At 43.7% G+C, this 144179-nt stretch overlaps 4 protein-coding genes and 1 pseudogene across 7 annotated transcripts; 3 read left to right on the forward strand and 2 right to left on the reverse strand.

The window, feature by feature from the left end:
- The first annotated feature begins 3205 nt into the window (after nt 1–3205).
- Nucleotides 3206–40507, forward strand: LOC135509057 (leucine-rich repeat-containing G-protein coupled receptor 5-like; annotated as a pseudogene).
- A 140-nt stretch (nt 40508–40647) lies between these two features.
- Nucleotides 40648–60445, reverse strand: LOC135509058 (zinc finger C3H1 domain-containing protein-like). 3 transcript variants are annotated; one of them, XM_064929369.1, is made up of 35 exons: nt 59712–60445; nt 58748–59224; nt 58408–58592; nt 57167–57518; nt 56748–56965; nt 56382–56490; nt 56064–56158; nt 55785–55979; nt 55315–55476; nt 54357–54503; nt 54086–54204; nt 53723–53866; nt 53390–53564; nt 52809–52946; nt 51870–52499; nt 51541–51650; nt 51310–51441; nt 51070–51191; nt 50840–50941; nt 50580–50702; nt 50211–50391; nt 49360–49546; nt 48891–49082; nt 48457–48694; nt 48099–48204; nt 46256–46454; nt 45879–45973; nt 45614–45721; nt 45271–45375; nt 44738–44903; nt 43102–43202; nt 42734–42835; nt 42456–42495; nt 41867–41929; nt 40648–41717 (listed from the first exon to the last, which is right to left on the reverse strand). In XM_064929369.1, the coding sequence occupies exons 1-35, from the start codon at nt 60262–60264 to the stop codon at nt 41580–41582; spliced, it is 6309 nt and encodes a 2102-aa protein (XP_064785441.1). In that variant the 5' UTR covers nt 60265–60445; the 3' UTR covers nt 40648–41579. The 3 variants fall into 3 exon arrangements, with proteins under 3 accessions (XP_064785441.1, XP_064785439.1, XP_064785438.1); XM_064929367.1 differs by having other exon boundaries at nt 53723–53863; nt 56364–56490; XM_064929366.1 differs by having other exon boundaries at nt 56364–56490.
- Nucleotides 60446–65737: 5292 nt separating this feature from the next.
- On the forward strand, nt 65738–77536 carry LOC135509059 (TBC1 domain family member 15-like). Its single transcript, XM_064929370.1, has 17 exons — nt 65738–65842; nt 67583–67681; nt 67756–67830; nt 68231–68390; nt 69035–69242; nt 72314–72416; nt 72618–72830; nt 73262–73390; nt 73677–73780; nt 74034–74128; nt 74538–74654; nt 74873–74973; nt 75114–75213; nt 75499–75596; nt 75797–75913; nt 76056–76142; nt 76262–77536. Exons 1-17 carry the CDS (start codon nt 65819–65821, stop codon nt 76463–76465), a joined length of 2034 nt encoding a protein of 677 aa, XP_064785442.1. The 5' UTR covers nt 65738–65818; the 3' UTR covers nt 76466–77536.
- A 4879-nt stretch (nt 77537–82415) lies between these two features.
- Nucleotides 82416–91089, forward strand: tph2 (tryptophan hydroxylase 2 (tryptophan 5-monooxygenase)). Its single transcript, XM_064929373.1, has 11 exons — nt 82416–82541; nt 83343–83486; nt 83570–83753; nt 85461–85561; nt 86317–86384; nt 86613–86809; nt 87127–87262; nt 87542–87668; nt 87814–87909; nt 87983–88116; nt 90127–91089. The coding sequence occupies exons 1-11, from the start codon at nt 82431–82433 to the stop codon at nt 90299–90301; spliced, it is 1473 nt and encodes a 490-aa protein (XP_064785445.1). The 5' UTR covers nt 82416–82430; the 3' UTR covers nt 90302–91089.
- Nucleotides 91090–91208: 119 nt separating this feature from the next.
- Nucleotides 91209–102834, reverse strand: si:ch211-218c6.8 (uncharacterized). 2 transcript variants are annotated; one of them, XM_064929372.1, is made up of 6 exons: nt 102709–102834; nt 100347–100647; nt 99649–99774; nt 98823–98881; nt 92072–92377; nt 91209–91905 (listed from the first exon to the last, which is right to left on the reverse strand). In XM_064929372.1, exons 2-6 carry the CDS (start codon nt 100597–100599, stop codon nt 91873–91875), a joined length of 777 nt encoding a protein of 258 aa, XP_064785444.1. In that variant the 5' UTR covers nt 100600–100647; nt 102709–102834; the 3' UTR covers nt 91209–91872. The 2 variants fall into 2 exon arrangements, with proteins under 2 accessions (XP_064785444.1, XP_064785443.1); XM_064929371.1 differs by having other exon boundaries at nt 99649–99777.
- Nucleotides 102835–144179: the final 41345 nt, after the last annotated feature.

Here is a 144179-nt window from a genome sequence, read left to right on the forward strand (position 1 = left end):
AGGTGACCAAATAAATATTTTCCACCATAATTTGCAAATAAATTCATTAAAAATCCTACAATGTGATTTTCTGGATTTTTTTTTCTCATTTTGTCTGTCATAGTTGAAGTACCTTTGAAGAAAATTACAGGCTTCTCTCATCTTTTTAAGTGGGAGAACTTGCACAATTGGTGGCTGACTAAATACTTTTTTGCCCCACTGTATTTTCAAAAAATAAATATATTTTTAATTCATATATTTTTTTTAATTCTGATTTTTCAGGACCCCTACTTCCTGCGGCTATGGTGGTGGGTGGCATTAGCTGCTGTAACATCACTTCCGGGGCATCATGCACCCATTGTTATATAGGGGGCACGAAGTACATGAGGACGGAGGGTCTGTATTGAGCTGTCTGTATCCTCCTGACTGGTGTTTCTTTTTTTTAAGAAGCTGAATATGCTTCTTTGCATCTCTGCAAAAATCTGGGTAAAAGATTGAAAGGAAAGTGAGTCTTATTCATGACATTTTGTCATTTCTAGGGGAAGTCGTGAAGAGGGCATGACAAAGCCTATTCCCCCTCAGGAAACTAAAAAGATTTGTAATGGGTCCTGAGATCCTCAAAAGGTTCTACAGCTGCAACATCGAGAGCATCACTGGTTGCATCACTGCCTGGTACGGCAATTGCTCGGCCTCCGACTGCAAGGTACTTCAGAGGGTAATGCGTACAGCCCAGTTCATCACTGGGGCAAAGCTGCCTGCCATCTAGGACCTCTACACCAGGCGGTGCCAGAGGAAGGCCCTAAAAATGGTCAAAGACCCCAGTCATAGACTGTTCTCTCTACTCCTGCATGGCAAGCGGTAACGGAGTGCCAAGTCTAGGACAAAATGTCTTCTCAACAGTTTTTACCCCCAAGCCATAAGACTCCTGAACAGGTAACCAAATGGTTACCTGGACTATTTGCATTGTGTGCCCTCACCCAACCCCTCTTTTATGCTGCTGCTACTCTCTCCGACCAACCAGTGCTCACGCACATTGGCTTTCCAGGCTATCTGCATTGTTTCCCACCCACCACCCGTCAACCCCTCTTTTTACGCTACTGCTACTCTCTGTTCATCATATATGCATAGTCACTTTGACCAGACCTACATGTACATACTACCTCAATAAGACTGACTAACAGGTGTCTGTATATAGCCTTGCTACTCTTATTTTCAAATGTCTTTTTTTTCTTTTTCTTTACTCACTCTCTCTCACACACACACACACACACACACACCTTTTTTCCCCGCACTATTGGTTAGAGCCTGTAAGTAAGCATTTCACTGTAGGTTCTACACCTGTTGTATTCGGCGCACGTGACAAATAAACTTTGATTTGAAGTCTAGCAACCTTTTGGCTTTTGTCTAGATAGTTAGACAAGCTACTCTAACTTGATTGATAGACGGAAATGGCTTGGTAGCAAGTTAAAATGCTGGGAAATTGGGAACCTAGCTAGCTGGCTAGCTAAAGCCAACGTTGTAAAGGTGCTAGGTGGCTACAGAGATACAACAAAACATTTTCATTTCAACCTAGTCCTTGCCGATGACAAGCATACCCATAACAAGATGAAGCCACCACCATGCTTTAAAATATGAAGAGTGGTACTCAGTGAAGTGTTGTGTTGGATTTGCCCCAAATGTAACACTTTGTATTCAGGACATAAAGGTAATTTCTTTGCCACATTTTTTGTAGTTTTACTTTAGTGCCTTATTGCAAACAGGATGCATGTTTTGGAATATTTGTATTGAGTCGGGGCTTCCTTCTTTACACTCTGTCATTTAGGTTAGTATTGTGGAGTAACTACAATATTGTTGATCCATCCTCCGTTCTCTCCTATCACAGCCATTAAACTATAACTGTTTTAAAGTCACCATTGGCCTCATGGTGAAATCCATGAGCAGTTTCCTTCCTCACCGGCAACTGAGTTAGGAAGGATGCCTGTATCTTTGTAGTGACTGGGTGTATTGATACACCATCCAAAGTGTAATTAGTAACTTCACTGTGCTTAAAGGGCCCTTACAGATAATTGTATGTGTGGCGTCCAGAGATGAGGTAGTCATTTAAAAATAATTGAAAATACTATTATTGGACAAAGAGTGAGTCCATGCCACTTACAGGCATTTAACCCACTGTTCCTAGGCCGTCATTGAAAATAAGAATTTGTTCTTAACTGACTTGCCTAGTTAAATAAAGGTTAAATAAATAAAATAATAATAATGTGACTTGTTAAACACATTTTTAATCCTGAATTTATTTAGACGTGCCATAACAAATGGGTTGAATATTTATTGTTGCATTTCAGCTTTTCATGTTTTTATTATTTTCAAAAATATTCTAAAAAACATAATTCGACTTTGACATTATGGGGTATTGTGTGTAGATCAGATACACAAAATCTCAATGTTATCAATTTAAAATTCTGTCTGTAATGCAACAAAATGTATGAAAAGTCAAGGGGTGTGAATACTTTCTGAAGGCACTTCAATCGGATTATTAAAACAAAAGTTAAGTATAATCAGTTACATTATCAGCTAAAATATTGTTATCCGATTACAGATACTTTTGAAAAACAAGGTGATTACTTCTAGCCTACTTTAAATTCAGAAAGCATGTTTGCGAGAAGAAAAAAAATGCATTATGAAACCTTTCAGTTTTTTTTCAATGACATTCAATTCAGCACTGAATAAAGGCCACGTTCAGGTCTGTTCCACCGGAGCGAGTCTGACCTCAAGTCAGACCATTATGATGACACACCAAATCAAAATGTATTGGTCATATCCACATATTTAGCAGATGTTATTGTGGGTGTAGCGAAATTATTGTTCCTATCTCCAACCAAATGAGTTTGATGGATTAGTAACTGTAACGTATTACATTTCGAAAGTAACCTTGGTGTTGAAGAGGATGTAGAGTGCAATCTCAGACTCACCTCCAGGCAGCTCTGCTTCCATCAGGCTCTACAATTCTTTGAGAAAGAAGGCCTGCAATAAGAGTGGGGTATTTTAATACACCACGAGATGGTAGCAATCTACAGAAGTCTACAGTAGCCCACACTGACACATGGTATTAATACTGTATGGTAATAACAATACATGTGGGCTCCTCCTCCCTACTCCGCCTTTTGTCCACATCTGTCTATTATTGTTGACTTTGTCATGATGCGCGGTGCCATGAATGTTGCTTTACTCTAGCCAGGCAAGCCATTGCAAAGAAACCAAGAGGGGACAAGTCCAACACTAGTCAAACAACTGCAAAGTGTTATCTGAAAAACATTTCTGTGTATGGTTATTATGTGTTTTCTTGCAATTATTATGCTCACGTTTCTGCTTGGAGTGGCGGACTGCGCGGGCACAGAACGGACCGTGGTTCTTGACACCGACGCGGACTGCCCGTCGCTTTGTAATTGTGAAGACGACGGCATGCTTCTGCGCGTGGACTGTGTGGACCTCGGTCTCGCGGAGTTGCCGTCAAAATTGAGCGTATTTACTTCCTACCTGTAAGTTTACATTATATTCATAACTTGTTCGTGTGCTGGCAACTGTTGAGTGTAACATTTACTGTATTATGGATGCTCTCCATACACGTTTGCACCTGTCTTTTCAGCAGGGGATAAAACACTAAATACCAACGCTAAAACAAGCAACCCTGCAGGTTCTCTCAGATGTCTGCAGAGTTCTACTGTGAGGACACTCTGACCCTATCAGTGCCAGCCTTGAGTAGGATTACTGTAATGGTTCTTGACAAGAGTTGAAAGACCAAAGGACTGACCTCTTTCTGAGCCAGGTCACAGACATGACATCCAAATATCAGAACATTCACGACATACTTTTCATTGTTGATGTTTGTGTGTGTGTGTGTGTGTCAGTGGCGATTTTAGCATGTCATTTTTGGTGGGTTTTTTTTTTAGATGCATGCCAGCAAAGACACTACACAACACTAAACAATACATTAATTGAACTATAATGAAGATGCCCACAAACTGTTAGGGCCTACATAAAGCTGTCCCAGCAGAGCTTTCTTTCCAGCACAATGAAGTGAATCCTTACCACGACTACAGCTGCCTATCAGCGGAGCCTTGTCCGGCAGCTAAACAATTATTCAGCCTTGTTTATTGCCTTAAAAAAACTGCTGATATGGCTAACTTACTTAAACAAATGTGGTTTCTACTGACATTTGAGATGTACAAAATATGGCATAAGGTAATGATGAGCGGATAAGAGGCATTCCGTAATTTCGATTAAGACTTTAATGAGCGAGCGACGATATAACTATGTGTTCAGCACTTTTGAGATGTACAGGGACAGAATGCAGAACATGGCCTGATCTTACAGTATTTTCTCTGTACACCAAATCAGAACCATTGGATAAAAAAGGGGGCATATAAGCAGACAATGAAAAGCAGGCTACTGGTTGCTTTGCACTGCTTGCAGTTAGCCACTGATTCCTTCCAAACAACTCATTGTTGAATTTGCAATTTCCAAATAGTTGTGTAATCTTTATGTCCAATGGCCGATGAGCACCTATACATTTTATCTATAATTTCTCTTCATTATTTCTCTTCATATGACAAGGATTAAAAAGGATTTGCCAGTAGATTGTCGACTTGATTCATGATAATGATTGCTAGCTAAGACTTTGAAAGTAAGATGTTGACAGTCCAATCAAAGCTACTGTACATATGACGTGATCTGATGTAATTTCATCTGTGACCAATGATTTTGAGCCTTATTGGAAGAGCACTTGTAATCTAACTCTATGGCAGGACCCAAAGGGCTGAAATTTTGGATGTCTACCCTTACTAAGGACATAAACTTCGCAATGACATAGTGTCCCCATGAATGACAGAACACTGAACCAATCACGGCGCAATGCTCCTATTTTTTGCTGTCTCGCCCCACCACCACAGATGCACTGAGCTAGGATGAAACACCTGCATTTTGGGCCATGTGTAAAGTGTCTGTGTGTAGCTGGTGAGATGAGTCAGGCGCAGGACAGCAGACATGAGTAATGAAAGCAATTTTACTAAAATATATCACAATACACGTCGTATAAATACAAGGCCACAAATACGGACCGCAATGCAAAAAACAATTACTCACAAACAAGCATGGGGGAACAGAGGGTTAAATAATGAACAAGTAATTGGGGGATTGAAACCAGGTGTATAAGACAAAGACAAAACAAATGGAAAATGAAAAGTGGATCAGCAATGTCTAGAAGGCTGGTGACGCCGACCTCCGAACGCCGCCCGAACAAGGAGAGGGACAGATTAGAGGTTGACCGAATAATCGGAATGCCTGATTAATTTCAAGTTTTCATAATAATTGGAAATCGGTATTTTTGGACACCGATTTAGCCGATAAAAAAAATATATATTTTATTTTTACACCTTTATTTAATCTTTATGTAACTAGGAAAGTCAGTTAAGAACACATTCTTACTTTCAATGACAGCCTAGGAACGGTGGGTTAACTGCCTTGTTCAGGGGCAGAATGACAGATTTTTACCTTGTCAGCTCGGGGATTCAATCTTGCAACCTTACAGTTAACTAGTCCAACGCTCTAACCAACTGATTACATTACACTCCACGAGGAGCCTGCCTGTTACACGAATGCAGTAAGCCAAGGTAAGTTGCTAGCTAGCATTAAACTTATCTTATAAAAAACAATCAATCAATCAATCATAATCACTAGTTAACTACACATGGTTGATGATATTACTAGTTTATCTAGCGTGTCCTGCGTTGCATATAATCGATGCGGTGCGTATTCGCAAAAAAGGACTGTCGTTGCTCCAATGTGTACCTAACCATAAACATCAATGCCTTTCTTAAAATCAATACACAGAAGTATATATTTTTAAACCTGCATATTTAGCTAAAAGAAATCCAGGTTAGCAGGTAATATTAATCAGGTGAAATTGCGTCACTTCTCTTGCGTTCATTGCACGCAGAGTCAGTGTATATGCAACAGTTTGGGCGGCCTAATTTGCCAGAATTTTACGTAATTATGACATAACATTGAAGGTTGTGCAATGTAACAGGAATATTTAGACTTATGGATGCCACCCGTTCGATAAAATACGGAATGGTTCCGTATTTCACTGAAAGAATAAACGTCTTGTTTTCGAGATGATAGTTTCCAGATTCGACCATATTAATGACCTAAGGCTCGTATTTCTGTGTGTTATTATGTTATAATTAAGTCTATGATTTGATAGAACAGTCTGACTGAGCAGTGGTATGCACCAGCAGGCTCGTAAGCAATCATTCAAACAGCACTTTCGTGCGTTTGACAGCAGCTCTTCGCAATGCTTCAATCATTGCGCTGTTTATGACTTCAAGCCTATCAACTCCCAAGATTAGGCTGGTGTAGCCGATGTGAAATGGCTAGCTAGTTAGCGGGGTGCGCGCTAATAGCTTTTCAAACGTCACTTGTTCTGAGACTTGGAGGCTCTAAGGCTTTTATTGGTCCTCCAATAATCGGTATCGGTATCGGCGTTGAAAAATCATAATCGGTCGACCTCTATTCTAAACCAAAAGTAACAGTCAGTATCTGGTGTGACCACCAGATGTATTAAGTACTGCATTGCATCTCCTCCTCATAGACTGCACCAGATTTGCCGGTTCTTGCTGTGAGATGTTACCCCACTATTCCACCAAGGCACCTGCAAGTTCCGGGACAATTCTGGGGGGAATGGCCCTAGCCCTCACCCTCCGATCAAATAGGTCCCAGACGTGCTCAATGGGATTGAGATCCGGGCCCTTTGCTGGCCATGGCAGAACACTGACATTCCTGTCTTGCAGGAAATCACGCACAGAATGAGCAGAATGACTGGTGGCATTGTCATGTGGGAGGTTCATGTCAGGATGAGCCTGCAGGAAGGGTATTGCATGAGGGAGGAGGATGCCTTCCCTGTAACGCACAGCATTGAGATTGCCTGCAATAACAACAAGCTCAGTCCGATGATGCTGTGACACACCGCCACAGACCATGACGGACCCTTCACCTCCAAATCGATCCCGCTCCAGAGTACAGGCCTCGGTGTAACGCTCATTCCTTCGACGATAAAAGCAAATCCGACCATCACCTGAAAAAGGGATGTTTCTTTTTTTGATAAGTTTATATATATATTACGGGTCGCCACTGGTGTGTGTGTGTGTGTGTAAATACACACATGCTGATCTGTACGTGCTGCTTCATACATACTGTGCTTGTCTATAATAAAGGGATGAAAAAGGACAGCTCATTAACCCATTCCCTGCTGGAGACAGCCATGCAGGAACTGGGGGATTTTCATAGGAAATGCTATGGATTCCTGACATACATACAACATAGCAGATGGTTAACTGAAAGTTGAAGGAAAAGGGGGTCTTTGTTAGGGACCAGAGGGAACTATGTGGAGAGAGAAGAGAGAGAAAGAAAGAGGGGGAGAGAAAAATAGAGAGGAAAGAAAGAGAGAGAGAAAATGGGAGTGAGAGAGAGCAAAAAGGAAAAGACATCATCCGCCACATGCCTCTGTCACCACTAAAAGCCTGCGAACAGAATGATTTGGTCAGTCATGTTGCCTGCTTCTCACATTTTACCCTTAGCAGCACTAATGCAATGTTCCTCCAGTGCACATCCAACCATTTTGATGTACAGTAGTTCAATTTATACAAATGTTATGCCATCAAGTTTAAGATTGAAGAATTACGTTCTTTCAGTTCAGACCTGTATAGATTCTTGGTGTATGATGTACATTTTTGACAGATACCTTGGCTTCTTAACATCGCACAGTACAACATTACATGTACGGCAGTGCCCAAAGCAGACAGATTATCTCTATCTGTGACAGCCTATCTAAATCGATCCATCCCCTCTGGTCCCAGACCATAAGTGTACTGGGGTACTGGCTCATTATGTTAGCTTTCTGTTTTTTGAATGTGAGCATGCATGATAGTACATTTAAAGAACATTCTGGGTTTATGTGTTTTAGACTTGCGACTATTTGAAAAAGCTTGAAAAGAGATACATTGTAGTTCTACAAGTTAGGTTCTCGATTTGAGAAGTCTAAAACATTACAACTGTCTAGGGAGGAAGGGGTTAACAGGGACACGGTGGTACTGTAGTAGCATGCTTTGTATCATGACACCCTTGCTAATGTCAGAGGGTCTTACTTGTGAAATGTTAAGGACTCCACACAGAATCAGCGCCTCATCAACATCGTCCATCCTTTATCTAGAAAAGGGGGACAAATCCCTCCTTAAATCTTTACACAGACACTGTCAGCCCTCATCCCCATGTCCAAATCTTTAGAGATAGTATATGCCTGCTGGACTGTAACTTCCAAAGACCACTCCACTGGTGTTGCAGTGTTTTATTACAACACATTATAATACAAGGAATTGAACAGAGAACTTTCTTTCTGCTGACATTCATCTGCAGTATCTACTATTTTCCTAAGTGGTCCCAATTTTTAGAGCTCGTTCCTTAAATACGCCATGGAAATATCACATTTTATGACCAATTCATACCAGATATTGACCAAATTATTCCATGAAATACATGAGAGTACACTGTGCAAATTGTCTTTAGAGGTCAGGGTCACTGATCAAGGTCCCAAGGCTGCAAGGCCTGACAGCCAAAGGGACCCAAAACAAAGTACTCAGCCTAGGGCTAGCCCCGACTAAAAAAAAATCTTGGTCGACCAAAAGTTGTCTGTTCTTTTTACCAGTCGATTGGCCGAAATGTTTAGACATGAATTTTACCATATATAGACACACCCTATGTGTTTTAATAAAATCAACTATATGCATTGAGCTTGTCTGATGCTTAAAGCTTAGGGTTTGATGAAGTAAGACAAATGCCCCAAGAGGGCACTAGAGATCTAGAAAACCAGAAGAAAAAGAACGGAACTTGACCCAACTACTCTCCTACCACCGACGCTGGCTTTCACAGATTCTGCCATTACTCTCCTGAAGTTGACAGTAATAGGCTACATGAGGAGTTGGCAACCTTTCTCATATGGAATTACAATTTATCTTACAATTTCTACCGATCTGCATGCCATCTTTCCCTCGATCCTGACTAGTCTCCCAGTCCCTGCCTCTGAAAAATATCCCCACAGCATGATGGTGCCACTATCATGCTTCACCGTAGGGATGGTAATGGAAAGTTGATGAGCGGTGCCTGGTTTCCTCCAGACGTGAAGCTTGGCATTCAGGCAAAAGAGTTCAATCTTGGTTTCATCAGACCAGAGAATCTTGTTTCTCATGGTCTGAGAGTCCTTTAGGTGCCTTTTCACGAACTCCAAGTGGGCTGTCATGTGCCTTTAACTGAAGAGTGGCTTCCATCTGGTCATTCTAACAAAAATGCCTAATTGGTGGAGTGCTGCAGAGATGGTTGTCCTTCTGGATGGTTCTCCCATCTCCACAGAGGAACTCTGGAGCTCTGTCATCGGGTTCTTGGTCCCGTCCCTGACCATTACCCTTCTCCCCCGATTGCTCAGTTTGGCCGGGCGGCCAGCTCTATGAAGAGTCTTGGTGGATACAAACTCCTTCCATTAAAGAATGATGGAGGCCACTGTGTTCTTGGGGACCTTCAATGCTGCAGAATTGTTTTGGTACCATTCCCCAGATCTGTGGTTCGACACAATCCTGTCTCGGAGCTCTACAGACAATTCCTTCGACCTCATGGCTTGGTGAAATGTGGTAACTTACATAGACAGGTATGTTCCTTTCCAAATCATGTCCAGTCAATTGAATTTATAACAGATAGACTCCAATCAAGTTGTAAAAACATCTCAAGGATGCTCAATGGAAACAGGATGTTTTTTTAGTTTTTATTCACTTGCTAAAATTTCTCAACCTGTTTTCGGTTTGTCATTATGGGGTATTGTGTGTAGATTGATGATAATGTTTTTAAAAAAAATCAATTTTAGAATACGTCTGTAACGTAACAGAATGTGGAAAAAGTGAAGGTTTTTGAATACTTTCCGAATGCACTGTATCAAATATATATATTTTTGAATTACACATCTCAAAAGTGGTGTTGAATTTCAGATTAAGAATCCTTCATCAATAAGGGTTTTGAGAATTATGTACAGTATATGGTGGGGTGTCCTAATGTTTTCTGTATGTCTCCCCCCATATCAGTCAGGAAGTATGATAGCTTTTACTATGTGTGGAATGGACAGCTGGAGAGCCCAGTTGTGGCACTAACACACCCATGTCATGCTAACACACTGCTACTGTGTAACAAACTGTTACTGTTCTGTGTTCCTCCATCAGTGATCTGAGTATGAACAACCTCACCCTGCTGCCCAACAGAGCCCTCTCCAACCTACACTTCCTCCAAGAGCTGTGAGTATTAGTCTAGGACAGATGGCACCCCTCTTTAGTAGGAGTTTGAGAGTTTAAGTGTCACGCCTTGGTCTTAGTATTTTGTGTTTTAGATAATTAGTTGGTCAAGCCAGGGTGTGACATGGGTTTATGTTATTGTGTTGTTGTATTGGGGTTTTTGTAGGCATTGGGATTGTGGTTGATTAGGGGTGTGTTTAGTATAGGTTTGGCTGCCTGAGGCGGTTCTCAATCAGAGTCAGGTGATTCTCGTTGTCTCTGATTGGGAACCGTATTTAGGTAGCCTGGGTTTCACTTTGTATTTCGTGGGTGATTGTTCCTGTCTCTGTGTAGTTTCACCAGATAGGCTCGGTCACTTTGGTTTTTCTTTTTACTTGTTTTGGAAGAGAAGAGAACGAGCGCCATTCTCCTTGCGGAGATGGTGCTAAATACATCAACACGGTCGGTCCCTGGGATTGGGCTGGCTAACACGATTCGGTTTGCTTGGAAGGAAAAGGAGTTGGAGCCTTTAGGACGGGAATCTTTTGGATGGATAATATTGATGGGGATTCTAAAGCTGACGGTGAAGGACGTGTTTTGTTTCCAAGGCAACTCGTTGGAAGGAGCATACGACATGGCACCATATACAGAGGAAAAACACGATGATATCCTGAGAAGGGCAAGAGCAGTGGGAGGTGAGAGGCCGATGTGCCACTACGAAATAACAAGCCTGGCGAAGAATAACTTTAGGGTTGTAACTGTCAACATTTACAACCCTTACGTTAAGGACGAAGAGGTGAGGGCTTTTCTGGGGAGATACATGGATAACGTCTCCTCAGCAAGGCACCTCAAAGACTCCCTTGGGTTTTGGAATGGGAGGAGAGGCTTCCAGGCCCTCCTCAGAGAGGACCCAAAGGGACATGGTGGCTACCTCCATCCTCCTGCTATGTTCTCCCTAGGGGCTGACAGGGAGACGTTGTTTTATGTACGTCAGCCCCCATTTTGCAGGCGCTGTATGGCCTACGGTCACATATTCGCCTCTTGCAGTACAAGAAAATGCAGATTTTGTGCATCTGAGGATCACGAGGCGAGGGATTGTGACAAGCCTAAGACGTGCCATGGGTGTGGCTCGTCAGCACACCTGTGGCGGGGGTGCCCGGCCCGTCAGAGGTCATATGCGTCTGCGGCTGGGGGGAGGGAGCAGGAGCGGTGGATGGGGGAAGAAGAGGAGGGGAAGGAAGCACGCCTCATGACCAGAGTACAGGTCCAGAGGGGAAGGCCACAAGGAAGGAAGAGGAGCAAGAAGCGGCGGATGGAAGAGAGAAGGAAACGGAAGGCACGGGAGTAGGAGAACCAGGAAAAGCGGCGGAAGAAGGCAACCGAGTGGAGGAGCATGAGAGAGAAGAAAGCGAGGGAGGAGTGGTGGAGAAGGAGACGGTGGAAGAGCAAGTGGACTGGGGGGAAAGTGCCCTGGTGGAAGAGATGAGGGGTATGGTGGAGGAGCTGGCGGGGGGGGTGGTATCTCTCCACTGCCGCCATCACCAAAGAAGAGAATGAAGAGGAGGGTGCGATTGGCCGACAGTGAGGGAGAGGGGATGGCCAAGAGAGTGATGGGGGTGGGAGAAACCTCTGGGTTGCTGCTGGTTTCCCCAGGCCCTTAACTTCTGTTGGGTGGGGACACACCTAACAAGACTCAGGACTGGGTACAGGAGGAGGTGGGGAGTTTTTTGTTTGGGGCCTCCTCAATTTTTTTCCAAACCAGCTGCAACACTGGGGAGGGGGAGGATTGTGGGGGTAGACCCAGGGTGCAGGGCACCCTGGAGCCAAACACTATTCCTGCATCCTGGGAAGGTGTGATGGAGGAAGAGGGGGGATGTCGGGATTACGGATGGTGTTCTCACCGGTAGATATGGAGCAGGGGAGCATCGGGTGAGTCTCCTGTTTTTTTTTTTCTGTCTGGGTTTAGAATTTGAGTGTATTACATGTTTTTATTTTTTCATGGAGTCTAATTTTACTTTTGTTAGTTTAAATGTAAGGGGTTTAAGGGATTTTTTTAAGAGGAGGGAGGTTTTTAGTTATTTGGAGGGTGTGGGGTTTGATTTTTGTTTTTTACAGGAGGTTCACCTGAGGGATGGAGGGGATGTTAGTAGGTTTAAGAGGGAGTGGGACAAGGGGGAGTCGGTTTGGAGTGTTGAAGGGGAGCACTCATCGGGGGTAGGGATTTTGTGTGGGCACAGGGAGGTAAAAGTGGAGGATTCTTTTGTGGTAATGCAGGGGAGGGTTATAGGGGTGGATGTCACGATAAGGGATTGTAAATGTAGATTAGTGGTGGTGTATGGGCCACAGGTGGTGGCAGACAGGAGGGAGATGGTGGACTGTCTGACGCCCCTGTGTGTCACAAATAGGAAATTAGCGATAGGGGGGGATTTTAATACAGATTTAGGAAGAGGGGGGATAGCAGTGCAGGCGCCATTGCCAGGCTAATGGCTTGCCATGGTCTGGTAGATGGTGGTCTGCACACTACTCCGAAAATGGACGGTCCTACATGGCGCAACTCCAGGGGGGTTGAGCGGAGGCTCGACTATATTTTTGTACCCAGGTCTTTGGGTAAGTTGTCTGGGCGGCTGTTGCCTGTTTTCTTTTCGGATCACGACGGGGTGCTCCTGCAGGTGGGGTCGCCAGTCTGCCTCTTTGGTAGGGGGTACTGGAAGCTAGATCGGGATGTGCTGGAGGAGCAGGCTTTTGTTGACGGGTTTTATGGTTTCTTTTGGAGGCTTGAGGGCCTCCGGTCCACGTGCGAGGGGGTGTTAGAGTGGTGGGAATTAATTAAGGTGAGGATTAGGGCTTTTATAATAGGGTATTGCAAGAGGGAAAAAAGGGAGGAGAGGAGGGAGGTGGATCGTATCCAAAGGTTAATTGAACTCGAATACGAGGCAGGCAACCTCGGCGGGTCGTTTGACTGGGAGAGATCCGCAACCCTAAAGGCGCAGATCAGGGAGTTGCAGGAGCGGAAGGCTCGAGCTTTCCTGGAGCGTGCGCATAGTGGCTTTCTAGAACATAATGAGACTTGTTCTGCTATGTTCTTTAAGTTGGTTAGGGAAAGACAGAGTAGGAAGGTAATGCATGGTGTTAGGGAAGAAAATGGTAGTATAGTTAGAGAACCAGAGGATATGGTCAGGGTGACAACTGATCATTTCCAAGGTTTATTTAAGGAAAGGGAAATAGATGTAGAGCAGGGAAATGTGTTTTTAGAACACTTGTCCAGGCGGTTGCCGGAGGACATTAGAGAAGTGATGGAGGCCCAGATCTCACTAGAAGAGGTTGAGAGCGCTCTTAGGAGGATGGGAAAAGGGAAGGTGCCTGGGATGGATGGGCTGCCGGCTGAGTTTTATCTTAAGTTTTGGGGTATACTTGGACCAGTGGTCCTCGAAGTCTTGAAGGCCATCCTTGAGACGGGGGTCCCGGGGGGATCATTGGCTGTTGGTGTGCTGTCACTTTTATATAAGAAGGGGGAAGTAACAGACCTTTGCAACTGGCGGCCGTTGACCATGCTGTGTGTAGATTACAAGCTACTTGCAAAGGTTTTAGCAGACCGGTTGCGCACAGCCCTTCCCTACGTCGTTCATGAGGATCAGACGTGCGGGGTAAAGGGCCGCTCTACTAGATGGAACCTACAGTTAATCAGGGACTCCATCGCTTGGGTTGAAGATAGAGGACTGCCTTTTATGGTAGCAGCGCTAGATCAGGCGAAAGCCTTCGATCGCGTGAATAGATCCTTTTTATTCAGAGTGTTAGGTCGATTAGGATTTGGGGAGAAGTTTATAGGATGGATTCGTACATTATATGTCAGAGCTGGGTGCCGAGTTAGTGTAAATAGTCACTTGGGTGACGTTTTTGACCTCTCGTCTGGGGTCAGGCAGGGGTGCCCACTCTCGGCTCTCCTCTTTGTTCTGTACATGGAGCCTCTGGGGGCTGCCATTAGGGCAGACACAGGGGTGGAAGGTTTGCTGATCCCTGGAAGTGGTGGGCTGCGTGTTAAGTTGACGCAGTACGCCGACGACACTTCCTTGCTGTTGTGCAAGGACTCGTGCCTGACAAGGTCCCTTGCCATCTTTGGGGATTTCACCCGAGCGTCGGGAGCAGTTCTGAACCATGCAAAGTCTTCCGTCAAGTTTTTCGGAAGATGGCGCGGTAGAACGGATGTGCCTGGGGGGTTATCTCTCTGTGAGGGGGCCCTGAGGATTCTCGGGGTCCTTTTTGAGACCTCCGGCTCAGCGACACTAAACTGGAACATGCGTATCGCAGTGGTACGGAGGAAGCTAGCAATGTGGAAAGCTAGGTATTTGTCTTTTATGGGCAAAGTCCTGGTCCTAAAGGTGGATGTGTTGCCGTCTCTTTTGTATTTGGCATACATCTACCCATTGCCGGCTTGTCTGAGGAGGCCTCTAGTGAGGCTTGTGTTTCAGTTTTTGTGGAGTGGCAGGTGCGAGTGGGTCACCAGGGCACGCATGATCTGTCCCATCGGGGAGGGAGGTAGGGGGGTACCACATTTCCCCCTCAAGCTGGACACAATTTTTGTTTCTTTCTTGTTAACGGAGCTTGCTCAGCCAGTGATACACCCGTCCGGTTACCTCCTGCGGGTGTTTTTCTCGTATCAGGCGAGAAGCATAATGGTGTGGTCTAACACGGGTCCTCGGGCAGAACAGCTGCCGTGGCACTTTGGTCATGCGGCCAAGTGGCTGTGTGCGCACCCTGAGGTTGAAGTTGCCCGAGTAGGTTTAGATCATAGGCACCTGTACGAGGAGGTCAGAAAGGCAGGGAGTCCGGCGCCTGTAGTGGGCATCTCGGAAGTGGTCTGGGAGGGAGTGCAGGCGCGGGGTCTGGACAACAGGCTCAAGGACCTGAATTGGTTGAGCCTTCATAAGTGTTTGCCGGTACGTTCCATCTTGTACCGGTATAGTTTGGTGCAATCCCCCACCTGTCCAAGATCCTCTTGTGGCAGGGAGGAGACTGTGCGCCATATCTTTTGGGACTGTGCCTTTGCCGGAGTAGTATGGGCTAGGGCACGGGTGTTGTTAGGTTTGGTAAAGGGGGATTTTGTATTGACGTGGGCCAGGTTAGAGAGGGGTGTAGGGAGAGCGAGAGGGACGGATAGGGACAGGTTTCTGCTCGGATAGGGACAGGTTTCTGCTCTGGCTTCTCATGAGTCTCTTTAAACGGGGGCTGTGGGAAGCAAGGCAGAACATGTTGAAGACAGGGAGAGATTGGGGGTGGAAGGGATAGTGAGGAGGGTGGAAGGAGATTTGAGGGGGAGAATTAAGAGGGAGGAGAGGAAGTGGGGGCAGCATGCTGCTCGGGAGAGGTGGAAGGGGGGTTTAGGGCTGTGTGTCATTTAGATTTGTAAGAGGATAGATTAGGGACGGGGAGATAGGAAAGGTATTTTGTAGGGTGACGGGGAGGGAAGATGCTCCCCTGAGGTTTTGTTTGGGGTTTATGTTTAGTTTAATGAAAATACCATTATTTGAGTATGTAAATTGAGTTGTAAAGAATGAATGGTATTGAAGATAATAAATTATTTTTTATAAAAAAAAAAAAAAATAGGCTGTAATTAGGTTTCACGTTTTGTTGTTATTTATTTATATCAGTTATTTCATGTACCGCGATTCATTTGTTTCATTAAAAAACACGAGTAACCAACACGCTGCATTTCGGTCCGACTCTCATTCAACAAACGAAGAACGCCGTTACATTAAGCTTTGTCCTTCCTGGAGATTAGGGTTCTCTGGTCTGATGCTGACTGCTGAAGAGTATTACACTGGTCCCCAAATTGTCTGTAATAAATCCCCAAGTAAAGAACCCAGAGTTAGTGTTTGCTCACTGCTGGAAACCCCCTCTCTAGTCTACATGTAGTTTGAACCAGACAGTAAATATGGGGTAAGAGACAAACACAAAACAGACGGATCAATGCGGCTCGATAGATGTGCTATCAGAATGGACCGGGATTCAGAAGCAGTAATGATGTTAACATTAGACTCCATTCTCTTTACTTGCCCATGTATGAAACAGCTTTCTATTGGAGCTGTTGAAAGGGAGTCAGGAAATTGAAATTCAGCAACAACAGGCTCAGGTTACTGGTTGGCTTATTAATGAAATAAACTGGTGCCGGGTGAATCAGTGGAAGTTCAGTTGTTAACAAATAATAATCTGTAATGTAGTACAGTGTGTATGAGTATGTGTGCACTTGTATTTCCCACACCCATATCATCATGTGTATCTTTCGTCTGCTTCTCACCCTGCAGACGACTAGCAGGAAATGACCTAACAGACATCCCTGAAGGGGCTTTCTCTGGCCTCTTCAATCTCAAAGTACTGTAAGTCATATTTTACTAGCTCACACAAACATGATCAATTCCTAAAAACCTGCATCTTTGTGAATTAATACCTTCTGTCTTTCTGAACAGAATGCTACAGAACAATCACCTAAAGCAGGTTCCCAGCAAGGCTCTTGAGAACCTGAGGAACCTACAGTCTCTGTGAGTATATCTGAACAACTGAACACATGCACAAGATGACACTAGCTAATTCAAGACCCAGTTAGTTTTCTCTGTATGATGTCCACCTGAATATAGCCCCTCTGCAGCGCAGTTCGAGAAGGAGCTGAGCAGGGAATAGAGGAAGGAGAGGAGGAGAGAAATGCCTCCATATTGACTCTTTACCATAGACATTGGATAGACATCGCATCATTGTCTGTGAGAGCACGGGCAGCACCATTGAGGCCATCTCCATTTCTAAGTAGTCCATTTTCTTCTACTACTTCTATGAGTTGGTAAACAAACTGAAAGGGTCCACACTGCCACAGAGTGTGTTTGAACAGGTATAAAGACGTTTTTTACCACCTGCCGTTCTGGAATGTTTCCTCATGAGTATAATTCATTGGCTGATCTCTCCTGGTGACCTGGATGGGATTATGTGATCGTTCCTTAACCCATAGGATGTCCCACCCAGTTGACGACTTAAAATTGTCCTCAACTCTATAGTCTTGGTACATCTGTCCACAGTCTTAGCCTTTGCCAATAGCTTATTTTGTGTCATTCCATCTGAAAAAAGGGGCTCCTTGTATTTAGGAATTTTGACAGTCACTGATGATAGATGGACCTTTTTTGACGCTAAGCTGAATTTTCAGGTTTATTTCATATGTTTGGTTTATGCTCTCACTGGTTAGAAGTATTATTCTCCAGAGACAGAAAACACAATGCAACATTCAAGGAAAAATTTGTGGTTAAGGCCACTTAGAGAGCCACAAATGTAATTGTCCATGTCATTTGTAAACATGGCACAATGTTGGTAATGTGGGAATGTTTTCTCTCTGCCACAGACATACACACCGACCTTCAGTTACACTTAATATTGAAAGTTCAGTATCTTTAATATGTTATAATCTAAATTATATAGAACCATGAAAAGTCTAATGGATTATAGCCACCACACATTTTAGCAGATACACTTATCCAGGGGGACTAGGGTTAAGTGTCTCACTCAAGGTCACACACTCATTTTTCACCTAGTTGGCTCGGGAATTGGCTCTAGTTGGCTCGGGAATTCGAACCACCGACCTTTCGGTCACTGGCCTAATGCTCTTAACCAGGCTACCTGCCGCCCCACACACACACGAAACTCACTCCGTCATTATCCTCTTACTAAATGAACTGTTGTTACACTGAGCCCTGAGGCATCCCTAAACATGTTTACCTGATCCTCTGTCCTCCACATCTCAATCAGGCTCGTGTTTGAACGCTCTGGCTTGAGTAAATAGCTATCCATGTTTAGACATACCAATCTGAAGTTCACACGTTAGACAGACAGACAAAGGATGACCTCAAGTAAGCTGTCTGCTTGTGGTGGTGCCAGGTCCCTTTGTCAGACAGCTCAGTCCCTACAGCGAATGTCAACACCAGAAATTACTACCATGCACCCAAAGAATGCACAGACCTCCCTGATCGAGGATGTCTCTCTGGAATAAAAAGCAGCTTGGAGATGCTGTTTAATATGAGAAATTAATTAAAGCACAAGGTCTACATTTATTTTGTGTTTTCCAAACAACTTTATTTTCTACCTTTCAATATAAATGTTTTACATTAATGTACTGGACATGCATGCGCCATGTAAAAGCATGTATTTATAGAAGAAGTAGATGGTGCATGAATTTGTTTGTGAAATTAATCTAAATGAACATATAAATGTTAATGAATAAACATGTCCACTCCAAAGAAATAACTTGAGAATTCTTAAAAATGCACTTTGAATGTAATTGATTACTGTATTTTCAAGGAAAATCTGAATGTATGGAACACTGTCTACAACACTCTTCCTCTCTGTCAGGCGGTTGGATGCCAACCAAATTGCCAGTGTTCCTGAGAGTTCCTTTAGGGGACTGGCGTCCTTACGCCACCTGTGGCTGGATGATAATACCCTAACGGAGGTGCCCGTTCATGCACTGGCCATCCTGCCAACCCTGCAGGCAGTGACCCTGGCCCTCAACAGCATCACCCACATCCGAGACCACGCTTTCGCCAATCTCACCAGTCTGGTGGTCCTGTGAGTAGCATGCTTGGATTGACCAACGGTTGGTTGTTATATCATTTGTTTTTGTTGTTTAAGGGCCAGCCTTGCTCTCTCCGTCTTTCAATGTCCTTTGTTTTCTACCTTCTCTCTCTTTTGCTCCTACACATACCTACTTCCTTTCTACCAATGTGTAGAACCCTGCAGGGCGTTATTGGATTTTCACACTCTTTTGATATCTTGCCATGCGTCTCTTCCTAGGCATCTCCATAACAACCAAATCCAGTCGTTGGGTGATAGGTGTTTTGATGGGCTTCTCAGCCTGGAGACTCTGTGAGTTCACCTCTACCTCAAATGTACCTTCATCACCTTATGACTTGATTGACACAATTTTTTACGGGTACAGAAATTACCAGGTATTTACTGAGACATTAGATTATAAAAAGCTAATGAACTAATAACCTACTAATTCATTATTTGATTCAAGATGACACACCATCATATGTTTTTGCAAGTCTGGGTGCCAGTCTCTCTTTGCTTCAGCCAACGTTTTGTTGTTAAACACATAGACACTGAGGTACCCAGGCTAGACACTGAGGTACCCAGGCTAGACACTGAGGTACCCAGGCTAGACACTGAGGTACCCAGGCTAGACACGGAGGTACCCAGGCTAGACACGGAGGTACCCAGGCTAGACACGGAGGTACCCAGGCTAGACACGGAAGTACCCAGGCTAGACACGGAGGTACCCAGGCTAGACACTCGGGTACCCAGGCTAGACACTCGGGTACCCAGGCTAGACACTCGGGTACCCAGGCTAGACACGGAGGTACCCAGGCTAGACACTCGGGTACCCAGGCTAGACACTCGGGTACCCAGGCTAGACACTCGGGTACCCAGGCTAGACACTCGGGTACCCAGGCTAGACACTCGGGTACCCAGGCTAGACACTCAGGTACCCAGGCTATGGATTTGCATGCCAGAACAGAACTCTGAATTTGCCTTTTTTACAAGACGGCCACCACTGTAGTTCAAACGATCACTCAACGATTTGTTGCACCTCAGTGTGTGGCCGCATGATGCAGCACTCTACCAATTACCCTGAATCAAGCAGCACATGTTTCCTGAGTGTTAGTAGGGTAATAGCCAAACAACATGCAGGCTACCAGTACTTTATACTAACAACCCCCATTATACTACTGACCAGAGAAAACAGAGACATGTTGGAAGATACAGCAGTAGTTCACAAGTTACTGCTATCAAAAATACAAACATTTAAAACATGATATGTATTTGCACTATATTTACAGTACTGACTACTGTATTTACAAACGGGGGGGGGGGGTCTGAAATATTGCTAGATTGGCCCATTATTGTAGCCTTATAACACAGAACCACTGTTGGTCTGTGCACACATGAGATGAGCCCTGTATGAGTCAACTGAAGTAAATACTGTACCACCGACTCTATAACGACTGTAATGTACAGTACAAGAGCCCCAGACTGCTATTCTGTTGCAATATTTTGTTTGTAGTTATTTTTGTCTCCCCCAGTGCCTTCAGAAAGTATTCACACCCCTAGACTTTTTCAACATTTTGTTGTGTTACAGCATGCATTTAAAATGGTTTACATTTACATTTTGACAAATGAATTAAAAATAACATTACATTTTACATTTACATTACATTTACATTACAAAAAATAAAAAGCTGAAATGTCTTGCGTCAATAAGCATTCATCCCCTTTGTTATGACAAGCCTAAATAAGTTCAGGAGTAAAAATGTGCTTAAAAAGTCACTTAAAACCTCTTGCAATGAGCAATCCCGTATCCGGGAGCGTAATCTTAGCCTCAAACGCATTAGCATAACGCAGCGGACATAAATACCCCTAGAAACTTTTCCTATTCATGAAAATCGCAAATGAAATGAAATAAATATATTCAAACACAGGCTTAGCCTTTTGTTAACAACACTGTCATCTCAGATTTTCAAAATATGCGTTACAGCCAACGCTAGACAAGCATTTGTGTAAGTTTATCATGGCATAATGCTATGCTCTGCTGGCAGCAGGCAACATTTTCACAAAAATAAGAATAGCAACCAAATTAAATCATTTACCTTTGAAGAACTTCAGATGCTTTCACTCAGGAGAATCCAAGTTAGATAGCAAATGTTCCTTTTTTCCCAAAATATTATTTTTGTAGGCGAAATAGCTCCCGTTTCTTCATCATGCTTGGCTGAGAAATGTAACATTAACCTAATATAACAGTTTTGTAGGAATGTGGTTTGTGCAGTAAGCCTGATACTTTATCAGAGTATATTGGCTATATGCCTGAACTGACAACATTCTTCTTCTCAGACCATTATTATATTTCAAAACTGGAGCTTTGATTTGTTTTAAATCAGTTGGTGTAGCACTAGTAAGGCAGAGCTGAGCATACAGTGGGGCAAAAAAAGTATTTAGTCAGCAACCAATTGTGCAAGTTCTCCTACTTAAAAAGATGAGGGCTATAATTTTCATCATAGGTACACTTCAACTATGACAGACAAAATGAGGAAAAAAAATCCAGAAAATCACTTTGTAGGATTTTTAATGAATTTATTTGCAAATTATGGTGGAAAATAAGTATTTGGTCAATAACAAAAGTTTATCTCAATACTTTGTTATATACCCTTTGTTGGCAATGACAGAGGTCAAACGTTTTCTGTAAGTCTTCACAAGGTTTTCACACACTGTTGCTGGTATTTTGGCCCATTCCTCCATGCAGATTTCCTCTAGATCAATGATGTTTTGGGGCTGTTGCTGGGCAACACGGACTTTCAACTCCCTCCAAAGATTTTCTATGGGGTTGAGATCTGGAGACTGGCTAGGCCACTCCAGGACCTTGAAATGCTTCTTACGAAGCCACTCCTTCGTTGCCCGGGCGGTGTGTTTGGGATCATTGTCATGCTGAAAGACCCAGCCACATTTCATCTTCAATGCCCTTGCTGATGGAAGGAGGTTTTCACTCAAAATCTCACGATACATGGCCCCATTCATTCTTTCCTTTACACGGATCAGTCGTCCTGGTCCCTTTGCAGAAAAACAGCCCCAAAGCATGATGTATCCACCCCCATAATTCACAGTAGGTATGGTGTTCTTTGGATGCAACTCAGCATTCTTTGTCGTCACAACACGAAGAGTTGAGTTTTTACCAAAAGGTTTATTTTGGTTTCATCTGACCATATGACATTCTCCCAATCTTCTTCTGGATCATCCAAATGCTCTCTAGCAAACTTCAGACGGGCCTGGACATGTACTGGCTTAAGCAGGGGGACACGTCTGGCACTGCAGGATTTGAGTCCATGGCGGCATAGTGTGTTACTGATGGTAGGCTTTGTAACTTTGGTCCCAGCTCTCTGCAGGTCATTCACTAGGTCCCCCCGTGTGGTTCTGGGATTTTTGCTCACCGTTCTTGTGATCATTTTGACCCCACGGGGTGAGATCTTGCGTGAAGCCCCAGATCGAGGGAGATTATCAGTGGTCTTGTATGTCTTCCATTTCCTAATAATTGCTCCCACAGTTGATTTCTTCAAACCAAGCTGCTTACCTATTGCAGATTCAGTCTTCCCAGCCTGGTGCAGGTCTACAATTTTGTTTCAGGTGTCCTTTGACAGCTCTTTGGTCTTGGCCATAGTGGAGTTTGGAGTGTGACAGTTTGAGGTTGTGGACAGGTGTCTTTTATACTGATAACAAGTTCAAACAGGTGCCATTAATACAGGTAACGAGTGGAGGACAGAGGAGCCTCTTAAAGAAGAAGTTACAGGTCTGTGAGAGCCAGAAATCTTGCTTGTTTGTAGGTGACCAAATACTTATTTTCCAACATAATTTGCAAATAAATTCATAAAAAAATCCTACAACGTGATTTTCTGGATTTTTTTTCTCATTTTGTCTGTTTTAGTTGAAGTGTACCAAATGATAGGCCTCTCTCATCTTTTTAAGTGGGAGAACTTGCACAATTGGTGGCTGACTAAATACTTTTTTTGCCCCACTGTATGTTGAAATCATTTGCTTTTTTATTTTACTGAACTGATGGTACCTGCATCTAATGGTCATGGTGCTTTTATGACAGCTGGGAACTCTGAACGAGATCAAGTCATGACGTCAGTGATGTTCAGGTAGAGAAAGTAGGCGTTCCCAGTTGTCATGAACGCACTGAAGTCGGAGATTTCCAAGTCCCCAGTTGTTTCGAACACGGCATTACTCTCAGCGGAGGTAGGGAGAGAGCAGCAGAGGGTCTGCCCATCACGGTCCCTGCTCTCTCCTTCCTTTCCTCTGGTGAGACTGACCAGAGAGAGGGGTTCATGTTGTTCTCCTATGACCAGAGAAAGTTAAAGATTCCTAGATATTAAAATAGACACAACAAGCTGCTAATAATAATACAATTAACTGATACACTTGGCTACTCATTCATTGCACCTTCAGCGCGAGTGTAACTAGTGTGAAGCGCGATTTATGTTTTGTAATAAATAGTGTTGAATAAAAAGAGTGTTGGCAGTGCTGAATAAATACTTAGACATCAACTGACTCTTAAAAACAGAAGCACTCGGCTGTATTATTTGACAGTCTCTCTGGTCGGTAATGGTTTTTAAAGTTATGAAATCTCAAGTAGACCAGTATCAAACTTTGATGTAGCTGGGGTCGTGGACGCTGTAGGCATGGTGATTTGAGCTATCCAATTGGCCAGTGCAGTAGGCGTACTCGATTTAGCCACAGACCTCCCGGTCTGCCGGGTAGGCATCTTTTCAGACAAACAAAATGGGAACACTGTTCGCCACACACACAAAAGGAGCGCAAGCCTTTATGCCTTTATCGTTGGCTTTTCAACATATTTGGTGATCGACTAGGAATGCCCTGTGGTCGACTGGTTGGTGATCATTGTCCTCGAGAAAACTTGCTTCAGTCTGCTTTCCACCAGACACTGGGAGATGAATTCACCTTTCAACAGGACAATAGCCTAAAACACAAGGCCAAATCTACACTGGAGTTGCTTACCAAGAAGACAGTGAATGTTCCTGAGTGGCAGAGTTAGTTTTGATTTAAATCTACTTGAAAATCTATGACAAGACCTGAAAATGGTTGCCTTGCAATGATCAACAATCAATTTGACAGAGCTTGTAGAATTTCTAAAAGAATAATGGGCAAATGTTGCACAATCCAGGTGTTTAAAGCTCTTAGAGACTTACCCAGAAAGAGTCACAGCTGTAATCGCTGCCAAAGTTGCTTCTACAAAGTATTGACTCAGCGGTGTGAATACTTATATAAATGAGATATTTAATTTCCAATACATTTGCAAAAATGTCAAAAAATATGTTTTCCCTGTGTCATTATGGGGTATTAAAAAGATAAAACATCTATTTCATTAATTTTTAATTCAGGCTGTAAGACAACAAAATGTGGAATAAGTCAAGAGGTATGAATACCTTCTGAAGACACTTCATGTCCTCACATGGTTCCTCACATGGTTCCTCACATGGTTCCAGGAAACCCCCCTGTACTTGATGTGTGTAAATCATGTTTAGCAGTACAATAGTCCCCTGCCCACGAAGGAGCAGGCAGGTTGTAACTACTGTAAATCCTCCTCACCCTCCGACCTGGGAGCCAATCCAGACCTGACAGTTCTTAGCATAGACCTATAGGTTCCTAGGCATCTAGTTTGGACAAACAGGAAGCAGCCTCATGTGAGAAAGAGGCTCTAATATGAGTGGTATAAACTCTGGACAGAAATAGAGGGTCTGGAACCTTTCTGTACTTCACTGCAGCCATGAATTCTTGACAGGAAAGTAGAGTAAGGGAAGTTACTGTATCAGTGCAGACAACTGTAATAATTCATGTGTTCCTTTTTTTCCCCGACCCTCAGAGATTTGAACTACAACGACCTTGCCATGTTTCCCACGGCCATCAGAGCCCTCCCTAACCTCAAAGAGCTGTGAGTGAAACTCATTACACTCCAGTGCTGCCACTTATAGCACAAATCACATTTTCAGTTATCTTAAATCTGAAATATTTGCCCCCAAGGAGTTTCCATAGCAACAACATCAGATCTGTCCCAGAGGAAGCCTTCGTGGGAAACCCGTCCCTCGACACAATGTAGGTGCTCTTGCGTCAACGTCCTGATGTGAAGTTGATCGTGAATAAGTAATCAATCATTATGATCGATTCACAATTTATTTATTTTTATTTACCCTTTATTTAACCAGGCAAGTCAGTTAAGAACAAATTCTTATTCTCAATGACGGCCTAGGAACAGTGGGTTAACTGCCTGTTCAGGGGCAGAACGACAGATTTGTACCTTGTCAGCTCTGTGTTTTGAACTTGCAACCTTCCGGTTACTAGTCCAATGCTCTAACCACTAGGCTACCCACTAGGCTACCCTGCAATGACTCGATGAGTGAGGTAATTTTGATCCCGCGGACAACCGCGCTCTATTTCCTCTCTAACAGATACTTCTACAACAATCCCATCCAGTTTGTAGGCAAATCAGCTTTCCAGCATTTACCAGCGCTACGGATGCTGTAAGTCTCCATTATCCCTCTTCATTCTGTCCTACCTCATTTGAGAAGAAGTAGATGAAAATTGAAGAAAGCTAAGCAAGTGTGATTTTCAAATTTTTGTCTGTCTTTTTTGTTATTGTATAGATCACTCAACGGAGCCACAGATATCACAGAGTTTCCAGACCTCACTGGCACAAACAGTTTGGAAACCCTGTAAGTCTCAGTCCTCAAAAGTCCCTAAATACACCCCAGCTCTCATGAATCAGATTCAGCACATTAGCTAGTTTTCCATCCAATTGCAGACAGATTTTCATGCGAATATTCCAGAATCCACATAAAAGAAAAAATGTGCAGTTTCCACCAAATGGACTTGTTGTGGATAAAAACCAGTGCGTTATGAAGTAATGCACACTTAATGCACTTTTTTCACTTCTGGATTTTGGCAATGAGGCCCTTTACCTACTTCCCCAAGATCAGATGAACTTGTGGATACCATTTTTGTCTTTGCATGCAGTTTGAAGGAACTTGTTAACTAGCATATTAGCAGATACCAATAGACTCCATTAATTGTGCTAATGCTAGTTAGCATTGACTTACAAAACCACCTCTAACTTCTTTCATACTGGACACAGAGACATAAAAATGGTATCCATGAGTTCATCTGACTCTTGGGAAGCAGACAAAGGGCCTCCTTGCCAAAATCCCAAAGTATCCCTTTTAGTTTTAATGTACCAAAAAAAAGAAAAAAAGTTCAACGTATTTCCATTTCTCACAAAAACTGTTGCGTTAAATAGCAAATGTGCCAACTCTGGTCTTGGCACGTGTGCTAACAGCTCGCAGATACAGTGCGGGTTGGCTAGTCTACATGAAGAAATTATTATGGATAAATTGTAGTCAAGCTTCGATCATCATGTCACCAGAATAAGACCCCGATAACAAAAACTGAAAATAGTAAAACAATAAATAAAAAATTGATAAAACCATCATCAGTTATTGGAAAGGAGCGTCAAGCTCTTCACTGTGCAAGTTCATCCTAACTTATTTAATCTTTAGCCTAATAAACTGCATGGTTTCCCGAGTTGTAGTGGGAGGCCCACACTTCTGACTCCAAATTTACTTTGATGTGATGGCTATTATATACAAATTTGCACATAAAGTCGTGTCCACCGGCATTTCCCACATAATTCATTTTACAGACACAAAAAGATCTCACCATGTCGAACGAAGAAATGATCTGTAGACATTTATAAAATTACACCAAAATGTCCTGTTTACATCACAGCTCTTGTGATATAAAAAATGTCAATATGACTTTACTCGCATAAAAACTGTGGATGTAAACATGGTTTGAGTCTGTCCTTTTTATGACCAAATTCTCTGTCTATTCAGAGCTGTCACAGGTACACACATCTCATCACTGCCAGGTACCCTCTGTGACCAGTTACCCAACCTGATACAGCTGTAAGTCCCTATACTGATTGACCAAATATCTCTTGATACTATAATATCTCTTGGTTCAGTATCTTAGAAATGAGATGTTGTGTTATCCTAAACATCATTTTAAATAAACAATAATGAACACTGTACCTGCAGGGATCTCTCCCATAACCGGATCCAGCATCTTCCCAGCTTCAGTGGCTGCAGAAAGATCCAGAAAATGTGAGTGGTTTCGTTACCATTATTGTTAGTCCTCAACCCAGCCATAAATACAATCCAGGGGACATTTGTGATGTGTGTTGTTGTATTTAGTCACCTCCATCAAAACCATATCCACAAGGTTCCAGCAGACACTTTCCTAGAGCTGACGGAACTCAGAACCCTGTGAGTAACCTTTTAGATTCTTCAAAGTAGCCAGCCTTTGCTTTGATGACAGCTTTGTACATGTAACATTGTTGCTTCTGTCCCTCTCCTCGCCCCAACAAAAGCCACGGCCCTTGCAGAGCATGGGAGACAACTACGTCAAGGTCTCAGAGCAAGTGACGCCACCGATTGAAATGCTATTAGCGCACACCACGCTAACTAGTGAGCCATTTCACACTGGTTACACACACTCTTGGCATTCTCTCAACCAGCTTCATGAGGTAGTCACCTGCAATGCATTTCAATTAACAGTACTGCCTTGTTAAAAGTTAATGTGGAATTTCTTTACTTCTTAATGTGTTTGAGCCAGTCAGTTGAGTTGTGAAAAGGTAGGGGTGAGAAACAGAAGATAGCCCTATATGGTAAAATACCAAGTCCATATTCTGTCAAGAACAGCTCAAATAAGCAAAGAGAAACAACCGTCCATCATTACTTTAAGACATGAAAGTCAATCAATCTGGAAAATTTCAAGAAATGTTTAAGTTTCTTCAAGTGCAGTCGCAAACACCATCAAGTTCTATGATGAAACTGTCTCTCCTGAGGACCACCACAGGAAAGGAAGACCCAGAGTTACCTCTGCTGCAGAGGATAAGTTCAATAGAGTTAACTGCACCTCAGATTGCAGACCAAATAAATGCTTCAGAGTTCAAGTAACAGACATATCCCAACATCAACTGTTCAGAGGAGACTGCATGAATCGGGCCTTCATGGTCGAATTGCTGCAAATAAACCAATACTAAAGTACACCAATAAGAAGAAGAGACTTGCTTAGGCCAAGAAACATGAGCAATGGAAATTAGACCGGTGGAAATCTGTCCTTTGGTCTGATGAGCCCAAATGTGCGATTTTTGGTTCCAACCGCCGTCTTTGTGAGATGCAGAGTAGGTGAACGGAGGATCTCCGCATGTGTGGTTCCCACTGTGAAGCATGGATGAGGTGGTGTGCTGGTGCTTTGCTGGTGACACAGTCTGTGATTTATTTAGAATTCAAGGCACACTTAACCAGCATGGCTACCATAGCATTCGGCAACGATATGCCATCCCTGTTGGTTTGCGCTTAGTGGCACTATCATTTGTTTTTCAACGGGACAATGACCCAAAACCCACCTCCAGGCTGTGTAAGGGCAATTTGACCAAGAAGGAGAGTAATGCATCAATCACATTTATTTATAAAGCCCTATTTACATCAGGCAATGTCATAAAGTACTGTACAGAAACCTAGAGTAAAACCCCAAACAGCAAGCAATGCAGATGTAGAAGCATGGATGACCTGGCCTCCACAATCACCCGACCTCAACTCAAATGAGATGGTTTGGGATGAGTTGGACCGCAGAGTGAAGGAAAAGCAGCCAACAAGTGCTCAGCATATGTGGGAACTCCTTCAAGACTGTTGGAAAAGCATTCCAGGTCAAGACAGATAGAAAGGGAGGCAGACAGGATTAGCGTAGTGTCAGCTAGCTACATAGTTGTCTTCGTATCCAAGATAATTGTGCAGTTTAGAGTGTGTAGACTTAGAGTGATTATCTTAATTTACCGAGGTTAGCTAGCCAGCTATTTGTCGTCCTTAACGTAGGAAATGCTGCTAGCTAGCTAGCCAACAGCTAGCCAACCTCTACCGAATTGAACTCCAACTACCCGGTCAACATTCCGCGTCGTTCCACAGGTAGTATCACATTTTCATTTCACTTCATTACAGTACAACGGTTTGATTTGTTTGATCGTAGCTAGCCAGCTACATAGCCGTCTTTGTATCTAAGACAATTGTGTAGTCTAGAGCGATTTTCTAGGTTAGCTTTCTAGGTTAGCTGGCCAGCTATTGTCGTTCTTCTACTGTTTGAATAGCAGCACCGTAGTAACTATTACAGTACAACGGTTTGTTTTGTTTGATCGTAGCTAGCTAGATACATAGCCGTCTTTGTATCTAAGACAATTGTGTAGCCTAGAGCGATTTTCTAGGTTAGCCAGCCAGCTATTGTCGTTCTTTTAAGTAACGGAACGCAATCAACCTTGCTAGCTAGCCAGCTAGCCCCCGAATAGCAGCACTGTAGAAACTATTACACTCGACGGAACGACTTGATTAGTGTAGTGTCAACATCGCAGCCACTACCAGCTAGCCTACTCCAGCAGTACTGTTTCATTTCAATCATTTTAGTCAATAAGATTCTTGCTACGTAAGCTTAACTTTCTGAACATTCGAGACGTGTAGTCCACTTGTCATTCCAATCTCCTTTGCATTAGCGTAGCCTCTTCTGTACCCTGTTAACTATGTGTCTATCTATCCCTGTTCTCTCCTCTCTGCACAGACCATACAAACGCTCCACACCGCGTGGCCGCGGCCACCCTAATCTGGTGGTCCCAGCGCGCACGACCCACGTGGAGTTCCTGGTCTCCGGTAGCCTCTGGAACTGCCGATCTGCGGCCAACAAGGCAGAGTTCATCTCAGCCTATGCCTCCCTCCAGTCCCTCGACTTCCTGGCACTGACGGAAACATGGATCACCACAGATAACACTGCTACTCCTACTGCTCTCTCTTCGTCCACCCACGTGTTCTCGCACACCCGAGAGCTTCTGGTCAGCGGGGTGGTGGCACCGGGATCCTCATCTCTCCCAAGTGGTCATTCTCTCTCTCCCCCTTACCCATCTATCTATCGCCTCCTTTGAATTCCATGCTGTCACAGTTACCAGCCCTTTCAAGCTTAACATTCTTATCATTTATCGCCCTCCAGGTTCCCTCGGAGAGTTCATCAATGAGCTTGATGCCTTGATAAGCTCCTTTCCTGAGGACGGCTCACCTCTCACAGTCCTGGGCGACTTTAACCTCCCCACGTCTACCTTTGACTCATTCCTCTCTGCCTCCTTCTTTCCACTCCTCTCCTCTTTTGACCTCACCCTCTCACCTTCCCCCTACTCACAAGGCAGGCAATACGCTCGACCTCATCTTTACTAGATGCTGTTCTTCCACTAACCTCACTGCAACTCCCCTCCAAGTCTCCGACCACTACCTTGTATCCTTTTCCCTCTCGCTCTCATCCAACACTTCCCACACTGCCCCTACTCGGATGGTTTCGCGCCGTCCCAACCTTCGCTCTCTCTCCCCGCTACTCTTTCCTCTTCCATCCTTTCATCTCTTCCCTCTGCTCATACCTTCTCCAACCTTTCTCCTGACTCTGCCTCCTCAACCCTCCTCTCTTCCCTTTCTGCATCCTTTGACTCTCTATGTCCCCTATCCTCCAGGCCGGCTCGGTCCTCCCCTCCCGCTCCGTGGCTCGATGACTCATTGCGAGCTCACAGAACAGAGCTCCGGGCAGCCGAGCGGAAATGGAGGAAAACCCGCCTCCCTGCGGACCTGGCATCCTTTCACTCCCTCCTCTCTACATTTTCCTCCTCTGTCTCTGCTGCTAAAGCCACTTTCTACCACTCTAAATTCCAAGCATCTGCCTCTAACCCTAGGAAGCTCTTTGCCACCTTCTCCTCCCTTCTGGATCCTCCTCCCCCTCCCCCCCCTCCTCCCTCTCTGCAGATGACTTCGTCAACCATTTTGAAAAGAAGGTCGACGACATCCGATCCTCGTTTGCTAAGTCAAACGACACCGCTGGTTCTGCTCACACTGCCCTACCCTGTGCTCTGACCTCTTTCTCCCCTCTCTCTCCAGATGAAATCTCGCTTCTTGTGACGGCCGGCCGCCCAACAACCTGCCCGCTCGACCCTATCCCCTCCTCTCTCCTCCAGACCATTTCCGGGGACCTTCTCCCTTACCTCACCTCGCTCATCAACTCATCCCTGACCGCTGGCTACGTCCCTTCCGTCTTCAAGAGAGCGAGAGTTGCACCCCTTCTGAAGAAACCTACACTCGATCCCTCCGATGTCAACAACTACAGACCAGTATCCCTTCTTTCTTTTCTCTCCAAAACTCTTGAACGTGCCGTCCTTGGCCAGCTCTCCCTCTATCTCTCTCAGAATGACCTTCTTGATCCAAATCAGTCAGGTTTCAAGACTAGTCATTCAACTGAGACTGCTCTTCTCTGCATCACGGAGGCGCTCCGCACTGCTAAAGCTAACTCTCTCTCCTCTGCTCTCATCCTTCTAGACCTATCGGCTGCCTTCGATACTGTGAACCATCAGATCCTCCTCTCCACCCTCTCCGAGTTGGGCATCTCCGGCGCGGCCCACGCTTGGATTGCGTCCTACCTGACAGGTCGCTCCTACCAGGTGGCGTGGCGAGAATCTGTCTCCTCGCCACGCGCTCTCACCACTGGTGTCCCCAGGGCTCTGTTCTAGGCCCTCTCCTATTCTCGCTATACACCAAGTCACTTGGCTCTGTCATAACCTCACATGGTCTCTCCTATCATTGCTATGCAGACGACACACAATTAATCTTCTCCTTTCCCCCTCTGATGACCAGGTGGCGAATCGCATCTCTGCATGTCTGGCAGACATATCAGTGTGGATGACGGATCACCACCTCAAGCTGAACCTCGGCAAGACGGAGCTGCTCTTCCTCCCGGGGAAGGACTGCCCGTTCCATGATCTCGCCATCACGGTTGACAACTCCATTGTGTCCTCCTCCCAGAGCGCTAAGAACCTTGGCGTGATCCTGGACAACACCCTGTCGTTCTCAACCAACATCATGGCGGTGGCCCGTTCCTGTAGGTTCATGCTCTACAACATCCGCAGAGTACGACCCTGCCTCACACAGGAAGCGGCGCAGGTCCTAATCCAGGCACTTGTCATCTCCCGTCTGGATTACTGCAACTCGCTGTTGGCTGGGCTCCCTGCCTGTGCCATTAAACCCCTACAACTCATCCAGAACGCCGCAGCCCGTCTGGTGTTCAACCTTCCCAAGTTCTCTCACGTCACCCCGCTCCTCCGCTCTCTCCACTGGCTTCCAGTTGAAGCTCGCATCCGCTACAAGACCATGGTGCTTGCCTACGGAGCTGTGAGGGGAACGGCACCGCAGTACCTCCAGGCTCTGATCAGGCCCTACACCCAAGCAAGGGCACTGCGTTCATCCACCTCTGGCCTGCTCGCCTCCCTACCATTGAGGAAGTACAGTTCCCGCTCAGCCCAGTCAAAACTGTTCGCTGCTCTGGCCCCCCAATGGTGGAACAAACTCCCTCACGACGCCAGGACAGCGGAGTCAATCACCACCTTCCGGAGACACCTGAAACCCCACCTCTTCAAGGAATACCTAGGATAGGATAAGTAATCCTTCTCACCCCCCCCCTTAATGACTTAGATGCACTATTGTAAAGTGGCTGTTCCACTGGATGTCAGAAGGTGAATTCACCAATTTGTAAGTCGCTCTGGATAAGAGCGTCTGCTAAATTACTTAAATGTAAATGTAAATGAAGCTGGTTGAGAGAATGCCAAGAGTGTCCAAGGCTGTCATCAAAGCAAAGGGTGGCTACTTTGAAGAATCTAAAATAGAAAATATATTTTGATTTGTTATTGTGAAGTGGAAACGTCTAGGAGCAACAATGGCTCAGCTGAAGGGGTAGGCCACACAAGCTCAAAGAACGGGACTGCCGCATGCCGAAGCACGTAAAAATCCTCTGTCCTCAGTTGCAATACTCACTACGAGTTCCAAACTGTATCTGGAAGCAGTGTCAGCGCAATAACTGCTCGTCAATAGTTTCATGACATGGGTTTCCATGGCCGAGCAGTTGCACACAAGCCTAAGATCACCATGCGTAATGCCAAGCGTCAGCTGGAGTGGTGTTAAGCTCGCCGCCATTGGACTCTGGAGCAGTGGAAATGCGTTCTCTGGAGTGATGAATTACACTTCACCATCTGGCAGTCCAACGGATTAATCTGGGTTTGGCACATGCCACAACGCATTAGCATACAATGACATTCTAGACAATTCTGTGCTTCTAACTTTGTCGCAACAGTTTGGAGAAGGCCCTTTCCTGTTTCAGCATCACAATGTCCCTGTGCACAAAGCGAGGTCCATACAGAAATGGTTTGTCGAGATCGTTGTGAAAGAACTTGACTGGCCTGCACAGAGCTCGGACCTCAACTCCATTGAACACCTTTGTGATGAATTGGAACGCTGATTGCGCGCCAAGTCTAATTGCCCTACATCAGTGCCCAACCTCACTAATGCTGGTGGCTGAATGGAACAAAGTCCCCGCAGCAATGTTCCAACATCTAGTGGAAAGCCTTCACAGAAGAGTGGAGGCAGTAGAGTGCAGCAAAGGGGGGAGCAACTCCATATTAATGTCCATGATTTTTGAATGAGATGCTTGACGAGCAGATGTCCACATAATTTTGGTGATGTTTGATTGACCAAGATGGCTCCAACAGAGATGGAAACTACGCATTATTTTGTTTTTTTTAATGTATTATTTCTTACATTGTTACCCCAGGAAATCTTAAGTCTTATTACATACAGCCGGAAATAACTATTGGCTATAAGTGCGACGTCAACTTACCAACATTACGACCAGGAATACGACTTTCCTGAAGCAGATCCTCTGTTTGGACCACCACCCAGGACAATGGATCTAATCCCAAAAGCCAACCCAAAACAACAGTGCCGCAGAAGGGGCAGATGGAGCGGCCTCGTGGTCAGTTTCCATAGACCTGCACATCGCTCACCGCTTCCGAGTATAGTACTCGCCAATGTACAGACTCTTGACAACAAGGTAGATGAAATTCAAGCAAGGGTAGCCTTCCAGAGAGACATCAGAGATGATAACATCCTCTGTGTGACGGAAACATGGATGCCTCTGGATATGTTGTCGGGAATCAGTTCAGCCACCGGGCTTCTCCATGCATCGCGCTGACAGAGATAAACACCACTCTGGGAACGTCGGTGGTGTATGCTTCAGGATTAATGACTCATGGTGTAATCATAACAACATACAGGAACTGAAGTCCTTCTGCTCACCCGACCTAGAATTCCTCACAATCAAATGCCGGCCATATTACCTCCCAAGAGAATAATAGTCAGTTATCGTCACAGCTGTGTACATTCACTCTCAAGCAGACACCACAATGACCCTCAAGGAACTTCACTGGACTCTATGTAAACTGGAAACCATATATCCTGATGCTGCATTTATTGTAGCTGGGGATTTTAACAAAGCAAATTAGAGAACAAGGCTACCTAAATTCTATCAGCAGATTGATTGTAGTACTCGTGGGGATAATACACTTGATCACTGCTGCTCCGACTTCCGTCGATGCATATAAAGACCTCTCCCGACCACGATGCAATCTTGCTCCTACCGTCTTGTATGCAGAAACTCAAACAGGATGTACCAGTGACTAGAACCATTAATCGCTGGTCTGACCAATCAGAATCTACGCTTCAAGATTTTTTTGATCACGCGGACTTGGATATGTTCTGGTCAGCCTCAGAGAACAACATCGATCTATATGCTGACTCGGTGAGTGAGTTTATAAGGAAGTGCACTGGAGATGTTGTACCCACTGTGACTATTAAAACCTACCCTAACCAGAAACTGTGGATGAATGGCGGCATTCGCGCGAACCACCGCATTTAACCATGAAAAGCGGTCTGGGAATACTGCTGAATATAAACAGTGCAGTTATTCCCTCCGCAAGGCAATCAAACAAGCAAAATGCTGGTTCAGGGACAAAGTGGAGTCGCAATTCAACGGCTCAGACACGAGACAAATGTGGCAGGGTCTACAGGAAACCACGGACTACAAAAAGAAAACCAGCCACGTCACGGACACCGAAGTCCCGCTTCCAGACAAACTAAACACCTTCTTTGCCTGTTTTGAGGACAATACAGTGCCACTGTCACGCCCCGCTAACAAGGACTGTCCCCCCCCCCCCCCCCCCATGGCCGATGTGAGTAAAACATTTAAACGTTTTAAAGCTTGCAAGGCTGCTGGCCCAGACGGTATCCCTTGCCGCGTCCTCAGAGCATGTTAAGACCAGCTGGCTGGTGTGTTTACAGACATATTTAATCACTCTCTATCCCAGTCTGCTGTCCCCACATGCTTCAAAATGGCCACCATTGTTCCTGTACTCAAGAAGGCAAAGATAACTTAACTAAATGACTACCGCCCCGTAGCACTCACTTCTGTCATTATGAAGTGCTTTGACTAGTCAAAGATCATATCACCTCCACCTTACCGGCCATCCTAGACCCACTTCAGTTTGCATACCGCCCCAACAGGTTCACAGACGATGCAATCGCCATCACACTGCCCTAGCCCATCTGGACAAGAGGAATACTTATGTAAGAATGCTGTTCATTGACTACAGCTCAGCATTCAACACCATAGTACCCTCCAAGCTCATCATCAAGCTGGAGGCCCTGGGTCTCAACCCCACCCTGTGTAATTGGGTCCTGGACTTTGACAGGCCACCCCCAGGTGGTAAAGGTAGGAAACAATATCTCACTTTGCTGACCCTCACACCCCCAACTCAATTATCAAGTTTTCAGATGACACAACAGAAGTGAGATTGATTAACAACAATGACGAGACAGCCTACAGGGAGGAGGTGAGGGCACTCAGAGTGTGGTGGCAGGAAAACAAACTCTCACTTAACTTCAACATAACAAAGGAGATGATTGTGTACTTCAGGAAACAGCAGAGGGAGCACCCTCCTATCCACATTGAAGGGACATTAGTGGAGAAGGTGGAAAGTTTTAAGTTCCTCGGCATACACATCACAGACAAACTGAAATGGTTCACCCACAAAGATAGTGTGGTGTAGAAGGCACAACAGCGCCTCTTCAACCTCAGGAGGCTGAAGAAATTTGGCTTGTCACTCAAAACCCTGACAAACGTTTACTGATGCACAATCGAGAGCATCCTGTCGGGCTGTATCACAATTTGTTAGGGCAACTGCACCGCCCTCAACCGCAAGGCTCTCCAGAGGGTGGTGCGGTCTGCACAACGCATCACCGGGGGCAAACTACCTGCCCTCCATGACACCTACAGCATCCGATGTCACAGAAAGGCCAAAAAGATGATTATTATGTTTTTTTTTACCTTTATTTAACCAGGCAAGTCAGTTAAGAACAAATTCTTATTTTCAATGACGGCCTGGGAACAGTGGGTTAACTGCCTGTTCAGGGGCAGAACGACAGATTTGTACCTTGTTAGCTCGGGGGTTTGAACTCGCAACCTTCCGGTTACTAGTCCAACTGTCTAACCACTAGGCTACCCTGCCGCCCCGATCAAGGACAACAACCACCCGAGCCACTGCGGTTGCACACCGCTACCATCCAGAAGGCGAGGTCAGTACAGGTGCATCAAAGCTGGGACCGAGAGAATGAAAAACAGCTTCTATCTCTAGGTCATCAGACTGCTAAACATCAATCACTAACTCAGAGAGGCTACTGCCTACATTGAGACCCAATCACTGGCCACTTTAATAAATGTATCACTAGTCACTTTAAGCAATGCCACTTTAAATGTTTACATATCTTACGTTACCCATATCATACAGTAAGTACATGTATATACTGTATTTTATACCATCTATTGCACCTTGCCTGTGCCGCTCGGCCATCGCTCATCCATATATTTATATGTGTATATTCTCATTCACCCCTTTAGATGTGTGTGTGTATTGGGTAGTTGATGGGGAATTGTTCAATTACTTGTTAGATATTACTGCACTGTCGGAACTAGAAGCACAAGCATTTCACTACACTCACATTAACATCTGCAAACCATGTGTATGTGATCCCCAAAAATTGCTTTGATATAGTGTATGTTCACCTGCCAAGGGACTGCAGATGTAAATTAACTGTCAGCTAAATCTGGTGAAACACATCACTTATTCTGAGATTTGTTTTGTTGTACATTGTCCCTGACAAATAAACGTAATAAATAAATACTACATATTGCCTATTCAGCTCAAGTGAAACAATCCTGAACCAAATATTTCATATGTAGTACAAGTTATGATAGATTGACTCTCAAATCCAAATCGTACTCAAATTAGCCTGGTTTGATGGTTTGCCATGTGAACAGCATCACCACTTATGATGTAGGACCATAATGAAAGACAGAATGAAATTATATGCCCATTTTAATGTGAGATATTCATCTCACAATGTACAGCCCAAACAGAATGGCATTTGGTGTATACATGAGGAGGTATTGGAGGTCTTGGAAGGGTGTCCTGATGTTATGTCAGTGTTATCATCCTGACTAAACCAGTTGGACATTACAATCTGAATCCTAAAGAAACCCACCCTTCTTAGCAGACCTCTTTTTCTACACTTGACATTTCTGACAATACAATGTACAAATTCTAGCTTGGCATGGCAACAGGACAATAATGAAAGCCAGAAATAAATCATTAATGAGGCCTCTTTACTGTGTGATATTTCTTGCATTTCCATGACTGATCAAAACGTGTTTTATCATGGCTCTCTTGTCGTTCTGCAGCAGACACATAGTGAGCTAAATGTTTGGAACATCGAATCACAGTTTCGAATTCGCAATACGTATAGTATCAACACCTAAGTATCGTGATATGGTATTGTGAGGTCCCTGGCAATTCCCCGAAGAATGTCAGAACTTTTTCCCTATTACACATTTTTTGCAAGAACTTCTCTAAAAGATGGGCATTGTTGTGTGTCTGTGTGTATTCCCTCTAAATGTAAATGATATTAAAAAACAAAAGAACAGTCTTTAAAACAGCCAGAACACTACACAGCTAATTCGAACAATCTTTGATTATGTGAATCAGCTGTGTAATGCTAGGGCAAAAAACAAAATGTGACATAGACATGCAAACATACAATTGAAATAAAGTATCTTCTCTTTATCTGTGTTTCTTAATCCATTCCCTCAGTGACCTCAGCTCCAACCTGCTGTCCTCCGTCCCTATGGAAGGCTTTCAGGACCTCACACACCTCAGACTCGCTGGCAACACTGCCCTGAGACACACACTACCTGTCCAGAGACTACCTAAACTCAGGTAGGGGACAGTGTTAACAATTAAACTGGGCCCCTTAAAAATGATTTCAACTCAAGGTGAGACAGTGTGTGAGTGAATGTAGTGCAGTAAGTGTTATGGGGTTGCGTGCAGCTGTCTTACCATAAGCTATACATTGTTCTCAGGGTAGTGGTGATGCCCTACGCCTTCCAGTGCTGTGCCTTTGTACCCGGAGAAAACTCAAAGTCCCCTTACATCTGGAAAACGGAGAACATCAGTAAAGATCTCATCACTGGAAAGGAAATACACATCATAGCCAACCAAGGAACATACCTTCAAAAACCATCCTTGAAATATGTTTTGTGTTTTGGTCGGTGTATTAAGTGAAAGTAATGATTACTTACCATTTGCTTATAGAGGAGGCTAGAGACCAGAATAACTTCCTGGTGGAGAGTGAGGTAGACGCCAGACCCCAGCACTCTGTCCACTGTTCCCCAGCCCAAGGTAGGTCGGTGATTGGTTCAATCAGGTGTGTTAATATTAAGCTGGAACAAAAGCCTGCACACTCTGTACTTCTATAGGACCGTAGTGGATTCCATGCCCATACATACTACATTTGACACTGTCACGAATCTAATACTGGGGTAGTTGATTGACAACTGTTTGTCCCCAGGTCCGTTCCAGTCATGTCAGAGTTTATTTGGGAGCTGGCTGGTGCGAGGCGCTGTTTGGATTATCGTCATCCTCTCCTTGGTGTCCAACTCCCTGGTCCTGGTATCCATCGCCCTCTCCTCAAAGTCCCCGATCTCTCCTACCCAGCATCTACTGGGAGTCTTGGCCTGGGTCCACCTCCTCAATGGCGTCTCTAGCGCCGCCCTGGCTGTACTAGACGGCATTTCATTTGACCACTATACTGATTATGGTGCGTGGTGGGAGGGTGGGCCAGGTTGCTGGATCTTTGACTTTTTGTCAGTCTTCTCCTCAGAGGCCAGTGTCTTCCTGTTGACGGCAGTTGTCTTATATCGTGGATGTACTGTCCGTGGCTCACAGTGGTCCGAGACCAGGAGGATTCCATTGGGGTGGGGGTGTGCTCAAGGTATCTCAGCTCTGTGTTGCTTCCTGGCTGGAGCCATTGCCGCCTTACCTCTCCTCACTATGGGTGAGTATGGGGTCTTCTCTCTCTGCATGGCCTCTCCCTACGGACACTCTTCCCGTTTGGGCTACAGCTACGCCACGGCCCTGGTACTGCTCAACTCCCTGTGTTACCTCCTGATGACAGCCATCTATACCAGACACTACTGTCACATGGACAAAGACACAGCAGAGAAAGAGGGAGTCACTGTCCAGGACTACTCTGTGACCAAACTTATGGCCTGCCTCCTCTTCACCAACTGCCTCCTCTCTTTCCCTGTGACACTTCCTTCATTCTCCTCCCTCCTGCTGCTCTCCAGCCCTAAGGTGGCTAAGGCCATCCTGCTGTTTGTGGGGCCCCTGCCCTCCTGTCTGGACCCCTTGCTCTACATGCTCCTCAGCCCTCATTTCAGGGAAGATCTCAGCAGGCTTCCCTATTGGACAACACACAGGCTAAAGAAAGGGCAGCGCCGCACTAGTTTTTTTCTCAGTGAACTCCAAAAACATGGAGAAACAGTCATGTGACTCCATGCAAGCCCTTGTCTCTCTCACACTGTAAGTGGAAGAGAACGCCTAACTCCTTGCTGGTGCTAGTCCCCCTGCCCACTTCCATGTGGAGTACACCTCTCTCCAGACTCTAACCCAGGTGACAAGCAGTGTCACATCAGCACCAGTCTCAGGGGGACCCACACTGAAACAGTGATGGTTATAGTGACACTTGACAGGTTGGGGGATGGATAAGTCCTCATGAGGTATAGATAACATTGAGGTGACCCTCAGATACATACACATGGAAGTGGTCTGTAACAGTGTTATTTTTAAGCAACTCTCAAGTACTTGAAATATCAGCACACACACAGTAACTGTCACCATACTTCGACAATTATATGACCTCTGTGGAATAGTTTAATTAATTACAATTGTTAATGTTTTTGTTGCATCCCTTTTTTCTAGGTGTAAATATATATATTTAAGTATTTAGAAAGATTGGACCTACTCGTTGATCTATGGTTTGTGAATCATCAGTTGGCCAATAGAGGAAATGTAATATTGTCAAGTCGTTTACCAAAAATAATATAAAGCAAACACTAATGTAAGGACATGTTTGTTTATTGCTACAAGTTGAATGATATTACCAAATGTCACAGTAAGGTCAAATAAGTTTTAAATGTAGAGAGTTTTAAATGTGGAACGTATAAAGCAAATTATTTGGATCATGTTTGTTATTTATGGTCTGACTCCTATGTGCTTGATGGAACATATTCAACATCTGTTTTCACTCCAGTTGACAAGGTTCCCCCTTCGCCCAACCAAATCTTACAAAGCAAATGATGACAGAACAGAATAAATTAGAAAATAATTTAATATAAACACATTCAATTTCAACATACAAAAACAGTTGAAATACTTTCATCCTTGGCTCCTCCTCTCAAATACTCTAAGCATTATAATATTTTTTACAAAAACAAAATTGCACATGAGAACATTTAAACCAGTAAATGTTTGTGACTATCCTCGCCTAGTGATGCGTTTAAAGGATCTTCCCCGCTGGTCGACTGGCGGAGAGGAGATCACAGCATTCAGCAGTCTGTGGCTGGCAGTCTCAAAAATAAAGGTGTCAGTGATGATAGAGGCCAAATAGAAATACTTATGTAGGCAGCCATTTTGTTGTCACCATGGCTGGAAATTTCATTTTCATGTGGTTACTTTTATTTATTTTTATCACTTAAAACAAATATCGAAATAAACGAGTAATTTCTCTTCCCTTGGAAGACACTGGAAAACAAAAAGTTACACATACTGTAGATAGCAGCAGCGAGCGTTACTATTGGGGGAAAAACATCCTTTAAAAAACACCCAAGACAGACGTATGTCAACATCCCTGTCAGGGTGTCATAGTCTGTCAACTCCTCCAACCCCGTACGTAAAGGTAAAAATAAAATTAAAATTGACAGTACGAGAGAAAAAACAAACATGTAAATTAAAAACAGAACAGCAAAGATGTCACTTAGTTAGCAGGTCTATACTTACGTACATGATGTTAGGGGATAGAACCCTGAGTGCGTGGCCCAGAGTTTGGACAGGGAGGAGGGAGTTCATTCATTGGCTTCAGGGATGACCGAACAACCGTCCTGCGTAGGGGCGGACACCTCCCGACCGCCCAGGGAGTGCGCTACTGCGGGAGGGCTGCTAAGACAGCTAGCAGCAGAGTCTGCCCCTATCTGGCTAAACTTGGCAGTGGTCTGGTCTGATAGATTGAATCTAGTTTTTTTTGATCCTCAGTGCTCCTCTCCCTCCGTTTTGCTCGAGCATAAATTTAGGGGCTCACTTAGACTCACTCCCACCTCTTGACACTTGTCAACAAGTTTCCTCAGTTTATCAGTTTTACCTCCCTCCGCAGCTTCAAACAGCAGGCGCTGGAAAGGGACAGAGGAGAGGGAAGGGGAAGGGGGGGGGTAGTTGAACATGCGTGCATTATCTGCCAGGTAGAACAAAAAAGTAAAAAAAACTTTTTTTGTTGCTGAGGTGTGTGTGTTAGAGAGATAGTAACTGAATGGGGAATTACATCTTTCCATAGGGTGGCACACAGTGGAAGGTTTCGCAGGGCTTGCTGATAAAGAAGCCGGACCTACAACAAAGGAAAACACCAAGGGGGAGCCACATGTCAGATTAGCGGAGGACAAGGACAAAACAGGACAAACAGCATGGAATAAGGTCAGTGGTTTTAGTGACTAGCATAGTTTTTACTCTAATACAACATCCAACCATTCCATTTAGTCACCGTGGTCAGATGTAAGCCTTTTAACTGTCATACATTACATTGTGGCGAACACTGATAATAGCCTGTAGGGAAGAAATAGATTACAACAAAATGAAGGGAAGATCATGGGAGAGCTGGGTCAAGGTAAATATGCAAAGTGAAACACCGACACACAAGAGGTTGTGACAGCAACACAGAATCATCAACAGACCAACATGCATAATTTACTTTCCATTCAAACCAGCCCCTGCTGATTTACAGTCCTCTCTCCCTCCATGTCAATATCCCTCTCCCTAAACTATTACCTTCATCCATCGACTCCTTTACTCAATCGTCTCACTGCCCCTACTCACTTCTTTCATTCCCCCATGCCCACCCACCCCTACTAACTCACCTCGGAGCGCTCCTTTAGTTCCCTCTCCACAGCGATCACTCTGCCAAAACACACACAGCACAAAAGCCTGTCAGCACTTGAATAGCAGGAATTGCCTGCTTTTCAAGTGCCTGTGCAGCAGCTTTTCAAAGATGCGATTGAAGCCACATTTGTATGTGAAAAAGGGCATTTGATAAGTGCATTAGAACAGTGAGAATCCATCTAGAAAAAAATATTCACCTTGTTGCCATACCAGCAGCACAAGTGCTGTTCCGCGAAGAGGAGAGAGTTGGACTTACATTTTCCAGTTGGCCAGACAGTTTGGAACGCTACTGCTCAACATTCTGGCTTGGAATTTCAGATGTTCTATGTTTCCATCCTGCCATTCTTGATGCAGCAACCTATACAACAACAAATCAAACCGTCTGCATTACAGGCCCAAGACAAGAAATATTAGACCCAGCCATAACACTAACATATTCCGCAGACATAACCATACAGTGACTAATATACCCAGCAGTCAACAGTTTAATCATTCGCCAAAACATCATTCCAACTGGAATAGATTTCAACCTCTATAACCCTCTGTCCATGTCCAAGCAAGCCAAACTAGTTAGCAAACAATTGGCTCCTGGTTTGTCTGCTGTGTATCGGGTGCTTTGGGTACCTCAGGGCAAGTTCAGCATTGGTGGGCATGGTGTATCGTAGTCTCTCCAGGACGTGGGGGTGCTGGGTATGAGGCAGGCAGCTCAGGTAGTGGGAGACAACCTGCCGAGCACAAGTCTAGAGGTTTGCAAATATGAAAACGTTTAAATTAAAAGATGCAAACAATGCCACTAACCGACGAAAGTGAAATGCTATCAATTCAAGGAGAGTCAATTCCTGACAAATAGGATCTGAGGGGTTAGGTGGACTTCTGGCAGTGGAAGCTGGTGGGGGGGTGGGACTATTGGACAGGCTCATTGTAATGTCTGGAATGGAATCAACGGAACAGATGTAGTTTCCATATGTTTGATACCATTCCATTCTAGTCATTACAATGAGCATATCCTCCGATAGCTCATCCCACCAACCTCCACTGATTTCTGCCATCTGGAGTGATCTGGTCCATGGCATACGGTTAATGTAGGTGGACAAGTACAGGGATGACAAAGCCCATAGGCAAACTTTGCAAATCGAAATGAGCAGACATGATTGCTTATTTTACATTTCAGAAAGGCATGTTTGTCCTACATTGTACACTGAGTGTACAAAACATTAGGAACACCTTTCTAATATATTGCATCCCACATTTAGCCCTTAAAACTGTCTCAAAACATTAGGGCATGAACTCTACAAGGTGTCAAGCATTCTACAGGGATGCTGGCTTATGATGACTCCAATGCTTCCCACAATTGTGTCAAGTTGGCTGGATGTCCTTTTGGGTGGTGGACCATTACCGATACACACGGGAAACGGTTGTGTGAAAAACCCAGCAGCGTTGCAGTTCTTTACACACTCAAACCGGTGCGCCTACTACCATACGCCATTCAAAGGCACTTAAATCTTTTTGTCTGGCCCATTCACCCTCTGAATGGCACACATACAATCCATGTCTCAATGCTTACAAATCATTCTTTAACCAGTCTCCTCCCATTCACAGACACTGCCTGAAGTGGATTTAACAGGTTCACGTCACCCCGCTCCTCCGCTCTCTCCACTGGCTTCCAGTTGAAGCTCGCATCCGCTACAAGACCACGGTGCTTGCCTACGGAGCTGTGAGGGGAACGGCACCGCAGTACCTCCAGGCTCTGATCAGGCCCTACACCCAAACAAGGGCACTGCGTTCATCCACCTCTGGCCTGCTCGCCTCCCTACCACTGAGGAAGTACAGTTCCCGCTCAGCCCAGTCAAAACTGTTCGCTGCTCTGGCCCCCCAATGGTGGAACAAACTCCCTCTCGACGCCAGGACAGCGGAGTCAATCACCACCTTCCGGAGACACCTGAAACCCCACCTCTTCAAGGAATACCTAGGATAGGATAAGTAATCCTTCTCACCCCCCCCCCTCCTTAAATGATTTAGATGCACTATTGTAAGTGGCTGTTCCACTGGATGTCAGAAGGTGAATTCACCAATTTGTAAGTCGCTCTGGATAAGAGCGTCTGCTAAATGACTTAAATGTAATGTAAATGTTACATCAATAAGAGATCATAGCTTTCACCTGGTCAGTCTATGTCATGAAAATATTTTTTTTTGTACACTGTATATTTCTATCAGAACGTTCACAATGTTATTCCCTGCTGAACATGACCCAGTTACCTACCTTGTTGTGAAATCTGAAGCAGCTCCAGTACTGGGCCGAGCTGAACGGAACCACAAGCCTAGACGGGACAGTTACTAGGCAACGCTGAACCCGGTCTGATAACACCCGGAGCTCTCTGCTGTTGGAGGGGCTCCCAGCTAGCTTACTGCTGGTAAAGAGGAGATAACTGGAGAGAGAACAGTTAGACTGTTAGTTGGGTTAGGTCTCTGGGTCCTCCTCCACCTGGATGTGTGGACATGACATTCCTATGGCAGCCCCTCAGAGGCTAGCTGCTAACCAACCACACTGTGGTCTGATTAGATTGTCATCCTGATTAAAGCTTGTACTACCTCGAGGCCCTTTTATTTTAAATGTGCCTGCTATCATTGCTATAAGGATCTTCCAATCTGGCTGGTTAAGTATGGCTTGACCCTCTTCAGACATTGTCCCGTTAACCCCATGGGATGATAGTACTATCCTTATGGATGACAATGGTGGGTGAGAGGCTGAATGCAACAGTCACATGCTGAGGACTGTTGCAAGACAAGACTCACTCCATCCACAGCTTGTGAAGAACATCTAGCGGCATTACGGCTCCGAGGGCTCGCTCAAACGCATCCATCGCCTCTCCAACGTTACCGTGCACCCACTGCCACAGACTGCAAGACAAGACACCAAAAAATGAAATATTGTCTCACTGTAAAACATTATTATGATCAGGAAGCCCAACTGTTGTCGTGTCTTCTTGTATTTCTACATTTTTAATAATCTAATTCTAACCTTATTGTAAACTGTTACCGATAAATGTTAATGACGGTGCATTGAACTGCCATATAAGAATAAGAGCTGGGCTTGTGTAGTGCAGGGTCAGCCGGGATATCACGTCACAATAATTACCAATGGACGAGGTTTAGGTAAGGCATCTGGTGGCTAAGCTGCTCTTTAAGTTGCTTTTTGATAACTGGGCCTCTTAGGATGTCCACTGTTGGAATACCAAGGATGTACCTTGAAAAGAAGTGGAGAGCACATTAATTCATGGAACATTAAACCGTATACCACTATAGAAAGGAAGCAACTTCAATTGCAAAAAGTCAGGTTGTTTCTGACGTTTTAGTAGTTAGGACATTCATTTCTGCTTAAGTTTGAGGAGAAAATGACTAACCGTAGCACATCCACAGGTTGCTGGTCACTTCTCTCCTCGTCACAGAAAGACAGGACGAACCCCCGGAACAGAGGAGCGATGCAACTGGACTTCTCCTGATCAGAGATACATCAGACAGGCTAGCTAGGTCATGCTAGAAACTGTGTACAAGCAACATGAGACATTCAAGCGCAAAATTGAAAGGATTCAGCTCTTAAACAGTACGGTAAAATGTCTTGTCATTTCAAAAATCTTCTTTTGAATCCTGTGGAGAATGTTGGTTGAGATGACAGTTAAATGTAAATTGACTATGCCTTGCTTAAATTGGCCCTAAGGGATGGATACATAAAGTTGTATTAAAAGGGAGCTCCACACAGCCCACTGACAGGGAGACTGACCTGAGCCATGAGGAACTTGCAGGTGTGGTAGAAGACCTCTGCGTTGTGTGGACACTGGGACAGCGCCCGTAGCCACACCCCAACACCCTGCTCACCATCCCCCTTCCCCACGTACAGGCCTGACAGGGCATCCAACAGGGCACATGAATGCGGGCACAGCGCCAACAGGGACTCACACAGCTCCAGGCCTGCATCATACCTACAGGGCGCAAGTCAGTTTTATTACATTTTAGTTAAGACTAGCAGAAACATTAAGAGTTTAATGACAACCATAAAAATGCACACACAAACCTTTTACCCTAGTTGGAATTTGCCTATATGGATAGTGGTAAATTGAAATGTTTCTTACAGAAGAAATATGAGCAATTGAAAGAGAACAGTTTGGAGCTATTGGGAAAATGATTAGACCAAAAGGTGAGTACACAGTTTGCCTGACAAGACTGAATCCAAACATAACACTTGATTTTATGTGCATTTTCAAAGCACGCACTTTTTGCCACGTTTGTTGATAACAAAAATCAGAAAATATTCAGGATACATTGATTAACATGAGATTATTCCTGGAAAATGTGGGGTAGGTGCAACATAACACAACAAGGTTGAGGGAGAGGACGAACTGGTGTCTACACACCTCTCCAAATTGTTCCCAGTTCCTAAGCAATTTCAATGCGCTTATGACAAAGAGTCATTACACTATAAGGTGCTTTGATAAGCTTGCCTAGCCGTGCCATTGAGGAACTAGAACAAGCCATCACACAATTACTGTTGTTTACGCAATCCAGAAAAGCAGCAGTATTTTTATTTATTTTTATTTTTTCTCCCCAACTTCATCATATCCAATTGGTAGTTAGTCTTGTCCATACGGGAGTTGCAGCGATGGGACTCGGGAGAGGCGAAGGTCGAGAGCAACGCGTACTTCAGAACACAACCCGCCAAGTCGCACTGCTTCTTGACACAAAGCACGCTTAACCCAGAAGCCAGCCACACCAATGTGTCAGAGGAAATGCCGTACACCTTGCGAACGTGTCAGCGTGCAATTGGAGAAGGACATCCTGGCTGGCCAAACCCTCCCATGCGTCACCTCATGGGTCTCCCAGTTGCGGCCGGCTGCGACAGCCCAATATCGAACCAGGATCTGTAGCGATGCAGTGCTTTAGACCACCAATGAGTTTTATAAGTTATAAAATACTATGATGCAGTGTTAGGCTTTTACAAGGCAATTCAGAGAAACAGATCGCAATTCTGGTGCGCAAAGAAATGAGTCCTGAGCTCATTCAGATGCGTGTGCCATGGCAAATGTTCATCACAATAAACAAACAAGCTTATTCTGTTCAGAACAACCCAGGGTATGACACCATGTCATCTTGACACTGTATATGACATGAGTTTTATGATGTGAAGTGCACATTTGGACTCACGGGTGTTTGTCTTGCTTGTATGACATCAAATCAGTATTTATTATAATTCTCAACGTCTCATCTTTCAAAATACATTGAGTCCTCTTAATTTACAGCATTTCCCTCACTCAGGCAACAAAAACATTTTCTAAAGTTGCCCAATTAGTCAGAGGGATCGGGGAAACTTCTTGTCATGTGCGGTGCTCAAGTTCAGAACGGTGAAGCACAGAGACTGAGCTCTGATGTCATTTATAGCATGTTACTGTACAGCCACTACGTTCCAATTTAGATGCTTATCAGTGTCAAAATCTGCCATTTTTAACCCGTATAAGGGTACGAATGTAAAGGGTTAACAACTTGCATGCCCAATAGTTTAGACAAGCCTGATTTTATTAGGTTCGGCGCGCACACACACACAGCTATCAGAATGCCAGCGTTGAGCTTACCTTCCCAGCAGGCTATAGGTAGTGATGAGGTTAGTGTGTAGAGGCAGACAGGCCAGGGTTCTCTCACTGGGAGGCAGAGTCTGGTCTGTGCACCGTCGCAGTGCATCTAAAGGGTTGAACAAACCAGGATGAAATCAATGCCCCTCTCAGCAGTCCACTACATTTACAGATCTACTGTGCCAGAAAAAATGAAGCCTAGTGACTGAGCGGAAATAGCACAACTACAAATAAACTACCATGAGCAGCTGTGGAAAAAGTCAACATAATTGTGTAAAGAAACTAAGTAGGAGACCTGGGAAAAGCATGGACAGTTTCTATGTGGGTGTAGTTGAACCCCGCGTCGATGGTGAAGGCTCACCTTCGAACACAGCGATTAGTGTGTCAGGCTCTGTGCGGACGTCGAGCGGTGTTCTCCAGGGGAGGGCGAAGGCCTCGATGCTGACCACCCTGGAGGGGTTGGAGTTAGCCGGGTCGTACAGACTGGCCGGCAGGCGGTCAAACTCAGTCAGGTGGATGAAGGACAGCCAGACCAGGCAACGGTCACTTATGGTCAGGTAATCAGCAATGCACCGCTCAGTGACTGACTTCAAGGCATTCTGAAATTAACAGGTTATCGTTCACCCTTGAGCATCTTGGGAACCTTGTGCATTTTGTATAGCAGTAGCTAATCTAAGAAGTATGAGTTTGTTTGGCCTGATTGCAACAGTGAGGTGTCATATGGCTTGGAACAGAATATTGATGTAGCAGCTATATTGGTGGCGCTCAAGACTGACTTTTTTTGCAGTCTCCTACCTGTAGGATGGCCAGGGCATTCTGTAGCCGGCCTGTGAACACACTGAGTTGGACCCTGTAGAGTAGAGACTCCAATAGCTGGAAGGACAGCCTCTCAGAGAGACCACTCGTCCCCACACAGTCCAGCAGGTACTGCAGCAGACGACCACACACATAGTCCTTCCCCTCAAACAAGCTCTCCGTGGTTAGGTACTAAAGGGGAAAAGACAGCGGTTACATCCAGTCCTGCTGATATTCTTCTGTGCTATTTAACAAGGGACTCACTTCTACCTGGAAGACCAGGTGTGGTCATCTTCAGCCAATCATTAACATCAAGCGTCCAAGGGAAATAAAAACCATCAGGACTGCGAAACCAAAGGTCCTGAACTATGCGCTCTACAAACAGGTCTCAGAGTTGGACACACAAAGCCCTGTAGAGGAAATGCCCCACAGTAGGTCGACAGTGGGTTGGTTGGACATGAGAACTTACACTCCACCAGACTTGGTAGTCGGGGGCGTGCTCCACAGCCATCTCACACATCTCCTGCACCTCATCCCTCTTCCCTCGACGGGAGAACAGAGACAGGTAATAGCACCAGATCTCTGGGTTGTCCCGGTTATCTTCCAGGGCCCGAGACAGAGTGTTCAACGAAGCATCCAGGCACTCAGCCGCTGACCTACAAGGAAGCAACATAACACATTATATTGCATATCACATCATATATGCATGTCAATCTCTCATGGCTGAAAGTGGAGGAGAGATTGACTTCATCACTACTTGTATTTATGAGAGGTATTGTCATGTTGAATGCACCGAGCTGACTGTCTAAACTATTAGCACACAGCTCAGACACCCATGCATACCCCACAAGACATGCCACAAGAGGTCTCTTCACAGTCCCCAGAACAGACTATGGGAGGCACACAGAGTCATGACTACATGGAACTCTATCCGCATCAAGTAACTGATGCAAGCAGCAAAATTAGATTTAAAAAAAACAGATTAAAAAAACCCACACCTTATGGAACAGCGGGGACTGAAGCAACACAAACATTGGCACAGACACATACACAACATATGCACCATACATACACATGGATTTAGTACTGTACATTTCTGGTAGTGGTGGAGTAGGAGCCTGAGGGCACACAGTGTGTTGTAAAATCTGTGAATGTATTGTAATGTTTTGAAAATTGTATAAACTGCCTTAATTTTGCTGGACCCCAAGAAGAGTAGCTGCTGCTTGGCAGCTAATTTGCATTTTTCATTCAGGTTAAAAATACACTCAGTGACACAACTTAACACTCCGGAGGCTCAGTATTTGAGGGGCATCCACTTACACTTCTTTCTGGCTGAGGTATTTGAAGGCCAGTTTGATCCAGAGCTGTGCGTTGCGTGGGCTCTCTAGGACACTGGTCTCCAGGTTAGATATGTCGTCAGTTTCACTAATGAAGTAGCGCTTGTCGTCAGGGGTCACACACACATCCAGGGTAGCAGACAGACTTCTCTTGGAACAACCGTCTGTGACAAGGAAGGAAACAGAAACAGCAGAGGTTTAAGGTCAGATCTCCAGTTCTGCACAACTGAAGAGAGGCAATCACTGTTAGTGCTACTTCCATTATTTACACTGTGCTTCAGATAAGTTGTAATTCTGCTTGGAAGACTGGTTTGTTGCTTGGAGATGAGCCTACTGACTAACCAGTTCTCACCGTATTTGACTGGACCAGTGTCTCTACTCTCGTCCCAGCTGTCGTCCCCTGTGTTTGGGGTAGCCTGGTAAGCGGGCTGAGGCCTCCACCTCCTGAGATCCTTACACGTGGTGAAGGGAGGGACTAGACAAAACACAAGTTGAACAAGTCAGAAGGGTTCTATTATTGAACATTTTCTAAAAGAGATCAACTGCTCAATAGTGTGTTCAACCCTAACTGCTGTGTGTAAGGATAGAGTATGAATGGTATGGAAATCTCACCATGTCTTTTGCTTTCGTTCACTTTGCTGACGAGTAGAACAGCCTTCTGGTCCATCCCCATGCGATCGTTGTTAGCCCCAAACAGCTGTTTTATATACTTCTCTGAAAATAGGACAACAAATCAACCATTGTCAGTATAGTGAACTTTTTGGAATCTGTCGATCACCAATACATACATTCTAAGCTCAATGGTATTTAAATATTGCCAGATAGCAGTGTGGTTCTATTACCTGTGGCAACATTGATGACATCACTAGTACTGCTCTCAGAGCAGCCAATCAGGGCCAGGTTGTACGACAGGATATCCTGGAACAGCTGGTTTCCACCAAAAGTGCAGTTTCTCATGTGCTGCCTAGAAACATAGACCAGATCACCCAAAGGGAGAGGTTGGTTGGTTATAATGAAACAGACATGAGTCGATATTCACATGCCTGTTTACACACACACACACACTAGGAGGAATGACTTACCACTGGCAGTCATCGTCATTGCATGTGCCCGTGAGGTCAAAGCGACAGAAACACTTTTTGGGCGCTACAACATTGCTGTAAGACACAGAACTGAGAGATAACTTCTCCTTGGTCCGAAAGTATGGACTGAACCTGAAGAAAGGGACAAGATGGAAAGGTTTGATTGATGACAGGGTGTTGTTCTTGGCACTAGCAATTGGGAGCAATCCTAGCAGTGAACCAGCCACCTACCGATAAGACTTGAAGACCAGGAGAGGGCTGCGATATGGTCCAAACGGGACAGGCTTCAGCTCGGCATGGCCTGATTGGGCAGCCATGGTGTCCACATCCTCCGATATCACCTGCACATCAAAGTAATGAACACAAACCTTTCAGTCTCCCAACCATGGAGAATAAATGAAAAACATAGTTTTAGACACGACACGTGTGTTGTATGCTACAGTATCTGCACATATCAACCAAATAAGAAAACTGTCAAGAGAGCAATTTTTAAAACACACAAAAAAAGGGAATTTGAATTCGGTGTTTGCGAGGCCAGTTAGTGATATATTATGGTTTACCTTCCCAGAAGGGGGTTTCTCCACAGTGCCTCCTAGCGCCCGTAGTTCCCCCAGCAGCAGCTCTCCCAGCCTGGCCTGCTGCTGGTCCCTCCTCTGCAGGGCCTCCACCTCTAGCCCCAGGAACAGCTCCCCGGGCCCCGAGGCCTTAACCCTGACTGGCTTGGCTGGACTATCCTTGACCAGCCCAGTCCCACCAGAGTCCAGCTTAGGCTTGGTGAAGGAGCCGGTCTCTCTGAAGGAGCGTCTACGAACACTCTGGGCTGAAGGCCTGGCTGTGGCGGCAGGTTCCATGTCGCTCTCCTCTGTCTCGGTAGGGTCTTCGCTGCTGACCAGGGTGAGTTTATCCTGGGTGAGGTCATGCAGGGAGGGCTGGGGCAGGGGGAAGGGGCTGGTGGGGGGAATGCTGGGGTGGCGAGCCCTGGGGAGAGGGGTGGAGGTGGCCTGGGGTGGAGGGGGTTCAGGGGCCGCCCCTCTGTTGTGGAGAGCCTGGGCCTCCTTTAGTTTCTGGATCTTGAGGGCGTATTCTGACTCCAGCTGCTGCAGACGCTGCTTCTGGGCAAGGAGGTCGGCGAAGTGCCTTTCTGAGCCGCGGGGAGCGACGGAGACTTCCACACACAGACGTTTCACAGGCTGAAGAATGGAGGGTGGGCAGAAATATGCTTTAGAGAACTTTGGCCTTTACTTATGACTGGTTGGTGTTTGGTAGAAAGGAAACCGGACTATACATTTTGAAACAGAGGAAGTGTTAGAAGAATATACATTTTGAAACAGAGGAAGTGTTAGAACAATAAGTCCAATAAGAGTCATTTTCCGCTTCAAAGCAATTTATGATGTTCCCTAGTGGACATGTCCTTGTTGAACACATTTCTGTGCTTTATCAATCAACAAGGGCCCTGGCATGGTATAGTGTGGGTCTGTAAGGTGTGGTACGGTGCTCACCGAGGAGTGGCTGATGTCCGTGCGTCGTTTCTGACCACTTGGCTTTCTGCCTGCGGCGGCCTGGGCTTGGACCAGCACCTCCTCCAACTTCAGGCTGTGGTTCTTCTTCACTGACACGCGGTGCTGAACACGATGAACCTACAGGGTGGGAACATACATGACAGATGTTAAAAGGGTGGTAACAAATGAGATCTATACATACACACACATATCTCATCAGAACCTTGGTTAGCTGAAACAGGTGTTGAGTAAAAGCCAGCACACCCAGTATCTCTCCAAGGAGGAGGGTTGGCATGACCACACCTGCTATATACACTTCCAAGGGCAACGGAAAAAAGAACAGAATGAAATGTCTTGTCCTTTACAGACATTCCTTTAGCTTGGCATTTTCCCAAACATTACCAGGAGAAACAACTCCTATGCCACCATTCAGCTTCCACTGACTAAAACCCTCAGCCATCCGACTCATTGCTATAAACATGGCCACCCAGGCGCAAATACCTCAGCTAGGAATTTACTTCACAGCTCATTCCCATTGAGTTTCATTCCCTCTGAGTTCCTTCCTGGCTCTTAACTCCCACCTGTTCCTGGAGTCTGTTGAGGAGAGTCTTGTTGGCACTGACTATCTTCTCAGAGGCCAGGAGCTGTTCTTTGACCTTGGCCACTTTGGCCTCAGCTGCCTTCAATGCCTCCTCCTTCTTCTGCTCCTGTTGTAAGAGCTGCCTCAGGATGGCCTCATCCTTCAGGAGCAGGTTCCTGAGAGGAGAAGGGGAAGAGTGAGCAGAAGGGAGAGAGATGGAAAACCATAAGTCCAAGTAATTCCCTAATGTGAGACAATTACTTAAAATACCATTGTGTTTGGGCATCAGCCTTCATCTAGGTGTTTTTTTCCTTCTGGTGTTTGAGGGCCTCACCCGTGTTTGGTCAGCCTAGTCTCTGCTTCGGTCAGCTGCAGCTCGACCGCTGCCTTTGCAGCAAAGTCCACATCAGGATCAGAGCCTGCAGGAGAGGGCACACCTTGGGGACTGTGGTCCTTCAGAATCTTCTGCTTCTCCCTACTTACATCAGACAACAAAAAAACAGATTGTTTAGATTTCAGTGAGTGTCGTCCACTCTGTTCCATCATTGACATTTTAAAGAAATACCCTCTCACTTTGGTGCCATTAATATTGCACTGAATGTTAATTAATCGTTAATGTATTTCATATCCATAGACAATGCTTGGGTGGAAAATTTATACTCTACTTTGTCAGACCATTCTCTTCAAAAAAATATACCTGGCTATTTCTTCTTTGAGCAGCTGATACTCTGTCTTCTTCTCTTCAGATAGCGCCTCCGGGGTTCTGCCTGGCTTGTTCTCCTTCTCAGGTCCTGAAGTTGGTTTGGGTTTCGCTGCCTGGAAGTTTAGAGAGAAAGAGCATTACAGCCCATCACCCTTTAACCACATAGAATTATCACACATCTCAAATTAGGATTCTGCTATTCATATATAAATTGACAGGTCGTTCTCAGGGGCCAAACTGTTGGGACACACACACACGTACGTACCTCTGCGTTCCTACGTGCCTCCTTGATCATGAACTCCAGGCCTCCAAAGACAGACTGTGTCTGTGTAGAGCTGCTGCAGGCCTCCATGTCTGAGTCACTGTCGTCTGAACCGTTCAGTTGTACCACCACCGCCTTGTGCCGTGGGAGCTGAGGAAACAATAAAACCTATGATTTGAATTGGCCATTGTGATGAATGGGCACGACTTCACAACCGAAAATCCATTAATCTCAAAATAGGAGTGCCAATCAGGTCACCTCTGTCTTATTATGATCTGAAAGGCAAAATGTATCCTATATCAGCCCTCCTACTCTGAGAAGCTTTGAGAATACGGGCTCTGGGATGCAGTCTAAGTTGAGCTTATTGTTCATGGGTGAGAAACCAGAATGCTCTGGGAACATAGCTGAGGCCGGGTGTCATTGGGCACACGTGCTGCTGTAATGTACTGTCTATGGGACCCCACCCGTGTTGCCTATGGCAGTATCAGAGTGAGTGCCAACTCATTGTTCTCATAAGACAACACTACATGGAGTCACTGAGCACAAAGACACCCACGGCCTCCAAATTTCTGTTTTACACAGTTCAGCTGGGGAAAAAAAGTAGAACTTCATCGTTGGAAAATATGATTTTTTAAAGGTAAAATATTTCAAAAGAGCATATTTAAAAAAATGTTTCAGCACATGCAAGACATGACAGTTTTCCCATTCAGAGCAGAATCATTCACAAATCCACTGACATTTTCTGCATATTTCAATGAGTGTATGAAACGGTCTGGAATATAGGTCAACAAATGGCACCAAATGAACTCTATTCCAGAAAATTGTGGTTGAAAGAGTGAAAGCGCTGCAGGACGTTAAAAAATGTGAACTATTTGAATCTCTACGGTTTCTTCGCCTGGCTAGGAGGGTAGATATGGCCATCACTCAATGTTTTGATTTCCTCCTATGGTATTATCCTTACCATCAGTGGTAGCCTGGGAAGGTGGTGCCCTCGGCTGAACTTGTTGCTCCATGGCTGGGGTGCCGTGTTGAGGCTGACCACACTAGGGTTGCTCCTGGGCACTGGTTGGACCAGACTGACCAGGATGGAGGGAGAGAGGGGGCTGCTGTCAAGGGTCATATCCTACAGGGGAGAAATACATTTTTAAAGCCAGATTCACCAAGTCCACTGTTCAAAGACAAAGTGCTGCTGTAGAACTGGAAAATGATATGACAGTTGCCCATCTGATATAGCAGGGTACCGAGATAAGTTTGAACATTGTTTAACACTTGTAAATTAACAGAAGAGTGAAAAATATGCATCTTCTGTTGAGACTAATTAACTTTCCAGAGGATGACTAGGACCTAATGGAACCCTCCTCTACTCCTATCACAATACAGATAACACAGGCATGGCACTTGGTCCTCCTGTGGAGCCATCTAGTGTTATACCTCAGGTAGTGGAACCTTCTTGTTGGCCATGGACATGAGGCAGGTCTCTCTGAGCAACATCTCCTCTTCCTCTTCCTCGTCAGCAAAAGGCGGCTTTGGGGGAGGCTCCAGCTCATCTGGGGGTGGGGGCATTGGGGGTAAGGGTGGAGGGGGCGCAGACGGAATGACGGACAGGAAACGCGGCTGTCCCAAATCCTGGAAAGAAAGAGGAAGCTTGTTAGATACCCCTTTAAGAGATGCTTAGAACAGTCCTTGTTTAGAGTTTGGGGTGGAACGTACCATTCTGCATTGAGTGGGGGAATCCATAGGGAAAGGCATGGGCATGTGACTGAAGCATCCTGGGACCTCAAATGGATCATGTACTGGAGAAGACGCTGAAAGAGAAAATAACTGAATTTTAGACAAATCAGATTCAGTCGTAGAAATAAAACGGTCAAACATTGCAATAAGAGGCCTGAATTGATGGCCATGTCCTTGGCTATAAACAATCCTTTCAGCATGTTGGATGGGTTCTATAAAATCCCTTTAGATATGTTCAATAGTGCAGTGAGTGCATTGGCAGGTGAGCTGGTTGCTCACCTGGGGAATTGGTCTCACTATCAGTATCCATGGCAACCTCGTCATAGTTGTCGTACTGGTAGAGGTTCCCTGAGGTGTCCAATCCCTGTTTACCAGAAGACTTCCTGGTGTGGTCTCGATCCTTGGACTGAGATTGAAATGTGTCATTTGTCTGTCTCTCACATGCTCTCTTCTTCAATCATGTTGCATGTTCATGCTACTAACAGTAATGTAGGAGAGCTCTATTCCAATAGAGTTAAGAGAAAGGACCCCACATACCACATTGCAGGTGTTAAGCAGAGACTATAATTTAAAAAAGGTTCACATATAATTGAAGGAATCAGATAACCTAAAAGGAAATGCTATGGGAGTGGGGCAAGGTCTTTCTCTCCCTGTCCGTCTTACCTTGCTCCGGTTGCGCGGCGGCTTGGACCCGCCCACCAGCTTCATGAAGCGGTTGTACTGCTCGTCCTGATTGGAAAGGTCCCGGATCTTGCGGATCTCTTCCTCCCTCCGGCGGCGCTCCTCCTCCTCCTGTCTACGCTGCTCCTCCTGATCTCTCTCCTGTTGGAGCTTCCACGTCCTTAGCTGCTGTTTTCGGAACGCCTGCTTGGCTGCTGAGCCTAGGGGATCAAAACCCATTTACTTTACTTAATGGCAATCACTTTACATCACTAAAATACAAATATTCACAGAGATAAAATGCATTATTAAAATACACAAGAACCAAGATGTGACCAACATTTCCAAAATCAGAATGTCATTGTGATGGAACCAACATAGAGGACAGTTTGGATCTGAATAAGCAGAAAGGCCCTGCTCACCTGGGCTGACTGTCTTCCTCCCTGGATACCCCTTAACCGGAGCTTTGCCCTTCTCTGCTGGAGGCTTTGCCCCAACCTTAGTCTTCTCCTGGGGCTTGTTAGCCAGAGCTTTGGCCTTCTCCGAGGCAGCAGAGGCAGACCTGGTGGTGACTCTACCCCTCTCTGGTGGTTTGGCACTGGAGGTGGAGGAGCTCTTCTCCTGGGAGGGCTTGGCCTTGGTGATCTTATCTTTGCTCTCCTTCATCACTTGCTGTTCTTTCTGCTGCCACTTCCTGCTGGCTGACTGCAGGGCCAGGAGACGCAGCTGCAGCTCAGACATGTCCTCATCTTCATTACTCCCCTTCACTTCAGGCTGCAAAGACAAGAGGAGGGCCGGACAACCCAGATTCTAACTTGACATTGACACAACTCAGACATTATATCAGTGGACATGTTGGACAAACTTTCAAAAGAGCTGCAAACACACATCTCAAGTTAATATTTGTGCCTTGAATCACTTACTCTTGATCCATGCCTTAAGGGGATAGTTTGAGATTTTGGCTATTAAACCATTTTTTTTTTTTTACTTACCTAGAGTCAGATGTACTCATTAATCACATTTCGATTCACAGTTATGCGAGTAAAGTCATACTGTATAAAAAAAACAATCACGACAGCTGTAATGGAAACAGGAACGTGCCGGTCCAATTTTAACAATGACAACCGATCAGTTGTTTGTTCGAAATGGTAGGATTTATGTCGGTAAAATGTATTTAGCAAGAAATGGCGGTGGAAATGCCTATATGCACAAATATTGATATAATAACCATCCTATCGAAGTCAACATGGAGTCACACGATGATATGGCGTGAGGCCCTACCACTACATCTCGGAATCAATGCAGTTTATTATTATTTTAGAATCGTCGCATAAAAATCTGTCGCCAATTGGATGGTTACCTAGCTACAGACGCCATTTTCTACCTCTGTGTGTAGTTTGAAGGAAGTTGAAGTTAGTAATTCCAGAAACTAACTAGATTTAGCGCAATGACAGGAAGTCTGTGGGATCTGCTAGCATTAGCACAATCAGCTAGCTGATCCCATAGACTTCCAGTCATTGCACTAACGCTACTTAGCAATGGCTTCAGAAACTAACTTCAACTTAATTCAAACTGCATGCAGAGACATAAAAACAATATCCACAAGTTCACTTGAGTCTGGGTAAGGAGAAAACGTATTTGCCTTTTTTAAATAGATTCATACCTTGACAGGGGATTTAGTGGAGTCCTCTGGTGATTTTCTGCAGCACACACAGCAGACTTTTGTATCCTTCTCACCTTTCTTCAGGTAATCTGATTCCCTGCCACAGCAAACACAACATATTTTTGCATCCTTCTCCCCCTCTTTTTTGTCTGCCTCTTTCTCCACACCATCTTTTTCCTCGTCTCCTGAAAGACAGAACACAACACACACAGGGTGTTAACACTGGCAAATAAAACAATACATTATTGATTATAGTCGAGTCAAATCTGCTTCATGTCGTTGCCACAGTTTGTGTTCCCACATTGCTGCAGTGTTGTGTTATATAGTGGTTGTTACAAACCTTTGGGAGTAGCAGCCGGGATAGCAGCTGGTTCAACTGGACCTTTTTCCATGTCACTGTCCTTCTCTGAGTCTTTCTTTTCCGTTTTTGTTTTGAGCGCGTCAATTTCTGCAGGAGTGAGGAGTTTCTGACGTAGAGGTTTGAGATTGAACGCCTGAAAAACCCTTTTCTCCTCCGTCTTCTCTGGGCCTGGCAGGTCCTCTGCAGTGGCTTCATTGGGAATACTGTTAGCGTCGAGTAATGGCTCGGTTTGGGGAATACTTGCAGAGACCTCAGACTCGTTCTGAGCTGGCAGGTCTTTGGGCTTCAGAACCAGGTTCTCTTCTTTTCTAATACATTCCAGCTCCAGCTGAATCTGCTTGTACTTGGTGAGCAGATCCTCAAAACTCTCGTCAAGCCCATTCTCGACTTTGGCAACATTGTTGTTGTGCATCATCTGTTGGTTTCTTAACTGATTCCTCCCCATCATTACCTTCTCTATGGTCGGGGAGTGAAGGAAAGGCACGATTATGAGTTTGATGACATGGTTAGACTACAAACTTGGACCCTAATAGCAAAATGTATTTCAATCAAAAACTCATTTCCAGCTCAATAACACTGGGTATTTGTCGCTCTGGATAAGAGCGTCTGCTAAATGACTTAAATGTAATGTAATGTATTTTGTTTTTGATTAATATTTTTTTTAAATGTCATCAATTGAGTCTTGATGATAGGGAGGGGAATACTGTGTAATGATCAAAAGTCATTACAAAATGGCAGATCTATTGTTAGTTAGATGCATTATGACTAGAATGAAATCGAAGGCCTATATGACTACACTTAAATCAAGGCATATTCAAGGCTAGAAGCTACAACCAGCCAAACAAATGTTATAATGTGTAGTTACAATGTTAAGGTAAAAGCCTAACAAATGTATCACACTTTACAATCACATAGATGTCGTGAGATGAATGCCAAAGGATACGTTTGTTTCTCGAGGGAGATTCTTTCTTGTTACTGTGATTCTCCCCGGGCCCATAACGACCAGTTGGAGGCCTACCAGCCTCTCTCCCTCCCCCACACCCGTCTCCCCAGCCTCCTCGTCCCCAATCCCCGCGACCGTCATCTAGTTTCCCCCGGTGCCTCAATCGATCCAAGGCTGTGTGACTTCGTTCCCAGAAACTGGAACGCGGGCTCTGGTCACAGCGTGGTCCCAGTGGCGGCCGGTCGGGTCCACTTGGTCCGCCTTGCTGTCTGTGGTTTGCGGTAAAGCCGGAACTGTGCGAATGAGGTCCGCGGTTGTATGGAATTAAAAGTCGAAAATCTGTAGGCTGGCTACCCACGACAGGTAGTAAAGTTCGTGCCGGTTGTTTCGATTTTCGTGTATTCCGTGAGAAGTTGCTGTTATTCATGCTACTAGGCCTCTTTTTACCCTGCTGCTGCGCAAACACCTTTTCCTCGGTGTCATCATCACAGATCTCTCCGTCTTCGAGCTCCCCTTCTTCTCTCGGAGACAGATTGATTGACTTTGAATCCATTGTGTAGTCTAATCGAGTGCGACAGTAGTTCGATTAATACTTAGACTCTCAACATATGTTTATAATTACAAAATTGAATTTATAAATCGGATGTTATGTAAATATTAACGAATATAAAGCTTGTTCGCTAACTAGCTACGCTCTTCCGCTTTCCCCTTCTGCCCCGCTGCTCTCGCGATACTTCCCATTGCACTTGAACAAAGATTCTTCTTCTATGAGATCATTGCAGTCCACAAAATCGTTTATGTGCATGCCGCCACCTATTGTGCTGGAAAGTATGATAAATCATGATCTGCCCAATTCTGTTCAACCATGAAAAATAAAATAAAAAATAAATCCATACTAACTCCTACCACATCCTCAAAATTATGGAGTATTGTGTGCAGATTGCTGAGGAAATGTTTTTATTTCATACATTTTAGAATAAGGCTGTAACGTTAAAAAAATGTGGAAAAAGTAAAGGGGTCTGAATATTTTCCGAAGGCACTGTATAATCCAGAAAATGGAGCAGGAGATGTTTATGATGAAGTCAATAGATGAGGAGAGGGAGAACCACAGGGTCAGAATACATGAAACTGTTGAAAAAGAGGTGGAGAAAAAAATGTACAAAGATGCAGAGCGCAGGTGAGAAGGGATATAACAGTGAGGAGCAATTGACAGAAAGTAGATATCAAGGAAGAGCAAAACAGGAAGAGAACAAATTGATAGAACAGATGAAGGAAAGTCATAAATGTCTAGATGAAGTTAAGATAAAACAGGCTGAGGGATTTAAGATTGGCGGAGACATTTGACAAAGATAGAAAGGAAGAGAGAGGATGATATTCCTGGAGAAGGAAAAGAAAATGAGGAAAAACTCAGGTTGGAGGAAGAAAAAAGAAATCGAGGATTACAAACCTGGAGAATGAGAGGAAATAAACAGAAGAGGAGAAATGTAAATTGGAAGAACAGAAAAAAAGAGAAGGAGATATTGAAGATCCTTGAGAATGAGATTAAGGAACAACTGGATGAGAAACTTAGGTTTGAAGCAGAAAAGGAGAGAATAAAGAACCTGGAGAAGGAGAAATTAAAAGAAAAGGAGAAGAAAAGTTTGAGTGAAGCAGAACAAGATGAGAAGAAGTGCCTGGGGAAAAAGAAGAAGGATAACGAAAAAGCAGAGAAAAGGTTGGCTGAAGCTGAGAACAAAAAGCAGGAGGAAAAAATAGAGCGCTTAAACTAAGGAAATTAAAAAGGAGCAGGAAAAGAGAGGAAAGAAAAGGAGAGGGAAGTGAAAATGAAACTGACAGAGAAGAGAATGATAGAGCTGATGCGAAGAGGAGGAAGAGACAACAGACATCAGAGGAGGATTCAGACTGGCAGATATGGAATGAGTCTAGCTGATGGTGAGTGTTGAACCAAGCCTTAGAATCTGAATAGAACCAGGTTGACAAGGTAAAAATCTGTCATTCTGCCCCTGAGCAAGGCACTCTTCCCCGGGCTTCGAAGACGTGGATCTCGATTAAGGCAGCCCCCCCACACCTCTCTGATTCAGAGGTTGGGTTAAATGCAGAAGACACATTTCAGTTGAATGCATTCAGTTCTACAACTGACGAGATGCCCCCTTTAACTACCAATAAAATCTGAATAGAGGTTGCTATGGAGTCATGTCAACATGCACCTGCTGTTCCAGATTTGTTGTATATCTCTCAGGTTATTTAGATATGCCAGGCTCATAACATTATTAAACATGACTTATTTTATTTTACTAGGCAAGTCAGTTAAGAACAAATTCTTATTTTCAATGACAGCCTAGGAACAGTGGGTTAACTGCCTGTTCAGGGGCAGAACGACAGATTTGTATCTTGTCAGCTCGGGGATTCAAACTTGCAACCTTTCGGTTACTATTCCAACGCTCTAACCACTAGGCTACCCTGCCGCCCCAACTAGAATAGATATGACAGAACAGTATAGCTTTGCATCTGAAAATGATCTGTTTCCACCTCCCTGGATATTATTCCTATGCCATATCAGTCACAGCTGTCTCAGAAGTTATAATAATAAGTGTTGAATTCTGATATATGAACTGATAAGTGTCTTAGAACCAAAGCTAACTGCTGTGTTTGTGTTACAGTGATTTGGACTGAACTTCCCAGACATGTTGGATGATGTCGCAAGGAGAAAAGGAAATAAGAAGGCCAAGGGGGAGAAAAGTAAATAATAAAGAGGAGTAAATGGTGGGATGTGGGGAGGTGCAGGGGGAAGTACATTTTTAAAGAAGAACCTAGGGGATTCAGAAGGAATAAAAATGTAAAAAGGACAACCACTACCAGTTCATGTCATTGGCTCGTTGCTTCCTTCTATACATATTCTCATTTAGTTTGATGCCAAGTTTCACGGTTATTTGCCATGGGCTTCCAATGGCTATTCTGCTGCAGCTCCTCGTCCTTCTGCCTCTTTTTGAGCTGAACCATCTTGGCTTCCTGAACGCTCGAGGACTTTGATGACATTGTCCATCAGATTCACTTTCTCTCTGAGGAGAACCACATTCTGAGACTCGGTGGGCTGCCTCTGAACAGAATGTATGGAAGGAGATGACCTTGAACCAAATATTGTTACATACAATTGCACAATGATGATGAAGCTCAGAGCTTATGAAATGTATATATAGCAATTCATTCTACAAAGTAAATTCTGTGAAAAATTAAGTTCCTACGGACAGTAAGGAGGCCTTGGACCAGGCATACACTCTCCTGGGACCAGTTCGTCCTGTATGTGGACAACCTGTTGAGGCAAAATAAAACAATCTATATATATATCCAAAATCATTTATTTTACGATATATTGGACAGATGTTGTTTGAGACAAAGCATCTAAAGATTTAACTTACTTATTCAAAATATTAAATGGCAAATAATTCACAGTGAGTTAAACTTCTTGAACAGCTGTGTGCAGGGCCGGCCCTAGCCTTTTGGGAGCCCAAAGCAAACATTTTAGTGGCCCCCCTCTTGACAGTGGAGAGAAAAACAAATAAGTTTAAGAGTTAGTTTCCTGCAATTCTACACATTTTGCCATGACTTTCCCAGTGTAATATGATCTCTCAGTGAGTGTTAATTAACCAAATTGATAGGGTCCCCCTGGCGCTCAGGACCCCTGGACACATACCCTGTGTGCCCGGTCAGTAATTAGACCATGATTACTACAACTTTAGATAGCTGGCTAGGCTAATTTACCAATCTCAAATGTTTTCGCTAAATGGATGCCGCTAAATACAGGGAAATTCTTGAGGGAAACCTGTTTCAGTCTTCCAGAGATTTGAGACTGGGACGGAGGTTCACCTTCCAGCAGGACAATGACCCTAAGCATACTGCTAAAGCAACACTTGAGTGGTTTAAGGGGAAACATATAAATGTCTTGGAATGGCCTAGTAAAATCCCAGACCTCAATTTAATTGAGAATCTGTAGTATGACTTAAAGATTGCTGTACACCAGCAGAACCCATCCAACTTGAAGGAGCTGGAGCAGTTTTGCCATGAAGAATGGGCAAAAACCCCAGTGGCTAGATGTGCCAAGCTTATGGAGACATACCTTTTGCAGCAATTACAGCTGTCTCTTGGGGTATTGAGAGACAAAGTATTGACTTTTGGGGGGGGGGGTTTATTTCTTGTTTTCTTGTTTGTTTCACAGTAAAAAATATTTTTCATCTTCAAAGTGATAGGCATGTTGTGTAAATAAAATGATACAAACCCCCCCCCCAAAATCTATTTTAATTCCAGGTTGTAAGCCAACAAAATAGCAAACATGCCAAGGGAGGTGAATACTTTCGCAAGCCACTATATTAGGTAAAGTGCCTATGCATAGATGACAAACAGAGTAGCAGCAGCATCAAAGAGGGGGTTGGTGGGTGGGTGACGGGACACAATGCAAATAGTCCGGGTAGCCAATGTGCGGGGGTACCGGTTAGTGGGTGACATGTCTGGTGAGTATGCAGGCCATGGAAGAACTGGGACATTTTCAGCTTCCAGGAATTGTGTACAGATCCTTGTGACATGGGCTGTATATTATCATGCTGAAACATGAGGTGATAGCGGGTGAATCGCATGACAATGGGCCTCAGGATCTCGTCACGGTATCTCTGTGCATTCAAATTGCATCGATAAAATGCAACTGTGTTCGTTGTCCTAGCTTACGCCTGCCAATACCATAACCCCAACGCTACCACGGGGCACTCTGTTCATAACGTTGACATCAGTAAACCACTCACCCACATGACGCCATTCACGCTGTCTGCCATCTGCCCGGTACAGTTGAAACCGGGATTTAATCTTGAAGAGCAAACTTCTCCAGTGTGCCAGTTTTCATCGAAGGTGAGCATTTGCCCACTGAAGTCGGTTACGATACCAAACTGCAGTCAGGTCAAGACCCTTGTGAGAACGATGAACAGAGATAAGCTTCTCTGAAACGGTTTTTCAGTTGTGCAAACCCACAGCTGTCTGGGTGGCTGGTTTCAGATGATCCTAGAGGTGAAGAAACCGGATGTGGAGGTCCTGGGATGTCCTAGTTACACATGGTCTGCGGGTGTGAGGCTGGTTGGACGTACTGCCAAATTCTCTAAAACAACGTTGGAGGTAACTTGTGGAAATTAACATTCAATTATTTGGCGACAGCTCTGGTGGACATTCCTGCAGTCAGCATGCCAATTGCACACTCCCTCAAAACTTGATACATTTGTGGCATTGTGATGTGTGGCGGAACTACACATATTAGAGTGGCCTTTTATTGTCCACAGCACAAGGTCCACCTGTGTAATGATCATGCTGTGTAATCAGCTTCTTAATATCCACACCTGTCAGGTAGCTGAATAATCTTGGCAAAGGAGAAATGCTCCCTAACAGGGATGTAAATACATTTGTGGACAAAATTTGAGAGAAATAATATTTTTGTGCAAATAGAAAATTTCTGGGATATTTTATATTTCAGCTCATGAAAGATGGGACCAACACATATATTAACATAACATTTATATTTTTGTTCAGTATATGTTGCAATCTGGTCCTGTTCCATGACATATTCAACACTTTAAAGGTTTTGACCATTTTATGGCCAATGGTAGCGACTGACCAAGTTTAAGGCAGGGGCGGCTGGTGGGAGGAGTTATATGAGGACTGGCTCATTGTAATGGCTGGAATACATGGAACAGAGTCAAACATGTGGTTTCCATATGTTTGATAGGTTCCATGTTTTCCCATTCCAGCCATTACAATGAGCCCAACCTCCTATAGCTCCTCCCACTACAGCATCCCTTGGTTTAGGGTAAACCAGAGTTTCATATTCCCAAGGCTCTCTCTGGGGTACAGGCTATATTCAATGCACCTGCCTCTACATCTAATCAATAAAAATCTGAATAAAACGGACACTTTTTAGATGGTCCCTTATTTGGGAATTCCGTCTGCGTGGTAACACCCAAGCCGTTACCGCGCATGCGCGGCTACGGAAATGCGGAAGATGACTTGTCACTGTTGTTGTGGAAGCTGTCAGGCACGTGAGCTGTGCTACGTCGTCGTAAGTGGTAATAGGCGATATGTCGGCTGATACTCCTCCCAAGGTACTGAAAATGCACAACTTGTGGAATATCTTTGCGTCAGTTTTTTTCGTGTTTAGATGGATCTATCAATACATGTGAATATAATGGATGGAGAGTCCGTTGATACAGACGCTTGATCTTCCCCACTGTTGGTGGTTTCCATCAGCTGTTTTTCTTTCTTGCTAGCTAACCGCCCACAATGCCACGAAAACATATCAATATATCTCGGTAGTTGAATTTATGACCTCGCCTGTGTTGTACTATCAGTTTCCGGTTTCAAGTTGCAAAAAACATAAATTCATCGGCCGAGTGTTTGCTCAATTAGCATCTTACTAACGTTACCTAGCTAGCTCATTGCTGGTCTATAACACTAACTAGTTACAGTAACTTAGCTTGTTAGCTAAACTGGCTGGCTATTTGGTTCAGTTATGGATTCCCTAGCTAGCCATCTAGCTACCCTCCCACTAAAATTGCTCTTAGTAGTACATCTTATACCGCACTGTTCTTTCTGAGATCGCTACCTCTGTCACATGAGAGCCTAACTGACCAATGAACGCAAATGTCAATAATGATGTTTCAGTGGACATCCGTATCCAACGGTCTCGTTGTTGTAGTTGGCAAGTGCACTTGGATGTAACGTGTTACAATACTGCTCGACAGTGGTGGACAAATGACCCAATTTTGTCATACTTGAGTAAAAGTAAAGAAACTATTTGAGTAAAATGATTTGGTTTTAAATATACTTAAGTATCAAAAGTATAGATCATTTAAAGTTCCTTATTAAGCGAACCAGGCAGCAACATTTTCTTGTTTTTATATTTACAGATAGCCAGGGTCACACTCCAACACTGACATTATTTAAGTAATAAAGCACGAGGGGGTGTGGTTTATGGCCAGTATACCACGGCTAAGGGCTGTTGTTATGTACAACGCATCGCGGAGTGCCTGGACACAACCCGTAGTCATGATATATTGGCCATATACCACACCCCCTCGTGCCTTATCGCTTAAATAATGGCTGAGGGTTGGAGTGTGACCTGGCAATCTGTAAATAAATGGCTGTCAGTTAAAATACTTATTTTGTCATACCCGTGGTATATGGGTAGGGCTGTTCTTAGACACTACGCATATGGTCTGATATACCACGGCTGTCAGCCAATCAGCAATTATAAACTGGGTGGTTCGAACCCTGAATGCTGATTGGCTGAAAGCCGTGTTATATTGCACCGTATATCATGCCTTGAGTCGTGCCTAAGAACAGCCCTTAGCCATGGTCTATTGGCCATATACCACACCCCCTCTGGCCTTACTGCTTAAAGCAAGTGTGTTTAGTGAGTCCACCAGATCAGAGGCAGTAGGGATGACCAGGGATGTTCTCTTGATAAATGTGTGAATTTAAAAATGTTCCTGTCCTGCTAAGCATTCAAAATGTAACAAGTTATTTTGGGTGTCAGGGAAAATGTATGGAGTAAAAAGTACATTTTCTTCAGGTATGTAAGTGAAGTAAAAGTTGTCAAAAAATATGAACAGTAAAGTACACATACCCCAGAAAACTACTTAAGTACTTTGAAGTATTTTTAATTGAGTACTTTACACCACTGCCAACTATTGTTGGCCAATATTCTTAGTAATAGTGAGGAAGAGTAACATGTAGAATGTCAATGGTAGGCTTTTAAGGCAATATAAAAACACATAAATAGCTAAGCTGTTTGGAAATAATGTCACCTATTCATATTCCTGCTGTATTGTGTTTTTCTTCAGGTGTTATTTGAACATGAAGGTGTTTTCATTCACTCAAATACTGAAGACAGTGAAGACCAAGATCTGCTTGTTTCTGGGTTCCTACGGATAATTGATAAGGTATCAGTTGATTGTATTTATAATTTTTAATTGCTGGTTGCATGATTGCTTATTGTGTTTTTAATATTTACCAGGATGGTGAAATCATCGTGGAATACAAACCCTTGGAGGACACTGTTGATCCATCCAACATGCTCTGTGCTGGCAAGGTTTGACCTTTTATTTTTATTAAAAAAAAAATGTTTTACTCGCTGAAATGCTACGTGGTTGTTCAGCAGCAGTGTACATTTACCACCATGTAAATTGGATGGAAACCCGGTAATGCGTTTCAGATCACAAGTGTTAAGGGTATTATCTGATGCAACTTTATAGAAGATTTGTGTGTATTTGTCAAAGTTTTCAACAATGGCGGATAGGGATAGGCTTCACAAACAGCTGCCTTTCAATAACTATTCCATTAACATTCTTTACGATTCATCAAATTCCAGAACTCCAACAGTTAGCAGCACCTCTCACACATCTGTTTTAAAATTCTATAATTTGAATGATAATGATAGGTAAAGGCTTGAATCATGTTATTAACGAGGCATATCCATTCCATTCCCCCAGGATTCCAGCTCAGTGATGGAGTGGGCTTATTGTTCTGGGGAGGAGAGGTCGTCACCTCAGCAGGCCGTGGTGCTGGAGCAGCAGCAGAGCTACGAGACCGAGTGGGACATGATCAATGCAGTCTCCTTTCCCAAGAGGAAACCCTGCTCCAACGGAGAGGGTGGGTGGACAATTGGGTGCATTTGTTGTAGCTCGCCCGGTACCACGGATGGAATGCAATGCATCTTACATGTAACATGAGCTTTGTTGCTGAGGCTTCGTTCAGACTTATTCACTCAATACATGAGTTAATTTACAGCAGAAGTTGTCTAAGTAGTGTGAAGTGGGATTGAAATGATATTAAATTAAAGTAATTTGGGGTTTGCTTATATTTGTCCTGTAATAGTGTGTCACTCAGTAAACAACTACTCGAGTAAAAGTCCAAAAGCATTTGGTTTTAAATATACTTAATTATCAAAAGTAAAAGTGTAAATCATTTAAAATTCCTTATGTTAAGCAAATCAGGCAGCATAGTTAAAAAATATATATATATATTTTATTTTTTACAGATGGCCAGGGTCATACCCCAACCCTCATACACTATTTACAATTATAAACTGTGGTTCGAGCCCTGAATGCTGATTGGCTGAAAGCTGTGATATTTCAAGATGTCATTGAAATGCGTTTCTTGTATATCCCCCTGAGATATATATATATATATATATATCTCCACTTTTGGTTTATTAAGGACTGAACTTGAATTGCATGTTTACTTAACAGATAAGGTCAGAATGAAACTGGATTCATTCCTTTGCTTTCTTCCAGGTGCATTGAACCACACGCATGAGAAAAGCAAGTGGTCCTTCACCTTCAGTGTGTGGGACTTGAGGTCTATCACAGTGAAGGAGGAGGGCTGGTCCCGTCTGGTGTTCGGAATGAAGGAGCCACCCACCTCACTGCCACCCCTCCACTTCCACCAGGGGGGCAGTGAAGGCTTCCTTGACTGCCTGAGGAGATACATCATAATCACAGAGTGAGTCTCTGTGTCTGGTCTGCTAAACTAGTTTGCATGGTCCAACTGGCTCTGAAATGGAAAATAGTGGTTTGACAATTAATCAATCAAATTGATTTATCAGCAATTGTCACAAAGTGCTATATAGTAGACGCCAAAGAGCCAGCAGGAGCAGACGTGGTCAGTGAAAAGTTGTTCGAAAAAAGAGACCTAGAGAGGAACAAGGATCAGACGTTGATATATTCTGATTCCATCCAATACCGTGGTTACTGCAGGAGTACAATTTTGTTTCTAAGTGGAATCGCGGATGCAAAATGATCTCTGAAAATGTTACGTAGGCCAGGTAATGTTACCGTAGTGGATGCAGTGTAGTGCATCACCAGCAGAGGGAGCCTCTGAGCCCATTTGAATCACAGGTTGATTATGTTCTTTATTACTACTCCAAAGGACAGTGAGTGAGTGTCAGTGTGGACAATGACTCAGTATAAAGACACTGTATGAGTGTGTATGTTTACAGACAGTCTAAGAAAACAGTTACACAGTAGCGTCAAAACTATTTGTGAGACTTTCTTGGACTGGATTACAAAAAGAAAACCAGCCCTGTCGCGGATGTTGACGTCTTGCTGCCAGACAAATGAAACAACTTCTTTGCACGCTTTGAGGACAATACAGTGCCACCGATGCGGCCCGCTACCAAAGACTGTGGGCTCTCCTTCTCCGTGGCCAACGTGAGTAAAACATTTAAACGTGTTAACCCTCACAAGACTGCTGGCCCAGACGGCATCCCCAGCCGCGTCCTCAGAGCATGTGCAGACCAGCTGGCTGGTGTGTTTACAGACATATTTAATCACTCTCTATCCCAGTCTGCTGTTCATGCTTCAAGATGGCCACCATTGTTCCTGTTCCCAAGAAAGCTAAGGTAACTGAACTAAATGACTGACTATCTCCCCGTAGCACTCACTTCTGTCATCATGAAGTGCTTTGAGAAACTAGTCAAGGATCAGATCACCTCCACCCTACCTGACACCCTAGACCCACTTCAGTTTGCATACCGTCCACAGGCAATGCAATCGCCATCACACTACACACTGCCCTAGCCCATCTGGACAAGAGGAATACCTATGTATGAATGCTACTCGTTGACTACAGCTCAGCATTCAACACCATAGTACCCTCAACTTATCATTAAGCTTGAGACCCTGTGTCTTGACCCTGCCCTGTGCAACTGGGTCCTGGATTTCCTGACGGGCCACCCCCTCAGGTGGTGAAGGTAGGAAACAACCTCTGCACTCCGCTGATCCTCAACACTGGTGCCCCACAACGGTGCGCTCTCAGCCCTCTCCTGTACTCTCTGTTCACCCATGACTGCGTGGCCATGCACGCCTCCAACTCAATCATCAAGTTTGTAGACGACCCTACAGTGGTAGGCTTGATTACCAACAACGACAGGGAGGGAGAAGGTGAGGGCCCTCAACGTTGACAAAACAAAAGAGATGATTGTGGACTTCAGGAAACAGAAAAGGGAGCATCCCCCTATCCACATTGACTGGACAGCAGTGGAGAAGATGGACTCAGTGTTCATGTCACCGACAAACTGTTATGGTCCATGCACACCTCAGAAGGCCAAAACATGTGTCTTGTCACCAGAGGGTGGTGAGGTCTGCTCAACGCATCACCGGGGGCAAACTACCTGCCCTCCAGGACACCTACAACCCGATGTCACAGGAAGGCCAAAAAGATCATCAAGGGCAATAACCACCTGAGCCACGGCCTGTTCACCCCGCTTTCATCCAAAAGGCGAGGTCGGTACAGGTGCATCAGTGCTGGGACAGAAGTTGTTTTTCAATCTCTCTATCTCAAGGCCATCAAATTTGTTAAACAGCCATCGCTAGCACAGAGAGGCTGTTGCCTATCCACAGACTTGATATCATTGTCCACTTTAATAAACAGAACACTAGTCACTTTAATAATGCCACTTTAAGAATGTTTACATATCTCACATTACTCATCTCATATGTATATACTGTATCCTTCACTATCTATTCTTTAGTATCTGTTGCATCTTAGCCGCTCTGTCACTGCTCATCCATATATTTTATACTTATATATTCTCATCCCATTCCTTTACTAGATCGTGTGTATTAGGTTTTGTTGTGGAATTTTTCAGATATTAGGTTTTGTTGTGGAATTGATAGATATTACCTGTTAGATACTACTTCACGGTCGGATCTAGAAGCATAAGCATTTCGATACACATTGGTTAGCAGATGTTATTGTGAGTGTATGTGACCAATACGTTTTTATTTGATTTTGAGGAATAAATGCCAAATTTGACCTCTTGTAGCAATGCCCACCATTAGACCAGGAGTTAATTGGTAGGTACAATTGACAAGCTACCTGTGTTTTTCCCTTTTTGGCTCTGACAACGTTTTTCTTTTTATCAGCTGAAACACTGTTGGACTTTTCATGGTTTTTCTTATCTATATGCTAATGCTAGTGATTTGCATAAGATCTATAGCAAACACTTGGTTTCCCTCTCCTGGTCCCCTCTTCTGTCTGACTGATGTTGGGGTTAGCGGGCAGTTTCTCCTCATGAAAGAGTCTGGTTTTCTTTTTGAGGCAAATATCACAACAGATATTTCCTCCTATATAGAGGCACTGTGCTCCTCTATCGCAGTCAGAGCAGATAGCTGTTATTAAAGTTCTTATCATGGCTTTTCATAATGAAATTGTTTGGATTAAGTACCGGCTGGCCATTTTCAGCCAGGCGTCTGGTTAGAACTGAAAACAGGCGATGATTGACATCACATCCTGTACCATGCCTTGTCTCACATTGTATATCTTATTTTTGTATGATTAATCCTCTATTAATTGATGTGAATTTTAATAATATTGAGGCTTTCATGTGCTTTGCATGACAAAGAAACCCCTCAAGTTTTTGAGGTATAGGGTATATGTTGTGTTCTGTCCCTCCCCTCATATAGAATGCCTTTATCTGAAATAGAGCTCACTTGATAGGGATGGATCTCTACTTATAGGCTGATAACAAATACGTATTTTTTTTAATTCTCTATTTCCTCATATGTTTTCAGGGCCCCAGATGATGAAACCTGCCTGCTGGTCAGCACTCCCAACCGAGCTCTCTCTCAGTCCTTCGAGAACCTTCTGGACGACAACAACTACGGCCTTGTTACTGTAATGTGTCGTGCAATACACCTGTTATACGAATGACACTTACCTGTATGGAAACTTACTTTAGCAAAACGGTTTGCACAGAAGTTAGTTTTTGTTATTGGATAAATTCAGGTAGTACATCTCTGTTTCAGTTCATCATTTGTTTATTTTTTTTTACCTCAGTTTGGTTGCCTAATTATTTTGACACTGTTTCCCCAACAGAAGCTGAAGAAGGATCCCTATGTGACGACGTTGGGCGGCTTCTCCAAGGTCACCAACTACATCTTCGATGCGTTCCGTGGCCCCGAGCTGGAGCAGCAGCAGCGGAAGCCCCATGAGGAGGTAGCTGACCTGGACATCCTGGGACTGGGAGAGGTCATCCCTGGCCTGGAGATCAACCAGCAGGAGGAACCTGGCTTTGAGGTTATCACCAGGGTGAGTAGTACATAAAAACTACATGATCTTTGTTTCATGACTACATCTGTTGTGATTAGTGAGTAGGGGATCCCCTGGTCTGACTGGCTTTATCTTCCGAGGCAAGCCAGCAGCTGGATTTTTTTTAATTTTACCTTTATTTAACCAGGCAAGTCAGTTAAGAACAAATTCTTATTTTCAATGACGGCCTAGGAACAGTGGGTTAACTGCCTGTTCAGGGGCAGAACGACAGATTTGTACCTTGTCAGCTCGGGGATATGAACTTGCAACCTTCCGGTTACTAGTCCAACACTCTAACCACTAGGCTACCCTGCAGTGTGTAATGATAACGGCTGCTGGCACAATGGGTGTCTGGTCTTCAGCTGGGGTTTGACTTTTAACGTGGTTACAGTGCAGAAGAATGCATGGTCTTATTGGTTGGTGTCTCTCAGATGGACCTGGGTGCCAGGCCAGAGGTAACAAGGAGGGAGCCACTGTCTGCAGAGGACTGGGCTAAGCACCAGGACCAGGAAGGAAGGGTGGAAAATGTCCCTCAACTCAAGAAAATCATATTCAAAGGCGTACGTTGAGTTTTGTAAAATTACCAGAATGGTGAAGCACCTTCTCAAGTAAATCTCCAGCCAAACTCTCTGGGACAGTTTCCCAGACACAGAATAAGCCTAGTATGGGACTAAAAGGCACTTTAAATGGAGAATCTCTATTGAACATGCTGTTTAGCCCAGGGCTAGGCTTAATTTGTCTGCCAAACTGACCTTCTATATACATTGGTGTGGTAACTAACTATCCATAAAAATTCTGGGTATGTCTATTAAAGTGATTCCTGTCAATGTTGTGCTGATCCTGCAGGGCTTGTGCCATGCGGTGAGGAAAGAGGCCTGGAAGTTTCTGCTGGGGTATTACACCTGGGACAGCACCTACGACGAGCGGAAAGGCCAACAGAGGAGGAAAACGTATGTGTGCTTTACTAAGACAGACATTCTATATGGAACGGACATGTCTGTCTTATAAGACAGGAATAGTCAAATGCAGATTTTGAGCGGTTTCATTACCATCAAAATGGCTGTTACCATGAAGGTAATAAGGTCTTTGTTGACATTTACCTTTGTTAACAAGCAGAGCCATATGAGATAGTGAATATCAGCAAAGTAAAATGTAATTCTGAAGATATTCTCTTCCCTCTCTTGCTTCCACCTGGTGAATAAGGGATGAGTACTTCAGGATGAAGCTCCAGTGGAAGTCAGTGAGTGAGGAGCAGGAAAGGAGAAACTCCAGGTTAAGAGACTGCAGGAGCCTGATAGGTAATATATATCTCTACCCTGCTGTCTTAGGAGAGTTGTTGTTGATGATTCATTTCAAGTCAAATGTTATTGGTCACATACACATGTTTAGCAGATGTTATTGCGAGTGTAGTGTAAATCTTGTGCTTCATTACTGCATTGTCGGAACATCTACAAGTAGTATCTAACAATTTCACAACATATACCCAATGCACACAAATCTAAGTCATTTTAAGCCTTTTGGCTTTTGTTTCATCACTTTTCATCACTGTTGTTTTTACTGTTAAATGTGTTGTGATTTTAAATGCACTTTTAGATAAATTTTGTTCATGGATGCATCTGTAATGACTGCCTGAGCATGGTGTACCTTTCCTGAACGAGGCGTAGTATGGTTCTTTATTTATCATCTGTGAATGTGTTGTCTTCTCAGAGAAGGACGTGAACAGAACAGACAGAACCAACAGGTTCTATGAAGGCATAGACAACCCAGGCCTGGTGTTACTACATGACGTCTTGATGACGTACTGCATGTATGATTTTGATCTGGGTAAGTTATAGCATTATTGCCAAGAAGTACAGCAGAGATAATTTCTGTGATTGAAAATGTAATCTGATTGGCATAGATGCAATCGATGTCCCTTAGGAAATTATTGTAATGTACCTGTGGTAACGGCAATCATGAGCTGACAACTGCAGATCAGTGCGGTTTTTGTTAAGTTCACCTCATTTAACGTTGTGGGAATGTTTCCTTGTACTTGTCTCCAGGTTATGTTCAGGGTATGAGTGACCTCCTCTCCCCAATCCTCTATGTGATGGACAACGAGGTGGATGCCTTCTGGTGTTTTGTCTCCTTTATGGATCAAATGGTGAGGAATCAGATTAGCTTTGTTTTGTCTGCTGCTGTTAGTTTGACGAAACAAAACTAATGTTAACTTTGATATGCCTGAGTGTGACTCTTTCATGACTCAACCATTGTGTGTGTGTGTGTGTGTGTGTGTGCGCGCAGCACCAGAACTTTGAAGAGCCGATGCAGGGCATGAAGACTCAGCTGATCCAGCTCAGTACTCTGTTGAGGCTGCTGGACCTGGCCTTCTGGAACTACCTCGGTACATAACACACCTCAAACATTCACCTGTTTTGGATCAACTTACAAGAGTATATACTTCTTTTATATATTTTTATTTTGCATGAAGCCATAAAGATTGAGGAAAATCCTGAAAGGAAAACTAAGAAAATATGCAGATTATCAACCAATACCAATAGTATTTTATAGTTTTAATTTAGTTCAAGTTAAAAACAACAACCTATCTTTGAAAAGGAAGTAGCGACTGACTACCATCCTTGGTCCCATGTGATTTCTCCTCATCAGTGTTTTGTTTTGGTTCCTCCAGAGTCACAGGATTCCGGTTACCTGTATTTCTGTTTCCGGTGGTTACTGATCCGCTTCAAGAGGGAGCTCAGTTATCCAGATGTCCTTCGTCTGTGGGAGGTGAGTGCTGTTCGTGCATCGACCTATCAGCGTAAGTGTCTCCCTTGTAATTTTGGGGGAAGTCAATCTGTCAGTCTCGCGCTTATGAGATGTATTTAATGATTCCAGTTGATGCTTTTATTACTTTTCTTTTTGACTTAATGGTTTATCTTTATGCATTCTGATGGTTCTTGTTAATAAGACTTCTGGGTTCTGCTCAGGTCATGTGGACTGGCCTGCCCTGCCACAACTTCCATCTGCTGGTGTGCTGTGCCATCCTCGACTCAGAGAAAAGGAAAATCATGGAGGAAAACTATGGCTTCAATGAGATCCTCAAGGTAACAGCATGTTATTTGCAAGTTTCAACTGGTTTGTCAGTTGAATTCTTTTTTTTAATGACACATATTTTCAAGGTGGGTTGTTTGGAGTGTTTTCTAAGTTATTTAGTTTTAAATGTCATTGTTTTGTATGTTATCACAGCACATCAATGAACTATCAATGAAGCTGGACATTGAAGAAATCCTTCACAAATCAGAGGCTATTTGTATGCAGATCAGAAGTTGTAAGGTACAGTATGTTCAAGGATTGCTATTTATTTATACTTTCAATTAAGTCAATAACCTGCAGATTCATAATTACATATTGGTTGTATATAATCTACATTTTATTTTTTCATTTCCTTTCAGGATTTGCCTTATTCAATAAGTGAGATTCTGGGATTCAACACAGAAAGCAAATTTCCCAGATTAGAAGGGAGGGAGTTTGGAACTCTTGATTCCCCTCAGTCCCCCAGACCCACACAGAGACAGGAGGTCTTCTCTAATGGTCACAACAGACATTACAGAGAACCTCCTACTCACAATGGCTGCAAAGTCTCCTTCATATCATAGTGAACAATATCATTCACACAGACTTTGCAATGTCCACATACCAGAAAGAGTATTTTGGATTCAGTTATTGGCTAAGTTGATAACTGAAACCAGTTTATCAAGTACCTATAAGAAGAAATTTGAAGAGAAAAGAATGTAAAAAATGATTTAAAATTTTCAAATGGTATTGTTTTTGTAATTTCTTGTACCATATTGTCTTTCATTGAAATGGTAAGTCATTCCTTCAACCCTTGCTAAGGATATTTTGTAAAGACGGGCAAGGTGAGTTTGCATTGTAAAGATATAATGTGCTGTTTTTTATTTAAACTATAACCTTTTCCTGAGTCATGCGCACAAGTATTAACATCTAGTCCTGGGATTTCAATGTTTACTGATTCAAATTTTGAAAAGTTAAGGAAAGGCCTACAGAGTTAAGATTTGTCCAAATATTAATTTGATAATAAATGACAAAAGGCTGTACAATATGTGTTGTCTTGACGCTCTGCGATAATAAGACACTTTTGAAGATTAAAATATTTAGAACAAAACAAAAACCAACACTCAGCTTTCCCAGTGAATAATAAAAATAAAAATATAGCATTTGATTGTGTACTCAAACATCAGTACTAATGTGTTTATTTAGGTCCATAAGATTGGACATTTTCCTAGTGATGAAAGATTTCATTTTAAATCTCATTTCATATGTATCTGGTACTGTATTGATAAAGCCTCTTGAGTAGAAGGATCTGGTCCCACCTCGGAGACGTGGCCCAAAAATACTATTTGAGCAAGGTTGGGTCCAGTCCACCCACATCACTTGTATGTAACATTTTCCTGGAAGACTTCCTTTGACCATATTTGGCAAAAACTCAAATTGATTTTTGGGCTCCAAAATATCAATAGTATTACAATTTTGTTGACTGTTTATACCATAGTATTAAAAAATTGTTTAGCTTGTTTTCCAACTATTTTAATTGTGGACTGTTTATCTGGCCCAGGAGGAAAACAGTAGTGAGTTCTTCAAAACTCATTGAGTTGTGGACTATTACTTAAGGCAATAAAAGCAATCCTTTTAAGATTTATTTCAATTTATCCTGTTGAATATGTGACTGATCCTGTTTACATGTGTTGTCATTTCCCAACTTTCTCAGCCAAATTACTAAGATTAAGGATGTATTTCTACTGTTTCGAAATACTCTTTTTAGTGGTTTGGCTACAAATGTGTCATCTCATAGTTTGATAAATGCACTTGACCTCAGATTAAGAATACGTCTCTCTTCCCTTAAATGAATAGTTCAGTTAACATGAATGTACGGTAGTGTGTGCACTGATAACAGATCCGTATTTACAAGAACTGTTTCCTGTCACTTTAGGTATTGTCCTAATTCACATGGGGATCTAGCTTCTGTGTTCTTGATGTGTTGCAAGAAAACCTTAACCTGTTGGATTTTTTTTGTTGCAATTTTCCGTAATGTCAGCCATCTGTATTATCCTTTTGTCTCCAATATTTACATGGTATACGCCCTTTTTAAATTCAAATGACCAGTCATTCAGGAAGTTGTGCAGAAATGTCACACTGTGAGTCATTTCACTGCTGCTTGAAGTATCAGACTAACTCACGTCTTCCCCCATAATTCCACTTAACATGCAGGCCATGCACAGCTTCCAAGTGGCATTTCGACCCTTTCAAGTCTGATAGACGTCAGGATGTGACGTTCTTCAGCCTTGGTGACAGTTCACAGCGATGCCTGTGTCTTTGATGGAAGACATTTGGAGATGTCTCAGACATAGATTGAGGGTCTCAGACTGGGAGGGAATGGGAAGAGTGAGGTGGAGGTAGCCTGCCTATCACAACGATCTGCTCATAATGGGCAGGCAGTTAGAACAAAGCAGCAGCACCCCGGCCTCGGCTCCTTTCTCCCAACGCTCTTTCATTTCCTGTCCCACAGGAAATTGCCTCAGTCAGCCGATAGGTTATTGCCCACAACTATGATTTATTTATCTGTCATCTCCTTGGGTTTTCATTAAAGAAGAGGCTCAGGCTGCTTTGTGTTGACTGACAGGTGCTTTACTCACCTATCTGTAAACATTGGGGTTGATAATGACTGAACGGCAGAAAGAGTCTGAATATGCAGAATGGACAGCACAATTTGTTGGGAAGCCAAACACACCCAGTCTCATCAGTTTCTGTGTGAGGATACACAATATTAGTTAATCCAATTGTCACCATAGAATTTTGTCCATTACATTCACCGTCCATGATTGTCTCCATGATGTCATTTCCAGGGATATGATGGAAGACCAAACCTTATTGGATGGGGACAACAGATGTTAAACAGTATCTGAAGTACTCCATTCTCTTTTTCCTTTGATCGAATGCCAATCATGTTTTTGTAGATCATGTTTAAAGTACAGTAGGCCAATACCAGAAGAGGCTGGTGGTAGGAGCTATAGAAGGACAGGCTCATTGTAATGGCTAGAATGGCAGACATGAAATGGTATCAGGACCACAATGGAAATACATCCCAGACTTACTGCTGGTGTCCTTTACAAAGAAGGAGAGCTGTTCTACAAGTGATCTAATAAAAAGTCAACAAAAGTCTATAGAGGGTCCGTTACTGCATCAATGCCCGCTACAATAGGGGCCGTTACTGCATCAATGCCCGCTACAATAGGGGCCGTTACTGCATCAATGCCCGCTACAATAGGGGCCGTTACTGCATCAATGCCCGCTACAATAGGGGCCGTTACTGCATCAATGCCCGCTACAATAGGGGCCGTTACTGCATCAATGCCCGCTACAATAGGGGCCGTTACTGCATCAATGCCCGCTACAATAGGGCACCCTGGAGGTTTTGTAACATTGTGTAATTTCGGCAAAGTATAAAAAGTGGCAATTTTACGGGGTTGAATAGCTAAAAAGTTGTATTCTTTTTTGGTTATCTGACCAGAACTTAAATACCCATCTAGGACAGGAAAGATTGTGTTCTGAAATTGGGCAGTGGTGTCACTTCTGTGTTTCTTGTAAAAGGTGTTGTCAAACTGTTTGTGACACTCATTTACATAAACAGTCCTATCCATGAGTACAACCGACCCACCCTTATCAGCAGGGTGGGTACGGACTGACATATCGGATTGTAAATCAAGCAAAGCTTGTTTTTCAGCCTTAGATAAACTATGGAAAGATATTTACTCCTGTATGTTCTTAAGGAGATGAACAACATATTTTCCAACAAGTCTGCAATATGTCTCAATAGAGTGATTGCGATTGGTTGGAGGTACAAAATAACTTGTACTTCTAAAAGGAGTCGGAGTATGTGCAGGTGAGCAACCTACATGTTCAGTAGAAATATCACGATTATGGGAGCTAAAGTATTCCCTTAAACGGATGTTTCTAAAAACTTAAACATGTCTACCTTAACATCAACATTTTTGCACTGGTTTGTAGGCACAAAAGATAACCCTTTATTAAGCAAGAAGATATGTGCAGGGCTCAATATCTTGCTTGATAAATTAAAAACACTCAGTCCCGTATCCTCCATGATTTACCAATGGAAATACATCCCAGACTGTATTGTGTGTTATCCTCCATGATTTACCAATGGAAATACATCCCAGGGTGTATTGTGTGTTATCCTCCATGATTTACCAATGGAAATACATCCCAGACTGTATTGTGTGTTATCCTCCATGATTTACCAATGGAAATACATCCCAGGGTGTATTGTTTGTTATCCTCCATGATTTACCAATGGAAATACATCCCAGACTGTATTGTGTGTTATCCTCCATGATTTACCAATGGAAATACATCCCAGACTGTATTGTTTGTTATCCTCCATGATTTACCAATGGAAATACATCCCAGACTGTATTGTGTGTTATCCTCCATGATTTACCAATGGAAATACATCCCAGACTGTATTGTGTGTTATCCTCCATGATTTACCAATGGAAATACATCCCAGACTGTATTGTGTGTTATCCTCCATGATTTACCAATGGAAATACATCCCAGACTGTATTGTTTGTTATCCTCCATGATTTAACAATGGAAATACATCCCAGACTGTATTGTGTGTTATCCTCCATGATTTACCAATGGAAATACATCCCAGACTGTATTGTGTGTTGTCCTCCATGATTTACCAATGGAAATACATCCCAGACTGTATTGTGTGTTATCCTCCATGATTTACCAATGGAAATACATCCCAGACTGTATTGTGTGTTGTCCTCCATGATTTACCAATGGAAATACATCCCAGACTGTATTGTGTGTTATCCTCCATGATTTAACAATGGAAATACATCCCAGACTGTATTGTGTGTTATCCTCCATGATTTAACAATGGAAATACATCCCAGACTGTATTGTTTGTTATCCTCCATGATTTAACAGTGGAAATACATCCCAGACTGTATTGTGTGTTATCCTCCATGATTTAACAATGGAAATACATCCCAGACTTGGTGTGTTATCCTCCATGATGTTACTCATGTGCATGTATGGCTTTTTCAAGTTTGATGTGTGCTTGTTTTTCTAAAAGGTCAAATTAATAAACACAAACTAAAAACAAATGGAGACCACGTTTGACTGTTCCATTTATTCCATCCCTGCCATAACAATAAGCCCGTCCTCCTATAGCGCCTCCCACCAGCCTCCTCTGGCCAATGCAATTATGATAAACAATCTGATATGTCACTTAAATTGAGGATTCCTATGTATGGTTTGGCTCCTCTCTCTGGTGTGAATGAGTGTATATTGAGAGTCCCTCTATTATGTTACCATATTTGACTAGTGGATTTGCATTCAGAAAGGTGGATTAATACAGTGAACGCCATAGGCTGCATTTAGAGACTCACATCTCCCTCACTAGCTTTAAGCACCAGCTGTCAGAGCAGTTTACAGATCACTGCACCTGTACATAGATAGCCTATCTGTAAACAGCCCATCTATCTACCTACCTCATCCCCATACTGGTATTTATTTATTTTTCTCCTTTGCACCCCAGTATCTCCACCTGCACATTCATCTTCTGCCGATCTAACATTCCAGTGTTTAATTACTATATTGTAATTACTTCGCCACCATGGCCTATTTATTTCCTTAACAAACCTCATTTGCACTCACTGTATATAGACTTTGTTTTCTTTTGTTCTACTGTATTATTGACGGTATGTTTTGTTTATTCCATGTGTATCTCTGTGTTGTTGTATGTGTCGAATTGCTTTATCTTGGCCAGGTCGCAGTTGCAAATGAGAACTGTTCTCAACTAACCTACCTGGTTAAATAAAGGTGAAATAAAATGTAAAAAATACAATAACATTTATACATAGGCTGCATTTATAATCTTTTTTTTCACTAATTGGTCTTTTGACCAATCACATCAGATATTTTTCAGAGCTGATCTTATTGGTCAGATTAATGGGTTCACCATGAAATGTATTGGAAACTCCCATGGAGTTTCCTGCCTCTCCAAATAAAGGCAAGAGATGGCTCTTCACACACACACGCACCCCTGCCTGGTCTATATGCATGTCAACAGCAGAGAGAGGGAGGGGATGCCTTACCCCCTCTGCCTCCATCACACTATTTAAAGGAGCTGCAGTGGTGCTGGTTGGCAGAAGACAAGCCTAGTGTAGCTCAGTGGAGAAGGTAGTAGTAGCTATTGTAGAGAGTAGAGACAGGGTAGTACTGTAATAGTAATTATAGTAGACACCAAATAGGAACTCTGGATCCGGAACATCCTCTCCAGTGCATTGGGAGGTAACGCGTGACTCTCCATTTTAATGTTTAGTAGAAATCAAATATTGAAAACATACTGTGACGTTTGGGTCTACAAAGAGACCGTCATCAACCTTCAACTTGAATTTGATCAGAACATTCTCTCCATGCAGGCAGCCCATGGTGATGGCGTCGTCCCAGCTGAGGAAGCGGGGCGGCGGCCCGGAGAAGAGGGGTGGCCCAGAGCCAGTGCCAAGAATGCAGCCTGCCATGATGATGTTCTCCAGTAAGTACTGGTCCCGGCGGGGGCTCTCTCTGGACTCGGCCATGTTCGACCAGCAGAAGCAACACCATACCGGGGGACAGATGGTAAGTGAAAGACTGCATGGAATTAGATCTAGTGTCCTCTTAAATGGAGGGGTTGGATGGTTTGTTAGTTGACTAGTTGGTTGGTTGGTTGATTCATTAATTTAAACTGTCTGCAATACATGGATATCTTGAAGAATGGGTTGATTGATTGGTTGGTTGAGGTTTGAGGCTCTCCTGATAACTGCATAAACTGCATGTTCTATTTAGTGCACAGCATTTTATTTATTTTTCCACTGGACTGTATATTGCTATGGACTTTCTTTTCTGAGTGAAGCACACTTAATCAGTTTTCTAGGCAACCATATCTTAGTGTCCATCACAGGGGGAGGAAATCCTCTTTCTCATGACATGTTCTTATGGCTAGCTAACTCATCTCTCTGGTCATGTCAAAGATAAGAAGGCGTGTTCGTAGAACGGATGGTTTAAGGCACTGAGTGAGACTATTGATTGAAATACTCAGGCTGGTTTTAATGTGGCCTACACTTGTTTGGTAATCAACATTCTATCTTCATGCATCAATCACCTATCAGATCTTGTATGTGCTGTGTTGACTTGTTTATTGTGTATTAATAATTGTGTTAACAGGTGGACATGTGCTGGTGTAGCGACGGTGGTTCAGTGACCTCCGCTCGCATGATGAGTAACCTTGCCTGAGACCCGAAGACTGTTTCTGTCTGAGCTTATGCCTAGCTAGGGTTTAGCTCAGTTGGTAATCCTGTTTGAACCTGATCAGTCACATTGGGTTACATCTGGTCATCTGTATCGACATGTCTGTGTCACTTTCTGTTCCCTGTCCGACAGTCGCGCCGGCCCTCCTTCTGTCCAATAGATGAGAACCCAACCGACAAAGAGATCAGGGAGAACAGGGAGTCGGGGAAGACGGCTGTTGTTTTCTCTCTGAAGAACGAGGTTGGCTGCCTGGTCAAAGCCCTACGCCTTTTTCAGGTGAGTATCTACTGTCCTGCTCCACCCCATCTGTCCCAACGACATTCTCTCCTCTCCTCACTGTCTATTCTCTGCTCTTCCAGGAGAAGCATGTGAACCTGGCTCACATTGAGTCGCGGATGTCCAAGCGCATCGCTACAGAGGTGGAGATCTACGCCGACTGCAGCTGCAGCAAGAAGGAGTTTAATGAGCTGCTGGAGCACCTCAAAGACCACGTCAATATCATCTCCTTCAACACGCCCCAAAATCAGTGGTCTACAGAAGCAGGTATGACCCAGGAGTTTTGTTGTAGGCTCTCAGTTTGATAGTTTTTCAGGACATAAAGCCACAGCTTATTAAGGTCTCAGTTCAACATTCACATCTGTATGGGCATATGTGGAATACTGAGTGACTTACAGCAACAACATGAAGACATTTAGCTTTTGTTCATGGTTCAGAGTGAATGTACACATCTTATCCATATCATCGTATGTTCTGTTTGTTGTCTCATCTTGTAGGAGTATAAATGTATCTGAATGGAGATCTGTGAGTACTGAGTGACTTTTAACAAAATGTGCTTTTGTTGACCATTTCTTCTTTGTACAATTTAGTGCTAGTGAAAACTATTTTGACATTTTTTTTGAATGAGTGTTCATCAATGACTACTTGCAGTATGTGAAATTCTCAGAGTGGGTAGTGCTTCAGTTGAATGTGTGTAAAGCTTTACCCTGTGTATATATGATGTGTGTGTGGATGTGCGTGTGTGTGTGTGCTTTATCCTGTGTATACATGATGTGTGTGTGTGTAATGCTTTATCCTGCGTATAGATGGTGTGTGTGTGTGTGTGTGTGTGTGTGTGTGTGTGTGTGTGTGTGTGTGTGTGTGTAATGCTTTATCCTGTGTACACTAATGTTCAAAAGTTTAGTGTCACTTGGAAATGTCCTTGTTTTGAAAGAAAAGCACATTTTTTGTCCATTAAAATAACATCATATTGATCAGAAATACAGTGGAGACATTGTTAATGTTGTAAATGACAGACCCTCAAAACACCAGTCTCAACGTCAACAGTGAAGAGGCAACTCCAGAATGGTGGCCTTCTTGGCAGAGTTGCAAAGAAAAAGCCATATCTCAGACTGGCCAATAAAAATAAAAGATTAAGATGGGCAAAAGAACACAGACACTGGACAGAGGAACTCTGCCTTGAAGGCCAGCATCCCGGAGTCGCCTCTTCACTGTTGACATTGAGACTGGTGTTTTGCAGGTACTATTTAATGAAGCTGTCAGTTGAAGAATTGTGAAGACACTCTAATGTACTTGTCCTCTTGCTCAGTTGTGCACAGGGGCCTCCCACTCCTCTTTCTATTCTGGTTAGAGCCAGTTTGTGCTGTTCTGTGAAGAGAGTAGTACACAGCGTTGTACAAGATCTTCAGTTTCTTGCCAATTTCTCATATGGAATAGCCTTCATTTCTCAGAACAAGAATAGGCTGACGAGTTTCAGAAGAAAGTTCTATGTTTCTGGCCATTTTGAGCCTGTAATCGAACCCACAAATGCTGATGCTCCAGATACTCAGCTAGTCTAAAGAAGGCCAGTTTTATTGCTTCTTTAATCAGGACAACAGTTTTCAGCTGTGCTAACATAATAGCAAAAGGGTTTTATAATGATCAATTGGCCATTTAAAATGATACAATTGGATTAGCTAACACAACGTGCCATTGGAACACAGGAGTGATGGTTGCTGATAATGGCCTCTGCACGCCTATGTAGATATTCCATTAAAAATCAGCTGTTTCCAGCTACAATAGTCATTTAGAACATTAACAATGTCTACACTGTATTTCCGATCAATTTGATGTTATTTTAATGGACACAAAATGTGCTTTTCTTTCAAAAAACAAGGACATTTCTAAGTGACCCCAAACTTTTGAATGGTAGTGTATATATGATGTGTGTGTAATGCTTAATTTTGCATATATATGATGTGTTTGCATCCTTAGATGGGGAGGAAGTTCCTTGGTTCCCCCAGAAGATTGCAGAGCTCGACCAGTGTTCTCACAGAGTGCTGATGTACGGATCAGAGCTTGATGCAGATCACCCAGTAAGTTAGTGTGTTCACTGCTTGGCCGGGTCATCATCGCACAATTAGAATTGTCTCTCAACTGAATGATCAAAGGAAGTAAATAAGACTTAGATACATAGTGTTTTAATATACACTGAGTATACAAAACATTAAGACCTGCTCTTTCCATGACGTAGACTGACCAGGCAAATCCAGGTGAAGGCTATGATCTCTTATTGATGTCACTTGTTAAATCCTCTTCAATCAGTGTAGATGAAGGAGAGGAGATGGGTTAAAGAAGGATTGTTAAGCCTTCAGAAATGAAGACATGGATTGTGTATGTGTGCCATGAATGGGCCAGACAAAAGTTTTAAGTGGTGCCTTTGAATGGGGTGTGATAGTAGGCGTGTGTCAAGAACTGCAACACTGGACCATCAAGGATGGTCCACCACCCAAATGACATCCAGCCAACTTGACACAATTGTGGGGAAGCAGTGGAGTCAACATAGGGCAGCATCCCTGTGGAACGCTTTTGACAACTTGTAGATTCCATGCTCCTACGAATTGAGGCTGTTCTGAGACATTAGATGTTCCCAATGTTTGGTATACTCAGTGTACAACTAATGATCATAATTCCATGATTATATATATAAAAATGTGTATATTTGTGCTGATAATACTCAAGGAATTCACAGGAACTACAGTATATCACCACTGTTGGCTGGTTGACTTGACAGATAACTCTGTGTGATCCTGTTCCTTATCTAACTTCTGGTCTCCTGCTCTGACTCCAGGGCTTCAAAGATAACGTATACCGCCAGAGGAGGAAGTACTTTGTGGAAATGGCCATGAATTACAAATAGTATGAGTAGTCTCTTCTCTTCTCTTTCTTTACTGTGGAAACACTCTGGTAACCTGTTATTTTCTTAGACTAATACTATTATACTAATTGCAGTGTTAGCACACTATTTAGTTGGTATTACAATGTAAATACAGATAACAAATAACAGCTCAGTGTGCATATGATATAATAAAAGAGTGTAATATAAGTGTGGTTATATCCTTATCTGCATCCACCTCCATTTCCCAGTGGCCAGCCTATCCCCCACATCAAGTACACCCTAGAGGAGGTGAGGACCTGGGGTGTGGTGTACAGGGAGCTCACCAAGCTCTACCCCACACACGCCTGTAGAGAGTACCTGAAGAACCTCCCCCTGCTCACTAAGCATTGTGGGTATCGGGAGGACAACATCCCCCAACTGGAGGACGTGTCCCTGTTCTTGAAAGGTATAGGCTGATGAATACCTCTAACAACCCTGATGACCGTAACAGCACATTGTTGTCACCATTATCAGTGTACAGTAGAACCATAACACATTCACTTATAACAGCAAGACTGAATCAGCCTCAGATAGCTTGGTAACACGTTCATCCTCACTGACATTGTCAGTCTCACCTGTGTAACCTCAGGCTGACCCTAAAAAAACACATCTGTCATTGAAACTTCAGGTCCAAAGAAGACATTTCCTTCCTTCAAAGTTCCCTAAAGGCATTGGCCATAATTATCATATATTGATCCTGTTGTTTGTGTGTGACTGTTTCAGAGACGTCTGGGTTCACAGTGAGGCCCGTGGCAGGCTACCTGTCTCCTCGGGACTTCCTGGCCGGTCTGGCTTACCGGGTGTTTAACTGCACTCAATATGTCCGGCACAGCACTGACCCGCTCTACACACCCGAACCGTGAGTACATCATCACCAGAGGTATAACATGTTTTGAGTTTCACAGCACTTGGCATCGCATTACTTGTTCAAACTGAAGCACTCAACATCAAAGTAAAATAAATGATTGTATGATTATTTGAGAGGGAGAGAGAGATGGATAACGATAACAGGAGAGAAAGAGAGAGGGGATAACGATGAGTTTAGTCTGTAGCATATTCTTGGTTTCGATAGATGCCGTTTGCATTTCAATAGCCCATATCTAATGATATCAGAATATTATCTGATATCTGGATACAGGGACACGTGTCATGAGCTGCTCGGTCATGTTCCGCTCCTGGCCGACCCCAAGTTCGCCCAGTTCTCCCAGGAGATAGGCCTGGCATCTCTAGGGGCATCTGACGAGGATGTACAGAAACTAGCCACCGTGAGTACAACATCCTGATAATGCACCTAAAGCAGGGTGATTTGTAAAAAAAATAATACAAAAATAAGCGTGATTTGGGTTTTGTTACTTTGATATTTTTTTTAAATGAAGGCTTACTGACTGTTTCGTTCTATGCTGTTGACAGTGTTATTTCTTCACCATTGAGTTTGGCTTGTGCAAACAAGACGGCCAGCTGAGGGCCTATGGTGCAGGTTTGCTGTCATCTATTGGAGAGCTGAAGGTAAAGCGCACACACACACACACACACACACACTGAGTGACACCACAGTGACAGGCTGATTATTTCCTCACAGCATGCCCTGTCTGACAAAGCCTCAGTGAAGATGTTTGACCCTGGGACCACCTGCTACCAGGAGTGCCTCATCACAACCTTCCAGGAGGTCTACTTTGTCTCTGACAGCTTTGAAGAAGCCAAAGAGAAGATGAGGTAAAACTAAGGGCAACCCAATGGCTTAATGGATAACAGTTTATTTTTAAGGATTGGGGCAGTACCACTCTCACAATTATTTGTTTGAAACCCATTTTGCAGCAGTACATGTGTTCTGGAGGCAGCGACTTAAACCGCTAGGTCAGACCATCCTAGGACATGAAGGTTGTGTGTTTGATTCCCACATGGGCCACATACAGTGCCTTGCGAAAGTATTCGGCCCACTTGAACTTTGCGACCTTTTGCCTCTCAGGCTTCAAACATAAAGATATAAAACTGTATTTTTTTGTGAAGAATCAACAACAAGTGGGACACAATCATGAAGTGGAACGTCATTTATTGGATATTTCAAACTTTTTTAACAAATCAAAAACTGAAAAATTGGGCGCGCAAAATTATTCAGCCCCCTTAAGTTAATACTTTGTAGCGCCACCTTTTGCTGCGATTACAGCTGTAAGTCGCTTGGGGTATGTCTATCAGTTTTGCACATCGAGAGACTGAATTTTTTTCCCATTCCTCCTTGCAAAACAGCTCGAGCTCAGTGAGGTTGGATGGAGAGCATTTGTGAACAGCAGTTTTCAGTTCTTTCCACAGATTCTCGATTGGATTCAGGTCTGGACTTTGACTTGGCCATTCTAACACCTGGATATGTTTATTTTTGAACCATTCCATTGTAGATTTTGCTTTATGTTTTGGATCATTGTCTTGTTGGAAGACAAATCTCCATCCCAGTCTCAGGTCTTTTGCAGACTCCATCAGGTTTTCTTCCAGAATGGTCCTGTATTTGGCTCCATCCATCTTCCCATCAATTTTAACCATCTTCCCTGTCCCTGCTGAAGAAAAGCAGGCCCAAACCATGATGCTGCCACCACCATGTTTGACAGAGGGGATGGTGTGGTCAGGGTTATGAGCTGTGTTGCTTTTACGCCAAACATAACATTTTGCATTGTTGCCAAAAAGTTCAATTTTGGTTTCATCTGACCAGAGCACCTTCTTCCACATGTTTGGTGAGTCTCCCAGGTGGCTTGTGGCAAACTTTAAAAGACACTTTTTATGGATATCTTTAAGAAATGGCTTTCTTCTTGCCGCTCTTCCATAAAGGCCAGATTTGTGCAATATACGACTGATTGTTGTCCTATGGACAGAGTCTCCCACCTCAGCTGTAGATCTCTGCAGTTCATCCAGAGTGATCATGGGCCTCTTGGCTGCATCTCTGATCAGTCTTCTCCTTGTATGAGCTGAAAGTTTAGAGGGACGGCCAGGTCTTGGTAGATTTGCAGTGGTCTGATACTCCTTCCATTTCAATATTATCGCTTGCACAGTGCTCCTTGGGATGTTTAAAGCTTGGGAAATCTTTTTGTATCCAAATCCGGCTTTAAACTTCTTCACAACAGTATCTCGGACCTGCCTGGTGTGTTCCTTGTTCTTCATGATGCTCTCTGCGCTTTTAACGGACCTCTGAGACTATCACAGTGCAGGTGCATTTATACGGAGACTTGATTACACACAGGTGGATTGTATTTATCATCATTAGTCATTTAGGTCAACATTGGATCATTCAGAGATCCTCACTGAACTTCTGGAGAGAGTTTGCTGCACTGAAAGTAAAGGGGCTGAATAATTTTGCACGCCCAATTTTTCAGTTTTTGATTTGTTAAAAAAGTTTGAAATATCCAATAAATGTCGTTCCACTTCATGATTGTGTCCCACTTGTTGATTCTTCACAAAAAAATACAGTTTTATATCTTTATGTTTAAGCCTGAAATGTGGCAAAAGGTCGCAAAGTTCAAGTGGGCCGAATACTTTCGCAAGGCACTGTATACTGAATATGAGAGTCTAGGAATCAGGACAAAGTTATTCAAATTACTCCTAAAAACTGAATGCTCTAGTTTAGTAGGTTACATGCTGACAATACAGGAGTCCACTGGTTTAGTAGGTTACATGCTGACAAGACAGGAGTCCACTGGAGTAACTCTTCTTTGCAGTTAGGTATATTCCTTCTACCAACAGGGAGTTTGCCAAGACGATCAAGAGGCCGTTCTCAGTGTACTACAACCCCTACACCCAGAGCATAGACCTGCTGAAGGACACCAGGAGCATCGAGAATGTGGTGCAGGACCTTCGCAGTGACCTCACCACCGTGTGTGATGCCCTGGGCAAGATGAACACATACCTGGGAATATAGCAGTTGTGTATCTTGGGCATACTTATCTTGGAAATATGTTACTTATCTTGTTGAATATAACATCTTTGTGGAAATGAAACAGACATGACCTGTACAGTGCAGATATCTCTTAAAATAAAAATAGATAAAAGTTACACTTAAAACATAAATAACATGTTTGAAGTGACGTGAAAAAGAAATCAGATCTATTTTCCACTCAGAGTTTATTGTATAGAGCAGGGGTATTCAACTCTGACCCTACGAGGTTCGGAGGCTGCTGGTTTTCTGTTCTACCTGATTATTACACCCGTCTAAATCAGTCCCTGATTAGAGGGGAACAAATAAAAAAATGCAGTGGAACTGGCTTCGAGTTCAGAGTTGAGTTTAAGAGGGATAAAGTATAATACAGAAAATAATATATGGATATGTTATACTTGAAATATATAGTATTTGAAATTGTTGGGGGAAATTCAGAGATATTTTTTGACTTATTCTGTACAGTGCATCAAATGTGAAGAATACAACAGCATATTCATGAGTATTGCATTGTTATGCAGTCGAAATGTGTCGCAAATATGTCAAATGTAACTCGGCTGCCATTTGCTTTGAAATAAAGAAATGTCCCAAATGTAATTCAACTACAATACAAACATTAGGAAAAGAGAATCACTGTTGTAATATTTTTAATGTCAGGCTTCTTTGGCCTTAATGTTGTAAGTATATGTATACATGTTATGCTAGGACTGGAATGGTTTATTCTCTCTGATGAGGTAACTGATGTAATGTTCCATTTGGAATCTCTGTGCTTTTGCTTTCATGTATCGTTCTACTATACTGTTTTCACTGCACATTGCAAATGTATAGTCTTCATTCACAGCTTTACAAAGAGGAAGACAATTATATTCAAAATAATACAAATGAATGACTATTAAATGACAAAATAAATCTTTAATTCCTTTATGGTATCAAATAATTTGTACTTTTTATCACAGTAACACCACTGAAATAGCAACATATCCCACTAACACTTCTTTATGTTTGTGGGATAGAGGTTCATACACAGTTTCCAAAACTAACAATCTAAAGATGATGATTGTTACTTTCATCACATACTGGCTGCAGAAATGTATTAACCATTAGATTTATCCCCACATACAACCATTTCAAGGCAGTTCATTGATAATCCACACTGAGCAGTTCATTCATAAATCACAGGTTCAATGTCATTTTAGAGGTTAAGATAAACCCAAACATCTTGAAAGCTATACATTCAGTATAGGCCCTAATATTTAAAAACTTGAGATAAGGTGACATAACATGGACTTAAGTCAATAAAAAAATACTTTAGTCCATGTTAAGTCTGTTTATTTCAAGTCTAAATTGGGACCAATGTTCAGTATCTAACAGTACATTACTTTTGAAGGATCTCTTTAACATGAACAAAATGTAGTCAGTTTCACTAAGAAACAGCCGCATTCATTTAAGTACAGTAAGTGAATCCATAGTTTTAGGAGCAAATTAAACATGTAATATTCAGCAAAATGTAAATGGGTTCCCATGGCTGGTTTAAGCAGCTCAAATGCCTGGCAGATCTAATCAGTGTCTTCACTGTCAAACACGCTATTCTGGAAGGAAGAAAAGACAGAATTACAGAATGTAGAAAACAATACATTGTTTTCCCCTGTTCATTTTTCTATCTTTTCTCTCATTTAGGAATATCATCCACTTTAAGCTGCTATTCCCGTTACACTCTCCTGACAGACAACCCTGCTCTGGTTCTGCAGTACTCACCCAGCCCCCGTGTTTCTTCACCCAGGCCGTGTGGTGCTCCTGGAGGTAGCGTGTCCCAAAGCCCATGGCCCGGCTCATGGGGTGGAGGTCCAGGGCAGACAGCTTGCTAGTCACCTCGCAGGCCAGGGCAATCTGCTCCCTCTGGACCCTCTCCTCCTTCTCAGGGGTAGGGCAGCCTGTCCGGGCTACAGGACCATCACCCTCTACCCCCGTCACGCCCTGGAGCAGGGTGGAGGTCACCGTCTCAAACAGACTGTAAGTGAAGGAAGTCTGGAGGTGCCTCTGCAAGATGTGGTTACTCATGATCTGAGATGGGGGAGGGTGGAGGGAGGGTGCCGGGAGGGTGAGGTCAGCAAGAGTTTGGGTAGGGAGTTGAGAGGAAGAGAGACATTTGAACACATTGTGAAAGAAGAGTGTACTGTACCTGGTCTTGGACAGAGCCTTATACCGTATTTGGTATTTTTTCATTCGTAACATATAGAGTACTATATACTGTTAATGAGAGTCAAGGGATGTTTGACTATGGAACAAGGACATCTTGTGGTGATAAATGGAGCTGATCGTGAACTACAGGAAAAGGAGGGTCAAACAGGCCCGCATTAACATCAACAGGGCTGTAGTGGAGCAGGTCGAGAGTTTCAAGTTCCTTGGTGTCCACGTCACCAACGAACTATCATGGTCCAAACACATCAAGACAGTTGTGAAGCAGGCATGACAACACCTTTTCCCCTCAGGAGAAAAGCACCTTTGAGAGCATCCTGACCGGTTGCATCACCACCTGCTATGGCATCTAACCGTAAGGCGCTACAGAGGGTAGTGCGTACGGCCCAGTACATCACTTTTGCATGTTTTATTTATTTCACCTTTATTTAACCAGGTAGGCCAGTTGAGAACAAGTTCTCATTTACAACTGCGACCTGGTCAAAATAAAGCAAAGCAGTGTGACAAAAACAACAGAGTAACACATAAACAAACGTACAGTCAATAACACAATAGAAAAATCTATGTACAGTGTTCGCAAATGTAGAAGAGTAGGGAAGTAAGGCAATAAATAGGCCATGGAAGCGAAATAATTACAATCTAGCATTAACACTGGAGTGATAGATGTGCAGATGACGATGTGCAAGTAGAGATACTGGGGTGAAAAAGAGCAAGAGGATAAGTAACAATATGGGGATGAGGTAGTTGGGTGTGCTATTTACAGATTGGATGTGTACAGGTACAGTGATCGGTAAGCTGCTCTGACAGCTAATGCTTAAAGTTAGAGAGGGAGATATAAGACTCCAGCTTCAGTGATTTTTTTCAATTCATTCCAGTCATTGGCAGCAGAGAACTGGAAGGAAAGGCGGCCAAAGGAAGTGTTGGCTTTGGGGATGACCAGTGAAATACACCTGCTGGAGCGCGTGCTACGGGTGGGTGTTGCTATGGTGACCAGTGAGCTGAGATAAGTTGGGGCTTTACCTAACATAGACTTATAGATGACCTGGAGCCAGTGGGTTTGGCGACGAATATGCAGTGAGGGCCAGCCAACGTGAGCATACAGGTCGTAGTTGTGGGTAGTATATGGGGCTTTGGTGACAAAACGGATTTCACTGTGATAGACTACACCCAATTTTCTGAATAGAGTGTTGGAGGCTATTTTGTAAATGACATCGCCGAAGTCAGGGATCGGAAGGATAGTCAGTTTTACGAGGGTATGTTTGGCAGCATGAGTAAAGGAGGCTTTGTTGCAAAATAGGAAGCCGATTCTAGATTTAATTTTGGATTGGAGATGCTTAATGTGAGTCTGGAAGGTGAGTTTACAGTCTAACCAGACACCTAGGTATTTGAGGTTTTCCACATATTCTAAGTCAGAACTGTCCAGAGTAGTGATGCTCGTCGGGTGGGAGGGTGTGGGCAGCAATCGGTTGAAGAGCATGCATTTAGTTTTACTAAAGCAGTTGGAGGCCATGGAAGGAGTGTTGTATGGCATTGAAGCTCGTTTGGAGGTTTGTTAGCACAGTGTCCAAATAAGAGTCAGATGTATACAGAATGGTGTCATATGAGTAGAGGTGGATCAGAGAATCACCAGCAGCAAGAGCGACATCACTGATATATACAGAGAAAAGAGTCGGCCCGAGAATCGAACCCTGTGGCATCCCACACCCCCATAGAGACTGCCAGAGGTCCACCAATTTGACACACTGAACTCTATCAGAGAAGTAGTTGGTGAACCATGCGAGGCAGTTATTTGAGAAGCGAAGGCTATTGAGTCTGCCAATAAGAATGCAGTGATTGACAGAGTCGAAAGCCTTGGCCAGGTCGATGAAGACAGCTGCACAGTACGGTCTTTTATCAATGGCGGTTATGATATCGTTTAGGACCTTTTTTTTTTAAATTATTTTTTTAGTGGAATTTTTACCCCTTATTCTCCCCAATTTCGTGGTATCGAATTGTTGTAGTAGCTACTATCTTGTCTCATCGCTACAACTCCCGTACGGGCTCGGGATAGACAAAGGTTGAAAGTCATGCGTCCTCCGATACACAACCCAACCAGCCGCACTGCTTCTTAACACAGTGCACATCCAACCCGGAAGCCAGCCGCACCAATGTGCCAGAGGAAACACCGTGTACCTGGCAACCTTGGTTAGCGCGCACTGCGCCCGTCCTGCCACAGGAGTTGCTGGTGCGCGATGAGACAAGGACATCCCTACCGACCAAGCCCTCCCTAACCCGGAAGACACTAGGCCAATTGTGCGTCGCCCCACGGACCTCCCGGTCGCGGCCGGTTACGACAGAGCCTGGGCGCGAACCCAGAGTCTCTGATGGCACAGCTGGCGCTGCAGTACAGCGCCCTTAACCACTGCGCCACCCGGGAGGCTTCGTTTAGGACCTTGAGCGTGGCTGAGGTGCACCCATGGCCAACTCGGAAACCATATTGCATAGTGGAGAAGGTACGGTGGGATTCGAAATGGTCGGTGATCTGTTTGTTAACTTGGCTTTCGAAGATTTTTGAAAGGCAGGACAGGATGGATATAGGTCTATAACAGTTTGGGTCTAGAGTGTCTCCCCTTTTGAAGAGGGGGATGACCGCAGCAGCTTTCCAATCATTGGGGATCTCAGACAATACAAAAGAGAGCTTGAGCAGGCTAGTAATAGGGGTTGCAACAATTTCGACGGGTAATTTTAGAAAGAGAGGGTCCAGATTGTCTAGCCCAGCTGATTTGTAGGGATCCAGATTTTGCAGCTCTTTCAGAACATCAGCTGTGTGGATTTGGGTGAAGGAGAAGCGGGGTGGGGCTTGGGCAAGTTGCTGCAGAAGGTGCTGAGATGTTGGCTGGGGTAGGGGTAGCCAGGTGGAAAGCATGGCCAGCCGTAGAAAAATGCTTATTGAAATTCTTGATTATCATAGATTTATCGCTGGTGACAAAGTTTCCTATCCTCAGTGCAGTGGGCAGCTGGGTGGAGGTGCTCTTATTCTCCATGTGTCCCAAAACTTTTGGGAATTCGTGCTACAGGATGCAAATTTCTGTTTGAAAAAGCTAGCCTCCGCTTTCCTAACTGACTGAGTATATTGGTTCCGGACTTCCCTGAAAAGGTGCATATCGCGGGGCTATTCGATGCTAAATGCAGAACGCCACAGGATGTTTTTATGCCGGTCAAGGGCAGTCAGGTCTGGAGTGAACCAAGAGCTATATCTGTTCTTAGTTCTACATTTTTTTTGATCTGGGCATGCTTATTTAAGATGGAGAGGAAAGCACATTTAAAGAGCAACCAGGCATCCTCTACTGATGGGATGAGGTCAATATCTTACCCGGGCCAGGTCGATTAGAAAGGCCTGCTCGCTGAAGTGTTTTAGGGAGCGTTTGACAGCGGACCAAATACACACACAGGCAATGAGGCAATGATCGTTGAGAACCTGGTTGAAGACAGCAGGGGTGTATTTAGAGGGCAAGTTGGTTAGGATGACATCTAAGATGGTGCCCATGGTTACAGATTTAGGGTTGTACCTAGTAGGTTCACTGATAATTTGTGTGAGATTGAGGGCATCTACCTTAGATTGTAGGACGCCCGGGGTGTTAATCATGTCCCAGTTTAGGTCACATCAATTCATATGGTGTCCAGGGCACAGCTGGGGGCTGAAGGGGGTCTATAACAAGCAGCAATTGTGAGAGACTTGTTTCTGGAAAGGTGGATTTTTAAAAGTAGAAGCTCGAATTGTTTGGGCACAGACCTGGATAGTATGACAGAACTCTGCAGGATATCTCTGCAGTAGATTGCAACTTCATCCCCCTTGGCAGTTCTATCTTGTTGGAAAATGTTATAGTTAGGGATGGAAATGTCAGGATTTTTGGTGGCCTTCCTAAGCCAGGATTCAGACAAGCCTATGACATCCGGGTTGACGGAGTGTGCTAAAGTGTGCTAATAAAACTAAGTTAGGGAGGAGGCTTCTAATGTTAACATGCATGAAACCAAGGCTTTTACGGTTACAGAAGTCAACAAATGAGAGCGCCTGTGGAATGGGAGTGGAGCTAGGTGCTGCAGGGCCTGGGTTAACCTCTACATCACCAGAGGGACAGAGGAGGAGGAGGATAAGGGTATGGCTAAAGGCTATAAGAACTGGTCGTCGAGTGCTTTCAGGAAAAAAAAGAGTAAAAGGAGAAGATTTCTGGGCGTGGAAGAATAGATTCAAGGCATAATGTACATACAAGGGTGTGGTAGGATGTGAATACAGTGGAGGTAAACCTAGGCATTGAGTGATGATGAGAGGTTTTGTCTCTAGAGGCACCATTTAAGCCAGGTGAGGTCACCACATGTGTGGGGGGTTGGAACAAAAGGGCTAGCTAAGGCAAAGCCCCGTCCTATTCCAGCTCGCTGGTCACCATAGCAACACCCACTCGTAGCATAGCCCTCAATGTGCTAGCCTGACTGCCATTAGGTACCGAGATGAGATCCTCAGACCCCTTGTGAAATCATATGCTGGTGAGGTTGGCCCTGGGTTCCTCCTAATGCAAGACAATGCTAGACCTCAGTGTGTCAGCAGTTCCTGCAAGAGGAAGGCAATGATGCTACTGGCCTGCCCGTTCCCCGAACTGAATCCAATTGAGCACATCTGGGACATCATGTCTCGGCTCCATCCACCAACAGCCACGTTGCACCACAGACTGTCCAGGAGTTGGCGGATGCTTTAGTCCAGGTCTGGGAGGAGATCCCTCAGGAGACCATCCACCACCTTATCAGGAGCATGCCCAGGCGTTGTCGGGAGGTCATACAGGCACGTGGAGGCCACACACACTACTGAGCCTCATTTTGACTTGTTTTAAGGACATAACATCAAAGTTGGATCAGCCTGTAGTGTGGTTTTCCACTTTAATTTTGAGTGTGACTCCAAATTCAGACCTCCATGGGTTGATAAATTTGATTTCCATTGATAATTTGTGTGATTTTGTTGTCAGCACATTCAACTATGTAAACAAAAAAGTATTTAATAAGAATATTTCATTCAGATCAAGGATGTGTAATTTTAGTGTTCCCTTTATTTTTTGAGCAGTGTATATTGAGCAGGGCTGGAGGCAATAATCACAAACCAAAACAGCAATGGACAAGGCATATTGACATTAGGGAGAGGCATGCATAGACTAGTGACCATAATAATAATAATAATAATATATCCCATTTAGCAGACGCTTTTGTCCAAAGCGACTTACAAGTCGGCTGGGGCCACTACTTTTACATATGGGTGGCCCCAGCGGGAATCGAACCCACGACACTTGGCGTTGCAAGTGCCATGCTCTACCGACTGAGCCACACAGGACCCCATAGGATCCAGTGAGTCGCTTGGCGAGCTGGAGACAGCGATTCAGACAGCTAGTGGGCCGAGGCTAGCAGGATAGCAGAAGGGCCTTCGGGGGACGTCGCGACGGAAGAGGCAAAGCTTCCTGACCTCCTGGACCTATATACTAGGCAGTGTCAGAGGAAGGCCCCCAAAAATTGTCAAAGACTCCAGTAATCAAAGTCATAGACTGTTGTCTCTGCTACCGCACAGCAAGCGGTAACAGCTAGAACCCCAACGCCATAAGACTGCTGAACATCTAATCAAATGACCACTGGACTATTTACATTGCATCCCTTTGTTTTTACAGTGCTGCTACTCACTGTTCATTATCTATGCAGTCACTTTACAAATTACCTCGACTAACCTGTACCCCCGCACACTGACTCGGTACCGGTGCCCCCTGTATATAGCCTTAGTATTGTTTTGTAAATATCTTGTGTTACTTTTTGATTTAAAAAAAACTTTATTTAGTAAATAGTTTCTTAGCTCTATTTCTTGAACAGCATTGTTGGTAAAGGGTTTGTAAGTAAGCATTTCACTGTAAGGTCTACACCAGTTGTATTCAGCATTTCACTGTAAGGTCGACACCAGTTGTATTCAGCATTTCACTGTAAGGTCTACACCAGTTGTATTCAGGATTTCACTGTACGGTCTACACCAGTTGTATTCAGCATTTCTCTGTAAGGTCTACACCAGTTGTATTCAGCATTTCACTGTAAGGTCTACACCAGTTGTATTCAGGATTTCACTGTAAGGTCTACACCAGTTGTATTCAGCATTTCACTGTAAGGTCTACACCAGTTGTATTCAGCATTTAACTGTAAGGTCGACACCAGTTGTATTCCGCGCATGTGACAAATAAGATTTGATTTGTAATGGGTAGTCCAATTGCATTTGAAACCCTTCCCATTTCTCCCCATGAAAAGACATACACACCTCCTCATTCAGCTTGTCTCCAGACACCTTCAGCAACTCCACTAGTCTTCGGATGACATCTGCAGGGAGACAAAACCAATCAGTAACTGTCCATTCACATCTGCGGCATCAGAAAGGCACTAAGTTCAAGTTCAACTTTATGCAAATCATTGCATTACCCTACAAAATCATGTAAAGTACTTTGAAAGCTACAACTGTAAGGAAAATCACTTAAAAGGTGCTACACATAATTTCTCAGAATGGCTCCCCTATGTGGAAGCTAGGTAAATTGCAACAGCACTTGGCTGTATTCAAAACACATCTCCCCCTACCCACATCCTATTTCCCCGTAACATGGTGGAGACATGCTTGAGCCTTTTACTTTCGGTTTTGGTCCACCAGCTTCAAACAGCTATAAAAATATATTTTTTGTTATTGAAAAATATATTTCTCAGCGATTTAGATGGTACAATGATTCCCTACACGACTCAGTGCTTGATTTCTCACATAAACTGAAATTGAACAGTGTAGAATTTTTGCAACCAGGAAATGACAGAGTGACTTCTACATTGGCTGCTTGAACCATTTTCCACTAGATAACACAGCCGCACAGCTATCCCATTTTGACAACAGATGCCGCTCCGGCGGGAGAAATCAACAGTCGAATATCACAGCCAATCACAACACTGGCCGGTAAGTAATACTGTGAAACACTACAATTCCACTATTACTGCACATATATTACGGCCATTTTCTGAAATTACAATGCATCTTTAATAGCACCTTTAATAGATCGAATCCATTTATTATCATAAACGTTATTGTTGTAAGTGTGAAAGAGACCCACCATGTTGATCCTCTGTCCCGTCTGACTCTATGTCGTCTGTTGTGATCTGCACAGAGTCTGCAATCTGAATCAACCTGTCTGCTACTCCATTCAAGGTATTGCCCTCTCGTCCTGCAGCTCCAGCAGCTGCTTTACACACAGACCACCCACCCACACGCACGCACGCACACCACCCAAACGCACGCACGCACACCACCCACCCGCACGCACACGATCCAAACACGCACACCACCAAAACACACACACCACCCACCCACATGCACGCACACCACCCAAACACACACACCACCCACACGCACGCCACGCACACACCCCACCCACACACAGTGTTTTTAGTTGCAGGGGTTACATAAATGTGTATGTTCCAAGTAGCACAATATTCTGTGATCAATCCATATATTTGACATATAATATTATATGGTTCCGCACCAGAGGAGCCTGGTGAGAATATCTATAGGAGGCCGGGATAATTGGAATGGTTGGAATGAAATCAATAGAACGGAATCAAACATAAGGAAACCACAGGTTCTATTCATTCCATTCCAGCCATTATAATGAGTGTGTCCTCCTATAGCTCCACTGGATGTTCCAGTGCACAGAAACATACCTGTAACTGTATAGATACTAGGTGTAGATACACCCCCCCCCCCCTTTTGTTGCTCCCTTTTCCACCACCACTGTTTTCAACTACCTCTTACCTGCCACTCGGCCATGTCTGGACGGAGCACAACCTTGAAATTTGTGGTGTATGGGACCGGTGTCATAAAATCTAGCATTATGTCTGGATGGAGGAGGACCTTCTTTTTGAATGAGGCCTTGACATTGAGGCATTGGGCCAGACCGCTGCCTCTTCCTTTTGCCACAGTAAGCCATGAGCAGTCGATACTCATCGCTACGTTGGTCCACTCCGCATGCATCCACAGCGGCCCCTGCTGTTGCATGGTTCTCCATCTCACTGCCACGCCAAACACAACTAGACAGCCTGGAACACTGCAGGATCTGCAGAATTAAATAAAACACTAAGAAATGTAATGTTGACTTACGTTGGTCGCTAACCATTTTAAAACAATAATCTCTAGTATAAAACAGGCGCCGTTTCCCTCTTCAATAATCTTTCTGGGGGACCCACAGACAGTGCACGGTTTTGTTCCAGCACAGCAGGGTAGGCTATTAACATCTGATTCAAATAATAAAGTGGAATCAGGTGTGACATATTACTGGGCTGGAACAAAATGTTACACAGCATGTGGGTCCCCAGGACCGAACAACACCAAACACTTCGGCCTACAGTGCAAAATTAGCCTCCCTGAAGGCTGTGGTGGACAGTGGCAGCGCGTGGGCAAAATCACTAGGGAAGCCAAGCCGAGCCAGCAAAAAAAAAAATCCATATTACAACCTATGTGGTGATAATTGCTTTGTTCTCCCTGTAACCCATTCATTCATATGCCACCGTGATGTACAGTACAATAAGATCGAGACAACAAAAAGACAACACAGTGGCAGAATAACTACAACTATGTTTGTTTCATCACAAAACTGGAGAGCAACATTATCCACAAAGCAAATATTGCATTAAACAGTCACATGACCTGCAGCATGGTCAAGAAAGTTGATGTTTTCGACAGTTTACTAAACTACTACTGATCAGGGAGTTACCGCAAGTCAGAACAAAGACAACAGGAGCACTGCCTCCACTATCCAGCAACGTTTCAACTTAAACATCATCAAATCAACTAGGCTACATATGCTTTGTTTAATACACTGAAAACAAACTTATAGATACCAAAAACAATTTAGTCAAATCGATGTTCCTATATATCACGTGGCTGTCCATGGTAGGCCTACTGATTTCGGGCTGTGTGTGTGTGTCAGTGGAGGCTGCTGAGGGGAGGACAGCTCATAGTAATGAGTATCAAACGTGGTTTCCATGTGGTTGATAATGTTACATTGACTCCATCCCAGCCATTACTATAAGCCGTCCTCCCCTCAGCAGCCTCCACTGGTGTGTGCGCAAGTAATTAAAAAATAAATAATTGTTTACTCACGCTAGTTGTAGACTAGTTGAACACTAATACCATCCTCCTCTCTGTCATGTTGGCCAAACGGTCTATGGCGCTGTCATACAATACATTTGTAGTTTCTGTTTTCATAGGCTACCAAGCTAAAATGCTTACTAGCCTAACTAGCTAGCTAGTTAACGTGAGTCTACTAGGCTACATATTGAACTTCAATCGTCTCAGGCCAGTAGCACAATATATTCATGTATGGTTAGATAAATGGATGTGATTTGATTGGTGTGAAGCCAAATTCAAACTGGCCAGCCTTACGGGGAGTTTTGCTGCGCCAGGACAACCCACAGTTGAGCTCACCTCAACGCTGATTGTCTAATTACTTTATATTTTATTTATCAAGGGAGGCCAAATCAAGTGCTTCACCGGCAACATGTCATACTCTTTTGGTCCAGACAGCGTCAGATACGTGGGCTACCCATACTGAGAAAGAGGGCCGCTGTTTCCTTCGCTCGGGTGATTTTTCCGGTGAAAATTGTGAAAACACAGAGACCAAAGATAAATAATTTTATTGGTCAAATATTTGGGGAAACCTGGTATGCAAGAATACACGCCACTGGTGGTGGACAAACTTTATTTGATGTTATTTTATTTTTCGGGCCTTCCGTTTTCTCATTTTGGTTCACCATACCACCAGCTTCAGGGAGTTATGAAAGGTTTCGGTATTGTTTCACATCAAGTTAGTTTCACTTTCATGGTGAAAGTCAAATAGCGCATAAACTTTACATGCGATTGCTTATGCAAAAATATACTTACTGTAGCCATACAGTATGCCACGTAGACTAAATCATTTGCTGCTCGGTTAGACAGCGAACGTGGGTTACCTACTTGAGTAAATAAGGTTACTTTCACTGTAATAATGGAGTAATCACTTTCTTGTTTTCAAAGTTCTTTGACTGAAAAATCGATGTGGCTGTAGGACAGTCTACACAAATAACATCGACAGAAAACCAAAAGCATACAAATAGTAGGCTAAACCGTAAACACTTACCTATAAATTATTTCACCAAATATATGATGATGCTTTCACCTTGAATAAGGAACCATAACTAGATTTGAGATTCATAACGGGACATTCTACGTTACATTCTACTTCCTCCTACACTTTTCTGGTGAAAACTACTCTGTACTGCCACCCCCTGGATGTGATTAACTATATTTATTGGGCGCGTTCCTCTCGTCTGGCTAACACCGAACTCTCCTGTCCTCCAGACTTTAGTCTGGTATGGCTCTTCGATGTTTTTCTTCTTGATCAGTACCTTCCTTGGGACATACACCATCTTTTAGGTGAACCTCAGCAATCTGAGGCAGAAGTGCAGAACTGGGAGGCAAGTCATACAGTGCTTTAGTCTCTAACAGAGCCAACAGTGGTTTGTGGTAAGTCTCTGCTGTAATCTGCAGGCCAATAAGATATTGGCATAGCCTTTCACATTGCCATGTAATAGCCAACGCCTCCTTCTCCACTTGTGCATACCTTTGCTCCGTGTTGGATAAGCTTTGTGAGATATATAGTGCTATTAGACACCACTCTATGTTGTCCTGCATCTGTGTGAGTACCGCCCCTAGCCCAAAGGATGATGCATCTGCTGACACCTTTGTCTTAGCATGGGGATGGTACTGGGCCAGCACTCTCTGTGAGGCCAGGTCTCCTTTGATTTTGTCAAATTACACCTGTTGCATGTTACCCCATGACCAGTCATTTTCTTTGGCTATTAAGTCTCTCAGGGGTTTGGTTGTATCTGAAAACTGTGGGAGGAACCCAAATATGTGGCCATTCCTAAGAAGGTCCTGACTTCAGCCACGTTCTGGGGTGTGGGCATATCTGTGATGGCGCTGATCTCCTCCCGGGTACGGCTCTATTCCAGCTGCACTGATTTTATGTCCCAAGAACAATACCTTTGACTGTGCATAGCTGCATTTTTCATTAAGTGTCAGGCCAGTTTCCTGGAGTCTGGTCTGAACTGCTGTGAGCATTTCATCATGTTCTGCTCTATCCCGTCTATCCTCTATCCTCTAGCACGTCGTCCGCGTGGACTATGTTGCCACTCAGCCCATCCATCAGCTGGGACGCGTGGACTATGTTGTCACTCAGCCCATCCATCAGCTGGGACATGTGGACTATGTTTCCACTCAGCCCATCCATCAGCTGGGACATGTGGACTATGTTGCCACTCAGCCCATCCATCAGCTGGGACATGTGGACTATGTTGCCACTCAGCCCATCCATCAGCTGGGACATGTGGACTATGTTGCCACTCAGCCCATCCATCAGCTGGGACGTGTGGACTATGTTGTCACTCAGCCCATCCATCAGCTGGGACATGTGGACTATGTTGTCACTCAGCCCATCCATCAGCTGGGACATGTGGACTATGTTGTCACTCAGCCCATCCATCAGCTGGGACATGTGGACTATGTTGTCACTCAGCCCATCCATCAGCTGGGACATGTGGACTATGTTGTCACTCAGCCCATCCATCAGCTGGGACATGTGGACTATGTTGTCACTCAGCCCATCCATCAGCTGGGACATGTGGACTATGTTTCCACTCAGCCCATCCATCAGCTGGGACATGTGGACTATGTTGCCACTCAGCCCATCCATCAGCTGGGACATGTGGACTATGTTGCCACTCAGCCCATCCATCAGCTGGGACATGTGGACTATGTTGCCACTCAGCCCATCCATCAGCTGGGACATGTGGACTATGTTTCCACTCAGCCCATCCATCAGCTGGGACATGTGGACTATGTTTCCACTCAGCCCATCCATCAGCTGGGACATGTGGACTATGTTGCCACTCAGCCCATCCATCAGCTGGGACATGTGGACTATGTTTCCACTCAGCCCATCCATCAGCTGGGACATGTGGACTATGTTGTCACTCAGCCCACCCATCAGCTGGGACATGTGGACTATGTTGTCACTCAGCCCATCCATCAGCTGGGACATGTGGACTATGTTGTCACTCAGCCCATCCATCAGCTGGGACGTGCGTCTTTGGAAATGCTCCGGACCGAAAGCGATTCCAAATGGCAAAACGTTAAAACTTTACTGGCCAAACGGTGTTATAAACATGAGCGCCCTACTCTCTGGTGACAGGAGTATTTGCCAGAAGCCTGAGCTGGCATCCAGCTTTGTGAATACTTGTGAGCCATCCAACTGAGCCAGCGACTGCTCCACTGATGGTACGATGTGTCTCTCTCTGCAAAGTGCCTCAATCAAGTTAGTTATGTCCACACAGATCCTCATGTCCCCATTGGCTTTTAGGACCACCACCATCCCTGCACACCAGTCAGTGGGACTCTCTGTTTAGACACAGACCTAATTTCTTCCATCCTCCCAACTCTTCCTTTACTTTGTCCAATAAAGGGATAGGCACACGGCGGGGGTAGTAAGGGCATAGGGGACAGCATCCTCTTTCAGGCAGATTTTGTGGTCACCTTCTAGCCTTCCTAGGCCAGAAAATACTTTTGGGAATGTCTTTTTGAAAACCTCCCATGGGTCTTACAGTTCACTCACTCTCTCAATGAGTTGCAATGCTTCAATTGCTGGCAGCCCCAGCAACGGTCTGGCTAGAGAGTCAATGACAAAGACAGGCTGGATAGTACTTTTGTCTTTACTCACCAACTGCCCTACCACTGGTAATATCTTATTACTTGGCCCGTACAGTTTTTTGTTTGTAGGCAGTAAAGGGCCATCTCTGCACACAAGGGCCACCCTTCCACACTTACAGCGCGTTTTACATAACCAAGCTTCACATGTGTAGGTAGGTGCTCTTTATAAAAAAACAACAGGACTGACTATCAGACCTCAGGATAAGACCCAGATGTAGACAGTTCGAAATAACAAAAGGTATTTACAAAAACGACAGGTCAAGGGCCGGCAGAGGTCAGTAATCCATGGCAGAGTCCGTAAGGTACAGAACGGCAGGCAGGCTCGGGGCAGGCAGGGGTCAGTAATCCAGGACAATGTCAAGAGGTACAGAACGGCAGGCAGACTCAGGGCAGGCAGGGGTCAGTAATCCAGGACAATGTCAAGAGGTACAGAACGGCAGGCAGGCTCAGGGCAGGCAGGGGTCAGTAATCCAGGACAATGTCAAGAGGTACAGAACGGCAGGCAGGCTCAGGGCAGGCAGGGGTCAGTAATCCAGGACAATGTCAAGAGGTACAGAACGGCAGGCAGGCTCAGGGCAGGCAGGGGTCAGTAATCCAGGACAATGTCAAGAGGTACAGAACGGCAGGCAGACTCAGGGCAGGCAGGGGTCAGTAATCCAGGACAATGTCAAGAGGTACAGAACGGCAGGCAGACTCAGGGCAGGCAGGGGTCAGTAATCCAGGACAATGTCAAGAGGTACAGAACGGCAGGCAGACTCAGGGCAGGCAGGGGTCAGTAATCCAGGACAATGTCAAGAGGTACAGAACGGCAGGCAGGCTCAGGGCAGGCAGGGGTCAGTAATCCAGGACAATGTCAAGAGGTACAGAACGGCAGGCAGACTCAGGGCAGGCAGGGGTCAGTAATCCAGGACAATGTCAAGAGGTACAGAACGGCAGGCAGGCTCAGGGCAGGCAGGGGTCAGTAATCCAGGACAATGTCAAGAGGTACAGAACGGCAGGCAGGATCAGGGCAGGCAGGGGTCAGTAATCCAGGACAATGTCAAGAGGTACAGAACGGCAGGCAGGCACAGGGTCAGGGCATGCAGAATGGTCAAAAACTAGGAGAACTAGAAAACTGGAACTACCGCGAAACAGGAGTATGGGGGGGGGACACTTGTAGGCTTGACAAGACAAGACTAACTGGCAACAGACAAACAGAAAACACAGGTATAAATGCACAGGGGATAATGAGGAAGATGGGCGACACCTGGAGGGGGGTGGAGACAAGCACAAGACGGGTGAAACAGATCAGGATGTGACACTGACAGACTTTCTTATTTTTCTCCATTCACCCAGAGGGTCAAGTGCAGGGCACCAACCAGATCAGGAATTCTCTTCAGGTATTCAACCTGAACATCCATCGTCACCCCTGAGATGACTCCTTTGACGGGTGATCTGCTCCAACGTTCAAAACACACAACTTCTGTTGTCCGGATTCTTTTGAGGCCCACTGCAATCTTCCTCTGTTCTTCAGAAATACAATTAAACAAAAGAAGACCATGAGCATTCCACTGTCATTGAGGTTGCTTGTATCAGTACAGGTGGTGATCTACACAATGAGGAAAGTTGTCTTTGTCTTCACATACATAAAAACAGGGAGGCTTCAAACACTGAATTCTGCTAGTTTCTCTAGACAGACAGGTTGCCTCACAAAATGTACCCACAATATACCACTGTTCCAGCCGTAGGTCTCCGCTGGGCCTAGGCCTACATATATCAGGTTTTATTTAAAGTTTTCAATTATTTTAATAAATAATAAAAAAGTAGCCAACCTTATGAAGTCTATGTTTTGGACAATAGATTAAACATAGCTTAATATGTTTTGAGTGAGAGGAGAGTAGGCCTACAGGATAGAGTCAGGTAGCCTAGGCTGTCAATTCAACTTGACATTTAATGATCACAGCCTCAATGATTTGGCCTGATGAATAATAAAGTGATATTCCATTCTATTTGACGTTATGCTGACAATTACATTGAATTGTTTGATAAATAACACAACCATAGGTTTAATTGAAGTTTGTTTATTTGACAGTGGGAATTGGTCAGATGTTCCTCAACATTGGAGGCAGATCAGTAAAAAATTGGCATGTACTGTCCAGTTCTTGTCAAGCCCATCATCATCACCAGTACCTCTCTGCTATGCCCTCCATCCACCGGGGTAAGGGTGGCCGGGGCCGCATGAAGTCAAGCCGCAGAGAGAACACGGGCTCCCCATGCTTCGTGAAGTCTGTCACCGTCCAACTGGCCTCCACGTCTTCATCCATCCTAGGCTTGATCCGGGACAGGACCCGCACGTAGCGCCGCCCTTTGAACTCCACCGACAACAGCTCATTACTGTCACTATGATCTTCGCTGGTCGGTGTGGAGCTAGGCAGGTTTGGTGATGACCCTGACCCATAATGTGGGGACATGGTGGCTGACGCCCAATGAGCACTCCAAGGGGACGGAACGGAGTCCAGAGAGGCTGCAGACGGACATGTGTAGAAATTCTCTGAACCGCTGCACAGAGACTGCCTGTCACTGCCTCTCAAATCTGGAGAGTCTATTACTGGAGAATCTTCAGGTTGTACTGCTGAATAGAAGCAGTCACCCTCCGGCGATACAGAGTTTGAGACAATCCCCGCGGGCGCATCATCTCGTGCTGAGCCCTGAACCTCTCCACCGTCCTCTCCCAAATAAAAGCAGCTCAATGGAGGAGCAAGGGACACCCCACTGTCTTTGTCTGGTTTGTCGGCAGGCACCGATGGCAGGTTGTACACCAGTAAATGGCCATAGTGAAACAGGCCTACATGTTCCAGTGTTGTGTTGAGTCGCGTGTGAAGGCCCGGAATGCTGAAGGAAAGCGACTGCAAGTTGTCCGGTGTCAGCGGGACCCGCAGGCGGTTCGTCACGCGCACGTCCACTCCCTTGCCCCAGGCGAAGCTTATATCTTTGCCTGGCAGGAAAGAGAATAGGTTGATGTTACTGTATGTGATAAAAACTTAGTACGTGTTTTAATCAAGGGCTCAGCATGAGCTCATAGGTCAGCATGCACCATACCTGCAGAATCATCATTTGAGTCAAGCATTGTTGTGTAGGTCAAGGTCATCAAATATCTATCTGGGCAGGGTGTTAAATAATCCATTTTTTGGGCTAAAGACCCTGCCCCACCACCTTTACCCGCTTTGGAAACGTCCCGAGCGCAATTACCCAATCAAAAATAATAGAGTGTATGGGGATGGGGACTTAGTTCAGCAGACAGGTGTCCCAAGAGGACAAGTGGTATGTTTCCTACGTTCCAAAAAAGAATTCTGTCCATGGTAGCCAAATATGACATCATAAAGACAAATAACTCAATCTTCTATTTAAAGCGGTAATCTGCGCTAAAATAAAAATCTGAGGGATGGGGCTGGAGAAATGGAGCCACTCAAATTCATAGACAGAGCAAAAGATCCAAATGTATAGTTTTAACCACATTTTGAGGCTATACAGTCTACTGCTTGTTTACATTTTCTTTGTTTACAAACATTGGTGTAAAACAAGCTTATATTTGGTCTGATGGGAAACAACAGTTGAACTAAGCTCATTAGGCATTTGTAAGTTATATTCTTCAAGAATCAATGGGTACATATCATTAATTTGTAAAAGAAAATGGATGTAGCAACTGCTGATTGCCACTTTAAAGGTCCAATGCGGCCATTTTTATCTCAATATCAAACCATTTATGGGTAACAATTAAGTATCTTACTGTGATTGTTTTAAATTAAAATGTTCAAAAAGAAATAAAAATAGCTTCTTAGCAAAGAGCAATTTCTCAAGCTGTTATTGGTCTATTAACTAATTTTCCATCCGGTGATGTCACCCAGCAGGCTGAAATTTCAGGCCGTTTTCCCAAACAACTCTTACATTAAAAAGGGCTTATCATAATAATCACAATTTTGTTATAGTGTGGAAATATACATAAAACACAGGAAAATCACGTTTTGACTCCACTGGGCCTTTAAAAACTGACAGACCCTAGGGTTAGGCTATTCACATGGAAACTGCATGCCTGTCAGAATTCAGTAAGTGTGAATGAATGCCGACATACAGCAGAGCCAAGACTACGACCTTCAATAAAATGGGCCATAAGTACAATGGGCCATCATCAACGAGCAAACATTATCTTGTGTTTGTATATGGCCTCCACTTCTGTATTCTGTGATATCAGACCAACAATATGCATTGATCTACGTCCTAGTGACATACCTATTGAGCAACATCCCTTTGTCTCTGTGGTATTATGGTGGTTCCCCTGGAGTTGCAACATGATGAGAGCCATACAAAGATAAAGTAAGGTGAAGGATGAACGGAAAGGCGAAGAAGTTACCAACCCACATTGTTTCTGTGTTTCAGGGGATATTTGCATGGTGTAGTTTTAGTCAGGTTGAAAATACAAAACCGAGGAGAAGAAAAGCCCTATATCTGTCCTGGCCCCTCCTAGGTCGAGCACCTTTTCCTTTTCCACAAGTCCATTCCAGGAATATTCTCTCTCTCTCTCTCTCTGACAAATTACAAATGCAAAGGATGAGGGGGAGGGTTAGAAAACAGACAACCACCGTAGTTACATCACAGAGTCCTCATCAGCTATCCACCTTCATCTATCTGATCAGGTTAGTTCCCTCTTTTGTAAACTAAATCGCAAGACTTCACTTTTCAATTACAAGAGATAAGATAGTACTTATTAATCCCCAAAGGTGGGAATTTGTATGTATCAACTGGTATAAACAAATTTCCCCTTTGGGGATTACAGATGTAGGATCTTAATTTGTTTCTAAGAATTTTCCAGTACAGCAGGAAATGCAAACCTGTAGTGTATTCAAGGTTTTAAAAGTATTATACATTTTGTAATTTCCACTTTATCAGACTTGATTTGCCAGAACAGAAAATGTATCAACCCTTGTATATTTACCTATTTATTATACCCACATAATAATTCACATGTCCCGATGCTGCAGGATTATTTTCCTGCTGTAGCAAACTGGCTCAAATTAAGATCCTACACCTTATAATAAAGTACTGTCTTATAATGTAATTATGATGTATAGGGTTTATTACTTTGGTATCATAAGTTATATTGTTCAATGGCTTGAAGGTTGCCCTATAAGTAGATTTTTGTGAACAATTATGATGTTCTGTAAATGGATTTCATTATTTTACGTTTTGAAATATAATCTCAGGTGTGAATGTCAGGATTGATAAGCCTTATTTGTTAAATCTCAATGTATGTAGAGTGGAGGGGAGTGTTCAAAATGATTGAGATGCAACCTATACATAAGAGATTGATGACTTCTTGAGTGTTAATTGATTGTAAATAATAGTAATGATATCCCATTACCACAGGTGTTTCACTTTGAATGGTTGGTGGTACTTTTCCTTATAAACATTCATTATTATGAAAATAAGGATTTGCTTTTGTCTACTGCAGAGTCTTCTGATACGTTTCCTCAGAAGAGACACCATGGGCATCAATAGCACTTCCTCCTATGGGGGTAGCCCTACGCCACCACCCTGCAACATAAGCAACACTTTTTTTTGCGGGGACCAAAACTCCAATGGCACCAATAGTTTTGTCACATCATCAATTGTTGAAATTTTCTGGTCATTCTATGGTGTAGATAGCAGCATAGACGAGGTGATGCAACAGTGTCACATACTTGCAGATTCTATTGTGTGGTTGAGCATCAAGATCTTCACCCTGCTGACAGTTCTTCCAGCCAACGTGGGCCTGCTGTGGCTGTTGATGAGCAGCAAGAAGGCCCTGTCAGCCTCCAAGGTCTTGGGCCTCAACCTGTCCATCCTGGACATCCTCTACTGCCTCTGCCTGCCCATGGACATCTACATTGCCATGCACCACGATGCGTCCCAACAGATGCTCACGGCAGCCGAAGCCCTCTACGCCCTCAACATCTTCGGTTGTCCTCTCCTGCTGGCCTGCATGTGTTTGGAGCGCTACCTGGCGGCAGCCCACCCCATGACCTACATACGGCTGGGGAAGTGGGAGTACTAGGGTTTGTGTCCTGGCCTGGCTTCTCACCCTGGTGGTGATGCTGCTGGCCTACTTCCAGGGGGTGTTCTCCATGGCTTTGTACTTGGCCCTCACCACTTCAATCCTGTTCCTGATCATGCTGATGTGTCTGGTGGGCATTGTGTGGGTGCTGTGCCAGAGTAGGCCTGGAGAGGGCTCCGGGTCTGGGGGCAGCATGAACCTGAAGAGGAGAGCCCTGAAGAACATCTTGGCTGTGCTGGTACCCTCTGTGGTGGCCTACACTCCTCTGGTGGCCCTGGTGCCCTTCATGTCCATGTGGCACCTGGAGGAGGAGGACCAGGAGGCTAACAGCATACACTGCCGCATCCTCCAGCTTCTCCTGGCCTTCCCCAACTTTGGCCTGTTCATTGGACCCCTGTTCTACCTGGCCCGCATCAGGCTGCTGCTCCCCTGCTGCAGGAAGGGAAATAATAAAGCGCTAGCAGACTCCAAGACAGACAGAAAAGGCTATATTTCAGGTGTCTTTAGATACACAGTAAATAGTTCAATATTCCTGTGCTCCAGTATGAAATGTATATTTATGACAGTTACCAAGGTAAAGTTGTATTAATTACATTGATATTTTTCTAGCCTGGGCACCAGTCTGTGTGTCATCATGCTACTCCTTGCCACTTCTTGTTATGAAAAACATGACGAGGAGTTGACATGATAGCACAAACAGATCTGAGACCAGGCTAATATATTTACAAGTTTAATGATATGAAGTTTGATATGATATGTAATGTTTTATTTAGCGCTGTCATCCAATGTAGTAAAAATGATGATAAAAACAGATGTTGTGGTTTTGTTGCCTCACGACCTCCCTCTCCACTTCCTCCAGGCGCTCAGAGTTAAAAGACCATGAAAAGGTTTGCGTAATATTTTCTTGTGACGCACCAAGGACTCATCCTCATCTTTTTCCATTCAGTGTGAAACTGAACCATGCAAATATCTAAGGAATGATAAACATTTGGGTCTGCCGTTTCACTCTCAACTCACAGAAACTGAGACCAATTTGCCTGCTGTATAATGAGCAGTGTGCTTTTTCTCTGTATAGTGCTTTCATAGAGTTAGAAGATAGAAACACCACATGTACAATTCTACAGAGGTTACTTTATGTCATAAAGTAATATGAGTCAATCTGTATGAATCATCATGCCCATAGGAAATCAATTGCTAATTGTAGGAAAAAGTTGTCGGCTCATCAAAGATAGCCAGTGTTTTTCCGTGTTACTACATGACCTGATGCATTGTGATGATTACAAAGCCAAGACATCAGATGAGGGTATGTTAAAATTCAATTGAATATATTAAAATGAGAAAATACAGAGTGACTGTGTGTGTGGCTCTACTACCAACCCCCAGACTTGAGGCTTGAGGCCTAACCTTGGGATAAAACGTTTCTATAACCTCCACACAACCGTCTTCTCCTTAAGCTTTGGTCTGTCCAGCAGTCTCTCCTTTAAGTCTACCGTATGCCTTGGGCGTGACTATATGATGACAATGCACTAGCAGTACTAGCGAAGGGCTTCACCACTGTGTTGTAGACGGCCTGGTACTCATTGACACTCAGACCATGGATGAGCAGAGACGGTCAGTTGGCTTGGTTGGCTTAGTGCACACTTCAGATAGTAGTAGAGTTCTATATCTCCTTTGGGATACGGAGGGTAGACACTTTACACTGCTTTAATGGAATTGTATATACTCCCCTTCTCATTATTCATAACCCCCCCTCTTTCCTTCTTCAGCTTCTGTACAAGAAGAAGAGTGAACAGATGGAATAGAGTACTATTCAAGTTGTCAGTACAGAGGAAGAGAAACTGCAATCCCTCTGGGACAGATTTATTAAGCATTTGCATCAAGTGCAAAGTTGGGACCAAGCTAGTACAGTAGTTTGCATCATAGAAAGAGTCATTTGGGTCGGGTGTTTTTAGCACTGATAACCTAGTCTCAGATTTTTTTTTAGCTTTCTTGTCAACTTTGTTATGACAATGATTGACCGTAGGAGTTCACAATACATCATAAACAGATCTGGGACCAGGCTCATCAAAGTGTCGTCAGTGTAGCTCATAGAATTAGGAATTAGAAATTGGTGTAGTTTACCTGTCTTTGGAGATGGATGGCAGCCTGGTCTACAGCCTCCTCTAGTCTCCCGGTGGTTGGATTCAGAGCCAGGCATGGCTGTGTACCAACACTGACCCCCAGCTCTGCTAACCCCTGGCCTGTGTGGCACTGCCTTTTTTGACCTGGCTGTTGTTTGAACCCTGGCTTAACCTTCGTGTCTGCTTCTGCCAAAGAGATAATGAGAAAACATATGATTATCCATATGACTTCATAATCCATTATTTGAAATATTTTATTTTGTCTGGGGCTACTAACTGTAGCTAGGCCAAAGCAATATTTAAATCTGTCCAATACCAATAGATGTTATGAAAAATGCATTTGATTTAGAATGAGAAATTCATTTGACTTCATTAACAAGCTACTAACTGGCTACTGTAGCCTTTTCTAACTCAAGGTCTAATTATTTATTCAATATATCTATAAACCATAACAATAAAACATGTTTCAAACGCACAGCAGCAAATTATGCTTCTTTGTGAGACTAATTGCATTGTAAAACACCAGTACAATAGAACAGTTTGTTTTCCCTACCTCAACCATTTCAAGTTATTTCAGTGAAGAGAGCTTCAACTGTTTCACACTGTTATTTTTCCAGTGACTTGTTTTTTCTTAACTAACAAAAACATATTCAAACGCTTGCATGTTCTAGAATTTGTCGGCTGATTGTAACGGTTCTCGTCTGTCGAAGGAGAAGCGAACCAAAATGCAGCGTGGTGGTTATTCATGTTATTTAATAAATGACTCGACATGAAATAACTAAACAAAACAATAAATGAACGTGAAAACCTATACAGCCTATCTGGTGAACATAAACACAGAGACAGGAACAATCACCCACGAAATACTCAACGAATATGGCTGCCTAAATATGGTTCCCAATCAGAGACAACAATAAACACCTGCCTCTGATTGAGAACCACCCCAGACAGCCATAGACTATGCCAGATACCCCCACTAAGCCACACACCCGATACCTAACAAAACCCCAAGACAAAACACACCACAATAAACCCATGTCACACCCTGGCCTGACCAAATAAATAAACACAATAAACTTCGACCAGGGCGTGACAGAACCCCCCCCCCTAATGTGCGGACTCCCGGACGCACACCAAAACCATAGGGGAGGGTCCGGGTGGCGTCTGTCCATGGTGGCGGCTCTGGCGCAGGACGTGGACCCCACTCTATCAATGTCTTAGTCCCTCCTCCTCACGTCCTTGGATAGTCCACCCTCGCCGCCGACCATGGCCTAGTAGTCCTCACCCAGAACCCCACTGGACTGAGGGGCAGCTCGGGACTGAGGGGCAGCTCGGGACTGAGGGGCAGCTCGGGACTGAGGGGCAGCTCGGGACTGAGGGGCAGCTCGGCACTGATGGGAAGCTCGGCACTGATGGGAAGCTCGGCACTGAGAGGAAGCCCAGCACTGAGAGGAAGCTCAGCACTGAGAGGAAGCTCAGGCAGGTAGTTGGATCCGGCAGATCCTGGCTGGCTGGCGGTTCTGGCAGATCCGGAAGAGTCTGGCTGACCTGGAAGAGTCTGGCTGACTGGCGGATCTGGAAGAGTCTGGCTGACTGGCGGATCCTGGCAGACTGATGGCTCTGGCAGCTCCTTGCAGACTGGCAGCTCCTTGCAGACTGGCAGCTCCTTGCAGACTGGCAGCTCTGGCTGCTCCATGCAGACTGACAGCTCTGGCTGCTCCATGCAGACTGGCAGCTCTGGCTGTTCCATGAAGACTGACAGCTCTGGCTGGTCCATGCAGACTGGCAGCTCTGGCTGCTCCATGCTGACTGGCGGCTCTGTCTGATCCATGCAGACTGGCAGCTCTGGTGGCTTCTTGCAGACTGGCAGCTCTGGCTGCTCCATGCAGACTGGCAGCTCTGGCAGCTCCATGCAGACTGGCAGCTCCTTGCAGACTGGCAGCTCCTTGCAGACTGGCAGCTCTGGCTGCTCCATGCAGACTGACAGCTCTGGCTGCTCCATGCAAACTGGCAGCTCTGGCTGTTCCATGAAGACTGACAGCTCTGGCTGCTCCATGCAGACTGACAGCTCTGGCTGCTCCATGCAGGCTGGCAGCTCTAGCTGCTCCATGCAGGCTGGCAGCTCTGGCTGCGCTAAACAGGCAGGAGACTCCGGCAGTGCTGTAGAGGCGGAAGGCTCTGGCAGCGCTAAACAGGTGGGAGACTCCAGCAGCGCAGGAGAGGAGGAAGGCTCTGGCTGCGCTGAACAGGCGGGAGACTCTGGCAGCGCTGTAGAGGAGGAAGGCTCTGGCTGCGCTGAACAGGCAGGAGACTCCGGCAGCGCAGGAGAGGAGAAAGGCTCCAGCAGCGCTGAACAGGCGGGAGACTCCGGCAGCGCAGGAGAGGAGGAAGGCTCCGGCAGCGCTGGAGAGGCGAGGCGCACTGTAGGCCTGATGCGTGGTGCTGGCACTGGTGGTACTGGGCCGAGGACACGCACAGGAAGCCTGGTGCGGGGAGCTGCCACCGGAGGGCTGGTGTGTGGAGGTGGCACAGGATGGGCTAGACCGTGAAGGCGTACTGGAGATCTTGAGAGCAGTGCTGGCACAGGACGTGCAAGGCTAGGAAGGTGCACAGGAGGCCTGGTGCGTGAGGCTGGCACCAACTTCACCAGCCGACTAACACGCACCTCAGGACGAGTATGGAGCGCTGACCCAGGTGCCATCAAATCCCCGACACGCTCCATCGGGCGAATTCCATGCAAAAAGCACCAACACAGCAACTCCCTTATTTCTCTCTCCTCCAATTTCCCCATTAACTCCTTCACAGTCTCTGCTTCGCTCACCTCCAACACCGGTTCTGATTCTGGTCTCCTCCTTGGCTCCTCACGATAAACAGGGAGAGTTGGCTCAGGTCTGACTCCTGACTCTGCCACACTCTCCCTGAGCCCCCCCCCAAGACATTTTTGGGGCTGACTCTCGGGCTTCCATCCGCGTCGCCACGCTGCCTCCTCATACCGGCGCCTCTCCGCTTTCAACACCTCCAGTTCTTCTTTGGGGCGGCGATATTCTCCAGGCTGAGCCCAGGGTCCTTCTCCGTCCAATTCGTCCTCCCATGTCCATTCCTCTCTTTGTTGCTCCTGCTGTTGCTGTTGCCTGTTACCACGCCGCTTGGTCCCGTTGTGGTGGGTGATTCTGTAACGGTTTTCGTCTGCCGAAGGAGAAGCGGACCAAAATGCAGCGTGGTAGTTATTCATGTTCTTTAATAAATGGCTCGACATGAAATAACTAAACAAAACAATAAACGAACGTGAAAACCTATACAGCCTATCTGGTGAACATAAACACAGAGACAGGAACAATCACCCATGAAATACTCAAAGAATATGGCTGCCTAAATATGGTTCCCAATCAGAGACAACGATAAACACCTGCCTCTGATTGAGAACCACTCCAGACAGCCATAGACTATGCTAGATACCCCCACTAAGCCATACACCCGATACCTAACAAAACCCCAAGACAAAACACACCACAATAAACCCATGTCACACCCTGGCCTGACCAAATAAATAAAGACAAACACAATAATCTTCGACCAGGGCGTGACACTGATATAGAATTCTAATCTTGTGCAATGACTGTAGGAGCACATAACAAAAGCGTCATGTCAACAACATGCACCCTGTCTCACAATGAAATCCCATAAGAATGAGGAATTAAAGGGGCTATAAAACCAAAAGTGCATAATTCAGACAGACAGAAAAATAGACAGAAAGTGGGTGTATTTTCCTCCCTACAGCGAAGGACATTAAGTCACAATCAAACAGAGTAGATTGTGAAAAGCAAAAACTGCCCAAAGACCCTTCAGCTCAATCAATATGTGCCACCATAGAGCTATTATTTCAGCCTGATGGCTACAATTCAAGCTACATAGTTTTGAATTGAATGAATTCACAAGACAATTGAGTCATACATTAGCAAGTCCCTCCATGGACAACGGCTATTGACACACTGTTAGTGAGTGTAGGCTTGTGCACTGTTGAAATGAAGTGCTTTGTTACACCAAAACTAGTGGCAACTGAGCAGCCACCAACTTGAATGAGACAAAACCTTAACTTTGCTGGAGTATTGAAACACATAATTCTGAGGTGTTTTGAAACATTACATGGTGTGTTGTAACACTTAATAAAGTGTTGTGCAACACCTTGCCAGGGACTGTGAGCACTAACAGAAAAAGGTGAAAATGCTATTTTGGTGTTTCAAGTCCTGTTTAGTGGAGAATAAGATCCCTTCTCTTTTGAGGTTGTTTCCTCCCTCTAAAGCTTGTAAACACCATTATGATGTTTTGAATCCCGTCTATTACAGAATTAGATCCCTTTTTCAGAAGTTTCTTAATGTTTAACGTTATTTTATGTGTTTGATCATTTGCCATTATACTGTATACCGTTTTGGCAGGCATTGCCAAGCACAGTGTTCAAACTACGAGCAGTAACTGGAGGTTGAATGGCAAGAACTGAAAATGTTGCAATTTCCTCTTCCATTGACAATCATGAATGTGGGAATTGGTGCTGTCCTTACTAAATGTCAATTTTCCTGAATGTTAATTAATACGTTCATTGTGATCCATTACACCACAACAATCTTAATACTAATATAGGCATATACTTTTATTTCTTCAAACATGCATACAACATTGTGTGAAAGAATCATGAAGTCTAAAAATGTTGAATTACCCACAATTCTAAAAATAGAGTCACGTTGCAAGATGGGAAGTTCAAGGTGATTAAAACCAAAGACTTCTAATTAGTTAAATTACTCTATCGCCTCTCTCTTTGTTTATCCTCATGAAAGATACTTACATTTTGAGCAAAATATTTAAGATGTACTATGCAGAAATCGCTCTGCCATTTCCTGGTTGCTAAAATTCTAATAGTTATCCTCATTTCAGTTTATGTGACAAAACAAGCAATGTATAGTGTAGAGAATCATTGACCCATCTAAACCGTTGTGAAATATATTTTCAATAAACAAAAATATTGTATTTTCAGCTGTTTGAAGCTGGTGACAAAATCAAAAGAAGCAAAAACTAAATGTAAGAACAGGAAGCATAGAAATACAGCACATAGTACAGATCTACCGCTTCTTAGACATGCTTCAAATGAGAGGGATAGATCTATAACACACATTTCTACATATTGCAGCTTTAAGTTAGATTAACATTATCTTGGTAAAATTAAATTAACAAATCATTGAAAACACTTGCATACATACATTTCTTTTTTATTTTGGGGTATTTTTACACTTTATTGAGACTGTTATGAAATGACAGAGGAATTACAGATATGGGAGAAACAGATTGAGCGGTTGGAGCGGGGGTCTTTGGCGGGAAGAGAGGTGACGTGTCTAACCCGGGTGCGTTACCACTAGGCCAGGGGCTCTGCACGACTTGCATTCATTTTTATTCATTATATGTATTTTTTTTTTTCAATTTCAATTCACCCCAGAATAATTTCTGACAGTGTGGCTGTGTGGGTAAAATTTCAACTAAATGTAACATCTTCCTTGGCCTTTCTTTATTTCCTTTTTTTGGGGCGGGGGGGGGGATTCCACATAAAACAATCTCCAGAGACCCAATCAATATTTAGGCTATAAACTATTTGCATTTCTAAACCATTGATTGTATGGGAAACACAGTTTTTGTGTTTTGATGCTGCCTTTTACATGCACTGAAACCCCAAGAAGTGTTTACTGCACTCTCTTAAAAACACCAGTATTCAGGTTGAAGATCCAATTTGGGTGTTTCAGAGTGCTACATTTCTGTTTTAAAACACTTACTTTGGGTTAACATTCAATCACCCTTCAAACACCAGATCTCAGTTTAGATGCACTACTTTTCACGTTTTCATTACACAATCATGGTGTTTTGAGACTTTGTATTTATACAGTAGGCCCAGAATGTACCCAACTAAAACAGCAGAGGGTGATCAAATGCAGTGAGGTGTTGTCTGTGTCTGAAATACTGCTTTCACATAGGATTTACGGTATTTTGCCTGTAAAATAAATTGGGCAATGTTTATGACCCCCTTACATACAGGCCAATTTTTACCACATTCTTGCCTGCATAGGCCATTTATACCTCGCATGTGCATGCCGGCATGCAGGTGGGGCGTGGTAGTAGTGGTGTGCAGATTTGGGTGGGAATCTATTTGAATAAATCCATAACAAATAAACCATTGTTAATTTGTTTAGGCAGGTCCTAAGAAACATAATACAAATAATAAAATGTATTTCCAAACCACTAGAATGGCATATTTGTAGTTTAATTATGTTACTTCCAAACGAATGAGATCAATAGTTCATTCTTTTTTTAATCATTAAACAGACAAGACACACCCACCCCATCACAGTCAACACATAGTAAGAATATAATGGAATATAACAGAATATATATAATACAAATAATATATTTCCCACACAACTTGTGTCATGGGAACGTGTGGAACCGCTGTTATAAAAAAAGCAATATTTTGAAACAGAGGCAAACACCATGCTTTTTTGTATCCAGGTTTCATCTCTTTCCTACCCTCACTCCACTTTGTTAGGGAGTAGCCGTCGGGTTTTATATTGAGTGTATCTTCATCAAGATACCGATATAACATAATAGCAATCCTATTTTCAAAAGCATGTGAGTCTGGTGTTCATATTTCACAACCTCTGCGGGATTTAGGACTTGCCTATACACAATCTAGCATAATAATTAGCAAAATAATAAGCCTACACTGGGCTACATTATTATATGCTAAACGTTTCTGATCAGTGATAGATGAGCGAACGAGATGAGCTTTACCACAGTCACTAATTTGCCCATCCGTAAACCAATTAACCAAATAGGCCTAGTCTATAGGCTACAGATGGAGATTCAGTGATACAAAATCACATTGATTGAGACAAATCAGTGAAGTCACAGGCTTTTGATCGGGATTAGGCCTAGATGCTAAACAACTGCGAGTGAAGAGTAAAAGTAATCTACTTGGTAAACTTCATGACATGCAATCAAAATGTTTTGATAAATGATCCAACTAGACAAGATGATCATGAGCAGCACTCACTTAAATGTAGCTAGAATTTCCCTAGCCTAATTGTAACCTAACCAATATCCAAACTGAGATTCAGTGAAAAGAAAATCTGACATTGATTGATTTATAAGGAGGAGTACCCATGCTTGTCTCAAAGCGATGGCGCTGTCCCAATCAAAACGGCGCTGAAATGATCATCAAGTTGACCACACGCGGGTAGGCTATTGCTTCAAATGTATTACATAGAATGGATGATTTTGGGAGTTCCAGTAAACAACAATTTGATAGATGCCTTCAATTGTATTAACCTACTTTATTCCAAAATGTCCGTCAATCAGTGATATTCAGTGATATTTATTCCCACAGTAATTATTTATGGACCCATCAAATTGTTGATAAGAAAACAGTGCATGCTGGTGGGCTCTGCGAAGATGGGAGAAGTGACATGCCTTGCAAAGTTAAGAACTGGCAGAAGGATTGTTAACTCGCGCTGCCTGGCGACCATCAAAGGTTTAAGAGCGTAGTGCGTGCCAATGTCGCCTCAGCATTGTGGCTACATTTCATACTAAACCCGTAGGCAGAAGTTTACCGACATTATTTAGGCTACTATGGTCGTTAGGCGGAAATAAAAGTTTCAAAGTTTCAGCTATGATACCATCGATACCTTTCAGATATAAGGAAAATATGGAAAAACGTTGGAGGTATAGTAAAGTTGACAGAAAAACGTCTTGGTGTGAAAGGGATAACGTGTCACTATGCACTCTGATATAGGCCTATAGTAGCTCTATGCCCAAATTACATTTACCGGGTGTTCTGTTTCAACAACAAATGCTGGATTGCTTTAAGCAAGGTATTAATCTCCTTCTGCATCTTGTATAAAGCAAAAGGACGACAGACAATAGGGTTTGTTCGTCAAGGTAACCTATACAAAATAAAACTCAAACAAAGGACACAGCACTCATTCATGCAGGCCATTCCAAAGGTCAATGTGGAAAATCAACAATATAGTTTTCTAGTGTATTATTTTACAATCCACAATACATTTGAAATTAAAGACAACAACTTGTCATGTTTAAAGGATTATGCTCCTGTTAAATTGACACTTGATACATTAGTCATGGACAGAGAGCAGGTAGATAGAATCGTGGGGAGTCGCCACATGTGTTATGCAAACAAACACACACATACGCACACACACACACACACACACACACACACACAAGCTGGCATAACTGTAGGTCTACCTGAATGCTTGCGGTTTCCAGACCTTTGAAGCACAAACTATTATTGTAGCGGTTGCCTGGCAGTGTCGGCAGTATCAGCTGCATCGCTTTCCCATGGGACTGCCAGAGACTTAGAGAGCAAGAAATAGAAGCAGGGAGATGCCGCGCTGCGCTCCACTCACACATTTGGCAAACCGCCCTTGTAGGCTAGCCTACTTCTCTCACCCTCGAGCTACTCTCCAATCCTCGCTAGACCTAATAAGTGAATTCAACAGACAACCAAGAACGTGACTGCGTTAATGGAACGCATGGCAATAAGCAGTAAGGTTCGTTTTTTAAACATTTTGCAAAGATATGCGAAAGCTGAGTTTTCAGTCGTGATGCTGAGAGACATTGTTGTAAATCAACAACCTCGAGCGAGAGGAAATTGACTTTCGACGGACAGGCGCAAACTCTTCTCAGCTTCAAAGACTGATGGTTATTGCTACAGAGGTGAGTAGGCAAATCACGCCTTGTTACTATGTTATTCATATGTTTTATACAATGTTATACGACCTTACCTTTGTATGCTGAAATTGTAGGGGTATATTTTTGGTAACTATGTGGTACTATCTGAATGAGAAAATAATTAGCTTTTATTTTGTTTGAATTTCGACATAATTTCACAAAAGGGGAAATGACATGTTTTTGCATTCAAACCAAACACTGCGCTGTGTCCTGGCTTCTATGTGATGAAACTCTATCTTTAGGCTGCTTTATTAATCTATTCCTGAATGGTTATCCCATCACGTGGAATGGCATTGTGCATACGTTCTCCGGAGGTATGGGAGATATGTTAAATACATACATTCATTCAAATTCATTTTACAGACTCCATTGCAGTCCCCTGAAATCCATATGTTATGCAAAAAAAACAGTTGACATAAACCTTGCAAGCTAAGCCATATACTGTCAAATCAAGTTTCATTAATTGGCAGTAGGTTAAGATGAATACATATCATGATTATTGGCCAGGCTTTGGCTGTGCTGCACTATTCAGAGGAAGAAGACATCCATATCTCCAGTGTCTCCCTTGACAGCTCACAGAAAGGACTGGGGATTGAGCCATAACGCTTCTAACAGATATCATATCCCCACTGTCATGAATGGAGAATAGTGGTGGAGAGATAGGAAATATCCCCACTGTCGTGAATGAAGACTGATAGAGTGGTAGAGAGAGGAGAAGGGATGTTCGTCTTTTGCCTGTCTCCTCTGTGAAAAGAAGATTTGACCTGAATGGAGAGTAGATAGAGGAGACAGAGGGGATTCAAACAGATATCACCCCTTTCATTAATGGGGAGTAGAGGTAGAGAGGGGAACGAGAGGGGAGGGGATGTTCGTCTTTTCACTTCTCTCTGTCTCCTCTGTGAAAAGAAGACTTGAATGACCTGCACTCTGATCACACTGAATTATTTCTCTTCTCCTGGCTATAAATAGTCTCATCCTGTCTGTGCTCTGAGCACCTCACAGCCCCTGGCCGGGGAATCTGTGCACTACAAGCAGGGCTAGGAATCTGTATAGACACACACACACACACACACACACACACACACACACACACACACACACACACACACACACACACACACACACACACACACACACACACACACACACACACACACTGCAGTACAGTTCACTGTAGGAGCAGTCAACTGTGTCAACTGTGTCGGCTAGTATAGAGATGACCATTCTTTAAAATAACATTGAAAACGTATGTCATATGTCATGACAGTTTGTAATGAACTGATATACATTATGGTTCCTTAATAACCTAATCAAATCTACTGGAAAGTATCTTAGAGATTACTGATAGCATAGAGCTTTCTAAATGGCATTAAATTCACTTAAGCTCCAAAGCACGAGCTGGAAATATCAAGCCTCATTTCAGACCCACTTTCTGTATTCAGATTCAGTTCCCATAAAGACATTTAAAAGGCTGGCATATTACATCCCCTCTCACAGAGAAAATAGTATCCTTTCCACCTTCTTCTAATGAGGAAAGCTACATGTCTTGATTATTCATCCGGATGTCAAATTACCCCCCCCCCCCAAATAACTATTTATATAAAGGGTGAGAGTCATTAATAATACTTTTTGAAGGATCCCCTTATTTCGGTCTCAGATAGAAAGGGGACAGATCTCTGCTTGTTTTGTTCCCTCTCCAGGTCAACATATCCCCCAGAGAGTAGCAGCAGCAGCGTCATCTCACAATGACCTTTGCTGCCACTTCTAGGTTGTGGTTGTTTGGTCCCTTGGGACAGGACAGAGGTGATCCGGATGGGTTCATAGTGTGCGTCCCAAATGCTCCCTACATAGTGCACAAATTTTGACCAGGGCCCATAGGGCATCTCGTCAAAAGTTGTGCATTGGACCCTAGTCAAAAGTGATACACTGTATAGGGAATAGGATGCCATTTGGGACGCACAAATGGTGGTTCGGTATGGGAGGGTTTCGATGGCTGCCTTCCATTTAAAGGAAACAAGACTCCCCAGGGATCCCTGATGCATCTTATAGCGCTATGCTAATGGCTGCTAAGCATCTTCACAGAGCTGTGATGTTTTACACCAAGTCAGTGCTTTTATGTGGAGTGAAGTTACTTTAACTCTCCTCCTCTCAAGTTGTCTGGTTTTTTGGTTGACTATGTGCCCATGAGTTCCTTTGAAGGGTTCCAATAGAACTCTCTGGAAACCCAAATGAATTATATTTCAGGGGAAGGAGGAAGCTGATGTGTGTGTAGTTCTATGCTTTGTGTAATTTCAGTTAGACCAGTATATGAGTGACTGAGAGTAAATGTGCATAGGCTGGATTGTTGTGTAATCACTTGAGTTCCATTTCAGTCATGGAAATATTTTATTGGTTGAAAGCATCAATTGCTTTTCATCTGATAATCCATCTGATGAGGGCCACTGAGTGTGAGGTGACCTTATTATGTTGAGACCATTAGCAGGTAGCCTAGCGGTTAAGAGCGTTGGGTCAGTAACCAAAATGTTTCACCGCGCCGACTAGGTGAAAAATCTGTCGATGTGCCTTTGAGCAAATGCGCTTGTAAATTGCTCTGGATAAGAGTGTCTGCTAAATGACACTTAAAAAAACAACTATTGTTATTGGAAAGATTGCCTTATTGCTGAATAATGTGACTGGATTCAGTAGCTTATCGTTTGATGTAAGGATGAATCTGTGAAATGACTTTTGCAGTTTTCTAATCATGGATCTTTGTCTGATCCTGACACTTTTACAGAAATATCCTTGAAACTTGTACTGCAATGTCCGTAAAAGGTTTACAGCAACATCCTCATGATCAGGAAGAGCTGTGGTGTTTTGTGATAGAAGAAAGTGCATCCAGTCTTTCTCTCCGTCTCTCCTCCATAAAGGGCTTTCATATGGTGGCAACAAAGCAATAAGGGAAAAATGTGTCATATGTACTCATGCTGAAATACACTATATAACCTACAAAGGAAAAGCTTGGATGAAATGATTCATTCAGAGTTAATGAAAGGAGCAAATAGAGTTTTGTTCAGATCAGGACTCTACTAGAATATGGAACTTGAGTGAAAGAGAAGGTGATGTTGAAATAGAGTTTCCCAAAGCAGTTTGATAACTGTGCGGCTTTCAATTTCCGCGCTCCCTTGGGAGCATGACATTTCGTTAATTCACACCAATTTATTCCCTTGCTCATACTCCAACCCCTTTTTAGCATGGGCAAAGGTTTTCCAAAATCACATGTAATGACTGAAATAATATGAGAGCTCACAGAAAGAATACCAATAGAGCTGCAAGCAGAAGTAAAACGTGGTGCTGGCTTCAGAGTGGGCTGAAAGAGACAGTTGCTTTGCAGCATTATACATCCTCCCTCGTGTACATGTAACAATTGAAAACACTTTAGGTGCACGTTTCAAGTTGATAGAGCGAAGAACAGTGGAGTTATTAGGGTTTAATTGAGGACGCAATATATATATATTTTTTACAAAGATGCCATGCAAATGTGTTCCTTATGATGAGCAAAACTGACAATCTGCTAATCTGCCAAGGCTGACCTCGTTACTCTGGTGTACGTTCTGGTATTACCTGGCCCTTAAATTGACCCCAAAACACTACAACAACCTTTACAACAGCTTTTCAAGTTTTGTGTTACACTCATGCTAATGTCAAACCATAGGGCAGAGCTAACATCTTTCATTATCCTGTCTAAGTGATATACACTGAGTGTACAGAACATTATGAACACCTGCTCTTTCCATGACATCGACCGACCAGGTGAATCCAGGCGAAAGCTGTGATCCCTTATTGATGTCATCTGTTAAATCCACTTCAATTGGTGTAGTTGAAGGGGAAGATACAGGTTAAAGATGATTTTTAAGCCTTGAGACAATTGAGACATGGATTGAGCACACCGGTTTGAGTCACCAGTTTGAGTGTGTCAAGAACTGCCATGCTGCAGGGTTTTTCACGCTCAACAGTTTCCTGTGTGTATCAAAGGACATCCAGCCAGCCTGACACAACTGTGGGAAGCATTGGAGTCAACATGGGCCAGCATCCCTGTGGAACTCTTTCGACACCTTGTAGAGTCCATGCCCATGAAGCCGATGCGAAATGGCTAGCTAGTTAGCGGTGGTAGCGTTTCAATCGGTGACGTCACTCGCTCTGAGACCTTGAATTAGGGGGTCCCCTTGCTCTGCAAGGGCCGCGGCTTTTGTGGAGCGATGTGTAACGATGCTTCGAGTGTGACTGTTGACGTGTGCAGAGCATCCCTGGTTCGCGCCCAGGTTGGAGCGAGGGGACGGACGTAAAGTCTATACTGTTACACCCAGACAAATTGAGGCTGTTGTGAGGGCAAATGGGGGTGCAACTCAATATTAGGATGATGTTCCTAATGTTTTGTACACTCAGTGTACTTCTATATTGGCAAAATTGCAATTGGGCATTGAGATATTGCAACGTGTGGAAGAATAATAATAAGAAAGAAGAATTCCATCAAAAACAATAGGTTTGCTTAAATATCGGAGTCAGTGCAGATAGAAAGATCAATACACAGATACTAGGAAATGTAGATCGTGATATCAGCAGTATAATCTGCTAATGCTATGGGTGAAGACCTCCTCCTCCTCCGCAGTATAAAAATGCCTTCCATGTCAGTTTAGGAGATTATTAATCCCTATTCATAATCTGATTAAACATATCATCTTATACTTAATGATGTGGAACCAGCTACAAACGACAGTACAGTACAGTAAATCGTGCTCTGTAGCATCTATGTGTATGTTTATCCAACAATATGTTTGTTTGGACCACTAACTGAACCGAGGTAAGGTAAAGGTTACATTATGGCCAAGAACAGCAGAACACAGAACTGTGGATAAGCATCTAAACTGCAATTGTATTACGTTTTGTTTTGCCCTTTATGACCGGTTAACTCTGAAAGGACAACTACAACCACAAACTGGGCTGGGAGATATGGTCTAGGCCAGGGCTATTCAACTCTTACCCTACGAGGTCCAGAGCTTGCTGCTTTTCTGTTCTACCTGATAATTCATTACAACTGCCAGGTCTAATTCAGTCCCTGATTAGAGGGGAGCAATGAAAAAAAGCAGTGGAACTGGCTTTGAGATCTGGAGTTGAGTTTGATGGGTTGTTCTTGCCAAAAAGCAGACTTCAAATCACTACTTTCGAGCAGTTTGTCTGAATTGTCAATGGTGAATCACACAGGTTTGTCTTTTTTTATTCCTTATGTTTTCTTTCCAGTAGAGCTTTGTACCAGGATCTAAACCAATAAGTCACTGGTAGTATTGCAGCAGCAGACAGCACCGGCTGCTCTCAAAGGACCCACTTCATCCATTCTTCAAATCATAACAGCGAGAGTCACAATATTGATACAGCAAACACGTTCTGAACGGTTCAATTTTACCAATCGTTTCCAATTTCAGAGTGCTGATGATCCACCTCGGGGATAAATTGTGTGGTGATCAGCTGTGTGATGGATGGATGGTTGCAATCTTTGTCTCTCTGTCCATTCTGCGGATAGAGCTATTGTCTGTAGGTTATCATCAGACAGCTCCAGACCTGGGTTCAAATACTATTGGAAAGTCATTTAAAATACTTTATCTGGGCTTGATTAAGCTTGCCTGGCGCACTGGAACCAATATAACAGTCCAATATAACAATGTGCAAACCCCACCCATCTGGCACTCCAGTCAGGCTAAAGCATACTTTATAAGTATTTGAAAGATTTAGAATAGTATTTGAACCCAGGTCTGGATTGCTCATACTGTGGGATTGAGATCACCATGTACTGTCGACAGTTATTGATCTGAGTGAGAGTTCTCCATCTGTCACGTTAATCTGTGCACCGTGGTAGATCTATAGACCTCTATAGGATACAGTCTTCTCAGCTCCAGATCTGATAAAAGTAGCTTCCGTTCCGCCTGAGAGTTATGACTCAAAGAGGTCATAGGTCAGCAGAGAATTTACTGTAGTTAAGTCTCTCTCCTCCTCCAAGCATTTGTTTTTGTGTTTCAAGTTTTAATGTCACGTGCACAAGAAATGCCTTTCTTGCAAGCTCTAAACCCAACAATGCAGTAATTAATAACAACGTAATACAACAAAAATAACATAAGGTAGAACAAAAACACAGGAGAAATAAGAACACAAGAAAGTAAGTAAGCAAACTATACATGGTCAGTCAGTTCCAGACCATATTTACAATGTGCAGTGATACTGGTGTGAAAGTGGTTGACTTATTTCACATTGTTGTGTTACAGCCTGAATTCAAAATGGATTAAATTAAATGTTTTTCTCAACCATGTACACATAATACCCTATAAGGACAAAGTGAAAACATGTTTTTAGACATTTTTGTAAATTGACAGTTTTCTTATATCGCTTTGGTACTATTTTCACAAGTTTGAGTTTGAGTTTAATTTTGTATTTTTACAGGGATTCAACATTTCAATAAAAGTGCTGGTTTTAGCCAGCCGGCACATTTTCAACCGCAGTCCCTAGGCAGGTTATTAAAAACAATTACAATAATAATACAGACAATCAATGAGCAGTGAGCACACACAGCGCAACATAGGACAAGCAACACATAGCATGCGGACAGAGAAACATATAGGAAGCAACACGTAGCATGCAGACAGTGAAAAAATATAACAAGCAACACGTAGCATGCAGACCATCGGTAAATAGCACACCCAATTTACCTACCTCAACCCCATACTGTTTTTATTGATTTACTTTTCTGCTCTTTTGCACACCAGTATCTCTACCTGCACATGACCATCTGATCATTTATCACTCCAGTGTTAATCTGCAAAATTGTAATTATTCGCCTACCTCCTCCTGCCTTTTGCACACAATGTATATATACATGTGTTATTGACTTGTTTATTGTTTACTCCATGTGTAACTCTGTGTTGTTGTCTGTTCACACTGCTATGCTTTATCTTGACCAGGTTGTAAATATACGCAGTTGTAAATATAAAGGTGATAAAGGTGAAATAAAAATAAATGTAAAAAAGACAGAGAAACATAGAAGCAACACATAGCATGCAGACAGAACAACATAGAACAAGCAACAAGTAGCATGCAGACAGAGAAACATAGGACAAGCAACACATAGCATGCAGACAGAGAAACACAGAACAAGCAACAAGTAGCATGCAGACAGAGAACATAGAACAAGTAACATGTAGCATGCAGACAGAGAAATATAGAACAAGCAACAAGTAGCATACAGACAGAGAAACATAGAACAAGCAACATGTAGCATGCAGACAGAGAACATAGAACAAGCAACACATAGCATGCAGACAGAAAAACATAGGACAAGCAACACGTAGCATGCAGACAGAGAAACACAGAACAAGCAACAAAACAAAATACATAAAAGCAACAAAGTGTTTCCAAACCTCACAAGGTACAGACAACATGGAAAGCTGCAATACATAGCAAGGGATTATGTTCACAAAACTGATTGGCCTTTAGCCATGTTTTCATGTTTTTGTGAAGGTGTGATGCTGTCGGTGGTGCAGTTGTGTGCGTCTGATGGCGGTGTGTTCCAGACATGGGAAACTCTCACAGAGAAAGCAGATTGACTAAAGGTGCTTTTCCATAAGGGAACTAAACAGTCACCTCTCATGGCAGACCTTGTGGATCTGCTGCCATATGTTTGGGTTTTCTGTTGAACAAAAATACTGAGTGGAGGGGGAGGAGCCAGGCCATTTAGGATCTTGAATACAAGACATGCGTCTGTGAAACTCATGCTCTCTGAGGATGTAACAGTGATGATGGCTGTTGGGCTTCCTATCAAGCACTTTGAGAGCCTTTTTGTAGACAGACTGAATGGGTTTTAGTGTTGTACAGCAAGCTTGGGCCCAACTAGTCAAGCAGTATGTTAGATTTGAAGTACAGGTTTGCTACCTCTCCAGTCAAACAATTTAGTATGAATTGGAAATAATCTAGGTTGAATTTGGTTATTTGAGTTACCTTTTCACCTGCTTTTTAAAAGAAAGGTTGGAAACAAGTATGATGCCAAGGTACTTAAAATTGGATACCACCCTGGAGCTTCTCCCCTGACACATAGACATCTGGCTCAGTAGCATCAGATACCACCTGGAGCTTCTCCCCTGACACATAGACATCTGGCTCAGTAGCATCAGATACCACCTGGAGCTTCTCCCCTGACACATAGACATCTGGCTCAGTAGCATCAGATACCACCTGGAGCTTCTCTCCTGACACATAGACATCTGGCTCAGTAGCATCAGATACTACCTGGAGCTTCTCTCCTGACACATAGACATCTGGCTCAGTAGCATCAGATACCACCTGGAGCTTCTCCCCTGACACATAGACATCTGGCTCAGTAGCATCAGATACCACCTGGAGCTTCTCCCCTGACACATAGACATCTGGCTCAGTAGCATCAGATACCACCTGGAGCTTCTCCCCTGACACATAGACATCTGGCTCAGTAGCATCAGATACCACCTGGAGCTTCTCCCCTGACACATAGACATCTGGCTCAGTAGCATCAGATACCACCTGGAGCTTCTCCCCTGACACATAGACATCTGGCTCAGTAGCATCAGATACCACCTGGAGCTTCTCCCCTGACACATAGACATCTGGCTCAGTAGCATCAGATACCACCTGGAGCTTCTCTCCTGACACATAGACATCTGGCTCAGTAGCATCAGATACTACCTGGAGCTTCTCTCCTGACACATAGACATCTGGCTCAGTAGCATCAGATACTACCTGGAGCTTCTCCCCTGACACATAGACATCTGGCTCAGTAGCATCAGATACCACCTGGAGCTTCTCTCCTGACACATAGACATCTGGCTCAGTAGCATCAGATACCACCTGGAGCTTCTCCCCTGACACATAGACATCTGGCTCAGTAGCATCAGATACCACCTGGAGCTTCTCCCCTGACACATAGACATTTGGCTCAGTAGCATCAGATACCACCTGGAGCTTCTCCCCTGACACATAGACATCTGGCTCAGTAGCATCAGTTGCCCTCTTTGTGAAGAACATGCAGACAGTTTTTTTCACATCGTGATGCAGACATGAGTCACTGAGCCACTTTGTAACTTGGACGATTACCGTAGTGAGTTCTTGTGCAGCTTTTTTTTTTGCTCTTTGCATGCACATACAGTACCAGTCAAAAGTTTGGACACATCTACTCATTCAAGGGTTTTTCTTTATTTTTTATATTTTCTACATTGTAGAATAATAGTGAAGACATCAAAACTATGAAATAACACAAACGGAATAATGTAGTAACGAAAGAATTGTTAAACAGCTTTGCACACTCTTGGCATTCTCTCAACCAGCTTCATGAGGTCACCTGGAATGCATTTCAATTAACAGGTGTGCCTTGATAAAAGTACATTTGTGGAATTTCTTTCCTTGTTAATGTGTTTGAGCCAATCAGTTGTGTTGTGACAAGGTAGGGGTGGTATACAGAAGATAGCCCTATTTGGTAAAAGACCAAGTCCATACTATATGCAAGAACAGCTCAAATAAGCAAATAGAAACGACAGACCATCATTACTTCAAGACATGAAGGTCAGTCAATGCGGAACATTTTGAAAGTGCTATGAACTTTGAAAGTGCTATGATGAAACTGGCTCACATGGAAAGGAAGACCTAGTTACCTCTGCTGCAGAGGATAAGTTCATTAGAGTTAACTGCCCCTCAGGTTGCAGACCAAATAAATGCTTCATGGAGTTTAAGTAACAGACACGTCTCAAAGTCAACTGTTCAGAGAAGTCTGTGAATCAGGCCATGGTCGAATTGCTACAAAGAAACGACTACTAAAGGACACCAATAATAAGAAGAGACTTGCTTGGGCCAAGAAACACGAGCAATGGACATTAAGACCGGTGGAAATCTGGTCTGATGAGTTCAAATTTGAGGTTTTTGGTTCCTCTCTTTATGAGATGCGGTGTGAGTGAACGGATGATCTCAGCATGTGTGGTTCCCACCATGAAGCATGGAGGAGGAGGTGTGATGGTGTGGGGGGTGCTTTGCTGGTGACACTGTCAGTGATTTATTTTGAATTCAATGCAGACTTAACAAGCATGACTACCACTGCGTTCTGCAGCAGTACACCATCCCATCTGGTTTGCGCTTAATGGGACAATCTTTTTTTTTCAACAGGACAATGACCCAAAACACACCTCCAGGCTGCGTAAGGCCTATTTGACCAAGAAGGAGAGTGATGGAGTGTTGCATCAGATGACCTGGCCTCCACAATCACCCGACCTTAACCCAATTGAGATGGTTTGGGATGAGTTAGACTGCAGAGTGAATGGAAAGCAGCCAACAAGGGCTGGGAACTCCTTCAAGACTGTTGGAAAAACATTTGGGGTGGCAGCGTAGCCTAGTGGTTAGAGCGTTGGACTAGTAACCAGAAGGTTGCAAGTTCAAACTCCCGAGCTGACAAGGTACAAATCTGTCGTTCTGCCCCTGAACAGGCAGTTAACCCACTGTTACTAGGCCGTCATTGAAAATAAGAATTTGTTCTTAACTGACTTGCCTAGTTAAATAAAGGAAAAAATAAATTCCATTGGAAGCTGGTTGAGAGATTGCCAAGAGTGTGCAAAGCTGTAATCAAGTCAAAGGTTGGCTACTTTGAAGATGTAATTGTTTAACACTTTTTTGGTGACGACATGATTCCATATGTTATCTCATAGTTTTTATGTCTTCACTGTTATTTTACAATGTATAAAATAGTCAAATTAAGAGAAACCCTTGACTGAGTAGGTGTGTCCAAACTTTTGAGTAGTATTGTATATCACTGTATCATCTACATACATTTGAACTTCCAACCCAGTACAGACAGAAGGCAGACCATTAATATACAGTCTGAACAGGAGGGGCCCCAGTATTGTCCCTTGGGGCACGCCCACATCATAGCTCATCGCTCACCCTGACACACTGGGTTCTGCCTTCAAGGTATGATTTCATCCATCTCAAGACATCGGGGCAAAAGTTAAACTCTGACAGTTTTATCGTCATCGCAGTATCACAAGCTTTCCTTAGGTCTAGAAATACACCCCCAACAACGCCCCCTTTGTCCATCTTGGAATTCACATTTTCCAGAAGAAAGCAGTTGGCCGTTTCTGTGGAGTGTTTTGCTCTGAAGCCAAACTGCATGGAGTGTAATGTGAAGGGGTTGAGGTTGGCAATCAGTTGCTCTGCTACACACTTTTCAGTAACCTTCAACACCACAGGTAATATACTAATGGGCCAGTAGTTACTCACGTCAGCAGGGGCACCTGATTTAAAGATGGCTGTTATTATGGCCGACTTCCATACCCTTGGAAACACCCCCTGACCAATAGATGTGTTGGTGACCTTAGTAATGGGGGCAATGAGTGACTCTGTATTTTTTAAGAAAGTCCAGCCCAAACACATCTTTGGCTTTAGTGTTCTTTAGTGAGCTAATCACCTTGTTCACCTCTGACTGAGAAACCTCCCTTATGATGAAGACAGGTTGAGTGTCATTCACTAGTGCTGAGCCAAAGACGCCATTGGAGGGGTTCTGTGTCAGTAACTTGACAGAATCAGGAAAGTAAGAATTGAAGGCTGTTGCTATTTGGACTGCATCCTATGTTAGACTGTCATTTACATCGAATCCAAGCTTGACATTGGTCTGAATTGACGTGGTCGCATGCCTCATCTATGGCCAGAAGGAGAGTGGCACACTCATGGGGATGGCGATCGTACACCTTCCACCTCCATGCTGAAATAAATCCTTAATAGGTTTGAGGAAAGGAGAGTATGGGAGCAGGTATAGGGTCACGAATCGGGGATGGGCCCGAACCATGCCTGAACCACCTCTGCATGGTGGAACATGACATTGTCCCAGTCAATGACATACGGTGCCTTCAGAATGTATTCATACCCCTTGACTTATTCCACATTTTGTTGTGTTACAGCCTGAATTCCAAATGGATATTATACTAATTTTTTCTCACCCATCTACACACAATACTCAATAATGACAAAGTGAAAACACGTTTTTAGTAACTTATGCAAATGTATGAACCTTAAATACAGATATATTTTATTTACATAAGTATTCATACCCCTGAGTCAATACTTTGTAGAAGCACCTTTGGCAGCGATTACAGCTGTGAGTCTTTCTGGGTAAGTCTCTATGAGCTTTCCACACCTGGATTGTGCAACATTTGCCCATTATTATTTTCAAATATCTTCAAGTTCTGTCAAATTGGTTGTTGAACATGGCTAGATAACCATTTTCAAGTGTTGCCATAGATTTCAAGTAGATTTAAGTTAAAACTGTAACTCGGCCACTCAGGAACATTCACTGTCTTCTTGGTAAGCAGCTCCATTGTAGATTTGGCCTTGTGTTTTTGGTAATTGTCCTGCTGAAAGGTGAATTAATCTCCCAGTGTCTGTTGGAAAGCAGACTGAACCAGGTTTTCCTCTAAGATTTTGCTTGTGCTTAGCTCCATTCTATTTATTTTTTATCCTGAAAAACTCCCCAGTCCTTAACGATTACAAGCATACCCATAACATGATGCAGACACCACTATGCTTGAAAATATGGAGAGTGGTACTCAGTAATGTGTTGTATTGGATTTTCCACAAACATAACACTTTGTATTCAGGACAATGTTTTTGTTGTTGCAATATTACTTTAGTGCTTTGTTGCAAACAGGATGCATATTCTGTGCAGGCTTCCTTCTTTTCACTCTGTCAATTATGTTAGTATTGTAGAGTAACTACAATGTTGTTGATCAATCCTCAGTTTTCTCCTATCACAGCCAGTAACCTCTGTAACTGTTTTAAAGTCACCATTGGCCTCATGGTGAAATACCTAAGCAGTTTCCTTCCTCTACGGCAACTGAGTTAGAAGGACGCCTGTATCTTTGTAGTGACTGGGTGTATTGAAACACCATCCAAACTGTAATTAATAACATCAGCAGCTCAAAAGGATATTCAATGTCTGCTTTTTTGTTTTTGTTTACCCATCTACCAATAGGTGCCCTTTGCGAGGCATTGGAAAACCTCCCTGGTCTTTGTGGTTGTCACGTTCTGACCTTTATTTCCTTTGTTTTGTCATTATTAATATGGTCAGGGCGTGAGTTGGGGTGGGCAGTCTATGTTTGTTTTTCTATGATTTGGGTATTTCTATGTTTCGGCCTCGTATGGTTCTCAATCAGAGGCAGGTGTCATTAGTTGTCTCTGATTGAGAATCATACTTAGGTAGCCTGGGTTTCACTGTGATAGGACTGTTTTGGGTTTTCACGTTTCTTGTTCTTGTTAGTTTGTTCATGTGAAGTGCTTTATTAAATATGAATCAAAATAACCACGCTGCGCTTTGGTCCGCCTCTCCTTCAAGTCAAGAAAACCGTTACAGTGGTAAATCTATGTTTGAAATTCCCTGCTCGACTGACCTTACTGATATGTGTGGGGTACAGAGATGAGGAAGTCGTTCAAAAATCATGTTAAACACCATTGCACACAAAGTCCATGCAACTAATAACTTGTTAAACACATTTTTACTCCTGAACTTATTTAGGGGTTGTATACTTATTGGCTCAAGACATTTCAGCTTTTAATTTTTTATTAATTTGCAAAAATGTCTAGAAACCTAATTCCACTTTGACATTATGGGGTATTGTGTGTAGGCCAGTGACACAATCTCAATTTCATAAATGTTAAATTCAGGCTGTAACACAACAAAATGTGGAAAAAGTCAAGTGGTGTGAATACTTTCTGAAGGCCCTGTATATGATAAACAGAGTAGCAGCAGCATATATGATGATTGTATGTGAGTGGGTGTGCGTGTGTGTAGAGCAAATTATGAAGGAAGTGTTTGTGTGTGTGTTGGAGTGTCAGTGTGCGTGAGTGTGTATGGCCCTGTGAGTGTGCACAGAGAATAAAAACATAAATAAATAAAGTGAAAGGGTCAACTTAGATCTTATGGCTTGGGGATGGAAGCTGTTCAGGAACCTGTTGGTGTCAGACTTGATGCACCTGTGCCGCTTGCGGAAGCCTATGGCTTGGGTGGCTGAAGTCTTTAACAATTTCCAGGGCCTTCCTTTTACACCATCTGGTATAAAGTTACTGGATGGCTGGGAGCTCGGCCCCAGTGATGCACCGGACTGTCCGCACCACCCTCTATAGCCCCATGCAATCGAGGGTGGTGCTATTGCCATACCCATACCAAGCAGTGATGCAGCCAGTCAAGATGCTATCAATGGTACAGCTGTAGAACCTTTTGAGGATTTGAGGGCCCATGCCAAACCATTTTTATCACTGGTGCCGAGGTCCCTGCCGTCCAGGACCTCCATATGGTAGTGTGTGGGGGGGGGGGCATTGTGGGTCGACAGGTAGAGCGTTGGACTAGTAACTGGAAGATTGCAAGATTCAATCCCCGAGCTGACAAGGTAAAAATCTGTCGTTCTGCCCCTGAACAAGGCAGTTTAACCCACTGTTCCTAGGCTGTCATTGAAAATAAGAATTTGTTCTTAACTGACTTGCCTAGTTAAATTATAGTCTTAGAGTTCTTGGCAACAGGAATGCTGGTGGTCATCTTAAAATGTGTGGATTACAGACTGGAACAAGGAGAAGTTGAAAATGACTGTGAACATGCCTGCCAGCTGTTCTGTGCATGCTCTGAGAATGCACCCTGGAATACCGTTGGGCCTTCCGGGTATTGAACGGTTTAAAGACCTTTCTCACGTCGACCTCAAAGAGCGAGATCACCCAGTCCTCTGGGTCAGTGACGGCCCTCACACCCAGCACGATGTTGTTATTGTCGAAGCGTGCATAAAATGCATTGAGTTCGTCTTTTACATTTTTTTAAATTTCACCTTTATTTAACCAGGTAAGCTAGTTGAGAACAAGTTCTCATTTGCAACTGCGACCTGGCCAAAATAAAGCAAAGCAGTGTGACACAGACAACAACACAGAGTTACACATGGAGTAAACAATAAACAAGCCAATAACACAATAAACAAGTCAATGACACAGTAGTAAAACTAAAGTCTATATACAGTGTGTGCAAAATGCATGAGGAGGTAGCAATAAATAGGCCATAGGAGCGAATAGTTACAATTTAGCAGATTAACACTGGAGTGATAAATGAGCAGATGATGATGTGTAAGTAGAGATACTGGTGTGCAAAAGAGCAGAAAAGTAAATTAAATAAAAACAGTTTGGGGAAGAGGTAGATAGATTGGGTGGGCTATTTTCAGAGGGACTATTTACAGCTGCAGCGATCGGTTAGCTGCTCAGATAGCTGATGTTTAAAGTTGGTGAGGGAAATAAAAGTCTCCAACTTCAGTGATTTTTGCAATTCGTTTCAGTCACTGGCAGCAGAGCACTGGAAGGAAAGGCGGCCAAATGAGGTATTGGCTTTGGGGATAATCAGTGAGATATACCTGTTGGAGCGCGTGCTACGGGTGGGTGTTGTTATCGTGACCAGTGAACTGAGATAAGGCGGATCTTTACCTAGCATAGACTTATAGATGACCTGGAGCCAGTGGGTCTGGCGACGAATATGTAGCGAGGGCCAGCCGACTAGAGCATACAGGTTGCAGTGGTGGGTGGTATAAGGTGATTTGGTAACAAAACGGATTGCAATGTGATAGACTGCATCCAGTTTGCTGAGTAGAGTGTTGAAAGCTATTTTGTAGATGACATTGCCGAAGTCAAGGATCGGTAGAATAGGCAGTTTTACTAGGGTAAGTTTGGCGGCGTGAGTGAAGGAGGCTTTGTTGCGAAATAGAAAGCCAATTCTAGATTTGATTTTTGATTGGAGATGTTTAATATGAGTCTGGAAGGAGAGTTTACAGTCAAGCCAGACACCTGGGTATTTATAGTTGTTCACATATTTTAGGTCGGAACCGTCCAGGGTGGTGATGCTAGTCGGGCGGGCGGGTGCGGGCAGCGAACGGTTGAATAGCATGCATTTGGTTTTACTAGCGTTTAAGAGCAGTTGGAAGCCACGGAAGGATATGGCATTGAAGCTGTCTTTTATCGATGGCGGTTATGATATTGTTTAGTACCTTGAGCGTGACTGAGGTGCACCCGTGACCGACTCAGAAGCCGGATTGCACAGCGGAGAATGTACGGTGGGATTCGAAATGGTCAGTGATCTGTTTATTAACTTGGCTTTCGAAGACTTTAGATAGGCAGGGCAGGATGGATATAGGTCTGTAACAGTTTTGGTCTAGGGTGTCACCCCTTTGAAGAGGGGGATGACCACAGCAGCTTTCCAATCTTTAGAAATCTCGGACGATACGAAAGAGAGGTTGAACAGGCTGGTAATAGAGAGTGCAACTATGGCGGCGGATAGTTTTAGAAAGAGAGGGTCCAGATTGTCTGGTAGAGGCATCGTTGGGCAGATCACGGCTGGGTCTTCATTTGTAGTCCGTAATAGACTGTAGCCTCTGCCACATGCTGCAGGCATCAGAGCCTATGTAATATTATTCCACTTTATTCCTATATTGTTATTTTCCTCGTTTGACGACTCTGTACTTGTTCCTGTCCTCAGCCGTAGCCTCAGGGTTGTCTGTGATAGCTCTGTGTCTGGTAGCCCTGTCCTTTAGTTTAGCTCCATCCTCAGTGTTAATCCAGGGCTTTTGATTGGGGAAGCAGCGAGCCTTCACTGTTGGGATAATGTCGCAAATTCATTTCCTAATGAAGCCAGTGACGGAGGTGGGTAGCTCGTCGATGTTTTTGGCATATTATCATCAAAACATATTCCAGCTCTAGCAAAGCAGTCCTGTAGCACAATCTCTGATTCTGGTGACCATTTCTCAATGGAGTGAGTCACGGGTACTTCCTGTTTGAGATTCTGCTTGTAAACAGGGAGCAGGAGTACGTAGTCATGATCTGATTTGACGAATAGAACGGCAGCATTACCTGTGTAAGTTTGTGTAAGTTTTGAGTGTGTGTGTTAAACCTAGCTGTCTCCCTGCACAGACCTGCACCTTAGAGACTATCTGCACTTTAGAGATGATTTGCACTGACTACCCAAAAATCCAACCCTTACACACAAACTTACACATACTGTAAACACACAAGCACACACACTCAGAACTCTCCCATAAATGTTCCATACACACAAAGAAATTGTTTCTCTCCACTTTTAGCCACAAATTTGTGAGCATATCTATTTTGCCAAGATAATCCATTCACTTGACAGGTATTGCATATCAAGAAGCTGATTAAACAGCATGATAATTACACAGGTGCACCTTGTGATGGGTACAATAATAGGCCACTTTAAAATGTCCAGTTTTGTCACACAACACAATGCCACAGATGTCTCAAGTTTTGAGGGAACTTGCAATTAGCATACTGACTGCAGGAATGTCCACCAGAGCGGTTGCCAGATAATTGAATGTTGATTTTTCTACCATAAGCCACCTCCAAAGTCATTTTTGAGAATTTGGCAGTGCTTCCAACAGGCCTCACAATCGCGGACCACGTGTAACCACACCAGCCCAGGACCATCACATCTGGCTTCTTCATAGGCAGGATCTTCTGAGACCAGCCACCCGAACAGCTGATGAAACTGAGGAGTGTTTCTGTCTGTAATAAAGCCCTTTTGTGGTGAAAAACAAATTCTGAATGGCTGGGTGGGCCTTGCTCCCAAGTGGGTGGGCATATGAATTTATTTCAATTGACTGATTTCCTTAAATGAACTGAAATTGTTGCATGTTACCTTTATATTTTTGCTCAGCATATTTATTCTACTGCGTGACGAAGTCCCTACCCACTTTATAGTATATTTGTAAATACATGGTAAATACAGTCTATTATTACTATGCACACCACCTGTACCTGCACCACCTGTAACTTATACGCCAAGAGTCAGGAAGCAGGTGCAGAAGGTCAGTTTAATAATGAAAGGATAAACAAGAACAAACATAAGCAGCGTACTGAACGTGATAGAGAACAATACCACCTAATGACTGATGACAACTTAAATCAAATCACATTTTATTTGTCACATGCGCCGAATACAACAGGTAGACCTTACAGTGAAATGCTTACTTGCAAGCCCTTAAACAACAATTAAGTTTTAAGAAAAATAAGTGTTAAGTACAAAATAGATAAGTAAAAAATAAAAGTAAATAATTAAAGAGCAGCAGTAAAATAACAGTAGCGAGGCTATATACATGGGATACCGGTACAGAGTCAATGTGCGGGGGCACAGGTTAGTTGAGGTAATTGAGGTAATATGTACATGTTGGTAGAGTTAAAGTGACTATGCATAGATAATAAACGGGTTAAATAAAGGGCTAAATAAGGACTGAGAAATCAAGGATAAAAAGATCAGCAGGTGTGCATAATGATGGGGAGCAGGTGTGCATAATGATGGGGAGCAGGTGTGCGCAATGATTGTTGCCAGGTGTGGGCAATGTGGGTTGCCAGGACCAGTGGTTCGTAGACTGGTGACTTCGAGGGCCGGAGGGAGGGAGCAGGAGTAAGCGTGACACCACATCTCTTATTGCTTAAAATAGTTGAAATTTTTGGACTCTTATTGTTATTATTGATTAATGTACTGCATTGTTCTGGGAGATAAGACATAAGCATTTCACTGCACAATTTACACCGGCTTTATACAGTGTATGTGACGATTACAATTTGATTTAATTTGAGTGTGGGTGTGGAGCTGCAGGCTGGATTGTGTTTCTCTTACTGTCAGAACCTTCTTATTCTAACTTTGTTAGACTGTTAGCCATTCACCCCCCCCCCTCATCTGAGCTCAAATGTTTCTAATCACAGTTCATTATCATGCATCATTCTTTTTATATCATCATAATTATTAAACAATGCAGTCAAAATAACACCAGAGTTCAACTCAGTCACGTTTCAATATCATTTCCATTTCCATTATTTTATTAGACCCTCTTTATATTGATATATTATGAGGTCAGGTTGCTGTCTGATTATTGAAAATGAACTACACAACCTACTGCTGGGAAGAATATGAGTCGGTTCACAGGTGCTACTTAATTAGCAGGAGGAGATTGTACGTGTATTTTCCTCGTCAAAGCCTTCCTCTCGACGACAAGGCTGTGAGGGGTAAGTGCACTATGCAAATTTCATTTGAATGAACAAAATAATTGAAAAATAGCTTGAATGTATTGTGAGGAAATGATGAAATGGAATTACAAAATTTGTGTGCCACACCATAACCTGGTGAACAAATAGTCTAATTCTAATTAAGAATATACATTTTCTAGGCATACAACATATGTTCTTAGTGGCTTGAACCATAGCGTTTGAAATGATAATGTTTTAGTATGTTTATAACTATATAAGGGGATTATCAGTAGTGACTAATGTGTTATGGGTTAGATGGAAGGATTTATGTGCAAATGTATTTGAGGCCGGAGACAAGGTACATACGGGGCCCTGTGTTTGAGACAGAATTGGGAAAGCGGAATGGAATGTGACTAGAGCGAGATCTGTGTGGCTCATAAATGAAGGAAGGGAGTATTAGAGTCTCTGTTTATAGAGTACCACTCCTCTGTGTATAGTGATATCAGGGGACAGCTCGTAGGAGAGGAAGGACAGCTAACTGTGCACAATATAGAGACTACCATGAAGTGAAATTGAATGTCACAGATACCCAGATCATGGTGGGAGTAGTAGAAATAGTGTTGTCATTTCAGACACTATTGTCAACTTTCAGGGAGGGGTTTGTCAAAGAAGATACAACGCTTGAAGGATGCTATAGTAGCAGCTGGACTGTAGCGTCAATAAGGGGATTTAAAAGTATGTGTCCTGGGCTGGGTTAACTTTGGTTTTTCATTGTATACATAATTATGCATAGCTTAACACAATATTAATATTTGTTATGCGTTTCTTTTTGCTTTTCAAGTCTTGTGCTGTCACTCTTTTAGGAACCAGAAGGAGGAAATCGAGAAAGTCAAAAGCTCCATCTGAACTGTCATTATCAGTTGTCCAACGAGAGATGGAAATAAGAGTCTGCATAGTGTGATTTATAGATCAGAGACCATAAGTCTTGGAGGTGTAAATTGACAAATCAACTGTGAATGTCAATCATATTTTATTTTTTATTCATTTATAAGTAATTTCAAAGTTTATGTAATGTTAAACAGTAAGGAATTACTATTCAAATAGGGTTGTATTGGGTTGTAATTTGAAATACTTGCTTCACCAGAAGTGAATGTTTATAGATTATAGGAGGAATATATATGGTGGGGTCAATTTAAGGGTGGTTATGAGCCATGGGCTTGGAGAGTTACTAAGTGAGGGAAAAGGCAATCACGTGGCTGCGTTCACTGACAAGGGTGGATTGCTGTGGATTAGTGAGGAATGGGGGCCGAGGTCAGTTCAGGTCACATGAACGGAGAAGGAAACATTTTTTTTTTGTGACACACCACTTAACTTCCTGCCTAGCAACAAAGATATAATGTTTAGACAAAATGAGGAGACTGCCACTCTGTTTTTTTTTAGAACTTAACAGATGTAATTGCCAAACGCAACACCAAATGGCTGCAGGTACCTCCACCATGAAAGGAACATTGATATGAATCAGAATGCCTATTTGATCTATTTTAATCTATGGGCTAGACCAGAGGAAAAAGCAATCACCACAAGAGAAAGAGGGTAGTTGGATTTCAGGGAAAAGCAATCAACACCCAATACAACAACAAGAAATGATGAAGCATGGGGGTAGGTGTAGTGGGTGTATTTCTTACCCAGTATTGTCTTGTTTTAGGAGATATCCAAATCACCCAGAGCTGAACGTTTGTTTGTGTGTGAGTGCATGCTTGCTTCCATAGGTATGTCTGTGTATTTGTGTGTGTGTGGACACCTGATTTGTGAAGCTTGCCACACCTGCTGAGTGCTATTCTTTGAGCATGCTCCAGAGAGACAGATGTACTCTACATGGCCTCTTGGGAACAGAAAGCCTGCAGTCAGCAGGACACTCCTCCTCAGGACTCCTGGAGAGTAAACACACATACACACGTGCCAGTAATGACAACATTCACGCAACAGCTCCTCTAACTACCTCTTCTCTCTGCAGACTCCATCCTCACTGCTTCCGACACCAATCCGTGAAAATACTCACAGTATTCACACTGCCACTCTGTTTGTCGCAAATAAATATTTTTTACCATCTAGGTTGTGTTTAAATTGGATCTCTGGTTTATTAGCCTATTTCACCACTACCTTACTGTACACTCTGCTTTTTAAAGGCTCTCTACTGTTATAAACCATTTATTTTAAACATTTTGTACAGTCTTTTGCCTCTGGTCATCTCTGGTGTAATTCACTACACTCTTTTTGTAATCTGTATGTTATTCATTTGTTACCTATTACGTATTTATTGTGACTAGTCTATTTGTTTTTCTGCTGTTTTCTTGTAATTTCTTTTTAAAAACAGTATGCCGCAAGTAAATTAACTCTAACTCCCCCCTACAGCAGGTTCCCTTGGTAGGGCTGAGGAGGGATGCTCTTGGGGGAGTGCAGTGGTACCAGTAGGTTGCTGGAGGCTCTGTGTGGCAAGAGAAGGGTGGTTGTGTCAGCCATGAAGCTGCCCTGCTCCTTCTACTGTTCCCTCTGGTTCCTCCTGCTCCTGGGGGCCGCGTCCTTACTCCTCCTAGTCCACCTCCAGGGCCTCTCAGACATGCTCCAGCAACAGACCCCAGGTCAGTGTACTAGTCTACAGCGCTTTTCAAAGAGGTGTACGCACATCCAGTAAGTTGCATGATGAAGACCTTTGAGTTGAAGCATTGCACAACAACACTGCAGGAGCATTCAACAGTTTACTGGTATCTACCGATCTACTTTGTGTTGGTG

The sequence above is a fragment of the Oncorhynchus masou genome, chromosome 22 (assembly GCF_036934945.1).
Source record: "Oncorhynchus masou masou isolate Uvic2021 chromosome 22, UVic_Omas_1.1, whole genome shotgun sequence".
Lineage (NCBI taxonomy): Eukaryota > Metazoa > Chordata > Actinopteri > Salmoniformes > Salmonidae > Oncorhynchus > Oncorhynchus masou.

Coding starts and splice junctions, on each gene's coding strand:
- LOC135509058 (XM_064929366.1), bottom strand. CDS start 60,264: ATGGATTCAAAGTCAATCAATCTGTCTCCGAGAGAAGAAGGGGAGCTC. Junction 51,442..51,540: donor CTGGTCTTCAAGTCTTATCG/GTAGGTGGCTGG, acceptor CCCTTTCTTCAG/GTTCAGTCCATACTTTCGGA. Junction 45,376..45,613: donor TACCTAAACCTCGTCCATTG/GTAATTATTGTG, acceptor CTTGTCTTGCAG/TCTGTGGCAGTGGGTGCACG.
- LOC135509059 (XM_064929370.1), top strand. CDS start 65,819: ATGTCGGCTGATACTCCTCCCAAG. Junction 68,391..69,034: donor ACCCTGCTCCAACGGAGAGG/GTGGGTGGACAA, acceptor GCTTTCTTCCAG/GTGCATTGAACCACACGCAT. Junction 74,655..74,872: donor CATGTATGATTTTGATCTGG/GTAAGTTATAGC, acceptor ACTTGTCTCCAG/GTTATGTTCAGGGTATGAGT.
- tph2 (XM_064929373.1), top strand. CDS start 82,431: ATGCAGCCTGCCATGATGATGTTCTCCAGTAAGTACTGGTCCCGGCGG. Junction 86,810..87,126: donor CGTGTCCCTGTTCTTGAAAG/GTATAGGCTGAT, acceptor TGACTGTTTCAG/AGACGTCTGGGTTCACAGTG. Junction 87,263..87,541: donor CCGCTCTACACACCCGAACC/GTGAGTACATCA, acceptor ATCTGGATACAG/GGACACGTGTCATGAGCTGC.
- si:ch211-218c6.8 (XM_064929371.1), bottom strand. CDS start 100,599: ATGGAGAACCATGCAACAGCAGGGGCCGCTGTGGATGCATGCGGAGTG. Junction 99,778..100,346: donor CAGACATGGCCGAGTGGCAG/GTAAGAGGTAGT, acceptor CTGTGTGTAAAG/CAGCTGCTGGAGCTGCAGGA. Junction 91,906..92,071: donor TGAAGAAACACGGGGGCTGG/GTGAGTACTGCA, acceptor TCTTCCTTCCAG/AATAGCGTGTTTGACAGTGA.